Source organism: Pelobates fuscus, chromosome 6 (genome assembly GCF_036172605.1).
Source record: "Pelobates fuscus isolate aPelFus1 chromosome 6, aPelFus1.pri, whole genome shotgun sequence".
In the NCBI taxonomy this organism is placed as follows: domain Eukaryota; kingdom Metazoa; phylum Chordata; class Amphibia; order Anura; family Pelobatidae; genus Pelobates; species Pelobates fuscus.
In genome coordinates this window covers 143,170,957-143,315,135 of record NC_086322.1, presented here as the reverse complement: position 1 = coordinate 143,315,135, position 144,179 = coordinate 143,170,957, and the positions used below count along the sequence as shown (strand labels likewise).

Below are 144,179 nucleotides of genomic sequence, written 5' to 3'. Positions count from 1 at the left end.
TATCTGTGAGCGTCAGTATATATATGTAAGTGTATGTGTATCTCAGTGGCGGATCCAGAGCCTGATCTCGGGAGGGGCACTTGTAGATTATTTAAAGAAATAATCCAGACACAATAACCACTACAGCTCAGTGTAGTGGTTATGGTGTCTATAGTGCCGGGACCCCCTCCCAGAGTAAGTAGTCAAACCGTTTAAGAACAGTTTGACAACTTACCTGAAGTCTGCTGGGAAATGGAGCTGTAGTAGTGCATTGGAGCAGTAGTGTGTGTGAGTGGTGCAATGTGTAAGGGGTGCAGTGTGTGTGTGAGGGGGACAGTGTGTGAGCGTGTGTGAGAGCGGCAGTGTATGTCAGGGATGCAGTGTATGTGTGGGACAGTATGTGTGTGTAACAGTTGCAGTGTGTGTGTGTGAGTATTGCAGTGTATGTGTGAGTGTGGGCAATGTGTGTATATGGGGCGGCAGTGTGTGTGTATGAGGGGGCAGTATGGGGGGCAGTACAGGTCTATGGGGGTCAGTGTGTGTGTATGAGGGGGCAGTATGGGGGCAGTACAGGTCTATGGGGGTCAGTGTGTGTGTATGGGGGCCAGTGTGTGTGTATGGGGGGCAGTATGGGGGGCAGTGTGTGTGTATGGGGGGCAGTATGGGTGTATGGGGGGCAGTGTGGGTGTATGGGGGGCAGTGTGGGTGTATGGGGGGCAGTGTGGGTGTATGGGGGCAGTGTGGGTGTATGGGGGCAGTGTGGGTGTATGGGGGCAGTGTGGGTGTATGGGGGCAGTGTGGGTGTATGGGGGCAGTGTGGGGGGCAGTGTGTGTGTGTATGGGGGGCAGTATGGGTGTATGGGGGGCAGTGTGGGTGTATGGGGGGCAGTGTGGGTGTATGGGGGCAGTGTGGGTGTATGGGGGGCAGTGTGGGTGTATGGGGGGCAGTGTGGGTGTATGGGGGGCAGTGTGTGTGTATGGGGGCAGTATGGGGGGCAGTGTGTGTGTATGGGGGACAGTATGGGTGTATGGGGGGCAGTATGGGTGTATGGGGGGCAGTATGGGTGTATGGGGCAGTGTGGGTGTATGGGGGGCAGTATGGGTGTATGGGGCAGTGTGGGTGTATGGGGCAGTGTGGGTGTATGGGGCAGTGTGGGTGTATGGGGGGCAGTGTGGGTGTATGGGGCAGTATGGGTGTATGGGGCAGTATGGGTGTATGGGGCAGTATGGGTGTATGGGGCAGTGTGGGTGTATGGGGCAGTGTGGGTGTATGGGGGCAGTGTGGGTGTATGGGGGCAGTGTGGGTGTATGGGGGGCAGTGTGGGTGTATGGGGGGCAGTGTGGGTGTATGGGGGGCAGTGTGGGTGTATGGGGGGCAGTGTGGGTGTATGGGGGGCAGTGTGGGTGTATGGGGCAGTATGGGTGTATGGGGGGCAGTATGGGTGTATGGGGGCAGTGTGGGTGTATGGGGGGCAGTGTGGGTGTATGGGGGGCAGTGTGGGTGTATGGGGGGCAGTGTGGGTGTATGGGGGGCAGTATGTGTGTAATGGGGGGCAGTGTGTGTGATATAAGGGTATGGGGTCTTTTTTTTTATATTTTTTTATTTTATTTTATTTAAATAAATATTCTATGTCCCCCCTCCCTTCTTACCTTTACTGGGGGAGGGGGGACATTTCCCTGGTGGTCCGGTGGGCGATTCATTGATGGTCCCAGTGGGGAGAGTTCACTCTCGCGAGATTTGGAGCGTTTCCGTGGTAACCGCGGCAACGCTCCAAATCTCGCGAGAGGAGGACCCGGAGGAGCTGCAGCCTGACCTCCGGGTCCTCCCTCTAACTCCCTCCCTCCCCCGCCGGCCGCCAGCACAGTGCCTGCGGACCGGGGAGGGAGATCTGTGATCTCCGGTCCGCACGCACATTTAAGGGCTGGCAGGGGAGGGAGAGGGAGAGGGAGACCGTCGGTATTCTCGGGGGGGGCAATTGCCCCGTTGCCCCCCCCCTGGATCCGCCACTGGTGTATCTGTGAGTATGTGTGTGTCTAAGTAGCCAGTTAATGTTCAATAAAAAACTGTTTGTATCATTGAACTTTCTGTTGTGTTCTTCTTTTAGAACAAAAATATGTTAATTAGTTCGGACAACTGTATGAGTTGTTTTTCTAAACTTAAACCTCAGTATTCAGGTTTAATTGCCATGTTGGCACTTTGATGAAAGAAAGTTGGTTTGTATTGTGGTTTGGGCACTCGGGCTCAAAAATGTTTGCCATCACTGTAATATAACATATATAATGGTACACTGGTTTTTTTTGTTTTGTTTTTTAATTCTTTATTTTGTGGTGCAAATGGTTAACACAAGCTCTTGCCATGCCCCAACAGCAGGTACAAGATTGGTAAAACACATATATGAACAAGTATAAGGCATAGAAGGTCATTGCACACAATTTTTTAGGTTAAGTAGCTAGATCACAGGGTAGTCAAACATGTCTAGAGTGTTTAGTAAAACATATGATGTGGTCTAAGTAAGTTACATAGACATGTGAGTGGGTATGTAAAAATAAGGTTCCAAGCTAGTTGGTGAGACATGACTGTTGAATGTTGAAAACGGAAAATAATAAGCAGGTAGATTATTAGGCAAGCTTATGTGTCAGTGTGAGATTAGATTGACAGGCTAAATGGACACATGCCTAGTAGGTGCAGGAAATTATAAAAACAATGGATTACAAAAATAAAAGCATACTGGCTACATGCATACAAATGCTGCTGGCTATATAACTATATGATAGGTAAACATGTCGTGTTGAAAACCGTTATGGGCCAGGCAGGCCTTTCCCGCTTAAAACAGCTATGCTAGGCAGGCATATCATGGCGAAAACAGTTATATGCTATTTGCATGTCAAAGTAATACATTGGAATTAGAATAGCTTGCATGTAAGAAGTTTAGCTGGATCAGTATATCAGGCTTCGGGGTAGGTACATGCGTGTGCATGGTAGAGAGGCATGGTGCCAAAGTCTCGGTGAGGTGAGTTCCTGACCAGCGTCCCTGCATAACTGCACAGCGTCCTTTGTGGTTGCGGGGAAGGGCATGCTGCCCGTCTGCTAAGGGATCAGCCGATTCCTTTAGGTGGAGCTTGCACTGATGGCGTCGGGTAGTTCTTGGTGTCGGCTGTCAGCCAGGGGCATGCCGGTGTCACCCTCCTGCTCCGGGCTTGTTGCAGGGCCAGCTTCGTTTCTCCACTAACTCGGGGGATTGCAGAGGCCAGGTTCATGCCTGTTGAGGTAGGACCCAGGACTGTGGTGGTGTGTCGCCGCTTGCCATGCGCAGGCCTCAGCCTCTGCCTATGTGGGGGATGCCTCGAGGCTTTGCCCCTTGGGGCCCTCACCCCGAATGGGCTCTTGTGACGGGTCGTGGGTTGTGTCGTCGGGCTTATGCCTGAGGGCTTCCTTGCTCCACTCCGGCTGTTGCTCACCTGGGTCCTCGGCGTGTTCTTGCCCGTCCGCGGCTGCTGCTGTGTAGCTGTGTGTCTAGCTTCCACCTTTGCCCAGAAGTTTGCCAGCAGCATGTTCAAGTGAGTTTCTAGGGGAACATAAGGGTTGCATTGTGGTTCAGATGTCTCATGGCCCTTGTAGGGCTGCGTGTCCACCATCTTAAGATAGTTAGCGGCTTGCTTACTCGGCACGTAATTTGGGTCGCCTGTTATCTGTGTGGGCACACAGGTTGCGGGTGGTTGGACCGGGTTAATCCCCACCGGTCCTGAGGGGGGAGGGGAAGCCCAATACTTCAGGTGCCGCGTGCTTTGAAGAGCTGGGAGAGCGGCCGCCTCTCCCCTGCACTGCGTCGTGTAGGCCCCAAGCCTCTGATCCACCGATCCAGCGGTCCTTCCGAGTGTGTGGGATATCATTCTGCTCCCCAGCTTTGGTATCACCGGGTGAGGTGAGTTGAGGTTCAGGGTCAGGTATTTTCCCCACGTTGTTCGCTGTAAATCAGGACCGGGCTCGGGAGCTCACAGATTGTGCGTCTGGTCAGCTCCCCGGTCAGGCTCCGCCCCCTAATGGTACACTTTTAATGAAGTATTTGAGGCTTACCTTACCTGTCACTCTAAACACAGGGGAAAATGACCTAAAATCGACACCTTTGAGTCCAAAATAAATACCCAATGCTCATTTTCTCTCTTTTAGATTTGGTTACTTGAGTCGAGACTCTTTAGGAGTACTTTTACCCATGTCTTGCACTCCCTTCTTGAAACTTGTAAAATGTCATCTTTCTATGGGATGAGGATTGACGATGAGGATTCTCTCTCATGGATGTCTATAACCTTTTGATGGGGCCAAGTGTGCTATCCTGAAGAGGTGTTTAAAAGGATCAGGTCATCAGTGGACAAATCTTAATATTTTTACTAAGGTTTTTTAGTTACAGAGACACTTTCCCATTTACCAACAGCTAGCAATTCTGGAACGTCTCTACGAAGGGGACAATGCCTTTTACAAGCTATTCAATATTTTACATAGCGTTTGCACTGCTATAGGATGCCGTGACTTAGATGATCGCATGTATGCTGTAAGGTTAAGATTTTTTTTTTGTTAAACTCACAATTACAAAAATATTTGAGAGAAAATAAAGGTACATTTTTGTCTTAATGGCAGGAGACTGTGACTAATTACTTCCAAAGTGTTTAGAAAAAATAATATTAACACTGATTTAGCTTCTGTTTGCAGTACACTATTTGCAAAATACACACACTTGCAGCTGTTTGGCATAACTTAACATTCTTGGCATTGCAGGATTACATAAATATATATAAGTCTTCCTTGACACTTCTCAGATCATTACCGACACAATATGTAAAAATAGAGGGTTTAAACGAGAACACATAAGGAAATCATTTTCTGACGATATGCAGAGCACAGCTATATGTGTATACTGACACGTGTCCTCTCCCTACCTCACACATTCATTCCTTATCTACTTTTCTTAAGTGAGTAATGCTCAGTGTTCATTTTAAAGGCATTTTTTTTATCTTGTGTATTCTAATAAATCTATCTATAAAAAGGATGTGATATATGAATATATCACTATACTGTATACATAGCTTTCAGTCTTTTCACTGTTTGGTCTTTTGGAAATATTTTAACTGATAATGTTACTTTGTATTAGTTTTTTTAACTTTTCTTTACAAGAGAAAAAATACATAATATCATTAAAGGGGAACGATTACTTCTCTGGAATTTGTACCATTGGATAAAATAAATGAAAATCACCTGTAACTCATGTTAAGCTCATGCTCCATTTCCTTAAAAAATATATGTTAAAGATTTAGAAAACGACATCATAGGGGGGCGGAGACTGACTGCCAAAGCGAACGGTCGCATGTGTCTGGAGCTCCGGACTGCAAGGCTGATAAATACCCCATTTTCTGATACCCAGACCGGACCAACAGAGCCCGACAGCTCTCCCGGGAGCCCTGAACCCAGATGGGGAAAAAAACGAAAAAAGCAAGACAAGTAGCGCCCCGAATGGGCATGAACATAGGAGAGATGTGGCGGCAGGCTCGTGGCGCTCAAGGGCCTGGGATGGCGGCCATTACTGGGGATTGCTCAGACCTCTCGGACGACTTTTCTTGTGGAACCGATGAGGGATACACACCAGTTCCGGCGCTTCCCCCACCGCGGATCCCGACAACACAGCCAGACTCCGCTCCGGTGACGGCCGCACTCTTGAAAGAACTGCTGGCGGATTTACAAAAGAACCTCCAGGCAGAAATGGCCATGATACGCCAAGACTTGAAAGGCCTGACTGGCAGGATAGGAGCCCTGGAAATCACCTCACTCTCATCCAAAAAGCAGATCACCACCCTCCAGCAGGAGGTCTGAGACCTGCGAAAACTGAACGGCTCATATGAAAGGCGCTATGCAGCCCTTGAAGACTCCCGCCGTCGGAACAATATAAAGGTCAGGGGGGTCCCCGACAACGTACCCGAAGCGGAGCTCGAGCACGTGGTAAGGAGACTACTATCGGCCCTGCTCACGCCCAAACTGTCCAAAACGCTAGAGATAGAGGGCATATTCAGAGTGCCCAAACCTGCCCAGGCACCAACCTCTGCCACGAGGGACTTGATCATACAATTCGTTAAAGGGAGAGACAAAGCAACCTTCCTAAATGCACTGCGCAGCAACTCACCTTACTCCTTCGAAGGCATGGACCTGACTTTTTATGCAGATTTGAGCAGCAGCACCTTGGCATGGCGGAGATGCGGCCGCTTACCATTCTCCTACAGAAGCATAACCTCCGCTTCAGATGGCGCCCTTCACGTGCCCTGTCAGTCGCTCACGGGACTACAACTCACATCATCCGAGACCTCCGGGAAGCCAAAACGATCCTGCAGCAACTGGGCATTCCCCAACACCTCCTCACCACTGAAGCACCGGAGGCAGCACAGTGACCAACCCACGGATGGAACCCGGAAACTTCGGCGGAATTTGTACCCAGACAGGCCGCCCAGGGCTCACAGGACAGAGCCAAGACCTGACTTTATAAGAGACAGCCTATCACAGGCCCAGTACGGGACTCACGCAATCTGGCGGCCCGATCCACACAAGGCCCTTAAACCCACATACCCACTCACACGTTGAGCATATGCCGCTCATTAACCTCCCTCAGACTGGAGGAAGGTATTTGCCACTGCTTCCCCTCACCCCCTTTTTTCTCTGGCCCAGGGGTTAAATAGGCTAGAAATGAGCATACCGCCCACCTGAGTTTGCCAGTCGGGGGTACACTAACACCTGCTGTCCCCGTTCCTCTTAATAGAGACACTAAATACCGCAATACGACCGAATCAAAGAGGACACCAGACCTATACCACAATGGCTTGTTTTGTTTTCTCTTGTTGCATGTTTGTTTCGCCTCGTTTACACTATATATATTGTCTCCCCCGTAGGTATATTGCTCCCACACACTACACCCCTCTGGAGCAACCAGGGGGGCCCACATGAGAGGAACATGGCATTGAAACGGCTACTCACCCAGCAGCCTTATATGACTGACTCTATGAACGGCACACTACCCAAATACACGAGACCACAAAGCACGCACTACCGGCAACTTCAATCCAGCACAACACCCTGCACAACAGCAGCCACACAGGGGAATTGTTCACAGTGCACTATTTTGTTTTTCTTTACTCTTTCCGTTTTATATGTGCAACTAGTGACAGTGAGCTGGCAGGGTTGCCGGGCCCAGTGGCTTTATCAGCTACGAGTCATCACTTTTTATCTTCCTGGGATTTATTGGTCCTATCCCAAGCAGATTACTCTAGCATGTTAACATAATTTATAATACGTAAGTTGTTAGTTTTAGCACTTAAAGCTTAGCCGGATACAGTGAGATATGAGACAGAATCAGCTGTTAGACCATATACTGTTAATTACCTAAACTATCTCTAAATATAAAAATTGTACACAATCCTGCAGCCACAATACTTTTTGACATGGCATTCGCTTTTTGTATTTGTTATATTGCCTGTGACCTTTTATTTTGCGCTATCTCAATGAAGGCATATTGTGGTTTGTCTCGCTAGCAATACCAGTCTACTTAGCCTGCCTAAGCTACTCTCTGCAGGACTTCCTAGCCTGTGAACATAGTAACGTAAGCTTGAACAACTAGCCTGCAATGTTCTCTATCACCATCATAACCTGTTTTACGCTAATCCAGTTTCTTATTTTTATTAACAATCAGCCTAGATATAACTCGTTGTTAAGCGTTAAAAATTAAAAAAATGTGCAAAGTTTTTTCCACTGCCTAACTAACGTAAACCTTTGTTCAACTCTGCATACTCTGGCTATTGTGGCACGGTGTGCTATATGTGAATTTCCATGCACAAATAAAATAAAGAATTAAAAAAAAAAGAAAACAACATCATAATCCAGTTCGGTCAAGGCACAGCCAGGGCAAATATGGCAAATGAAGATAAGAAACAGAAACATTGTTTAATTCTCCTATTGTCTGTGTGTTTTCTCTATGCTGACTGCCAAGTGCAAAGGAAATAGTAAATACCAATGATTGACAGGGCCCTAAGATAGAGGTGCCCACATGCAGGATAAAAATATGTGAATTGCTGCACTTAATTTTATTTTTTAAACCTTACATATACATATATGTTAAATATAGAGATAAGTAAACTTAATATTAAACATGGGGGGGGGGGGGCGCTTGGATTGAGCTCCTGATCTAACTCGACTTAAGTTCTAAACTCACTTACCTGATGCTCCTGGGTGACTTTTTGCATATTAAGCTCCCACGCGGTATACCTAAAATGGCCGTGAAGCATGCTGAACAAGCAGCGGCGCAGAGCTGGGAAGAAGGATGCTTGCAGGCATTCAATGCCATCTGTCACAACAAAAATTTTAAATTAGAAAAAAATAAAAACATCTTGGGAAGTGACAGCTCCCCTTTAAAAAAATTCCCAATACTGCTTTTTTATTTTCTGTACAGGATTCAAAGTGAATTTCAAATTTAAGGTTCTAATAGGTGAACTGGTAAATTTCTCTAAGTAAAGCTATGCTTCCAGTTCAACTGCTCTTGCCTTAAATTTGCAATTCACTTTGAATTCTTACTTTTATTGAAAAACCCTGTTAGTCTGACAAGGAAGCAAAGCAATGAATGTCATTTAACAAAAGTAGAAAATGAATAAAACCATAATTACAGGCTAAATATCAGCTAATACTTAACGAGCTAGCCGCACAGGCCAGATAGAAACTCTGGTTACTATAGCAAAAGTTTATCCATACGTAAAAAGCAACAATTCGTTAAAACTTCCCGTGTAATGATCAACTAAAGATCAGTTCCAGATAAAAAAAAAGTAAGAAAGCAATATCCGGTTCCTTTCTGCTGAAAGTTTATACTTTTTACATTCATATTTTACTAATGATTTTTTTTGTGTGTGTGTGTAAAGTTTGGTTCTCAATTTCTTGCATACAGATGGTGTCAAAATAAATAAATAATACAGTTATAAAAACAACAATATTCTTCTTTTATTTTCTTGGTGGTATTTTGTGCTCATCTGGAAACCACCACTGACATGTTTTGACCTTAATAAATGGAAAACAGTTTTTTCTAAATATTCTTCAAAAACATAATTTACGCAGATGGGATTTTTTTTATCCTCATGGCACATTCAACTGGATTTGAAACAAATTAAGGATAGTATTGTGCTTTGAGTCCTTGTACACATTTGTTTTCCCTCTGTAATATCCTTTTGATCACTTTGATGAATTATTAATAAGAGAGCTCTAATAATTAGCCCACCTCCTTGATTACACAATTTCAGCAGCAATTACATAGAATACTAAGAAAATAGGAGTGATAGAATTTTCCTTTACTCAGTTCATTCAAACAAACATTTACTGTACGCTCATTAATGCTGAATACCAGACATAAGCAATGTACTTAGGTTTTTGGGTGCCCTAGGCTAGTCAAGGCTAAGAGCCCTCTGGATATAATTTACTGCACTGATACATTAGTACAAATACATATATTTATGTATAAAAATGTATTCAGCAAGCAATATGTTCATACATACAAACATAGAAACAACCACGGGTAAGAGCCAAGCGAGCGAGCTGACAAGTCATGCCTCTCGGGCTGCCATGCTGGAAACCTCTTGTAATGGAGCTATACAGATTGAGGAAGCCTGCACGTACCTGTAGAGACCAAACACAACACCCAGAACGACCGGGAACTGCTGCAGCTGGTTTAGGCCTACTGGATTCAGTGGAGGGGAGAGGCGGCCGCTTTCCTCCTGCTGCCACAAGCGAGCAAGACACACTCCGCCCCCCTGTGGACTGGTGGGGGATATCCGGTCCCCCACGCCACATACCTCTGGGAGGACCTTGCAGACTACACAACCTACGTGGGTGCAGAGGTCTTCAAAATGGCCTAATGCCTGTTAGGGACCCTGTTAGGGTCCATATGTTTGAGCCGTGTAGGCACCATATACCATCGGTAGAGAACCTTTCTGGTTAATTCTATATGTGTAGCGCATAGGGTAAGTGTCTTGTTTGCCAGGAACATTTTTGACCACTGTGTTTGGCCTAGTGTCTCTTTGAAGTCTGATTCCCATGCTCTAAGAAATGAGGGTTTCCCTGTGTGGGGGTGTTTTGTAAGGAGAGTGTATAATGAGGAAATTATTTTTGTGGGGTTTCGTTTTTGAGTGCAAAGTTCTATGATCGGTGTTATATGGGAGCTTGTCGTTTTATCTGTTTCGGCCGTCATTGTGGGCATTTGCTTTATGAGCCAAGATCTTATCTGGAGGTAGGAGAGGAAGGCAGATTTGGACAGTCCAAATGTAGTTTGAAGATATGGGAACGAGTGTATATTTTGGCCATCCAATAATTGTCGGATTCGGGAAATCCCGCATGCGGTCCAGAGTGCCGCAGAAAAGGTGGGAAAAAGGGGCGCGACTGCAGTTAGGGGAGTTGTCGGTGATATAGAAATCTTTTCCTTGGTTTGTTTTTGAAGTGCATCCCACATAGAGAGGGTTAGGGATGTGGTAGGTAGTATGTGGTCGTATGTGGGTCTGATATGGTGCGGGAGCCACATAAGTTCTGTGAGTGCATGACCGTCTGCAAGTGAGGCCTCTATATTAAGCCATGATGGCTGGGTTTCAAGATGATGTGCGGAGATTAATGGGTTCAATTGCGATGCCATGAAGTACTTGGCTATGTTGGGTACCCCTGAATGACCTGTGGAGAATTGCAGCTGCCACCCTAGGTTGTTTTTAGTTCCAGATGTAGTCACTGAATGTTTTTTGTATAGTTTTCAAATAAAGTGGTGAAAGTGTGATGGGTAGAGTGCGGAATAAATACTGTAATTTGGGAAGAAGAATCATTTTTATGGCTGCTATGCGACCGAGCCACGATATATACTTACCCTTCCAGGTAGATAATCTTTGTTTGATTTCCTTGGCCATCACTACATAATTGGCTTGGAAGAGAAGTTAGGATCGGTTGGGAAGTCTATACCCAGGAAAGTGAGACTAGTATTATCCCATTGGTACGCGTATGTATTTTTTAAAGTGCATAATGTTTTATCTGGCAAGTAAAGGTGCATTGCTTTTGTCTTGGTTATGTTTAATTTATAATATGAGCAGGCACTGTATGCTGTTAGGTGGGCTTTGACATGTGGCAGTGACGTGTGTGGGTTTGTAAATGTTAGCATGATGTCGTCCGCAAACATTGTGATCTTGTGTTCGGTTTTCCCTACTTTAATTCCCTGTATATGCGGGTCATTACGTATGAGGTGCGCCAAAGGCTCTAGGGCCAAAACATAAAGGAGGGGGGATAGAGGGTAGCCCTGTCTGGTTCCATTCGTGATTGGAAACTGCGTGGATTGAAACACGCTGTTTGCTACCTTGGCACACGGAGCGGAGTACAGTGCTGATATTAGAGACATGAATCTCAGGGGGAAGTGAAATTTTATGAGGACAGCAGCAAGAAAGCTTCAGTGCAGTCTGTCAAAGGCTTTTTCAGCATCAAGTGAAAGAAATGCACTTGGCCTCCTCTCTCATCACGCGGTGTGCAGGAGATTGAGTAGTTTCCTTGTGCCGTCTGCTCCCTGCCTGCCCTTGACAAACCCCACTTGATCTTCATGTGTCAGAAAGGGGAGCATACGTGATACTCTATTTGCATACATTTTTGCTAGGAGTTTCGTGTCTGTATTTAGCAGGGATATGGGTCTCATGTTTTGAGGTGTAGTTGGAGGTTTACCAGGTTTTGGTATTGTTGCAATATGAGCCAGGAGCATTTCTGGTGGCATAGTTCCTGTGTCTATGATTTGATTTAGTGCCTTGAGTGAATACGGGTCCAGGGTGTTTTATAGTAGGTATTTGTGAACCCATCGGGGCCCGATGATTTCCCCGACGGTAGGGCCACAATAGCTTCTGTAAGCTCTGTAATTGTAATTTCGGCTTGTAGAGCGTCTCGCTGACTTGCGTTCAGCGTGGGGAGAGTGGTTTGCAACAGGAATGTTTGTATTTCCTGGTTTGTCGGTTGGTGCGTATTGGAGTAATTTTTAAGATTGTACAGCGATGTGTAGTACATTGCCATGTTATTATTTATTTCTTGTGGATCAAAGATTTTCGTGCCATCAGGCAGATTAAGATATGGGATTTTAGATTGGCTTTGTTTGTGTCGTAGGAGAGAAGCTAAAGCTTTGCTCGCTTTGTTGCCCTGACAGTACGTGTGGGTGCGGAGTCTTTGTAATGTGGATGTTGTTTTGGCTAGCAAATATTCATTAAGTTTCTTGTTAGTTTGCGTTATAGTATTTAGTCCTGTCTCTGTTGGTTTGAGCAGTTGTTCATTTGTTTGGTCTCGCAGTGCCTTTAGGAGTGTATTGTATTCTTGATGTGCTGTCCGTTTGATGTAGGCTGCTTTACTTATAGCCAGGCCTCTCAAAACCGCCTTGTGTGCCTGCCATACTGTCACATGGGAGATGTCATGAGTGTCGTTTGTGTTAAAGTATGAAGTGAGTTCGGATTGTAACGTCGTTTTAAAGTTTTGGTTGTTTAGTAAGTAGTCAGGCAGGCGCCACGGGGTTTTTCCCCTGTGTAGAAAGTTGTCCGTTAGGGTTAGGTCGATTGGGGCGTGGTCCGTCCAAATTATGTCACCTATGTGACATTCCTTTATAGAGGGTAGAAGTGTTCGAGCCACTAGTGCATGGTCTATCCTCGAGTGTGTCTTGTGCATGGGGGAGAAGTAGGTGTATTTGCGGTCATTGGGGTGTGTAGTTCTCCAAGCATCATATATGTCATATTCCATGAGTAGTTTTGTGAGTGCTTTGCATGTAGATGTGAGAGATGTGTGTCTTCGGGTTTGTGGAGGCACTGTCGTGTCTAGTTGGGGGTGTAGTATATGGTTTAAGTCACCGCACATGATCAAATAGGGCAATTGTGGCGTTGGTATCTTGGCAAGCACATGATGTAGGAAATTGCGCTGATTAGAATTCGTGCCATAGATTGTGACTAATGTGTATGTCTTGTTGTTGATAGTGCAGTGTAGAATAATGTATCTTCCAGTAGGACTCATCTTTTGTGCGGCGTATTTAGTCCACGAACATTAATGGAGCGTATTTTTATGAATTTTTAAGGTAAAGTATAGTGCTTTTTGAGAACATGGTATCGGCAGTAGGTACATATAATCGGCATTTAGTGACGAATAGTGTTTTTGTAAGAGGCTTCAAAACTTGGATGGCGTGGTTCAGGTTGGGGTTGGGTGTGAACATAGGGATCAAATATGTACAGGATTCCCCAAAGGGGAATGTGGTGCATGGGTGGTGCACCATGGGGTTAGGAACGGTCAGTTCCAGTGCGTGTGGCTATTGGGCTGTAGTTTCCGTCAATATAGCTTTGGACAGAAAGGGTTACACGGAGCAACGTGTAGCATGTAAAGTCCGTAATGGAGTAACTCGTAAACGTGTGACTCGTGTCGGCAATCGGTCGGCTAGGGAGTTTTACCGCTAACTTAGGTTTCAATGTCTACCCAAGACCTCCTCCCTTCTTTGCCTCATCTATGACTAGAGTGCGGTCACATCGGCGCTACCCCAGTCCGCCACAAGCGGAGGGAGGTAGACCAAGGCTTTCCGCTCCTCAGTTCCTTCCCTCTCCCTCCCGGTATCAGCAACCTGAGCCTATATCAGATGCGGTCTATCCGTCTCCAAACTATGTGCCCCTGCCCCGGAAAGGGACCGGAGAGCTCAGACAACAGACAACATATCAGACATTTGATATCCCTAGATCGATACACATTCAATATACAGTAAAACATGTTATATTTGTTGAACAGTGAGGCAGGTAGGCGTCTGAAGGTTGATAAACCAGAAATAAAAAAACGAGTTAGGAGGCCTGCAGTGGGTTTCTCAGCGGTCACCCGGCTTAGGCGGTACAGGTTCACTCTGACAAAGCGTGGCATATCTGTTGAACTATAACCCAGTCCCTGCATACTAGCAACCCCCCTTCGCTCTCTTTTTTTTTTTTTAACACTCCTGTCTTTCCCAGTCTGTGTCCCCGAGCCCCGGGTCGCGTCCTCCCGCCCGGCTCCCACTCTTGTGAAGGAAGGCAGGCAGGCCGAGACGCCCAGGACTCGACCCACTGCCTCTGCTGTGTAATGAGCCTGTAAGCCATGCATTAGGAGAGAGTGTCTTTAACTAGAGAGTTCATGAGGGCCTGGACACCTAGGCGGCATTAGAAGGTGCTGTGAGCCATCAGGCTCAGAATACTTGCGGGTTTTCTCCCAGGATCAGCGTCCGATTTTAGCATTTGGAGGGAGACTTCATCCACTCTAGACGAAGTCTGCCTACTTGCGTGTTGTCTGCGTCAGTGCTTTCTTGCATGTTGATGCCCCAAGCTTTTAGTTTCCTGAGTCCGTCCTCCGGTGACTAAATGGCCTTGAAGCTACCATCTTTGTGCACCAATAATTTAGTGGGGAATCCCCATCTATAACGTATGCCATTTGTGCGGAGAGTGTCGGTTATTGGAGCAAAGTCCTTCCGTCTTCGAAGTGTGGTTGCAGACAGGTCAGCGAACAGCTGAACAGTGGGGAAGTCATCATGAGGTCTTTTGGTCCTACTTTCACGGAGTATGTGCTCCTTAATATGAAAGTAGTGGATGCGAATGAGCACATCTCTTGGAGTGGTGTCGGGTAAGTGGCGCGGGCGCAGGACCCGGTGTGCTCGGTCCACCAAGAGCATATCGGATGGTACCTCAGGGCCATAGGCCTGAAGCAGCCCTCTGACATAGGCTGGTAGTTCCGCTTGTGTCACTGACTCTGGCACTAGCCGGAGATTGTTTCTTCTCGATCGGTCTTCTAAGTCAGCCAGCTTATACTCCATGAGCGTTATTTTATCTGCCATACCTTCCACATGATCAGCCAGATCGTTGTGGACCGTCGCAAAGTCATCCATTTTGGATTCCACATGTGCTGTTCTGCGGCCTAGTTCCTGGACATCCTTTCGAAGGGAGTCCATTGAGTGTTGCCAAGCGGTGATGAGTTTGTGCGATAGGTCCAATGCTTTTGTGAGGTGGCTTGGAGTGAGCATGTCTTCCTTGCTCAAAGTAGTTGGTGAGATATCACCTTTTCCCGCATCCTCACCGCCATCTTGGTTGGCCGCCCGACAGTCACCCATGGGTTGATCGGGTTTTTGGCCAAAGAAATTTATTTTTTCCGTCTTAGAGGCCGTCTTGACTTAGGCTGTGACATCTCGCTGGTTTAAGCTTTTTCCGCTTTCTGTGTGCTAGGATGACGCTGGATTGTTAGCCCAGATGCCGGAGCTCAGGATTAAGCATCCATCTCATCCGGCGGTTAGCCACGCCCCCTCTTGACGATATTTTGACAGATGCTGGGCCAAGCTGCTGACCCGTATTAGGCCAGCTGTGACTACCCCTGTACCAGCTGAATGGGAACAGGTGCGCACCGAGAGGAGGCTTGGGAAACCACTACAGGGCGTAAAGCAATCCCCCACCTCAGCCATCCACACAAGAAGCCCACCCGAGCTGAGAGCAACAAGGGCCACAACCCACAGGTACCAGCTACACATGGGTAGGGCCACAAGGCATACGCGACAACACAAAGCGAACGACCGCAGGACCCACCGCACCATCCCGACAGGGAAGACCCTGGACCTCAATGGATCCCAGGCTCGTGGCAAGAGGGTACCAGCTCTCACACAGCACTGGGGCCGGAGTAGTGTCCCACTTCCACGATGCTGCGTTTCCCCCCCAACTGGACTGAGCCCAAGCAAGAAAAATGACCCCCGCAGGGGTGTTGGATGACTACTAAACATACCGTATCAAGGGGCTAGCATGGCATCCCGCAACCTGGGTCCACAAAGCAAAGACAAGGACTCACCTAATTATTCGTGAGGAGACATGCTTTAGTCTGTGTAACTGATATGTCTATCTCTCCTGCATTTACTTTCACGCTTTAGTCTAATACAATATTATTAAATGTGCAAGTCCTATCTATTCCCCACTATACGATGCGATGCTAAGCCTGAGGAATGCCTTTGGGGTACGTCAAGTATGTTTGTAATACTCTTATGCACGATAAAAATAGTAAATAAAGGGGGGCGTGGCCGACTGAGAGACTGAGCGGACGTCTCTGTGCGAGGCTCCGTGCAAAACAAGCAGAAATTAGACTTTGGCCGAAAAAAAACAGAGACTTACCTGATCGAAACCCTCACCCCCACTTCAGGACACAATGGGGCGAAAAAATAGAAAAATTCAGCGCCCAGAGACACACCGCCTACCAGACATCCGACTCTCCTTTGAAAGGCCCGTGCCGCGGCCGATATCCAAGATGGCGCCGGAAGCCAGCACAGAACAGGAGATGTCGGATGACTCCCCAGAGGAGGACGAACCCCTTACACCGCAATCGGGCAGGGAATCCGAATCATCCGAACCAGACGAGGACTCAGCCCCTGCAACAAAAGGGGACATTAAAAAGCTCCTACTGGACCTCAGAAAGGTATGGAAGGAAGACCTACAAGAGGTCCAGGCAGAGGTGGTGATAGTCCACAACAAGGTCAGAGCTATAGAGGCAAAAGAAGCAAAAAGAGAGAGCCAAATGCAGGAGGCTAGAACGCAGATGGAGGGACTGACATCGCAAGTGCAGAAGCTGAACCGCACGGTAACAATGCTGGAAACGCGCCATAGACGTAGAAACATACGTCTCAGGGGAATCCCAGAGATGATTGACACAGAGAAGCTGCTGCAATATACACAGAGCCTCATAGACACACTAGGAATCAGGGGAGGGACTGCCCCGCCACTGATCACCTCGGTGTTCAGGGTCCGAAAGTCCCCAGCAGCACCTGAGGGCTCCGCCAGAGATGTGATAGCGGTAACACGTGATGTTGCTGTCAAGAATGCGATCATGACCTACTCTAGAACGCAGGGGAACATAACCTTTGAAGGCAATACAGTGGCTGTATACGGCGACATCCCGTTCCCTGTGCTCATGGAAAAACGCAAATTAGCACCGGTGGCAAAGAAACTAAGAGACTGCTCTATAAAATACCGCTGGGGAGTGGAGGGATCCCTGGAAGTGACAACTGGGGACAAAGCCCATACGCTGACATCAGCAGACGACCCCGAGGAGCTATTTAAGCACCTGGACATGCGCCCACAAACTCTGACAGACGCATCCTCCAAACAGCACCGAATCGGAAGAAAAGAGACCGGCACCAACACAGCTCCGAGGCGGGCCAGACCACTAGGGGGAACTACCTCTTGGCGCTGAGTCAGAGACTTCACCTCATACCCCCATCCCCAGGCAGTGACCCATCCAATCAAATCCAGGAGCCCAGAGCCCATTATGAACCGAGACCTAGCTCACAATAGACAGTAATCCAATTATAAATTGTGAAACATCAGGGACCAACGATTACAGGCAGACCATCGCTGTTAATCGTGGTATATAAGCCGCAAAAGTTATGCCTGCTTTACTCATGTTAAATATACATAAAATGAAAAGTTATGTTTTATTCACGATAACTCAATAAAATATAAATTGAAAAAAAAAATAGTAAATAAAAAAAATACAAAAAACACAATCACATACACAGTCATATATACAGTACATACATATACAGCAGAAAAACTTACATACACAGGCAGCCATATGTAAATTAGTCACATTGTTCTAATGAACAACCCTCCCTCTCCTTCCCACATCTTCCTTCTACAGTAAACGGTAAATGAGGTGAGGAGGATGAAGTTACTGTAGTCCACAATCTATGTGCATGGTAATGGGAAAGTAGGAGAGTTCTGTCCCGGCTCACACATACTCCTTCCTGTTCCCTCCTTGGCAGATCGTACAGTACACCTCCCTCCAAGGTGATATTACGCACATCGCTAACATCACAACATGTCTCAAGGGAATTAAAACAGCCTGTCCCCCCCCTCCACCCCTCCTCCATCAGACTTTTCCCTAAGCTTTATTCCTTTCAGAAGTCCTTTAAAACTCATATTTTCAAGCAACACTATAGCCTCCTCTGGGTAATTTTCATTCCTTAAGCTACCTGCCTATCTCTAACATAATTAGTGGCTCTACAGTCTTCTCCACTCTTCTATCTTCCAACATTACAGCTTTCCTGCACACTCATCTACTGATGTTATTGTCTGTGTTGCTGTTCTTCTTTTGTTTTTATATCTCATCTTCTCTAGATTGTAAGCTCTTTGAGCAAGATTCTGAATGACCTCTTAACACTTGCAATATGCCTATTGGTTTGGGAATTAGGAATGATGGATAAGATGTACCCAGGTACCCTCCAGATTCCCAAAACTACCACTGAAAATAGGAGGAGTGCCATTCTGCCATCATTTTGGGCAGAATCCGGTTAATTTTCTGACGTGAAGTTAAGTAGCTAAGGAGGAGCAAGAGTCTAACTGAGCTATTATTTTAGTAAAATAGCCTTTTCTTTTCTCCAGCCCACTATATCTCAAGCAGGCAGAAACGTTTAACACTGTCATTGGGGGGTATTTATGTTAGCAAGAGCCTTTCAGAGTGTGCACTGATCTTTGCAAAAAAAATGTTATTTGCATTTTAGATGGAAAAATATCTAAATATATTTTTTATTATAAATGTAGTTTTTAATAGTGTGGTTTGTGGAGTTTTTGAACTATGCACAGAATTCAAAACGTGTCTTTACTGATATATATTTGTTATGTTATGCATAACAAAATCATTCATCTTTGAGCACATGTGAAATTGTGTAATTGTAATTAATAAAGAATAGAATTCGGTCTGAAATCTGATTAGTTTCCATTTCTCATGTGTCCTTTTGTCCTGAAGCATATGTAGCTGCGAGATTTGATAAAGCTAGCAGATCTCGCAGCCGTATGACACCTGTTTTTTTAAAGGAAATCTTTGATATGTGATCCAAAGCTCTTATAAAATTACAGTCTAAAAAGCTTTCTATGATTATTCATGGGATGGCAGGGACAGTGTGGTGGATATTAATGTTCTTCTAGTCTGTATCTGTACTGTAATCCAGAATTGTTGTGTATGGCTGAGTTACTCATGTAACTGAAATCTTAATTAAAACAATGGGGGAGGTCAGCTATCATTAAGGGAGTCAGAATAAAAACGTAACACAAATGTTTTGTGTACACACTTCTGTTAAGGGAAGCCTAAAATATTAAAATTATATAAACTTACACAATTCCAATTTGTATTATTTATGTTCAGTCTTTGTGGCAATATTGGGAGATAAAATGTTTTAGAGGTTATATGACATCTCAGTAAATATTTCTTGGACAGGATCATAAATAAAAACATTGAAGTAAAAATACCATCTTGCCTCTTGGAGGAGGGCTCAATATTTAAAGTCCTTTGCTACAAGCCTGGCCTTAAAAGTCACTAAGTATTAAAATACTCACCATAGTAGAATTTTTACTTGCCAAAGGCTAGTGGAGAGTGGGAACTTTCAATCCTGTCATAGTGTATGAGTGAAAAAAATAGTTAAATAAAAAAAAAAAAGCCTAGCTTATTGATATTTGCAATCTGGTGATATTTCAGAGAATGAATTGGCGTGATATGCCAACAAAATTATCTTACACACACACGATCATAATGACAACATAAACTATCAATAGATTTACAATTAATTTCTATGGCATTGTGATCTATTGTAAACTACTATAAAGCCCATGTATACATGTTTTTAAATTAAAATAAATACATAATCAAATAAATAACAAAATAAAGCATTCCTTTTGTTTTTTTGACACTCGTTTTTTTTTTTTGAACAATTTTAGTACAGTGGTTACAAGTAATAAAGTGAACATATAAGATAAGCAGAAAGGTTACAGACATGCATACTAAACAAGGGTAGAGACATCAGTAAATCATACATCGTTAAAGCATACCTTTTGTGTGGCAGATTAAAGGGATACTAAAGTCACCCAGACCACTTCAGCTCATTGAAGTGGACTGGGTGCAGTGTCCCAGTCCCACTCAGTCATACAATGTAAGTTTTCGAGAAACTGCGGTAATTACCTTGCAGGACTAAGACTGCCTCTAGTGAGGACATCCAGCATCAGTGAAATCCCCATGGGAAAGCATTGAATGCACATGAGCCCCCTCCCCGTCAAGTGACGTTCGAGGAGGCGGAGTGCTGACCCAGTGTCGAGGAAGACCAGTACTGGAATCGGGTAAATAACGAAAGGTTTTTTTGATCCTTTAGTTGCCGGAGAGGAAGGGAAGCGCAAGGAAGAGGGGACCAGAGGGCTCTATAGTGTTAGGAATATAGATTTATATTCCTAACACTATAGAATCCCATTAAGTCAAGATGCTGTAGGATTTTGTTTAACTGTTGAATGAGTAAAGCATCTATCTTCACTGCATCAGTACACACTGTACAGTCACAGATCTCCTGTAAGGAGTAGGGGTTACTAGGGCGCTTGATATTAAAGGAACATTATAGGGTCAGGAACACAAAAATGTATTCCTGAGCCTATAGTGTTACAACCACCATCTAGTCCCCCCCCCCCCCCCCCCAGGTCTCCCTAAATATAGTAAAATATTACTTGTATTCAAGCCTGCAGCTACTGCCTCTGCCCTTGATCTGCCTGCTTGGCTAACATAATCATAAGTGATACTCTGAGCCAATCACAATGCTTTCCCATAGCTTTGGCTGAGACTGTCAAGGAGGCAGATCAGGGCAGAGTTAGCACAAGCCAAACACAGTCCTGGGCAATCAGCATCTCCTCATAGAAATGCATCTCTATGAGGAAAGTTCAGTGTCTCCATGCAAAGGGTGGAGACACTGAATGCAGTGCCCCAGGAAGCACCTCTAGTAGCCATCTAAAAAGAGTGGCCAGTGGAATTATCACTAGGCTGTAATGTAAACACTATATTTTCTCTGAAAAGAGAGTGTTTGGTGCAAAATGCCTGAAGGGAATGATTCTACTCACCAGAACAGATACAATAAGATGTAGTTGTTCTGGTGACTATAGTGTCCCTTTAATGGCTGGCTGGATGACTTAATCTGGACTTGATCTGGGGTAAAATCACTATTTTACCAAGTAGTAACAAAATATAACAAGTACATGATATTACGGGATCTGTGGTGTGAGGTACCACTTCTGCATAATGAATGGATATAAGATATAATTTATAGATCTGCCACTTTAGGGGAATGCCAAACAAACCGCATCAGAGTAAGTAGTTGGTAAAAAAAACCAAAGATGAATACATTTGTTTATATAAAAAAATGTAATGTCTCAGATTAAGTGCTAATCACATGAAATGCACGAGTGGTCCAGGTTCCCTATTACTGTGATTTCCCCTGTGGACTTCTGTGTAAGCTTTTTTTTTTTTTTTTTTATAAAACAATAAAGGTATTTATCTTTTTTTTTTAATAATTTCTTAGGTTGATACCGTTTTTGTTTGGTGATAGAGGTATGATCTATACAGCTTTGGTGCTTGCACTGTCCCTTTAAGTTGGCAACAAAGAAAAACATTTGTTTCACATATTTTTAATGATGTAAAGTTAACATTTGCTCGACACATTGCTCGTAAATTTCATTAACTCACACTTAAAGCAGTTATGATTGTACATAAGAAGAAAGTGTATCTATAAAAGTTTAAATTGATAATTGAAGAAATGATTTGTCAGCATTCCATTGGATATACTTCATTGAAGTTTTTATTCAGCCAAACAAAAAAGTGTCAATCTTTCGGCACACTGAGGTGTCTTCTTCAAGATGGGAGCCCAGGCTGTTGAACAAACACAATGGCATTACCCTGCAAATGTGAGTTGATGCCAAATTCCTACCGCGTTTAGTTCTATTTAAACATTGAGTAACTAGAGACCTGTTGCATTTCCTTCTTACTGTGTTATTGGCATTGATTTGCTAATTTTTTTCAGGATTTTGATTTCTCAGAATTGTCAACCACTTTGGAGAGTGGCTAGCCTACCCACTCTAAGAACCGGTATACGTCTCTAAAAATTTTTTTCTGTTTTTGATCAGTATAGAGACCTTTCCGGGGATGTTTACAATGCGGGGGTGCTTTACTGTTTTGTGTGTGTTTTCTATGTTTTTCATATGTTTGGTTTTCTGTGTTCAGGAGATAATTAGTTTAACTGAGAGCTGAGAACTATCTCCCAGACACAGAGGCGGAATTATGTTGTATTCAATGGAGATCCCACGCTGGGGGTCTGTGTATAAAACAGTTCTTCTTCACCCTTCACTAAGTCTCGACTAGTGTTTGGGTGAGACAGCGGTACCTTGTGCAGGAAGGTATAATCACTCTGGAGCTACTCACAACTGGGAATAGACAACCCAAGCGGTACTAACCCACCTTCTTGAGGGTATATCTCCACAGTGAGCTGTCAGCCCCTCTGGCATCCACGACAAATAACACTTTGTACTCCAAATAAAAATAAACCTTTGGATGAGAAGGAAAACATACTCAAAACTGAATTTGAAATGCATGTGTTTCTTATACAAAATAAAAGTTATGCCACTGATTTATTGCCTGGTAACACTAGGTCAGCATATAATTAGTATTTGGTTTTCTCGCTCCAATGCTAGGATCCCTATCCTTATTCAGAAAGCCACTTTATCAATCAAATTTCAAATAATACAGCAAGTGGTGCTTCTTCTGTTTGGATATACGAGATCAATTACTATAGTGCCAGGAAAACAAAGTTGTTTCCCAGGCACTATAACTCCCTGTAGTGCCCCCCTCACTCCCCGGGGTGCAGATGGAGTAAACAACCCCTTTTGTCAGTAACCGCAGTCCAGCACTGATGTCTCTCGGCGCTGGTCGGGTTTACCTCTGCTCCTAATATGCAAGCGTGACTATAGCCACCCTCGCATTAGAGCTTTTATACAATGCTTTCCTTTGAGATTTCAGGTTATGCATAGCATGAGGACGTCCAGCTTCAGTGAAGCGACCAAAAGTTGCCCAACGACTCGGAAGTTCCTCTAGTGGCTTTCTGGTAGACAGCCACTAGAGGGGGATTTGCCCCACAAAGCTAATTATTGAGTTAATAATAATAATAATAACTGCACCCAAACCACTTCGATGAGCTGAGGTGCGTAATCTGGAAGTAATCTGGGTCCGTATAGTGTCCCTTTATTGCTTTGTTTTGTTGTTTTTATATTTACAGGGTTACTCACCAAAGTGAGAATTCAAAGTTAATTTAAGGCCAAACTGGAAAGATTCTCTAAGGCAGCTATGCTTCTATTTCGGCTACCTTGGTCTAAAATGTAAAATTAAATTAGAATTTTGACTTTCGTGAGTAACCCTGCTAGTCTTGCATGTTAAATCATGCACCCTTCAAGAGAGTATTGAGATCAGAAAGTTATACTGCTGGTGAAAGAAAGTCACTACTTTCATAAAGCAGTCATGCTGCCCCTGTGTGAGTCTGCTGAGGGTTTCACTGCACTTTCCTCTTCTTCAAGTTCACCAAGATGAGGAAAAGTACTTAGGATGTATAAGCAGTGTGGGGAAAAGGAAAACAAAACAAACACACAAATATAAATTGTATATATATACATACATATATAATGCAGGCAAGTGAAAATCCTTACAGCAAACAGGTCCACAACGTGAAGTCACGTGAAAGGGCAACAGGTCAGAAATTACAACAGGGAAAAAAGAGAAAGTGGTGAGAGCAGTTAAGGGATTAACTGTGTGAGGTGAGGTATGTGCAGAAGTATTTCATAATGAGAGAAGGGGGGGGGGGCACACTTTGGGAGAGGAATGATCATAGAAAAGCCCACCCAACTGGACGCCAAGATGGGGTCAGTAAGGAGCTAATGAAAACGAGCAGTTCTGGAGCTCTCAGTGAGTGCTCAGTAAGGCGCAGTCGCTATGAGAACGGGTAGAATGTCTCTCAATGTTTAGAACGTTCCCCACACACAGCACCTGCTTTCCTGGAATTATCCAGGGACCGAACGAGGATCAGGGGAAAGTAAAGGTGACGCTAGCAGGCTGAGGGTGTGCTCTGCAACTCCTCCTCACTCAGCTGGGAGAGAGAGAGAGGGAGGGAGCTGAGCTAGGCATGTGTCAGAGCTCCCCGCAGGGAGAAGGGTGCACACAGACCTGCTGCAGCTCACTGGGGACCTGCACAATCCCTGACTTACTCTATCCCACCTCCTGGAGGAGCACAGACCTCCCCAACACCAGATCCCCTCTCACCTGGCTGCTGTCCTTGGAGAACTGCTGCCTTAACCTTGCACTTTTTTTTAAAGAGACATTTCTTTACAATTAACATCGCCTCGCAATGGAATTAGTGTTAAGGTTAATGATTGCCTGTTCCCTGACCCTGAAGGCTGCTGGAGATTTTAACGGAAGGTAAGAAAGATCTGTGGGGTGGGTTTAACCTGCTGTCCATTGTCTGCCCATCACAAGCAGGTAGGGGATGATGGGGGTATGGGGCAGGTGTGAGCCGCCTGTGGATCTCCAGGTTAGTCTGTGATACCTACTATCTCATCACACAGGGAAAAACAAGTTTAAAGGAGTGGAGACATGGATTTATTTAGCACCAGGTCCCTGACATTTCGCAGTTTATTAAATTAGCAGCCTAATTGCTCCCTATGGGTAGGTATATTATTCTACAGTTTGGCTCTTTAAGACCCTGGTGGTTACATTACTTCTACATCTCACTCACTTGGTGAAGCAATTATGATTTCCAAAAACCCTTTCAGTTCTTTGTCACTGTATCACAGTCCCAGACACCCTCCTTACCCCTCTATATAAAAGGGTCCAGATAATCATGTGAAGTGGTTTATTTAACACTTACTCTTCTCAATGGGCTCTTGATTGAAGTTCTGTAACTTCCCAGAGCACTCATCCAAAGTGGAGCTTTCTGTGCCCCACATAGGGGCTTCCTATTTCCAGTTTGGATTTAAACAGGCAGAGTGTGTATCAGTGTCACTGGGACATAAAAAGAACACACTGACGGACCAATGACAGCTTTGCAGCGAGAGCTTGTAAAGTAATTGAATGTGATACTGTGTATCCGTGCGTCCTTTTTAATTCTGTGCACACCTGCAAAGTATACTTCTAATAAGGATCTCTCCACAAAACTTAGACATGGTTGCCCCAGACATATCAGTGCTTCTGCCTGAAGTGGTGCTTGAGCCTGCACTTCTCCCAGCTGCCCAGACTCGTGTAGTGTGTGGGGTGAGAGGTGTGTGTGTCAGGGAATTTGGAAGATGTGCGTGTGAAATGAGACATGCAGATGTTTTCCCAGATAAGCACACCTGCAGAGCTCCTAGGGGTTAATGCAATACCTGCAGGGGTTCACCATTCTACAGCAAAGACACTAAGGCTATTGCATGACTCCTTTCCTGTACAGCCTTTATGGTCAATTGAGAAGGTGATTTACCTTTAGGGTTTACTCTACTGTCAGCATCTGTAGAACAGGATTATACAGGGCACTATGTGTTTGGTTATTTTTTTTTAATTCTGTTTGTTTATCTAAAGTGCTGCATGGAGACACACATATGTTTTCATTTGAGTAAATATGTTTTTCCATTGTTTATTTTAATGTTTTTATTTTGAGTGTGATTCTAACATTCATATGCGCTGTATTTGGCAGCTACTGTTTTAAAGGAAATGAAATCCATGTATTGCAAGTGACACTGTGTTGATGTTCAGTTCAGACCAGTGATTGTGTGAACCTGCCAAGAACAGCTGTAACCGTATTGCAATAGTCCCTGTTTTAGTTTCAATCTTCTATCTATACCATGCGTGGACTCAACCAAACTTGTTCTGCATAAATCATTTGTATTGCTGAGAATGTGTTTGGGTTATGGACAGAATAATGACCTGTGTTTGAAATATGTAGCATTAACTAACAAATCAGTAAAAATAGGGAGTTTAATCTGCCCTTTGAGTAAAGATGGGCCCATTTCTGTGGTCTAAGAAGTACATCCCAAACGTTTCAAATATCCAAAAAGCAAGGGGGGAGTTAAGAAACTTGATGATAATAAAACACTTAGTGGGTTTATTCACTAAACTACAAATAATAATGATTTGAAAACTAAGATAAAATGTGACTATAAGTGAGTTGGAGACTTCCTTACAGATTAGCTATTTTAGACTAAATGCTGCCATTCGGATTTCAGTTTGCTAAAATTCAGAGTTTAGTATAAATGCTTTTTGTAAGCGGATTTGGTTTAGGCCAAACCAGTGGGTCAGAATTTCTAACTATATTAATGTGTGTGTATATATACGTTATGTGTTTGTATGTATATTCACTAAACATTGAATTGTGTAGAATAAAAAAAAAAACGATTTAAAATACTCACGTAAACAAAGAGTCATCCAACTGAGCTATATTTTTAATTTTGGTCCCTTCACTCTATATTTTTTTTTTAATTTGAATTCCATTTTTAACTCATTACCATTCACTATATTTAGTAAATAACTCCCATGATCTGTGTTTTTTTTCATTTTGTTCCATTCCTTTTAACTTTTGATAAGAGTTCAGATAGGGGACAAGCATGTGCACTGATAAATTTTAGCATAAGTGTCATGTATTTTTCATATACAGTTCTGCACACCCATCACATTTCCTTCCTGCACCTGGCTTTCAAACTGTTTTTTTCCCCCCAGATATAATTGAGTTTTGACTCACCTTAATTGAATTAATTACTTTGGCAGTAGAATTGGATATCTGTCATTGTACAAAAGCTATTTTTACAGGCATCACCAAATGCTACTCTCTGCTGGAAGTTTAAATTGGCTGAACCAAATGAACTCGTGAATGAGTCAGTGAAGTCATTATTAAGACCGGGCCACAACAGCAAAAAAAAAAACAACCAAATGGCATCTTTAATATATAATATGGCTTCCCAGACTTTCTTTAAAGAATGTTTTACTCAATTACCATTGGAATATATAAAACAATTACAATGTCTTTTTCTTCTGTCCGCCAATCAAACAGGGAAGATGTATTAAGTTCTAACTATAGATCAAATTTTGTAGGAATTAATGTGATCAGTGGGAAATCCATTGATTTCACTTTTCAAACTTTTTGAAAACGTTTTTTCTTCTGTTTTGTTTGAATTCACTTGTATTGGAATTATTTATGCTATGTACATGCCTTGTGATGATTGACTACAGCTTAGACTTTCTGAACTGCAGTCAGTCATCACAAGTCGTGTACATAACATGGGTGAGTTTTCAACTTTAAAACATTAAACTTACGGTAATCATTTTAGATTTCTCAATCTGTCTGAATTAGAAACACTATATCCATCTTGGCTATTCTATGCTCCAAGGCACCTAAGGTACAATAATGCATCTTTATACAATGTATACATCACAATTTTATTGCATGGTGGCGGTTGCATAGCTTTTGCGAAAAAGTGCAACTTAGCATTTCCTTGTTTCCCAAATTCAAAAAGTGGTGTGGACACGGAAGGCTAAAATGCATTTGTAGATTGCCCATAAATTACAGGCGGGTTTGGGAAATGTGCACTTTTCTATAGGTAGTGATAGTGTTCAATAGTGTGTGACCTCACAGCTTTTACTCATTCATGAAAAAATAAAGGAGAGCCATCCTGCTCATCTATCTCATTCACGAAAAAACACGAATGAGAGGAGTCTACATATTAATACATTGCTGTATACATATGCATGGAGAGACTGATGGCAAGTTTGTGACTTTCAGATCAGCATTCATTAATTTTAGTAAGGTTGTACGTTTTATTAGTTGTACTAGTTTTGATTTTCTTGCGTATATTCTAATGAGTTCATGCAATATGTAAATACAGCCAAAACCAGATATAGCCAGTGATCAAATGGGCGAAATACCAGGTGGTTGGATACTTGTTGGCTGCCAGTTTTGTAAATATTCATTGTTTGTGGGAGCCATTAGTCCTGGTATTTAAGAGATCACAGTTGCTATAACAGTAAAATAATATCAGTTATACTAAATTGGTTCCTCATTCTGAATTTCTAATAGCCCTTTGTAGTTGTTGTAGTACCACGAGTGCCCTCCCAGAGTAATTTAGCCATTTTAGAATGGTTTGACAATTTGTCTTGTGGTGAGGGACCCAGGAAAGTTTTTATACCATTCTAAAACGGTTTGGTAGGTTACTGGACGCTGCAAGCAGTCTGTAGTTGTTATGGTTCTTGCAGTGTTCCTTTTATGTTATTTATTTCTGAGGACCACCAGCTTCAGAAGTTCTGTGCCATATACATTGTTTCAAACAAGTGGATATTTAACAAATATTACACATTATTTAACAATATATACACATAGCTATATTTTTATAGAATGATACAAGGCTGCTTGACTTCTAGCAGCTCGGCTCACTCCTTGCTGTCAGCGGCTAAGCTGTCCTTTTTTTTTTTTTTTCTGGCAGAAGGGGCATGCTTAGGGAAATAGGTTTATGATGCAGCATTTAAAAAAAAGATTTTTTTTAGAAAGTACAAAGACTTGTTTTGTTGGTGCCCAGACTGCTGCACTCTTATTATAGTCTAATACGTTAAATGTTATTCGATGTAACATAAATGGCCCACTTTTAAAGGAACTCTATAGTTCTGAAATACAAACACATATTCCTAACACTATAGTGACCTGCTCAATGTGCATGAAAAAGTGAAATTTACTCTTTTTTTTAAAAAAAATGTCCCCACCCCATGCTGCTTTCTCCGTGGCTGGGAACACTTTCCTGGCTGAGATCATAGGAAAAGTTTAGGAAACTAGGGCGCATGCGCAGCAAGATGCTGTGCTGTGTCAATCAGCATCTCTTTGTAGAGATGAATTGAATCAAAGCATCTCTGTGAAGCATTCAGCTTCTCCACGCAGAGTGTGGAGATTCTGATCGTAGGAACTGCAATCTTTACAGGAACAAACCCAGGCAGTGCCTCTATTGGATCTCAGATTAACAGCCCCTAGAGCTGTTAGTAGGCAGCTTTTCAGAACATTTACAGTACTAAGACTGCATGGGGTAACAATCTGGGCACACTGAACCCAACAACCTACGGTTAACATACTTCAAAGACCTGTATTGGATGTAACACTTGCCTGATTTAATCCAGATCCAAAATCAGTGTCTAACTCTCTTCATTGTAAATGTCTTGACATATGACATATGACAATAATGTATTTCAACTGTTGGTGTAAATATAAATCAACAGTACACATGTTGTAGGAATTTCTTACTGACACTGTACAAATATAGAACAGTCCCTTTCTATCAGCACAAACCCTACAAAGTGCTAAGGACAACCACCAGATCAACAGTCAAACATCATTGCTGTTTACACTACACTAAATAAAACCATTCAGCCGGGCTCATGTCTTCTAGTTCCAAGAGAAAGTGGAGAAATAAGTACAAAGAAATCTGTTTGTACCCTGTGCTGTGACACTTTGCTATCAGTTTTCTGTTTTTGAATTATCCATGTTCTATAAAAAAAATGTTACAATAAATTGTCTTTCAAAGTGTGTAGCCAGTGTAGCCATTGCATCAAGCAGGTCAAAGAAGTGGAAGAGATTGCTAAATGCGAGATATTATAGCATGGAGTGACTGATGATTCAGATGGGATATCTTTGTTTATCGACTGTTTAAACACTGAGCAAACGTCTCAACAGATTTTCTTCTGTCTCAAACGTCTCAACAGATTTTCACCCACTGGTTTTCTATCATCAACCTTTCCAAAACAAAATAAGAGAGGGGTCATAGGAAACCTAATTGTGAAATCTATAACATGCCTCCCAACAGTCCAGGTATGGGCATGACAGTCCCAATTTTGGGTCCTGTCCCACCATCCCTCCTTGGTCCGCTCATGTCTCGCTTTTGGGGACACCAGGCAACTGTCCCCAACAATTATAGCGCAAGTGCATCATAAGATGCCCTCAAACTATGTTCAGGGCAGTAGGACCATACAGGGAGTACAGAAACTATGCTCCCTGCAGGGTCAGCTCTCAGTGGGCCTGCTAAAATGATTGGCAAAATATTGTAATGTAGGTGAAGTCCCCTTTCTTTATGGGTCTGCCCACTTTTCATGCAGGCCTGCCTCCTTTTGGGCACGATCGCTTCACTGGCCCACCCCTCTTACACCCTCCCAATGGCATCCCACTTCTGGGACTGCTCACTGCTGATTATGCGAGGTATGCTTTGAGCATTGATGATGTTTAGCCCCTTAAGGACGAAGGCAATTGTACAAGTTCTGAACCAAAACAAAACCTGGGATTAGAGCTATACATGTCTGTTCAACCATAAATTACTTATTTCATATTAGGCGTTCCACTTAGTCGTTAAAGCCCTCTTTTTGAAGGACGGCACGGCATAGCACACTCTAACGTTAGGAAATGGTTTAGGGAAGTTGATTTCTGTATGTGTGGAAATATGATTGCACCTACTTCATCAAGATCCAATAAGGGTTATTTACTAGAGTGAGAATTCAAAATTTAAGGTCAGTAGACAAACTGAAAGCATAGCTGACTTTTTGCTGAGAATTTTTCCAGTTCTGTTATTTTGATCTTAAATTTAATATTCACTTTAGTAATTAATAGGTCTATGTGGGACAAATTGCCTAGACAAGGATCATAGATTGGTATAGTGCATTGATTCAGAATATGTATCTTTATGGTTTTGTTTTGTTTTTGTGTATACTGCATTAGGCATAAAGGGACACTATAGGCACCAAACAAAGTTGACCTAATTAAGCAGTTTTGGTGTATAGATCATGCCCCTGCAGTCTCACTGCTCAATTCTCTGCCATTTAGATGTTAAATGATTTTGTTTGTGCAGCCCAAGTCACACCTTCCTGCATGTGACTTCCACAACACTTCCTGTAAAGAGAGATTTAATGTTTAAACTTCCTTTATTGCATAGTTTGTTTAAACGGACACTGTAGGCACCCAGACCAGGTCAGGATGTTGTGTCCCTATCTACCAGACAGCCAGTGGGGGCGCTTCCGAAAACGAAACGGGCCTTTATTCCGTGATCTGATGCTGTACGTCCACACGCTCTTCATGAGGACCTCCAGCGTCCGATTTTTTTCCCTTAGGAAAGCATTGAATAATTAGGTCTCCCCCTCCGGCTGACGTCAGTGGGGAAGGAGCATGGGCGGAGTCTGATCCAGCACCGAGGGACATCGGCACTGGATTCAGGTAAATGGCTGAAGAGGTTTTAACCCCTTCAGCCCCACGGGAGGGGGAGGAGCGAGGGAGGGGGCTCCTTAGAATCCTATAGTGCCAGGAAACTGACTCTATAGGATCCCCTCAAATTAGTATTTATCTCCTGCTCTGCTAGTTGCATGCTAGGGCCTGTAGGGGCCTCCTGTGTTTGGTATTTCCCTCTGATGTTAATACTCAGACTAAGGTATTACAAACTAGATTGCAAAACCTGAGTATTGGTATGAAGAGGTTCTAACTATTACATAGTTACATAGTTACATAGCTGAAAAGAGACTTGCGTCCATCAAGTTCAGCCTTCCTCACATATGTTTTTTGCTGTTGATCCAAAAGAAGGCAAAAAAACCCAGTTTGAAGCACTTCCAATTTTGCAACATGCTAGGAAAAAAATTCCTTCTTGACCCCAGAATGGCAGTCAGATTTATCCTTGGATCAAGCAGTTATTACCCTACATTGAAAGATTATATCCTTGAATATTCTATTTTTGCAAGTATGCATATAGTAGCTGTTTGAACATCTGTATGGACTCTGATAAAACCACTTCTTCAGGCAGAGAATTCCACATCCTGATTGTTCTTACAGTAAAAAAAACCTTTCCTTTGCCTTAGACGAAATCTTCTTTCTTCTAGTCTAAACGCATGGCCTCGTGTCCTATGTAAAGTCCGGTTTGTGAATAGATTTCCACACAATGGTTTGTATTGGCCCCGAATATATTTGTATAATGTTATCATATTCCCTCTCAGGCGACGTTTTTCTAAACTAAACTATGATCCCAAGGCATGTAGTAGGACTTAAATGTGACAACTATAGCTAAGAACGTGTGCTTATACTGTACCACAGCCTTTTAAAGGAAACCTATGCACAGGCTGCTTCTTTAATGACAGTTCTAAATTAGTCCAAGGCACAGTTTAATGTGTTGGAAACTAAGTAAAACTACAAACACCTTTTTATAATGAATGATGAGAAATAGTGTTTTCTTGGCACCTCTCACATAGAAGAGATTAAAATAATTAAGTAAATATAACAGCTAGGACAAGCATGAACTTAGAAAATGACTTCAATGTTTGACACAAATATTGATAGAAATTGCTAAGCCAAAATAAACAAGTACTCATTAGTTTTCATGGTTGCACTTGGCATGCACCACCTTGTAAAACAATAATTCAAGTTATGATCTTTCAGGCCGGGAGAGAAACTCTCTGAATAATAACATATTGGGGGGTGGGGGGAGGATGTGTAACCAGTAGCTATGTATTTCTATAAAAAAAAAGTATTGAATCAGACCTAAGTAAGTGAGGAAAACTCTTGAAAGCTTGTCTTTTAAATATTATGTTATTCCAATAAAAAAGGTATCCTTGCATACTCCAATACTCTGGTATATTGGCATCTTATAAAAATAAATATATATAATATATATATGCAAAACCCTGTATCAATAAACCTGTTAGATCATAAATATGTGTTGTTAAACATGTATACATTTATTTTTTAAAACATTTTTTACATTCTTTATTTTGTTGTGCAGTGGTACAAATATATAAGTATGCAGTGACATATGGCAGAAATGTAAGCATTGTATGGGAAACAGAGTTGCTTGTCTTGGTACGTTGCACGTTTTTGGAATAAAACTAGATATGATACAAGATACAGGAAATCGAGCTGAATATGCATCAATAGTCATCCTTAAGTGCACGCTCTTAGTATGCATGAATGGGTTGCATTTCTGATCCACAAGAGTACCCAGTAACCCCGATTGTGCCAACGCAACTGATATTCCAAGGTGGTATTAGGATGTTGCGTTACCCACCAGGCATAAGTGACCTACTGCAGCTCATTTAGGTCCTGCCCACTTGCTAATTCACTTCTGTCTCGTTTTATGTGTAAGGTCATAGCATGTGATTGGCAATTCGTAAAATCTCAGTATCCAGTCTGCACATCCTGATGGCCAGGGTTTTGGGCTAAGTCTCTTAGCAGGGGTGTGAGTGTGTGCTGTTGCCTCCGCAGAAGGTATACAATTTTTTGGCATATAAAATACGAACTTGTGTAAGTTATTTTTTTTGTTAATGGAAATATGTCCTAAAAATAGGTTAAACTCATCTGTAAACAGAGTCTGTTTAAAGCAAATATCTAACATTTTGACAGTTCTTTACATTTCAAGTTACCTCACCATGTGAACAGTTTTGTAATGTTGACCTCTTTGCCAACTAAAAATGTTTTACTTTTTTATAGTGCAATAAAATAACAGAAATATTTAACAAAGAACCCATAAAAGTGGTGCCACTAATGCCTTGTGTAGATCTATGTTTCAAAACTTACAAGACCTAGCTGAAAAATGTGTTTTCATGCTGAGTGCTTTGTATGGAAACTTGTCAAAAATTGTACATGTTTGGTTAGTCATCACTTTTGCACGAGGCTCTGACAACAGATGACAATCCCTGGTGCCACATAATGTTTTTAAATGTTACTCGCAATGCCCAAAATTATGTTTTCTCTTTTTATGTGGCATGTTCTTTCTTCTATATTATTATGCTAACATATTTAGATTGGGAGAAAAAAATATTTAAAAATAGATATTTCTCAAACATGTCCGTCAATTCTTTGGCATAGACTCTATGCTGAAGAATTGATTAACAGGGCGAGCAGCTTTGTGTGTGTTTGGACAGACTGGGGATTATACATAATGTGCAGCATTTTAATATGACACAAACCCTGGCTTCTGGATAGTTTCAGGTTTTATACTTTCTCCACATTTTTTTTCTTTCAATTTTTTAGCTGTGCTTGTTCTTGTTAACTTGTCAGTTTGCAGACCAAATCTCTCTCTCCATGGATAGTTAGAAACTATCTCTCAATTCTTTGGTAACTGGTTGCTTTACTCTGAGAGGTTTGTTATTAAATATGTGAATTTATTCAGCCATTTTTCTGAACCTCATTGGAGACTTCTTTAGTACGTAGGAATTGGTCTGGTGGTGCATTGCAATGTGAACTTAAAACAAAGTAAAATGATATGCTTTATTGCCTGTCCCTTACTATATAATTTCCCGTTTCACAACTCTTTCTCCATATAATGTATATCGCAATATAGTTGAGCTTGTGTGGAAAGTAGTTACAAACTACTAGGATCCACTCTATGGAAAAATAAACTTTATAGTGTAGTATTCAAAGACCGCATAAGAATAAAAATACATAGGACAAATGTCCAAATAGTTAATAAATTCCTGGAAACTCCTTTGGATTTATTGAATACCATGTAGACTTTGATGGTCTGGATGACCTGGAATTATTTATGCCTAAAAAAATTAAAACAGATGTTGCTCTAACAATAGTAAGTAGATTATTTTGCAAAATGTTATTGATACATCCATACAGAGAGCACTAAATTATTTTATATTTCATACACCACTTCCATCTTGGAAACATCTGCTGCTTATTTATTCTGGAGCAGGGATTATACTGCTCAACTAGAGCTTTCAAGAAGCTCCTTTTATGTGAGTGGCCATTTGTCATATTTATTTTTATTCCTATGAGGTCTTTGGAATCTACACTATAAAGTTTCTTCTGTTAAATGTGACCACTATTCCAACACCTTGAAGATTAAGAATGAATATCCTTTGATACTGTATAGATCTGCTCACTATCTTGTGGCTCTTGTAGTTTGTAGACCTCTTTTGGTGCAACTACCACTCTTTATTGTAACCTTTTGTATTTTGGTGGGGTATAGGGGACCCTCACCTTCCAAGATTGATTGCTGCCTATACTACCACACTTCCCCTTAGCACTCCCTTACCCTTTTGTGTTTTAAAGGGACACCTGAACAACTTTAGCTTAATGAAGCAGTTTTGGTGTATATAACATGCCCCTGCAGCCTCACTGCTCAATCCTCTGCCATTTAGGAGTTAAATCCCTTTGTTTATGAACCCTAGTCACACCTCCCTGCATGTGACGTGCACAGCATTCCATAAACACTTCGTGTAAAGAGAGCCCTATTTAGGCTTTCTTTATTGCAAGTTCTGTTTAATTAAGATTTTCTTATCCCCTGCTCTGTTAATAGCTTGCTAGATCCTGCAAGAGCCTCCTGTATGAGATTAAAGTTCAATTTAGAGATTGAGATACAATTATTTAAGGTAAATTACATCTGTTTGAAAGTGAAACCAGTTTTTTTTTCATGCAGGCTCTGTCAATCATAGCCAGGGGAGGTGTGGCTAGGGCTGCATAAACAGAAACAAAGTGATTTGACTCCTAAATGACAGTGAATTGAACAGTGAAATTGCAGGGGAATGATCTATACACTAAAACTGCCTTATTTAGCTAAAGTAATTTAGGTGACTATAGTGTTCCTTTAAATAATAAACATGTAATGGTAAAGCAGAGGACCTTCCCTGTGAGCTTACAATCTAGCAAATGCAGTACTTTTTATAAAAAAAAAACCAGAAAAAAAACTTAGCAAAATGATTCTTGAGCTTACAGTCTAAAGAGAATAATGGGGTGCTATCAAAAAAAGGATTGCATAGGGTATTTGAAGTAATGGCCGGAGATGAGTGGATATTCAAACATAGTGCAGCTTGGTAGGTAATTAAACAGTTAAGATTAGAGACAACTGAATGGTAATGCTATAAATGAAGGCGAAGCAACTGTGGATACTGACAGTAAAAAATATTTGGCTTAGTACAGGGGAAACTCAGGGTGCAGGGCTGATCTATAGATGGAAGGAAATTAAAGGAATTCCTAGAAGCACGCAGCAGGCTATTCTTGAAAGAGGTATGGAGGAGCATTGGGTAGGAGTGGAGAGGGGTATGTGGTTGTGTAGTATACATTGGTAGAGTGAAAACATTTTGGCAGACAAACTTGTATCTTCTTAAACATTAATAACGCATATGAAATAAACACAAGAGATATACTAAGAGATGTAAAAATATTGAATGAGAATTAGTTACAAATGCACAAAGCAAGATGGATTTTCATTCCTAATTGCCTGCAGAATATGTTGATTAATTTGGATTGATGCTAAAGAAAGTCAGGGAGTTGGTCTTAAAGGGACACTCCAAACCCCGAAAGCACTTCTGCTTGCTGATGTGCTCAATGTGTGAAAAGTGTGTCCTCTTTATTTCATTTTACAAAAAGTGCACATTTGAATAGAAATTAGCACTTTTATAAATGCAACCTCCTGTTGCTCCCTGGTAATTTAGCTCAGTAGAGCAGCTCTAAGCAGTAAACATGGACAAACAAAAAGATCTGAGTGACTTTGACAATTGCTAAATAGTGATGGGTAGATGAGTGAGTCAGAGAATCAACAAAACAACAAGTTTTGCATGCTGTTCCTGGTTTGCAGTGGTTAGTACCTAGCAAAAGTGGTGCAAGGAAGGACAACCAATGTCAGGGTCATGGGTGCCCAAGGTTCATTTATGCACATGGAGAGCAAAGGTTAGTCCATCTCATCCGATCACACGGAAAAGCTACTGTAGCTCAAAATGCTGAAAAACCAAGTACTGCCAATGATAGACAGCTGTCAGAACACACAGTGCATCATCAGAGTGCCTATGATGAGTCCTGTTCACCGGCAAAAGCGCCTTCATTGGGGAGGTGAGTGTCAGAACTGGAGAATGGAGCAATGTAAGAAGGTTGCCTGGTCTGATGAATCACGTTTTATTTTAGGTCAGGGGGATGGTCGGGTGTATGTGCGTTGTTTACCTGAGGAAGAGATGGCAGCAGAATGTACTATGGAAAGAAGACAGACTGGTGGGGGTGGTGTAATGCTCTGGGGACTAATAAAGATTATTGAAGGCAATGTACAGCCCATCATGGCAAAGGTGTTCCATGATGGCTGTGGGCTACTTCAGCAGGATAATGTACCATGCCACACTGCAAAAATCATTTAGGAATGTTTTGAGTAGCATGACACAGAGTTTTATTTATTTATTTATTTATTTATTATTGCCATTTATATAGCGCCAACAGATTCCGTAGCGCTTTACAATATTATGAGAGGGGATTTAACTATAAATAGGACAATTACAAATAAACTTACAGGAACAGTAGGTTGAAGAGGACCCTGCTCAAACGAGCTTACATTCTATAGGAGGTAGGGTGTAAAACACAATAGGACAGGAATTTACAATCAAATAAGGTGGGCTGCCCTTTAGGAGAGGGCAAGAGAGACAGGTATGTGAGGTAAGGGTTAGTCTTGGAGGCCATAAGCTTTCCTAAAGAGATGGGTTTTAAGGCACTTCTTAAAAGATGCAAGACTAGGTGAGAGTCTGATGGCGGTAGGCAGGCTATTCCATAGGAAGGGAGACAAGGGACACTCAAGCGGCAGCGCACTGGGAGTAACACCGGGGGCACCTTAACCCAGAGGGCTAAGCACTCAGTGGGCCAAAACGCCCACTATAGAGAAACGGACCCGGGCCTCCATGGAGCGGTGGGTCAAATAGGCAGCCCCCCACAACCAAGTGGATTGGACCGTGCGTGCTACAACACAACTCCTCCATGTGGGGTGGGCTGAATAACAGCTTGGACACCTGCTACGCTCGAGGCCTTGGACTGTTCCAAGTAACCGCAAGAGACACACTGTTATACCCTGAGGGTTTTACCCATACAAATTTCCATGCTCCGTAATGTTTAATTTTTCTTTTTACAGTTAATACTTTATGATTGCCAGCATAAAATTCAAGGTGTTACCTCGGCCTCCAAGTTCCCCAGATGTGAATCCGACTAAGCTTTTGTGGGATGTGCTGGAACAACAAATCCGATCCATGGATGCCCACATCTCAACTTGCAGGACTTAAAGGATCTCTTGCTAATGTCTTGGTGCCAGATACCACAGGACAATTTCAGAGATTTGGGGGAATCCATGCCTTGATGCATCAGAGCTGTTTTGGCAGTACGAGAGGGACCTACACAATATTAGGCATGTGGTTTTAATGTTGTAGCTGATTAGTGTGTGTAAGGTATGGGACTCTTGATGTGAAGACGATACTAAGCCAGAAAGAATCTCAATCCTGAGAAGAATTGTCTTGCACACTTAATGAGCTCAGGTCCGGATGGCAATAAAATACTAAAAAACATAATTTAATTTGATCTGCTTGATTTGAACTGCGTTATCCCTTCGGCTAAATCTTGGCATTTCGTACCTAGCCAAAGTAAAAATATTTTATTTAAACTTTGTAAATCCAAAATAAATGTGGGCGTGGAATGAAGTAATTAATAAGAATTTCCAAACCATAAAATTACTTGTAACTAATCATGGTGAGCGTGACAGTGTTTGTGAAAGATAGGAATTGCAGGAGATCATGTTAAGACAGGTAGCAGGTAAAGAATGAAAAATGTAGATACTTTTAAAAAAAATGTAGCACATAATGACAGAAAATGTCCGTCTATACTACCAAATAGTCATATAGTATCAGATTATAAACTATTATCTCAAATGTAGTCATGCTTACCTGTTAAATTTACACGGTACAATACTACAACAAAATATATTTTACATGCTATAGATAAACCGTAGTAGTCATAATACAATATTTGCACAACTTTAGCATATTAGGCATTGAACCTATTGTTCATAGGTCTGATCATAGGAAGCTTTGTAGAAAGAACACCTTTAATAAAAATATTAACACCACCTACTGTATTCCAAAAGTTACAAGGCTAAAATAAAACCCTGACTAGTCTCCAAACTCCAACCTTGTTTTGCAATATACCTCTGCTAAAGTCTGCCCATATAGTTACTGTAGGTACCTATTTACCTATTAGCATCTTGAATGTAAAGTAATGAAAAAGTATGCTTTTTAATTTATCACAATAGCAACCACACTTGGAAGATGTATATGCCCCGTTTCCCCTGAGTGGTACAGTTCCGGTCGGTACAGTCTGGTATGCTATTTTGAGTGTTTCCATTATGAAAGTGGCCCATACAACCGAACCAACCCGCACCATTCCTGGGTACCCTTCAGATGTAGGTCCATAGGAAATGGTATGGTACAGTTAGGGCGGAGCTACTGGCGTCACGCTATACAATCCATTAATTGGCGGACAGGAAAATGTCAATGCTCACGATAATTCTTAGTTATTTGTTATTACCATTAAATTTGGAATATATTCATTTGAATGCTGCTCAAAGTCTTTCAGCAACCACAACTAAAATGTCCACCAACCGTAGGCCATACCAATAACATAAATAATTAACACTCCAACCAATATACATACCTCAGCGGCTTTTCACCAACCACAAAAGGGCAATGTCAATAAATGTTGAGAACTGAATCAAAGAAATTGGTGCATAAGAGCTGGTTGTTATGTATCTGATCTGTTGCTACAGTACAGAAATCCCAAAAACAAGTTTAGGAAAGTATTCACTTAGAGCAGGAGACATGTGCAGGTATTCAAACCTGACTGTCGGACGTAGATACATTTATCGGGCAGTTCAGCTATTACAGAAAAAGAAAAGAACAAGAAACGTTTGCACATGTATGTTGTATTGTCCTCATATTTCTACATTGCCCTAGAATAATGTGAATGTTTACTGTGGTTTTTCTCTGCAGGTGACCAATGGTTCATACACGGGGCTATCTTACACCTGAGCAGTTCACATATATCTAGACAGGAAGCAATGCTATCTTCAAAGGAGTCTTTTATCTTTCAGACAACTTAAAATGTTAAATACACAAGGCAATGTTTTCAGCAGCCGCATATCTAAGTAAAGCAGTCATTAAATAAGACATAAATTCAAGATATTGACATTATTATATCGATCTCCTTTATTCCCAACTCGTAAATTTACTGTCAACAATGGTATCTGTCTACACTGCTACTCCTTGTATACATATTTTTAAATGTTTTAAACAAAAGTTTAGATCGTTTGCTTTTTTTTTCCCCCACTGTCCTTAAAACAATGATCAATAAAATATTTTTGTGATTAAAGATACACTCCCTCTCCCTTCGTCTCTAGTTAGGGGATAGAAGTACCTGAACACCCTCTTATCTTCAGGGATAAAACCATTTTTGAATGGTGTAACCCCAAAGCTGTTACTGTTTCTCAAGCTGCCTTCCACTCCAGGAAGGTTAGCCTTGGTGTTTGGTAATAGGTTTACTTCCTAGAATACGTACTGTTACAGTGCAATAGGCTGAGACCCTCTTGGAATGTTTCTTTTAATCATTTTCTAATTTTGCATACTGACATATAAAAAAATAAATAAAGATAAATTATACTTCGCTATCCAGGATACAAAAACACAGATTTCGGTGTTAATTTTTTTGCCCATGGCTTGCCAGTATAGGGGTTCATTTGTAAAGCACCAATTGGTTTTATTGGCAGTGGCCTCTATTGAGTTGGATAGAACTTTCACTATTAGGCCTGGATGCATGTAGCTGGAATGGCTTGTAACATTTTGGTATGGCAGGCAGGCAGCCATATTTAGTTCTCAAAACTAACACACAGAAATGAAGTCAATGTTTTCTCTGCAGCTACAAATAACACAGTGACAGTACAAGGGCAAGAGATTTTCCTTGTGATAGAACATGGCCATGGGAAAAAAAATGCATAGCTTTCTACATTTACAGTATTTACAGTCGATGTGTATCAATTTAAGCTGAAAATTGCAATAAGTGACAAGAATCCAGCACAAAAAGAGAGTCCCCTGTGCTGATCACCTTCCAGGCCATGGTTTCGGTGATTAAAGGGTCATTCTAAGTATTCTAAGTACCATAAACACTATTGCTCATTGCATGGATTATGGTATAAATATACTTATAGTACCATCTTTAAATGGCTTAAAGCACCCTATTGTCTTCTTTTCTTCGTAGTCGAATTTATGATGTAAAAGATCAACTGACACCCTAATCTCTTGAAGACTATCACCCTGAAAGTTTACCCTGTTCTAAAGGGGTTAAAACACCCACAATCTTAGAGCAGACTGTTTTAGGTATGAACATTATTTTGTGCCATGTTCCAAGATTACTCTTTGCTTACCAAGTCAACTAATAAAGCATTTAATGTATGAACGCAGACCAATCATTTACCATCCATGGACAGTGTCTGAAAGATAGTGTCTTTAAGTTTGAAAAAGCTGCCCTGGAACATGGTTGTCAAAATCTTACCCAAGCATGATGGACAACAATTTCCATACTTATTTGCCTATATATTGCACATAAACAACTTTTGGGAATTGTAGTTCAATGTATGGAGAGTCAGAGTTTGACCATCCTGTCCTAGTATTAAGGCCATTTTCCACATAGTATGTCCCAAATAGAGAGTCTCAGGCAGTGATGAGTCTTGTAGGATAAGAACATGACTGTATCGTTGTTGGATTATCTGAGTATCTGTTAATGATATGTTTTATAACTGCTCATCACACCTAGTCATATTGTTCTCTTCCCTCCTGCTGGAACAGTACTAACAATTTTATATGATCATTCATTCTTTTAAAGTTATCCTTGGTGTTGAGAATCCAATGTGGAATCCCTACTATCATTACCCCGTTCCTCTTCTATGTGTCCATTACTAAATCATACAGAGATGATCATGCGATCAGAGGCGTAACTAGAAACCACGGGGCCCCGGTGCGAAAATTGCCCCATACATCCCTACTCTCCCCCCCCACACACACACACACACATGCATACATACAGATACACATACATTCACACACACAGACATAGAAAAACACACATATGCACTAACAGACACACACTCATATACACACACACTCAAAGACATACACACACATACACTCAGACACATGCACTCACAGAGACACACACACACACACTCTGACACACACAAAAATTATTCATATTTTTAAAATTTAAAAATGTCCACCCAGCCTCCCTACCTGGAGAGATGATGTGGATCTGTCCCTGGGGTCCAGTGGGGCTTCAGTGAGGCAGGCGGCCGTGTTCCCGGGATAGGCGGCGAGGGAGCTGTGTTCTCCTTGCTCTGCTCCCTCACGCTGCGCGGGCTGTCTACTGATGCCGGGAGCCAAAATATGATGTCATATTCCGGCTCCAGGCATCAGCAAACTGTGTGTGAGGGAGCAGAGCAGGGAAAACACCGCTCCCTCGCCGCCTCTCCCGGGAACACGGCCGCCTGCTGGGGGTCCATTAGGTGGCCAGCAGGTCACCTCTTGGGCCCCTCTATGACAAGAGGAACAAGGGGTGCTGCATCCCGGTCTGACAGGAAGTGCTCTCTTAGTGAGCATTTCCTGACAGACTGCTCGGCCACGCTACACACAGGCAGGAGGGGAGCAGTACAGCTCTCCCCTCCTGTCAGACACTCAGGAGGTATCCAGACAGCCCCTGGAGTGAGGGGCCCGGTTGCAGCTGCGACCGTGGTAGGTACGCCACTGCATGTGATCATACTATTCCTCAATCCTGCAAAAGCAAAAAAAAGGGACAACTGGGCTTGGGCATGAACTAGCCCTAGAGCCTCCAGCTCCTTTTTGGATGTCCATTCAGGTGAACAAGAAACAAGGGCCATCTTTAATACCAATTGGACCCTAGACAAGCATTTGCTTGTGCCCCCTGGATACTGCCCCCCCATCCCCACTCCTTGGCATGCAGTCATGCCCTCCACCCCAAAGCAGTGGTGGAGCTAAAGTAGAAAAAGCGCTGGTGTAAGGATTGGCAAGGTTGGCCAAAAGGTAGATCCCTATCTGTCGTGCAACTCCAACAATGCTTTGACAGCTGGGGCTCTACCATTTTCCCATGCTTGCAGGGTTGTCTTTAGTACTGAGCCATGTTTGTGTGTTTGAATGTAAGCATGTTTTGTATGGAGTATGTTTGTGTGAATGTAGGGACATACACTGACACACATGCAGATATACAGACACACTGATACATTTACAGACAAACAGATAACCTGACACACATACATATGCTCATACACACACTGACTGCATACAGACACACACACACACTTCCCAATGCTTGCAGAGTTGTCTTTAGCACTGAGTCATGTTTGTTTGTTTTAAATGTAAACATGTTTTTGTATGGAGTATGTTTGTGTGAATGTAGGGGTATGTTTGTATGCAGTATTGGTGTTTGAAAGCACGCATGCATTTATGTGAAGTGTTGCTTTTTGAATGTAGGAGTTTTTATATATTATTTCGGTGTTTAACACAGAGGTGTGTTTGCATGTGGTGTTGGTGTTTGACTGCAGGAGTGTATTTGTATGTAGTTTTGGTGTTTGTATGCAGGAGTGTATTTGTATATAGTGTTGGTGTTTGGATGCAGGAGTGTGATTGTACGTAGTGTTGAAGTTAGAATGCAGGTGTCTATTTGTATGTAGTGTTGGTGTTTGAATGCTGAGATGTATGTACATATACACATATACACATACACACAGATACACATAAACACAGTCTGACACAGATACAGACACACCAATACACAAACAGGAACACAACCTGACACACATGCAGATGCTCATACACACAGGTACACACACTGACACACATGCAGATACACAGATACGCAGACTGCCTACATACACACACACACACACACACACACACACAGACACCTATACTGTCAGACATACTGACACACACAAATACACTGACAGACATACTGACACACACAGGCATATACACTGACTGACATACTGACACACACACTGATATACACACAAACACAGGCACATACACGGACAGACATACTGACACACACAGATACATACACTGACATGGATACTGGCACAAACACTGACAGACACACAGACAACCATACTGACAGACACACTGACACACACACACACAAAAAGACATTCTGACACACACACACACAAACCCATACATACACTGACACATACAGATACATACACAGACATACTGACATACACATATACATGCACTCACAGACAAACTGACACACATATAGATACATACACAGACAGCCATAATACACACACACAGATACTGATACACACCCAGACATACTGACGCACACAGATACATAAACTCACAGCTATATTGACACCAACACACACGGACAGACATACTGACACACCTATAGATACATACACAGACAGCCATACTACACACACATACTCATACACGCCCCGACATACTGACACACTCACTCTCACAGACAGACATACTGACACACAGATACATACATAGTTACATAGTTACATAGTTACATAGTTAGATAGCTGAAAAGAGACTTGCGTCCATCAAGTTCAGCCTTCCTCACACCTGTTTTTTGCTGTTGATCCAAAAGAGAAAAAAAAAAACAAAAAAAAAAACCCCAGTTTGAAGCACAATTTTGCAACAAGCTAGGACAAAAAATTCCTTATTGACCCCAGAATGGCAGTCAGATTTATCCTTGAATCAAGCAGTTATTACCCTACATTGAAAGATTATATCCTTGAATATTCTGTCTTTGCAAGTATGCATCTAGTAGCTGTTTGAACATCTGTATGGACTCTGATAAAACCACTTCTTCAGGCAGAGAATTCCACATCCTGATTGTTCTTACAGTAAAAAAACCTTTCCTTTGCCTTAGACGAAATCTTCTTTCTTCCAGTCTAAACGCATGGCCTCGTGTCCTATGTAAAGTCCGGTTTGTGAATAGATTTCCACACAATGGTTTGTATTGGCCCCGAATATATTTGTATAATGTTATCATATCCCCTCTCAGGCGACGTTTTTCTAAACTAAATAGGTTTAAATTTGTTAACCTTTCTTCATAGCTGATATGTTCCATTCCTTTTATTAATTTTGTAGCCCGCCTCTGCACTTTTTCTAGTGCCATGATATCCTTCTTTAGAACAGGTGCCCAAAATTGCACAGCATATTCAATATGTGGTCTTACCAGTGATTTATAGAGAGGCAAAATGATATTCTCGTCCCGAGAATGAATGCCCTTTTTCATGCATGACAATACCTTACTGGCCTTGGCCACTGCTGATTGACATTGCACATTGTTGCATAGTTTGTTGTCTATAACAATTCCCAAGTCCTTTTCGTGTGTTGTTATCCCTAATTCGCTTCCATTAAGGGTATACGTTGCTTGTGTATTCTTTACGCCGAAGTGCATAACTTTGCATTTTTCAACATTAAATTTCATCTGCCATTTGAGTGCTCATACACTGACAGACATATTGACACACACACACACAAACAGAAATAGACACAAAGTACAGGTCGAAACGTTGCGTATCCATTAAAGCTGCTTTAACATATCACCGTGAGTGCCTGAGATTTTTTTTCTTTTTCCCCATGAGTAACTAGGCCTGAGGCAGCTGCCCCATTTGCACCGCAATAAAGACGGTACTGCCAGAAAGTGGAGAAAACTGGAGTTCTATCATAGAAAGCCATTGAGAACCTCTAGCCCAAGCATCTCTAGGGTTTTAGTAAACCATCGGTAAAGAGTGGGGACACCTGGCTCAGTAATCTAGAAGTTAAGCAGATGTCTGTTTAAGGAATTATTATCGTGTAATGTAGAGAACTTGTATAATGTAACAGTGTGTCAAACATGTAATTTGGAAAAGAGTGTAGCTTGCTACAAATGGATGCCCATTGCAGGGAAGATATGTTCTTTCTCACAGTGGGACATATAGTGGGATAGAGGAGCAGTTGTCCACAACGAGGAGAAGGATCTGGTAAAGTTCCATTTACATGAATCAGGATGCCAGAGGGTGGAATGGATCATTCTGTCATATGCCAAAATCTGTAAAAGAAAATGAAGTCACAAAAAAAAGTTAAATTATAGATAATTTTCAATGTTTTATTCAATGGTGTATTTTCCAGAGCAGTAATGGTTTCCCTTTTACGACAACGACACGGCAATCATATTTTTTTTTTTCTCACAGGGTAATTAACAAATTGGCCAAAATAGTTATGCAGCACACTTCGCTAAATGCCCCTGAAATGTTCAGCATAGCATATTGGTATGTAGTTTTCCTGTAGACATACCTTTGGAATGTTTACATGACTGGGTGGCATTAAATCACACAGTTGATGGTTTGCATGCTTTACATAAGCCCTACATGTACAGAATTACTATGTTGCTTCTACACTAGTTGTCCATGTCATGATATGTGTGTATGTATGTCTCCTTACACAGGTGGCCCACGCAAGTTGCTTCCTCTACGGGACTATGTCGATATGGTAGCAGGATTGATTGCTGCTGGGGATGGGCTCGCCAGTCTTTCAATCAGTGTCAGCGTGAGTATTACCAATGCTGGGGCTTTTTTTTTTGCCAAATATGAGGAGCTTTTAAATATCCATTAATAGCTTTCATACACTATAGCAGGGCTTATTTAATAACGGGGGCTTTGCACGTGCAAGTTTGAAGTGGTGACACATACACATTGACACTTTGCCCTTAAAGTGGGGCAATATGTTTGGTGGAATCCTATGTAATGTTAAGTGTTTTTTGTCTGTATGTGATAGAATATTTACGTCTGTTAACAGGAGGTGTCTTCTGGAATAGCATTGCTTGTTTGATAAAATATCAAGAATTGTAGACCTACTAATGAAGGAAAAAGCTCACATTCTTATCTCTTACCAGATTTTCATTTTTGTGTTTTCTCTTAACAAAACTGGTTAAATTAGAACTTAAAGTGTGTCTGTTAACCTCATGGCAAATGGCTCATTCCACAGAGCAGACAAGATGATCTATACTGGAACTATATATTGTATGATATTGTAACACATGGCACTTAAAGTATAACAGTAGTAGTATAATGAGTTGTTTTTGTTGCAGTATGTTTTCGGCCCCAACTGTGATTTGTTTCCTTAAGTGATGCTATAATTACTCATGATTATTATTACTCAAGCTGCAAGGCAAAGGGTTACTGCTCAGGCCCCAACAATAAACCAAAGAAAAACGATTAATTATGTTAAATAACCAAACAGGGGGAAAATATTCAGAAATATCTGGTTTGATATATATATATATGAGGGAAAAAACTACTTTTGTTTGTACTGTCACACACAGACTTGAGGAGGAATGAGGATGGGAGAGGAGTTCAAGGATCTCGCCAAACCCTTGTCTTGGTGAAATGATTTTGGAGCCAAGTCCTTCTCTTTTTGATAAGCTAACTAGGGCACGTATGGGTAGGGTTATAAGGGCATAACCATGGCTGTGTCTTCGATGTGGAATGCTTTGCTCTGCCCATTCTGCAATTTCACAATGTCTAACTTTAATCCCAGTTTCTAAACCCAATCCCTCTTCTTATTTACTAACTGAAGCCAGTCAGCCTATTTCCTGAGCATATCTGCTACTTTATCATAGTAAGGGAGGATCTAGGTCCTAAAAAGGAACACTTTGCTGTTAGGTTACTTATATACAAATGATAAATGAATAAGGAGCACAGCCAATGAAAACTACATGATCTTCATTGAATAAATACAAACATGTATATAATATAGATATAGATGAAAGTATAATATCAAAGAAAAAACAAAACAAAGTATCAATGCATGCATGGGTCACATAATCCAAGCAAAGCAAACTAGGAAAAAAAAAAAAGCAAAATAGACTCGAAAGAAAAATACAGCACAATATGCGACCATCAAAGGTATATATTGCATTAATAAAAAAAACAATAGTACATACCAAGTTTCAATAGGCAAAAATAATAAGTTAGAGGATACCAAAATAGGAGACCCTCCGTGTTTAATCTGGAAGCCTTTATCAAATGAACAGTTTACAAAACATTACACGTGATCACATATATGGTATTTATTCATTGCACTAGTCTATGCTGAATACATGTCTGAGAAGTAGGAGAAAGACCTATTTTTGAATAGGGATTTTTTCCCAATCTATACATTTGTTAGCAAAACTGCTAGCACAATCCATAGATTAAACTGTATGTTCTTTCCAAAGAGCATTAATGGTTTGGGAGGGGAGGGGGTGGGGGGGAGAAAGGAAGACAGGCTCCCTTAAATGTAGATTTTAGCCTGACACATAGCAGTATAAAAAAGGTATAGATTTAGCCTCTGAAACTGTTATATGCTAAGCACTGTGGCATGTAGCACTAAACATTTTGTGACCGTTTTTTGATAGACAGAATTGTAGAGCAAGCATTTTGAAGCTTCAAGAGAATAACAAAGGCATTTACTAATCAAAAAGAAAGCAAATTAACGTTAAGAAATCATTACAGTGTTCTTTGTACATTTAGCATTAGTAGCAATTTATCAATGAATTACAAAAGTAAATTGTAAGTAGATGTAATTGTGAAATTATATTCATAATTTAAACTTATTTAGGTCTAATATTTTCATTATATACAAATGCGAGAACTATTTACATACAAAATATATTTAATTTATCACAGTAAGGCTGTATTGATGTTTATTAGTTTCCATCATTTTTAGTCTGAACCAGTGTACTTGTGGCTGTGATTGCTGGGATTTGAATTCCATAGCTAGTAATTTTGAGGGGGAAATATATATAAATAGTCCCCCATTTGATATAGGGATCTGTTTTGTTAAACCCTGCAGTTTTACTTCCCCTGGATGTTCAATTTTCAAACATAGCATGTATTTTAGCATGTCCAGGAATAGAAATCAATCAACTAAATGAATAATACATTTTCAACAATATTAATAATAATTTTTAAAAATCCTTTTTTTTTTTTTTCTTTTTACACTTTCTCTTCAGTTTATTTTTATTTATTGTCTAGTTCAAAGCACAAACCATTTGAATATGTCTATTACCAATTTAGGCGTGTCCCTGTTTATAATATTTTTAATTTAGTTTTTATTTTTTTGTCTTGAAGGTCTATGTCTATTAGCTGGTTATCACCAGGTGAAAAAATGTTATGGTAGGATTAGTCAAGCTAAATCTGATTTAACACTAAAAAATGTGAAACAAAATAGCTAAATGAGGTCTGTTAAACATTTCTGCATGTTTGCCATGCACAGAAAATCTAAATCTGATTCTAGACAAATGGTTCCTGACATGGCAATGGAAGAAAAAATGTAGGTATGCCTGGGAAATGTTTCTTTTTAACTTCATGAGCAGTTTATAAACGCCACATTTTCTTCAAGTCATACTAAGGGGAGAAACCTTTTATGAAGCCAAATTGATTAGTTTTAATTAATTACTTGATGCCAATCACAATTTGAATCTTGACACTTATTAAAAAAAAGATACATTTTAAGGACTGCTGTCAACTGATTCCAAACCTGAAGGCAATCTGTTCATGTTAAACCTGTGAGGTGGCTTGAAGCACGCCATTGTGCCACAAAAAAAACCCACAGGACTTGGGGAGTGTGCAAAAGTAGAATATAAAATTGCTGTGGCAATTAAACACATCTCCAGCCTGACGCATCTTCCAGATAAAAAAATAAAGTATATATAATTACACCACTGTCACTTTTAGGACCCAAACCCCTTTCCCTCTTTACCCTTTACCTCGTTTTCATAGAAATAATACTGAGACTTATATTCTTTTAAACAACACTTAATGTGTCTTGAGTTGAATAAAATGTCCTGGAATAGTCCTACTCTCGCTCCCCACACATCCTTAATGTGTCTCTTTTTTGCCTTTTTGAATTATAGTTGTACACAAGCATGACCCTCTCCCTGGTTAATGCACTGAACAAGATAAGGTGGGAGGATGAGAAAACTGTGTATCCAAAGGACATTCATTATGGGTCGCTAGGCAACTCTAACTGCAGGGCAAGATGACAAACATATACTAAAGTTTTTTGTTTTTTTTAAGAAGAAATTTTTTTTTCAGACAGTAATGGTGATTTAAATTGCTCTCCCTTCTAGTTAATGATAAGTTGATTGATAACAAAATCGGCTTGTGACTCATTGTACTCAGTGGCGATGTCATGTGTTAGTAAATGTAATGTTAATTTTATTAATTAACTTTATGATTAATCTGTTTTACACATCTATATGTGTCTGGGCTCTTAGCAGCTTACAGTGCCACTTAAACTAGTATAACCACATTCAAAGGTATCAACAAAAAATACACCAGGGGGAGCAAAACCGCAAGGTATAAAGGCAATGCCATGCTACCTTAGGCACCATTCAATGCAAAATAAAATATTCCTGGGGTAAACATGTACCCACCTTCCCTATCCTGTAGATACCCATGCTCTCATAATTGCAGTTTTATGAATTGTGAGGCCAAAAGCCTCCGAAAAGTGGGTCATTTGAGGATGGCTGAACTGGTCAATGGAGACATAACCCATGATTCTAGGCCACGGGATGCTACAATGAATGGCAATAGTATAATTAGCTGTACTGTCAAATCATGTTCTGAGTAAATATGTATAATTACATTTATATCCCAGTCAAAAAACAAAAAAAACAGTGTTGTTGGATAATCACATTAAAAGCAGTCTATGCCCTCCATGCGGCAGTGTGGTGGACTATCTTGAAATTCATCATCCATACTATAGTACTTGTCATGATCTGTTCAGTACAAACAGATTTATTTTCACTAATCTAGGGTTATGAAGAACTGACCAAGGAATTACAAGTTGTAGGCCAAAATAGCAGAGCTGAATAAAATAGCCAGTTAGGTATCAGTTCTCCACAGTTTATGGATTAGCCCCAGCCTTGCTGGACTCATAGGTTTGAATTTAATGTCTAACCATGCACTGAGCTGGCGAACACAGTCAAGCTTTGAGATGTCACATATTTTTGGGGCCTGAGCATCATAACCCATATGCATATAAGGTGTGGGGCATTGCTAGTAGGATGGGTAATGCTGCATGCTGCTGCTACTGCTTGGCTGTCGGCTGCCGCTGTTGTTTTGGTTAAAGTGTGCAAAATGCTTGTGCGGCTGTTTAGCAATGACAATTGGTTATCTCTGCACTCACACGCACTGTGATGCTCTCACAATCACCCTTACCTTACACAGCTAAATGGCATAGCACTGCTACCACAGTCACAATGTGTCCACGATGGGCTATTTGCAAAGTAATCTGGAAAATATTAAAACGTCATTTCATTGTACTCCTACATAATTGCGTTTACTTTTACTTTTGCAGTCCGATTGGCTGTTTTTTCTTCTACCTGAAATAGATTTATACATTGTAACAGGTCACTCTTTATTTTGCTGTAAAACACTGAATTTACATGGAGTCTGCTTTTTTCCAAGTTTTATAAAGGCTGTGTTTTAGATTTAATCCAGCATTGTATTAGGTTTAGATAGTTTTCAGGTTTCTGTTTCTTTACTGCATTGCTGCTAGAGCAGTATGTTTGTTTTAAGAGTTGTATTCACTTAACAATTCTTTTTCCGTATCACAACAATACAGGGTTAAGTTCAGGCGAATTTTGCCAAACTATAACTCTACTGGAGTTGGATAGTTTTTTCCCAAATCAGTTATTTTGTTTTTCTTAATTGACCCAGATCGGATTTCAGTTCATCACAATTTGGGGTTTACGGAGTTGAGTCAGGAATGTGAACTGTTGAATTAAAGGTGCATTCTAGATCGCATTACAAAAATAATGCATTACAAATTTAACAAACAAAAATGAAAAAATACTCACAATTAAAGTTCCTATATTTTCTGGAACTCCGCAGGGTTTGAAGTTTCTCAAAAGAGCTTTCACCTCCATAGTGTTTTACATATTTTATCTGATGATTATGATAAAATAACACCATTTAAACATTGCAAAACTAAACTAAAACACAGCTTTTCTTTATAAAACAAGTGAAGTGAAAAAAGATGGCTTTTTATATTACTTTACCTGGGAGTAATATCTGTGTTTTTACTGTGAATTTCACGAACACAAGGCAATCATATAAAACCTGAGCAAACTTGTGGCAAGTGACTCATTGTAAAGCAGCAAACGATGGAATGTGGTTCAATAAAATTTTAATATTGAAAGTTTGTATGTATATATATTTTAAAAATGTGAATATATATATATTAATTACTTTAGGCTGTTGGAGAATAGCAGTGCTATGCCATTTCACTAACCTGTTCTACGTTACAGCATGCATTGTGTATTAATATCGTAAAACAAAAATGATTTTGCTGTTTTTTGTTTTGTTTTGTTTTTTTAAACCTGTCCCAGATTTTTTTCTTGTTGCAGACATGCTCTGAATGTGTTTAAGGCTGCCGGAATGTAGCATGTTGATTAAAACCCAAATCCTGCCTCCTCAAAGGAAACACACACACAAAAAAAAAGATCTACAATTCCTTATATGGACATTTGTTTTGCAGCTTACTACTACGTCTTAAGGCACAGAGTTGTCAGCCTAAAGTGTCGCCCCCAAGGTTAGCTTAACATGTTTATTTTAAATCATGCGGGTGGTATATCTCAACAGAAAAGATAATCACATATTTACAGTTAGCATATCTGGGGTTAAATCTGTATTTTTCATACAATTGCATGAATAGGAATATTCTTTTTATAAAACAATTGTTTATTTCACACGTGTGCTGTCCCAGACTATAAAATGAATGTGTTTTGCTTTGCGTACCCTCACATGTCATTTCATGAAATTTCCTTTGCTTTGGAGCAGGTTCATTTCTCAGCATCCCGAGGATATAATACATTTCTGTCATGCAGAATAACTGGAATTCCACACAGCGTGAACTGTCTTTTCTTACTTCTATACGTCATAGTTTTGTACCTAAGGTTACTGGGTTCTGCATAAGTATTTATTTTTTTGGATATTTCCACAATACATAGTGCTTGAACCTGGAATTAAAATGGATGTTAATGGGATTTTGTAAGCGTTTTACACAAAGTACCTAATATTTTGAACTTGCAAACTTTCTTTTTATTGTGAGATAAAAGTTAATTATAATCAAAACATGGTAGAACAAACACTCTTTGCAAGTATAGGTGTGAGTCTTTTAGGATAAGCCAAGTTTTGCTCATCTGAAGGCTGTTATTCTTGACCATTATTCCTGGCAACATGTTTGAAGCCCTTCCACAGATTTCCTTTGGATTGGGCTATGTGCGCTGGATGGACCATTCTTACAAAAAATTGCTTTTGGCTTTAAACAACTCCAGTGTAACGTTAGCTGTGTGATTAAGGCCTTTTCCTGCTGGAAGATAAACTTCCAAATAAGTGTCAGGTGGCTTGCAGACTAAAATAGATTTTTTTTTTCCAGAAGTGTCCTGTATTTGGCCTTGGCCACAGCTATCCTGATCTTCACACTGACCGGTTTCCCAGTCCTTGTTGATAAAAAAAAAAGCATCCTCACAAAATGAGGATTTTGTTGCAAGGGTTGGGATCTGACTGTGGTAACTAGTGTTGGCTTTGGTCCATACTTTGGTTAGTTCTGTCTCCCTCCCTCTGTCACTAGTCACCCCCTCCCTTACTCTCACTAGTCACCCCCTACCACCCTCTGTAACTAGTCACCCTCTCCCTTGTCACCCCCTCCCTTACTCTCACTTGTCACCGCTCCCTCCCTCTGTCACTAGTCACCCCCTCCCTTACTCTCACTAGTCACCCCCTCCCTCCCTCTGTCACTAGTCACCCCCTCCCTTGTCACCCCCTCCCTTACTCTCATTTCTGAGCAAGACGACAAAGAAATGCTTCAGACTTGAGAAAGGGAGGTTCTCCTGAAAGCTTGTCATTAAAAAATTATGTTACTCCAATAAAAAAGGTATTACTAGATACAGTTTTTATCTGTTTTTTACATCTACATCACTGGAGTAATACGGCTACAATCTCTACATATATGTTGTGCGTATTTGTTTGTGGGGAGGCAAAATCTGTTTGTGTGTTATATGTTGTCACAATTACCTGGAGCCGGTACTTGAGCATTTGAGTAATTCCCTGGGTGCCAGGACTGCAAAGGAGCTGACAGTTTTATGCAGCCACCTTAGGTGCAGACCACATGTTCCCTCATCAGAGTGAGTCGGCACTGGACCAGGCATCTTTTGATCAGCTGCTGGGTACCTCCATCACTAATCCTTGTGGACATGGGGCACATACCCACTAGGTTACATGTACCACATGTTGATAAGTCCTAGGTGAATAAAGAGTCTTCTAAAATTAATAACTTTAAAGTGCTGGTTATGACTGTGGAAATCAGACCAAATCTTGCAGATCACAAGATTTGGTCTATGCTAGGGTCTAGATTGCAATACTTGGTCTATGCTAGGGTCTAGATCGCAAGACTTGGTCTATGCTAGGGTCTAGATCGCAAGACTTGGTCTATGCTAGGGTCTAGATCGCAAGACTTGGTCTATGCTAGGGTCTAGATCGCAAGTCCTGGTCTATGCTAGGGTCTAGATCGCAAGACTTGGTCTATGCTAGGGTCTAAATCGCAAGACTTGGTCTATTCTAGTGTCTAGATCGCAAGACTTGGTCTATGCTAAGGTCTAAATCGCAAGACTTGGTCTATGCAAGGGTCTAGATCGCAAGACTTGGTCTATGCTAGGGTCTAGATCGCAAGACTTGGTCTATGCTAGGGTCTAGATCGCAAGACTTGGTCTATGCTAGGGTCTAGATCGCAAGACTTGGTCTATGCTAGGGTCTAGATCGCAAGACTTGGTCTATGCTAGGGTCTAGATCGCAAGACTTGGTCTATGCTAGGGTCTAGATCGCAAGACTTGGTCTATGCTAGGGTCTAGATCGCAAGACTTGGTCTATGCTAGGGTCTAGATCGCAAGACTTGGTCTATGCTAGGTTCTAGATCGCAAGACTTGGTCTATGCTAGGGTCTAGATCGCAAGACTTGGTCTATGCTAGGGTCTAGATCGCAAGACTTGGTCTATGCTAGGGTCTAGATCGCAAGACTTGGTCTATGCTAGGGTCTAGATCGCAAGACTTGGTCTATGCTAGGTTCTAGATCGCAAGACTTGGTCTATGCTAGGTTCTAGATCGCAAGACTTGGTCTATGCTAGGGTCTAGATCGCAAGACTTGGTCTATGCTAGGGTCTAGATCGCAAGACTTGGTCTATGCTAGGGTCTAGATCGCAAGACTTGGTCTATGCTAGGGTCTAGATCGCAAGACTTGGTCTATGCTAGGGTCTAGATCGCAAGACTTGGTCTATGCTAGGGTCTAGATCGCAAGACTTGGTCTATGCTAGGGTCTAGATCGCAAGACTTGGTCTATGCTAGGGTCTAGATCGCAAGACTTGGTCTATGCTAGGGTCTAGATCGCAAGACTTGGTCTATGCTAGGGTCTAGATCGCAAGACTTGGTCTATGCTAGGGTCTAGATCGCAAGACTTGGTCTATGCTAGGGTCTAGATCGCAAGACTTGGTCTATGCTAGGGTCTAGATCGCAAGACTTGGTCTATGCTAGGGTCTAGATCGCAAGACTTGGTCTATGCTAGGGTCTAGATCGCAAGACTTGGTCTATGCTAGGGTCTAGATCGCAAGACTTGGTCTATGCTAGGGTCTAGATCGCAAGACTTGGTCTATGCTAGGGTCTAGATCGCAAGACTTGGTCTATGCTAGGGTCTAGATCGCAAGACTTGGTCTATGCTAGGGTCTAGATCGCAAGACTTGGTCTATGCTAGGGTCTAGATCGCAAGACTTGGTCTATGCTAGGGTCTAGATCGCAAGACTTGGTCTATGCTAGGGTCTAGATTGCAAGACTTGGTCTATGCTAGGGTCTAGATTGCAAGACTTGGTCTATGCTAGGGTCTAGATTGCAAGACTTGGTCTATGCTAGGGTCTAGATCGCAAGACTTGGTCTATGCTAGGGTCTAGATCGCAAGACTTCCTCTATGCTAGTGTCCTTGTTGCGTTGCACAAGATTGATGTGCCAGGAAGTGAAGAAAGAAAATGGCACCCGCAGCGGATAATTTTATGAAAGTATATATACCTATTCACTGCACCCCAGACCTCTCTATACACAAAGCAGGAAAGTTACATTAGGGGTCTTGGCAAAATGTACAAAGATCATCAAAGGTGACAGAGCTGCTTTAAAGGGTCACTATAGTCACCAGAACAACTACAGCTTATTGAATTTATTCTGGTGAGTAGAACCATTACCTTCAGGCTTTTTGCTGTAAACACTGTCTTTTCAGAGAAAAGCAGTGTTTACATTACATTACAGCCTAGTGATAACTTCACTGGCCACTCCTCAGATGGTTATTAGAGATCCTTCCTGGGTCATAGCTGCCAAAAATGCATCCAAACTGAACTTTCCTCATAGAGATTCATTGATTCATGAGGAGATGCTGATTGGCCAGGGCTGTGTTTGAATCATGCTGGCTCTGCCCCTGATCTGCCTCTTTGTGAGTCTCAACCAATCCTATGGGGGAGCATTGTGATTGGATCAGGCTACCACTTCTGATGATGTCAGCAGACAGCTTGTTTTTCTGAGGCAAACAGCATGCAATTCTACAGCTTCAAGCTTGAATACAGTAAGGTTTTGTTATATTTATGGAGGCATGAAGGGCCCAGGGGGATGGTGGTTTTAACCCTATAGGGTCAGGAATACATGTTTTGTGTTGCTGACCCTATAGTGATCCTTTAAGTATTTTTAGCCACGTGTTGATAATATGCACAAACGTTACATACATGGTAAGATACCTGGAAAATCCTAATAATGAAAGACTTAAACACAGTAAATTAATTTAAAGAATGCTTGTGATAAGCATAAAGCTGTCCTTAAGAACTAATAAGTAAAATGTGTGGCTTTTCATAAAGAGCGGCCAATCTGTTTCGCTGTTCGTATCAGGAATGTCTGATTTGATGATCTTGAGCTGATGTGCCAGCTATGTTGTGAAATCGGTAAACATGCTTGTATGTTCTGTATTATTCCTCAGAACATCCAGTTACTGGATTTTAAGATTTTCATATTGTGCTGACAAAATACACAGCTCAAAAAAGTACAGTATGGGGAGTCAGAGTGAGCTTGGTATTTGCACTAATAGCTGAAGTGGCTATTACCAAGTTTTGTGTCCAGGTGTGGCTGCCAACTATTAAAGGAACACTCCAAGCATATTAATCACTACTGTAAAGGTTATATTGCCAGGAGTGTTGTGGCATTGTCCCATGATACGATATCAAACCATTCTAGCAGAGTTTGACAACCTACTTAGCCCACCTGTGTGCCTATGCTGCATCTGACTGCTCTGAATAGCAAAGCACAGCCGATGCAGATGCACAGTTATCATCTGAGAAAACTCAACTGTTGCTCAGTCAATGAGCATGGTCCTGCTTTGTTCTATAGAGCAACCCAGCTTCTTTTGCTGGAGAAGTTCAGATATGGTAAGGTCACCCAGGAACGTTGTCAAATAATGCTAAAAAGGAGTGACATATTTTCCGTTTGTTTCAATATGTAAATATGTATCCCGTGTTTGTATAATTACCAATCTTATTTAGTATAAGAGCGTTCTATAAGAACTGTTAAGTAAATATATAACAATTACAGTGGACGGAAGTGGCGAAAGTGGTTGGAGTTTTTCTGTAATGCTCAGGTCAGGATCCTTTGCAGAAGCTGGCCAAGAAGTACTAGTTTAATCTCATAGCTGTGAGATAACGATCAGTCTTGATATTTAAAATTTGTTGTACATTTCCTTCTCCAACAGAATTATTCTGTACATTAAAATCATGTATTAACTGTTGGAAGCTTGGTGGTCTAGGTGACAGAAACACTATATAATCAAATCATGATGAGCGATTCAAAGGTATCTGCGTGCCCATATGGCACCGTGGCCTATTTCCCACTTGCCAAATACAACAAGCCAATCAATACTCTCCAGACATAAACAGGATTTTTGTTGCGACTACCAAGGTGGAACAACCCATGTTAGCAATATGGAGAGCGGGGGTCATGCTGGGGTCTCTGAGATCCCCTTTGTTGATCTCATTACTCTTTAATGCGTTGATAGGTTGAACCAGAACCAGGGGATGATACTCAAAGTTTACTACCACCATAAACACCACAACGGCATGTAGTGGTTATTCTGCTGAAACTGCTTGTTTTATGTGAATTCAGAAAAGTCTTTAAATTTATTTTTCTTTAAAATGAACTTGAGACACAAGCAGTATAACATGTATCTGACATTGTGTTATCTGTTTTTTTTTTAGCAGATATCAGATGGTAAGAAAACATACATGAATATACAGTCATGGGAAAAAGAAAGTACACCCTCTTTGAATTCTATGGTTTTACATATCAGGACATGACAATGTTCCTTAGCATATCTTAAAATTAGGTAAACAAAAGACAAAATGGAAAACCCATGTGTGAAAAACCAAGTACACCTTATTATTCAATAGCTTATGGAATAACCTTTAGCAGCAATAACTTGAAGCAATCGTTTTCTGTATGACTTTATCAGTCTCTCACATAGTTGTGGGGGATTTTTGGCCCACTCTTCTTTACAATGCTGCTTCAGTTCATTGAGGTTTGCTGGCATTTGTTTAGGCACAGCCCCCTTAAGGTCTGCCACAGCATTTCAATCAATTTGAGGTCTGGACATTGACTGGGCCATTGCAACACGTTGATTCTTTCCTTTCTCTGCCATTTTGTTGTGGATTTGCTGGTATGAATGGGATCATTGTCCTGTTGCATGACCCAAGTTTGGCCAAGCTTTAACTGTCTGACAAATAGCCTCACATTTGACTCTAGAATATTTGGTATCCAGAGGGGTGAATGGTCAACTTAATTGCTACAATGTTTCTAGGTCCTGTGGCTGCAAAACAAGTCCAAGTCATCATCCCTCCACCATTGTGCTTGTTTGTTTTTTTTTACCAAATGTGGCGCTGTGCATTATGGCCAAACATCTCCACTTTGGTCTCATCTATCCAAAGGTAATTGTTCCAGAAGTCATGTGGTTTGTTCAAATGCAACTTTGCAAACCTAAGCTGTGCTGCCATGTTCTTCTGTCAACCCTTCCCAAACCATACTTGTTCCATTTTGTTCTAATCGTACTGTCACAACCTTTAATATTTGCTAACTGAGGCCTGTAAAGTCTGAGATGTAACTCTTGTGTTTTTTTGCAATTTGTCTGAGCATTGCAAGGCCTTACCTTGTGGTGAATATGCTGGGATGTCCACTTCAGGAATGATTGGAAACTGTCTTGAATGTTTTCCACTTTTAAACAATCTTTCGCACTGTAGAATGGTGGACTTTAAATTGTTTGGAAAGGGCCTTTGTAACCCTTCCCAGTTTGGTGGGCAACAGCATTTGCTACTCTGAGATCATTGCTGATGTCTTTCCTCCATGGCATTGTGTTAAAGGGGCACTATAGTCACCAGAACAACTACAGCTTGTTGAATTTGTTCTGGTGAGTAGAATCATTACCTTAGCTGTTAGAGATCCTTCCTGGGTCATGGCTGCCTAAAATGCATCCAAACATTCAGTGTCTCCACCCTCTGCATGCAGACACTGAACTTTCCTCATAGAGATTCATTGATTCAATTCATCTCTATGAGGAGATGCTGATTGGCCGGGGCTGTGTTTGAATTGTGCTGGCTCTGCTCCTGATCTGCCTTTTTGTCAGTGTCAGCCAATCCTATGGGGAAGCATTGTGATTGGATCAGGCTACCACTTCTGCTGATGTCAGCAGGCAGTGGGCAGGTCTAAAGGAAACGGTGACAAAGCAAGCATCTCCAGACTTGAATACATGTAAGATTTTATTATATTTAGGGAGGCATGAGGGGGACAAGGGGGCTAGATGGTGGTTTTAACACTATAGGGTCAGGAATACATGTTTATGTTCCTGACCCTATAGTGCTCCTTTAACACACACCTGAATGCTTCAGACCAACAAACTGCCAAAACTTTTACTTTTATAGAGGTCGGCATACTTACTGATGATCAATTAATTAAGGGCATTTGATTAGCAGCACCTGTCTGCTACTTAACCTCTTAATTCACATGAAAGCAGTAAGGATGTACTTAGGTTTTCACAAATGGCTTCTCCATTTTGGATTTCATTTTGTTAAATAAGTCATGACACAGTGTAATATGTAATGCTCTGTTGTTCATCTGCGTTTGTATCTACCTAATTTTAAAACTTGCTAAGGAACAGATGATTCATATTATGTTCGAATATGTAAAGCCATAGAATTCAAAAAGGGTGTACTTTCTCTTTCCCATGACTGTATTACCATGAATTTTACAGTGAAAGCTGTGTAGGACAAGGATTGACTGACATATTTTAACACTTTCTGGATGATATTGAGGCTTTCTGGATGATATTGAGGGCGCTGGAGAAGGAAGAAACTATGAGAATTATCTCTGAAGGGATTTTTTTTAAAAATGTTGTCATTACTTTTTATCAAATTGTCTTTATAATACATTGAAATGGGCCAGTGGCTTATTCTTTAACTGTCAAATTAAATCGGTGCCCTTTCCTTAACTGTATATAGCAAATAAATTCAGCAAAATACCATGTTGGTATCATTAAACTCCTCCTAGTGTCAGAAGAGGGACCCCATTGCATTTAGCAAGGCATTGCCGCTACAATAAGCAAATTATTTTGGTCAATCATCGAGGCCTGATGAATTTGATGTGCCTATTCCAATCATTGGGGATCCACTGAAATAGTGTGGATATATATACATATATGTCTTGTCCTAGGGCTTGAGAGCCACTGATAGGCAGTAAATCTTCCTTGGAGAGTAACTTTACAAGCAATATGCTTTATAAAAATAGTTTCCCTTTGAGAGCTCTTGGACAGGAACGCATTGCTCCCTTTATAAGAAATGTAAGCACTGTAGAACCGAGAACATAGGATCTGGACACTAAAATCAAAAATAGTCAACGTGCTCCCTTATTGATTTCACAAGGTTTTAATTATTTCTGCCTACAAAACTGTGCACATGTCATGTTGCTGACCAGGAAGTTCAATTGTATATTAGAATACAATAAAATATAATTGATGTTTAATAAATACCAAGCTAAACACTATCCTGTTATTATCGTTAACACGTTACTACTTACATCCTGTAAAAATTTCATTTACGACACATTAGGCTATTTACGAACACATTTTTACATACATTATTGTAGTAAATAAATTAAAATTCAGACCCTTGACCAGTTTTTACATTTTGCTGAAAAACATAGTCAACATATGGAACTCTTTTTCTGTGTGATACTTTAACTAAAAATATTTAAAATACAAAAATAATTTTTACATTACATTGGTTTTAAGCTAAATATATAAATAAAATAAACAAATATTTTGTTTGCAAAAATATTTAAGGACTCCATGTTTATACTCCTGAAAAAAAATGTCCTGAAGGGAATACAATGGCCTAACATTTGCCCGCTAGCTGTGAAACATTAGAAAAGTCCCATTCTGGATAAGGATCATTTGTCAGGCTGCAGGTCTGAAGAAAAGCTCTAACAATGATGAAGGAAGAGCACTCTACAGTGGTAAGAATGTAGAGTATTGTATCAAATGTCTTGACGTGGAGGCTACATTACACCACCCAAACACTACCGACAAGAAGAGGTAGTCTTCTCAAATTCAGCAACCAATTCAACAAGAAGAGGTAGTCTTTTAAAATTCAGCAACCAAGCATGGAGACTTAGGAGGGAAGATAAAATTAGGCCACAAGTCCCTAAAAAGAAGATCCAGAGGTCAGTGGCTTAAACTGATGTAAATGTGCACCAAGCAACAATTCCAATAACTCTACATACACTGGCCAGTACTGGAGGATGACAGGACTCAAAACTAGCTACATGGAATTTTATTTTTTCACGTAAAAATATTTTTAGTATGAGTTACGAAATTACAATAAGACCATGAGACTCGCAAGTCCACAATCAGTTTACTGAACATGACATAACAGAGGTGTTAGAACAATTATTGCTACTTTATAAGACAGTGAAAATCAAATGTCAAAGTATCAAAGTAGAGAGAATGATCATGTATAAAGTCAGTGGGCATGTAGGTCCAGTTAACGAACAGAAAAGAGAGGATAACAATTGACTTAACATATACAGTAGATTGCTTTTATGCCTCGTCCTCTCCCTTCCCTCTTCTCCATCGAGTGTGGGTAGGGTGTTAAGTGGGTCGGTCTCTTTTTCTCTAGTGTCAGCAGTGCAGTGTGCGTGCATGCCCATATGGTTTTCTTTTGAGTTCTCATATTACCCAGAGGTGTGGGTAGGACAACAACCAGAAGAGAAAAAAATAAAATAAAGGGGGGTGAAGGGAGAAAGGGGTGACTGTCATTCACAACTGTCCAGTTGGCAGTCAGTCTTTACTCAAGTTGAGTGGTAAAGCGGGAGTCAGCTGTGGTTACCAACCAGTGAGACCATATCTCTGTGTATTTAGCTATTGCATCTGAGGCATGTCTAGTTTTTCTGTCACTCTGTGATCCTCCATCTGAGTGAACCAAGTCCTCAGTGGGGGAGTCACAGGTTGTTTCCAAAACTGTGGTGCGACTTATTTGGCCACGTTGAGGATATGAATGGACATTGATTTCTTATATCGGGATCTAGGATTGCTTGGGTGGTGCAAGGGCATCGGGGCCAGCTCTAAGGGGGACGGAGAGTCCTGTGGATGCCTTTCCAGAAAGAGTCTGCACTTCCACCAAATGTGAAAGAGCGAGTCTGTCTCCTCGCCACACCTCCAGCAGAGCTCCAACTGCTCTGAGTCGATCATCTGGAGAAATTTAGGTGTGCGATACCATTGTGTAAGCAATTTATATGCTGTCTCTTGTGTTCTGCTAAAAGTGGAGCATTGGTGTGTCAGGTGGCAAATCTTCTCCCAGTCATCATCAGTTAGTCATTCCCAGTGTGGTTTCCCACTTACACATAAATTTCAGAGTCTCTGAAAAGGACTCTGTTTGAGACAGGGAATACAAAAAGGATATCCTGTGAGTCAAGGGAGCCGGGTTTATACACACACCCTCAAACACAGTGAGGCCTCGTGTGAGCGCCTGACCCTCAGGGATCGTGTGTGTATAGCTAGTAAGGTGTCTATACTTGAGAGCTTGTAGTACAGATGGGGTGTCTCTGTTTGTCAGGTCTGTGAGGGGTTTTAAGGCTGTCGACTAGCGGATGTGGTGCAGTCTGGGTAAGAGGTCATGAATGAGATCCTAGCCACATGGAATTTGCTAAAAAAAAAAAACTGGTTCAACAAAGATATGGGAAAAGGTTGTGTGATCAGATAAGACCAAGACAGAGTTTTTTAGGCACAATTCAAACTGCAATGTGTGGTGCAAACAAAACACTGCCCGCACTTCTAACAATATCCCTTCAGTGAGAAAAGAAGGTTGGAATTGACATCAGAATAGCCGGGGAATATTATAAGATGTTAAATTAAGAATTAATGGAGTAAAATTGGACGACACTGCAGTGGAACCTTTTTCAGTCTGTTACAAGACTAAAGTTTCGGATAAAGTTGACATTTCAGGACAATGATTCTTACCAAAAAGCAAGAGAAACTTTGCAATGGCTCAAGAACAGAAAGGTGAATATCCTACAGTGTCCTAGGGACGTGATCTAAATCCTATTAACCCCTTAAGGACACATGACATGTCTGGCATGTCTTGATTCCCTTTTATTCCAGAAGTTTGGTCATTAAGGGGTTAAGAATGTGACACTACATAAAAATTGCAGTCTAGAAGCCTCATACAACCAATTTGGATCACTTGGAGCAAACCTACCAAGAACAATGAGCATGAAAATACTGTCAGCCAGTGTTCACATCAGGTAGACTTCAAGCTGCTATTACAACAAAAATTGGCTCTACTAAATATTAATATGAGGGGTTTGAATACTTGTGCAAGTAGCATATTGTTTTCTTCTTCTCTTAAAAATCAGCAGATAAGTTTGCAATAATATTATTAACTCACTCTTGAGGCTGTCCAGTAACAGATTTAAGTGGCTGTCACTGCCGTCCTATGGGGTGATTGAAGGTTGATTCCTGGCTGCCACAGTGCATGCTGGGATCAGCTGTCAATTGGCTGTTACTGGACTACCTCACAAGGAGATAGTCCTCTACAAATTGGTATATATTATATATGGGTGCTATTTAAGGGAAAGCATTAAATTATAGTAGCACAGACACATCAGAAAAGTACAAACATGGCATTAGTCATGATACGGTTAAAAGGATACTCCATACCAGAGTGTAGGTGGCTTACATTAAGGCGCCTGTAGGGAGAGGCAGTAGACACCAGAACAACTACAGAAAGCTGTAGTTGTACTGGTAACTGTAGTATGCCTTTAAATTTTATGATGAGATTCCATTACCCATGTCCTAAATCACTTGCTCTCTAATTGGTTATTATCTTTTACTGCTGAACTCTGAGCATTTATAGTGACAACGGACTTTAGGTTTCCTGTGATTCTCAACATTCATTTTAGATTATTACAATTCTCTTTTATTTACAAAAAGCCAAGCTACAAACCAATTCTGCAATAAACTGTGATTGCTCATCACAATTCACAATAAATTGCATTCACGTACAAAATTATTTAATGAGGCATATCTGTATGATGCGATTATCCAATCGCACTGATGTTGAAATGATCCTAAATAGTAGACCAAAGACCTTATGAAAGGAATATCCCCACAATGCTTTATTTTGAACAATGACAATGAATGTCTGTTGACATTGTTAGATGTCATATTGAATTGCAATTTGTTTCATGTTTGGGGATAATACTTACCAACAAATGGAGGGAGTGTGATGGAGTCCAATGTGACCTGTTCCTATGCAAAACTATACATGAACCATTTGAGATCAAGAATGTGTTCAGGGGGGGCAGAGCCTGAGCTTCATATTGACCAGACGCATACTGAGATATCTCCTCATCCAGCGTATAATTCAAGAAAATACCTTGATTTACAGCACTCCCAGTCGCACAGCCAGCAACTTTCCTGATCTTTACCGTCCGGAACGTTCTGGTTCCATAAGACAAAGTGCCAGCCTTGGATCATGCTGTTGAAATCAGCAGGACCTGGTGAGGGTGTCGAGCAGGAGATGCATCTGGTCTCCTGTCCCACAAGGTTCTGCCTCTTCGCAGAGACTCTACAGTGTCCTGTTACCAATCCCCCCCCCCAGACGAGCATGGGTTATCTTGGCACCCACTACCAATACAATTCTTCATTGGACCTTAATTACCGCTTCCCATAATGGAACACAACACCACTCACAAAATGGTGGATTATATCTCATATCAAGGGGGCACATCGAAACTGCATCAACAAGACCAGAATGACCCTATTGAGAGAAGCGATATTTCAGCACTTCTGGGCCAGATCGGATACAGCATCAAGAAGGAGGTAAGGAAGAGATGGGCTTTCCTCAGGTACTGGTCCACCACAAGGGATTGTCTTCCCTCTCCTGCAACACTTACCCACCTAGGCCGATGGCCACCAGGGTTATACCCTGTAACGGATCCTATTATCCTGGTAGGAGAGATCCTTGTAGAGTCTCCCAAAATCCCAGCTGAAGTAGAGCAGAATAGTGATTATAGCTCTCAATCCCCCAAACATGAGTCCAGACTAAATGAAGGGGTAAAACGATCTGTTTATTGATGGCCACAGCTCGGCCTTTTATGCCGGCCCTCCAGCAAGGGATACTCCCACAAGGACCTTGTGGAGGACTGAGACACAAGTTACAGTAACCAATCATTTTACAGTAGAATAGAAAACACTCCCACATAAACAGTGAAATCCCTCCTCTCTAACCTGGAGATAATTGGGTTAAGTGTCTGTAGTAAACTCAATTATCTCCAGGTAGAGAAAATATTTCCATTTTACAAAAGTAACAAAATACATTAAAATATATGTTTTATTTTACCGAACGGAACTCACACATTCGACATATACCCAGATAGCTTGGGTCTAAGCACTCAATCTAACCGAACAGCGCTCAGATCCCACGAACACAGTTCAAACGCCATGGAGCTAGTCTGTTCACCAACTGTTCGCTTGCAATATGTCCCAAATTGGCTCCATGGATTTAGCTATCTAGGGTCGGTCTTGTTCGTATATTGAATGTACCGAACAACACGGCGTTTGTATAAATGGAGACGAAAGAGGTGGAAGTTTGATAGTCCCAACGGTGTTCATGTGAAATTGTGGGCGAAAATAGTTCCACACGGTCGACGACCAAACACCGCTGGGCGTTCGTCAGTTTAAAATGGCCGCCGCCACGTGTTCGTTCAATCGAGCGGCGAGCACCCAGCCGTTCGTCAAATAGATGTGGTTAACCGCAGTTTCTGGGCGATTAATGAGCTGCACACTTCTGTTGCGGGTGGTCTGGCTGTTTGGTAGTTTGTTTGGTTTTTAAGAAGGGAACGAAATAGGGATAAATAGAGGGTTCTGGCATTTACAAAACAGGGGTTTTGTCACATACCCCCACGCCGGCAGAGGATTAAGAACAAACAGCGGCAACAGACCACAGCGATCCATAGCCCTAATCGACTTGGGAAGGACTTGGAATTGAGTGTTTCCAGGTTCATGGGTCAATGATGCAGGCCCCCGTGAGGGTCTGGGGCTGTCGGGATTCCTGTCTTCCCCACTGCTCAGTTGCTACCTCTGACCAACAGACAACATGCACAATACATATCCCGAGTATGGGAATTGGCTGAGCTTGGACCCTATACTATGTGTACCCCACTGCATACGTTTTCCTCATTCTGCACATGACTGTGTAACATATCTAGTTGATCTTTATGTTTTGTGTTTTATAGTTGATCTTTATGCCTTTTATTTTGCTTTGACTTCTTATTTTAATTTATATTCTGTTAAAGGACCACTATAGGCACCCAGACCACTTAGGCTCAATGAAGTGGTCTGGGTGCCAAGTCCATCTATGGTTTACCCTGCCTGCTGTAAACATAGCAGTTTCAGCGAAACTGCTATGTTAAAATTAGGGTTAATTCAGCCTCTAGTGGCTGTCTCTTTGGCAGCCGCTAGAGGGCTTCCGTGCTTCTCACTGTGATTTTCAACACACATCAAACAACTCAAGCTTTTTGGCATGACATATGACTTATTATATATATATATATTTCTTTAGGTCCAAATAGCAATGGATTTTGGTTAAAGCATGACAAGGCACTTTTCTATGCCCGAACTGTGGTTCATGTAATACACTAATCAGCCACAACATTCAAACCACTGACAGGCAAAGTGAATAACATTGATTATATTGTTACAATGGCACCTGTCAAGGGGTGAGACATATTGGGCAGTAATTAAGTGAGCAGTCCGTTCACATGTTGAAAGCAGGAAAAATGGGCAAGCAAAAAGATATGAGTGACATTGACAAGGGCCAAACAGTACTGGCTAGACAATTGTAAATAATCTCCAAAACCACAAGTCTTGTGGAGTGTGCAGTATTTGGTACCTACCAAAAGTTATGCAAGGAAGGACAACCAGTGAACTGGCATCAGGGTCATGGGTGTCAAAAACCTCACTAATGTATGTGGTTAAAACCAAAGGAAAAAAAAAAGTTACCTGCGCTCTCTTCTTAATCCCTATGTATATTTAGACAAATGGAGGTCATTTAGTTACTCCAATGGCCATGTATGTGGTTAGCAAAGGCTAGCCTGTCTCGTCCAATCACACAGAAGAACTACTGTAGCTCAAATTTATGAAAAACTTAAAAACCACACCGTGCATCGCAGTTTGCTGCATATTGGTAAGAGTGCTCATGGTGACCTCTGTCCACTTCTGAAAGTGCTTTCATTGGGGACGTGAGCATCAGTAAACCATTATGCAAAGGAAGAAGGTTGCATGGTCTGATGAATCACAGTTAAATCAGTTTAATAAAAAAAAAAAAAAGTGGCACCGTACCCCAGCTGTTCCATATTTGCCTAGAAATGCAGTTAGGTATTAGGATGTGTACTCTTAGGCTGTGTACTTTTCTTATTCTATTCCACTGTGGTTTATTACACATAAAGAAGTATACTGAAGGGGCAAGGTGAAATAACAGCAGTTTCCCCTTGGCAAAACCTATCTCCTACAGAAAATGAGAATACAGTGGTGTGAGTATATTATTCACCAAGGGTGGCCTCTGTTAATTCAACATACAAAGTGAGAGAAACTAACACAGACATTTATGAGAGCTTTTCCAGTTAGAATACAGTCTGGAATATAAGTAAGGGATAATTGCAGAGAAACATTTATTTTAGAATATGTTGACTAAAAATAAAATGTAAAGGCCAAACTTGGTTTACTCTGTAATATTGGCTGAACAGAATCCTAGTTGTAATTCCATATTAATGACGTTTTATGCCGATTTGTATTGTGAAAAAACAAAAAATGTTCTATCACTGTTACCTAAATGGTGAAAGATTTAATGGTTGCTGATGATGTGCAATGTCATTTAAAAAAAATAGATGGCACTTGTTCTAATCTTTTTAGAATACTCTGACCCATAGTTTGAATCAAATCCCATTGTACATCACTTTCAACCATCTGTTCTCAACACAAAAATAGTTCTTTAAAATCTACTGTCACTGTCCTTTGTTATACCGCCAACACAAGTAGTGTGGTGACAGCTGATTGCGACCATGCTATAGTGTAAAACAAATGTGTGATGAGTGACACTACATTATCTGTCCCGGATATTCAGAAATACTACGCCCAACAATTCACAGCACACCCCTTTATTCAGTACAAATGCTGACTTTGGCAGAGTCTCTGTTACGTTGACAATCAAAATAAAAAATTCTCAAATTTGTCATATGTTTCTGTGTGTGATCTCACATAGCAGAGGCATTTATAAGATCAGCAGATGTCCTACCCCCAAATACAATGTTTATATTCCTGTTGTTATACAAATATGTAAAACTTTAATAAAAATCATTTGAAAAGATCAGCAGATGCATGTAGCACTGCTACAGATACTTATACTTATATTTGATTACTCAGTCAGCTCACTGTTTATTGATGTACCCATTGTACCAGGCTACTCAATATGTTGGATCTTGAAGTGGAGGCAAACCAAATGAAGAGTTTTCTGTTGCAGTGTTAAATCGCATGAATATTCGAAAGCCAAAACTACTTCCTTCTGTGAAAAGATCTGGGTAGTGGCCACAGTTATCATGATTGCAAGCTTCAAAGTTGCCCCCACTTGCACATCGCAATAAATTATTGTTGTGCATGGACCGAATGGAAACTAATGGAAGGAAATGCAGTTTGCAAGTATTATGCATACGCACAGCAGCTCGCCATGATTTGTGCTCAAGTGCACTCAAAGCATTATTAGATGTAATTTGCTTCCAATCCTTATTTGTACCTTTGCGCACAAAAATTACCTTTTTACTGAATTTAATTATGTCTTAATCACAAATACTTTTAATTAATTAATCCATTATTAAAGAGCTGGTACATTCCACAGTTTAGAACACTAGGTTATTACCATAGACCTGCACAAAGTGATTGCTGGATCTGCCCAGACACACCTTAATACAAGGTTAGATTGTGTACCCTGACACCTGTTGAGGTTTCTGTTGTCGCATTAGTATGCGTTGGGGTCAGCTTGCTGTGTATTTAAGAAAAATAAAAATCCTTAACATTTCTTTTTACATCAAGAGAGGTTAGGAAAAGGGCATTTCTGCCAAAATGTCAGGGGTTATTATTCGTTTGTTCTGTTTTGCTCTCTTTGAACGCTTCAATTCCTGTTTGATTAGAATGTGTATCAATTGTGTGTCTTTTTACTACTTTATCATATTAAAGGAGCACTATAGTCACCTAAATTACTTTAGTTAAATAAAGCAGTTTTAGTGTATAGATCATTCCCCTGCAATTTCACTGCTCAATTCACTGTCATTTAGGAGTTAAATCACTTTGTTTCTGTTTATGCAGCCCTAGCCACACCTCCCCTGGCTATGATTGACAGAACCTGCATGAAAAAAACAAACTGGTTTCACTTTCAAACAGATGTAATTTACCTTAAATAATCGTATCTCAATCTCTAAATTGAACTTTAATCACATACAGGAGGCTCTTGCAGGGTCTAGCAAGCTATTAACATAGCAGGGGATAATAAAATCTTAACCCCTTCAGGACGGAGTCAATAGTACACGTTCTGATCAAAACAAAACGTAAACAAAAACTGGAATTTGCGCTATATGTCTGTTCACCCGTAGTTCCCCTCTTTCATATTATATGCACCCACACTTATTATATATCATTTTGTTCAGGAGAAACAGGGCTTTCATTTTATATCAAATATTTATATATGAAACATAATTTATTATGAATAAAATTTAAAAAACTGAGAATTTTTTTTTTTTTTTTTAATTTGTAGTTCCGCCTCACATTTTAGCTGTACATGTCATAATACTGTTAGGTTTTACTGCAACAAAAAGCACATATTTGTAATCAGCGATGTCTCACGAGTACAACAGTACCCCCTATTAACAGGTTTTATGGTGTTTTGGAAAGTTACAGGGTCAAATATAGAACGTTCCATTTTCAAATTGAAATTTGCCAGATTAGTAATGTTACCTTTGAGACAGTGTGGTAGCCCAGGAATGAGAATTACCCCCATAATGGCATACCATTTGAAAAAATAGACAACCCAAGGTATTGCAAGTGGGGTATGTTTAGTCTTTTTTTAGTAGCCACTTAGTCACAAACACTGGCCAAAGTTAGCGTTCATATTTGTTTTTGTGTGAAAAAAGCAAAAAACTAATATTTGGCCAGTGTTTGTGACTAAGTGGCTACTAAAAATGACTGGGCATACCCCATTTGCAATACCTTGGGTTGTCTACTTTTGCAAATGGTATGCCATCATGGGGGTAATTCTTATTCCTGGGCTACCATACGATCTCAAAGGCAATATAACTAATCTGGCAAATTTCAATGTCAAAAAAATTAAATGCAAGCCTTATATGTGACTCTCTAACTTTCCAAAACACCATAAAACCTGTACATGGGGGGTACTGTTATTCTCGGGAGACTTCACTAAACACAAATATTAGTGTTTTAAAACAGTAAAACATATTACAACAATAATATAGTCCATAAAAGTGCCATTTGTTTGAAAACAATGCAAAAAACTTCACTTTTACTTAAAATATCATTGTTTTAATAAAATTTACCAGTTTTAAACACTAATATTTGAGTTCAGCGAAGTCTCCCGAGTAAAACAGTACCCCCTATGTACAGGTTTTATGGTGTCTTGGAGAGTTACAGGGTCAAATATAGTGCTTGCGAATTAAATTCGCTGCACTTTCTCCCTGTGTTGTCAGGCATGTCAATCAAATTTTAATTAATCAAATGACATAATTATGTTAAAAAATGACTTAAATATATACGTAGAATTTTAATATATATGCATTTATAGGTATTTAAATTCTACGTGCATACTAATGTAATCTTTTATGTAATTATATGTATTTATCTCTATATATATATTTGCGGTTATTTGCATTTTATATATAGATAGATATATATAGAATGTCATTCTAAGTGTATTATGTTACCAATATATATATATTAATAGCAAAATACAGTTAGAATGAAATTACATTTGCATATATAATTTATTTTACATTTTGTTTCAATATTTTATTTATTTATTTTATTATTTTATTTATTTATTATTGTAATTAGACGTATTTATATATAATATATGTGTATATATCTATTATATATATATATAATATATATATAATATATATACATATTATATATATGTAACGTCATTCTAAGTGTTAAAATACACTTTGTATGACGTTACATATATATAATATGTATATATATTATATATATAATATATATACATATTATATATATATATAAATACTTTTAATTTAATTTTACACATGTTTAATATTTTTTTTTTACTCTTCCTACCAGCAGGGGGACTGTCTAATATTTTAGACAGTCCCCCTGCTGGCAGATCCATAGCCAGCTATAGGGGGCCATGTGATCGCTCTTTGAGAGCGATCACATGGCCCCCGGGGGCCTCATTTGCCGGAGGGGGGCTGCCTGGGCTGTCAGGCAGCCCCCCAGAAGAGGATCGCGGCGGAGGTAAGTAGCTGCGATCTTCTGGGGGCTTAAGCCGTTACGGCGTTCTATGCCGCCGCAACGGCTTTAAAGCCCATTAAAGCCGCGACGGCATAGAACGCCGTAACGGCGTTAAGGGGTTAATAAACAGAACTTGCAATAAAGAAAGCCTAAATAGGGCTCTCTATACAGGAAGTGTTTATGGAAGGCTATGCAAGTCACATGCAGGGAGGTGTGACTAGGGTTCATAAACAAAGCGATTTAACTCCTAAATGGCAGAGGATTGAGCAGTGAGGCTACAGGGGCATGTTCTATACACCAAAACTGCTTCATTAAGCTAAAGTTGTTCAGGTGAATATAGTGTCCCATTAATGCAATTGTGATCATTATATCTAGGGCCCAATGCAGTGATTGTCGTTTGGTAATCATGAATAGTCTATTTGTGTATTTATTACTTTTTTTATAAAATTTTGATTTTGTTTTTAACAGTTCAATACAATATCTTAAATAGATATCTTAAATAGCCATGTTGGTATGCTCCTATGTGTATGCTTAGATAGTTGAGCACCACTGTCTGGTTCATAGTGTATTTCAAGGTAAATGAGTTTGTGAGTGCCCTCCTTAATTTACTTTTCATCTCCATTTACATCCCTACTGCTGGTCATTAGAGCCAAAATTCCTGTTGTGCATTATTTTCTAAAAGTTTTAAAGTATATTTAGGATCTAGGTATTTTTCTTAGGGTGCACATCCTAATGTAATGTGCTGTACACACATGTTTTATTATCTCAAAGTTGCACCTCAATTCACAAAATAGTGTTCATCTACGTTATATTGTTTGGACTATCATTAGGAATGCCAGCGGACCCGCTGTTCTGTCAAGGACTTTGTTTCTTTGAGGTTGCTGTGAACCATTTAATAGTGATTACTTCTTCTTTCTCACGTACCGGTAGTGAAAAATCCTTTTCAACCTTAAATGCCCTTGCGAAGGCAGAACATACGCACACATTCCCCTTTTTCCTTAATGCAACTAATGTGTAAACGTCTTCAAATATCATATGGTTCTGCCTGAATGGCATTCCTTTATTAGCATACAAACAGTCCCCTATCTCTCTAACTCTGTAGGATCACTAAGAAGGCTGAAACAAACCTTGGCATGTAAGAATCGCAGACCTTATGTCTACTGATTTATTTCTAATACCCTGTTATCAGCCTATCTTTTGGCAGTAGTTACACAATGTGACATGGTATCAAACAATCTGACATTACAAGCATGCTGGAATTTAAAAATATAGCAGCCAGCTACAATTCCAGATGTTTTTTTTTTTTGTTTTTTTTTTAAAGTGGAAAAGGTTAACATTTCTATATGTATTGTAGTGTGAACTACATCATTTGATATTTAAAAAGGTGTTTATAAGGGGTAAAATTAATCTACAGCAGTCATTCATTCTGGATGACCTTTACATTTATTATTTCTAACAAACTGTCACAAATTGTTAAATTTCAATGTAGTGGGCATATTAATCTGCAAACACACATTTTATATTTGTATTTATAATTACGATTAAAAGGACACTGTAGGCACCATAACTGCCTCTTATTGTTATTGGCATTTATATAGCACCACCTTGTTTTACTTCTCAGTGAACTAGTTAAAGTTACTGCAGTTCCCTAGCACTGTCCTTCCATTCAGCATTAAACCGTTTTATTGTTTTAATAGATCCGTCCACTCTGATGTAGTGTTAAACTGCTCACAATGGTTTAACACTGAATGGAGAGACCGGGCCAGTGACTCCGGGCACTATTATCAGTTCAATGGGATGAAAGGAATGACTCGGGCACTTGGATAATTCTGCAGCATAGTAAATGTAAAATACCTTACCAAAGTTTAAAGAACATATCGTAAAATGTTCACTTTATTAATAATGAAACTTTCAGATTTATTTAAGAAAGTCTGAATACAAAAATGCCCTGTACCAAATGGGGCAATGCCATCCAGTGCTGCACGTGGCCATTCAGATTGCATAATTCAGAGCTAATTCAGGCGTCAGGCATAAAATCTGGATATTGATAAATATAATGTAAACTATGCAAAACAGGCTCAGAGTGAGCCTGAATTAGATCCAGATTTCAGCCTTGCCAAAAGAATCACATCTTTACTACAAATCACTCCTCTAATAAATGATACCTGGGTCTCCCTGGTTTTAGCAGGGATTTACACTTACACAAAAACATAAATCCGTTCCATGATGTCCTTATGTTGTTAAAGCCCATGGCATGGAATATCCCAATGTCCTAAGGACAGAAATGGTTTTCTATATAATCTATATTTATACCTAAAACAACATTAAGTATGAATTTAAAAGTTAAAATTAGGAATAAATTGAGAAAAACTATTTTTTTTCAACTTTTTGCTCATCATACTATTTGCACATCCAGTGCAACAAAATAAAAATAACTGAAAATAGATTCATATATCACTCTGCCCTAGGCATGACAAAATTTAGGCACCCTCCCCCCTTCTAAATTTCTCTTCCTGACAGACACACGTACTCACTGATGCATGCACTGACATACACTCACACAGTCATTGTCACACATATTGTTTAACAAACACACACTTTCACTGAAAGATACACATTCACAGACATACACACTCACTCATTCATAGTTACACTCACAGTTACACACACACTCACATTCACTGACAGACACACACATACACTGACAGATACGCATTCACTGACAAACACACATACACACTCACTGACAAACACATACACTCTCCATGACAGACACACACTCACTAACACATATACACTCTAACACACAAACACACACTAACACTCACTTACACACACAATAGCACTCATTAACACACACACTAACAGACACACACACACTAACAGACACACACTAACTCTCACTAACAGACACACACTAACACTCACTGACAGACACACACTAATACTCACTAACAGACAGACACACTAACACTCCCTAACAGACACATGCTAACAGACACTCCCTAACAGACACACACTAACACACGATAACAGACAGACAGACACACTAACACACTCACAATTAAAATAATACATTAAAAAAATTATGTTTCAATCCACCCAGCCTCCTACCTTTGGGAGTACTGTAGTGGATTTTTCCCTTTGGTCCAGTGGGGCTGGCTGCAGCTTGGCGGGCGTTCGGGGACTGGCAGACATGTGAGTGGTAGCGGCGGGCGGTGAGCAAGCTCTGATCCTCCTGCTCCGCTTCCTTGCGCGCCTATTAGTGATGCTGGGGCTGGTGTGATGTCATATTCTGGCTCTGGCATCACTGTGGTGCGCGCAAGGGAACTGAACAGGGAAGAGCTGAGGGGAGAGTGCTCGCTCGCCACCTGCAACATCAGTGCATGCCAGCCTCGGGGGGGGGGGGCCCTGAGGTGGCCAACTGGCCAGCTCCTGGGTCTCCAGGACAAGAAGCTGTCAAGGCATTTGCCAGGGTGATTGGAGGGCGGCTTTTTTTGCCACCCCACTGAAAGTGCCGCCTAAGGCAAAATGCCTTGTCAGCCTCGTCGTAAATACACCACTGCCCCTAACTCTGTGCTTACGCTACCTCTAACTCTCTATATAATGCTTAACCTTACCTCTTACCTAAACCTTACACTATCCCTAACCCTATTACCGCATTAACCCCAACCAAGTATTAAAACGTTTCTTATCTGAACACTAATCCTACACTTTTGTGTCAATATCCTACATCTGTTATCTCTGTCAATATTTTGTATGTCAGTCACTTGTTTATAACTGTAAAGTGTTGTGGAATATGTTGGGGCTATATAAATGATGATAATACTAATGATCATGATCAGAGCTCAAAATGTCAAGTCGTGAGCTACTAGCCAGGCCTAAAATATGCTTGCCACCTTAAAAGGCACATAGACAGCATTTTGATTTTAATGCTCATGGCATTAAGTGCTGGTTTGTCTGTGAATACAAGGATTTTTCTGTGAAATTAAGTGTTTTCATAAGTGCAGGGTGTGTGTTTGTGTTGAGTGTCTGTGTGTGAATGCATGGTTGTATTTGTGTTGAGTGTCTGTGTGTGAATGCATGGTTGTATTTGTGTTAAGTGTCTGTGTGTGAATGCACTTTTCTTACCCACCCATACTTTGTTTCTATAGGTCTCCTTAATCTGATCATCCATGCCCTTTTTCTATGCCCCTTGCTCTTCTTTGTCCTCCTATACCTTTATTCTTACAATCTGTTGCTTGTAACTCTCTCTGCGGTCCCCTCCTGCTTGCTTGCTGAAGTGGAGGGCCCTCATCCCTGGTGTGCAGTAGCATTTGGGAGTTGTGTTTAGAGCCAGTCCAGGTACAGCTCCTTGCAGCTGGGCGCTGGTTAATGGTGCTGGCAGGAGTTCTAGTCTCTAAGCTGCCAAAGCTAATGCAAACTTGTTGACATCCAGCAGCTGCATGCAATATGTAGCTAGGGATGTTGTGAACTACAACTACCTGACAAGGCTCAATTTCCATTTGCTTTCTGCGGGAAGCAAGTGGACATTTTGAGCCCTGATAATAACATTTTGAACTACTTTTCTAAATATTAAAATATAAAATATATCAATATTTCGAAACATTTCAATGTTAAAATATGTTTCAAAATATAAAATAATTTTTAAAGTTTATTAAAAAATATTAAATATTTTGAAAAAACCTATTCAGAAATACTAAATTGGGGGCAACCACAAAAGAAAAAAGTGATTTGAAGATAGTCATTATGGAAAATGACCCTTTATGAACTAACTGTGATGCTTTTCATTGCTTTTTCACACAGCGTGACAGTTTTCACAATTGAAAGAAAAACAAGCACATCAGTTATTCACTGATTTTAGCACCTGGATAAATGGCTTCAGTCATGACAATAATTGCAGCATAATAGTCTGAAAAGAATCATTCACCTCGAATTCTGAGCTGGACTAGTGAACAAATGAAATATAATATGTTAAAAAATGACTATTATTTCAGCACGGATTATGCTAACCTGCTTGTCATGTATTGTAATTAAACTGACCGTGGGCTTAAAAATTATTTGTGTATATATTGTCTGCATAAATATAACAAACCAAAAGAATAAAAAAATAAAAAATCGCATATGTGCAAAGTATCAGTCCGAGCTTACATGGTGTGCCTGGAGTTCTAAGCAGACCCTTCCCACACTAGGATAACGTGCTCCAATCAGGAGTCATATCATATCCCATAGACCTCTGTACACGTCTCACGTCCCATGTTTATGGGATAAGTACTTTATCACCCACCACATTTCCAATAATCACAAAAAAATTATTGGAATCACATTCATAACTGAGAACATCTTGCTGATATCAGCCTAGTTCACTGTTTAGTGAACTGTGTTGTGTATTGTTATCGGCTGTGTTACAGACTGCGTGCTGCATGAACAGTAGGGAAACTGACAAAACAAAGTGTTCCAGACTGCCAGATTGATTTTTTTTTTTTTTTTACAAATTGCTACTGCTAACAGGCATTCTCAATAATGCATGTGAGCTTAGGTGCTCCAAATGAACACTATAGTGTTAGGAATACAAAGCTTATTCCTAATACTACAGGAACACTCTGCTCCCCATTTTCTCTGAAACTGCAATGTTTTACGTTGAAGGATTAAGAGAACAGGGGTGATGGTGCCTATAGTGTCCATTTAGGCACAACACGTTTTGTTGTTGTGCTATGTGCTTATGGTGTTGATTGGCCAGACTAGATGGGCTGAATGGTCCTTTTCTGCCATCACATTCTATGTTTCTGATACTGACCCCTTAAAAGGATTTGTGATGAAGCAACATGAATATTACTGTTTGGAGAAAAAAAAAAAAAAACATCTTAGGAAAAAAACAAAACAATAATAATACAAATGCATAAAATACTTAAATTGCTTTCTGAAATCTGACATTTAGATTAGATTGCAATCAGCATATATGAGTATTAGCATGCTCACCGCCCTATGGGTATCATGCACGATTAAAGTCACTGTTCCAGAACAGCTTGGAAAGAAAATGAAAGCGTTTTTACAAGGTGTTGGTATTTACAGACCCACTGAAAAAGGTAGGGGGACTGGCTGGGCCTCTGGAGGAGAAATGTGTGCCCCGTCTGTTGAACAATGCTAAATTTAAGGTGAAGCTAATTAAGATTTGTCTTATTATTTAGTAATTTTTTTTGTATTTTACTTCATTTTGCATTGTACATCAAATTTTATTTTTGTTCAGAGACATGGTGGGCTCTCTCTGTTGGATATGTGCCAGATACCTTATTTGTAACCAATTAATAATAATTTTAAAATAATTAATTGGTGAACCCCATAAATAGTTTTATTTGATGTTAATGTTATAAATGACCAATGTGTACTAGTAATACCTCAAACAGGAGTTAAATATGGAGATTATAATTCTATAAAATACAATGCGATGCTCCACTAGAGGAACTGCCCCACTTTATTTGGCGCCTAGTGACTGCGGTACTGCCAACAAGACAGGCTAAAACATTCATATTTGACAGTGTCTACAGAATCACCAAATCGCCACAGGCCCCCAACGCAGCTCCACGGGACATTATACTCAAGTGTCAAACAATGTCGGACAAACGAGAGCTAGAGGGAAGACCCCCTTTGAGTTCGAGTCGTGCCAACTCTCATTTTTCCAAGACTTAAGCAGGGCCGCACTCATATGGCGCAAAGACATGCAATCGATTACCAAACTGCTCCATGCAGCAGGAATAACCTACAAATGGGCAACTCCCAGAACCTTATGGGTGACGGCAGATGGAGAACAACATAAGGCAACGACCCCCCAGGATGGCCAAACTATACTGGACATATTGGGACTCTCTAGCCAGAGTAACACCGCAGCTCCACAACCACATCCCCAACCTTGGAATGTAGACAAGGCTGCAATCTTCCAGCCCAGGGAGAAAAGAACCGCAACGACATGAGCTGGGCCCTATCATCAGCCGCCCTCCTCCTGATCCAGCGGTCCAGTATCAACCATACACCTTATGTTTTATTCAATTAGATACACAAACACACCTCGCTCTCCACAAGAAGAGAGAAAACCCTCACAAGGCCGGCCTTATCTGCTCTGGTGACGACCTCCCCCCCTCACCCGTAGGACTTGGGGACCTACTCACAAAGAGCCACTGGTACCTAACCTACACGACTCATGACTAGCACTATCACGCAACATGGTTGCACGCACCCTCTTAGGCTCTAACCTACCTAGGTTTACAATAGACGTGCTTCCTAAATGTTGACAAACAATGCCAAGACATAGCCCTGCCACATTACGAGTTCACCAATCAAAGTCAGTGCGACACATACCCACAAGACATTCCCGTGGACGCAACTAACAATACCCAATATGTACGCCCAGACAGGGATAAGTGACCCTGCAAGGAGACAATACCATACATCCCTATACTACAGCTACTCACTGCATTCCGCCTCAAAGGGATCACATATGCCCGAACCCTCTAAGGCAGCAGGGGCCGACAAACAGTCCATGTGCCCTCCCCACCCCCAAGAACTTACCATCACATCCCAGCCCAGAAATATGAGCACTGACCCACATAGACCAGTGACCATCTCACCCCCAACCCTAACGCCATTACTCGCTTCATCATCCCAGAATGTTATGTTTTATTTTATTATTTCACAACATGTCCTACACATAGAGAGGCTTCTCACTCTAACTGTCCAAACTTCCATGCAGCCTGCATACACTCTCTATTAGAGCACAAGAAATCGATAACGCTAGGCTACTTCAACATGGTTCCGCTTCTCCTTTTTCATGTACACAGGTTTATCTTTTTATTTTAATGGAGCGTACCAGGTTTAATGTTGTCTCTAACGTTATGCTGCACCTTGAATCACTATATTACAAAAATGTGCCAAGTTCACTAATGCCACACCAATGTTTTAGTATGTTGAATACGACTGTGCCTGTTAATGCTGTTGAGGCACTACAGGCATTGATGTACTTATCTGCATGACACACAAAAAAAAAATTACCGGTACTAAGCAATGCTAAATCAGGCACTTACAGTATTGTGAACATGTGGCATACATCCCAACATTTTAAATGGACAAAGAGGAGAACTTTGATTTTAGGGGTGTGAGTGGGGGAGTAGACAGGGCCCTGGCTGTTCTGAGAAATTCTATGCAAGAAAAAAATAATTTGGAATGTGAATCATGTGTCTTATTTACACAGACTGATTGCTAAACATATATTTATATATGCAAAATTATATTGTTCTATTTGTGATTGGTTCCTTTTAAATGGTTTTCTTAATAACTTGATAAGTATATTAACATGATACGTTTGCTCTCTTTTCTCTTCTAGCCCTGTGTCAGCCGGCATGTAAACATGGAGATTGTGTAGGCCCGAATAAATGTAAATGCCATGCAGGATTCACTGGGAAAACCTGCAACCAAGGTATGAAATCTCATTGATATTTTGTTTTGTTTATGATAGCACATGACATGAGTTGGGGCATCTTTTTCTTTTATTTTTTTTCATTTGAAGGAACCCAATAGACAGGAAGCAAGCCCCGTATTTACAGTCAATATCAGATTTTATTAAACTGTGTATAAAACATTCAAGTGTTTCTCCAGCTGTAGACAAGTCATAGTTTGGTTGGTAAGAGTTTGTTCCATTATTGAGGTTTGCTCAGAATATCCGAGAAAGGTGACCGATGAGTACTGGAACATAAAGTTACTTTTTATTAAGGAAAGCGAAAAATGTTCACCTTTCCAAAAATAGCACCACGTGTACAGACCGTTGTAGACAGATCCCTTGCACATCGTGAAGAGGCTTCACTAGTAAGTGCTTCTCATTCTGGTCTATGGGATTTTTCTTATCTCGTAAAGCAGGTGTTCATGGGATATGTAATTCAGCCCCCAGCTGCACTTCTGCTCATCACATATGATGATTTTTTGCTCAGTACGCTGATACCAGCAATATCTAGGTTGCTATCCATTAATATACAGCCTGGTTCGAATTTTTCTGAACTGGGCTGTGTCCTACAAACTACAGAGCCAGTGGCTGCGCATGTGCATGGCTTGTTTTTGTAAAGCTGGAGAAACAAGGGGGGAGATGTCCTAAGCATACACTTGACATTTACAATTTTAAAGACTCTGAAAATACCTCTTTTGAAGTTACTGATCCAGGGGACCATCAGTGACTTTTCACTTTTCATTATAAGTCACTTTGTGAAGGGAGACTGGGACCAAAGTACACCCAGTGCCACATTGCTTGCAGTGATGCAAAGTTCAAATATTAATACTGACACGTTGATCGTTGGACTTTAACCCCTTAAGGACCAAACTTCTGGAATAAAAGGGAATCATGACATGTCACACATGTCATGTGTCCTTAAGGGGTTAAAGGATATTAAGATAAAGGTTTTAATTATTTGTCTGACATATTGCTGCTCTCTTTTTACTATAACTATTAGTGCTCTCTTTAAATTCCATATTTAGACTGGCCCATTTAATCAAAAATACACAGGATACAATAAATATAAATTCTATTGTCTCATCTTTATTAAAACGTAATCATTATTAAAAGCATAAGACTAATTTTTAAAAGTGAGATTTGCTCACTCGGTTCTTACACCATCTCTGTATTTACATAGAATGCTTATAGTACTCTATTTGGCATCATTTTAGTGTTACTGCTCAATAATAACAAAATGTCAGTAATGTTCTAGTCCCCCTTTTTGAATAATGTCTCTGACTATATTCTTTGCTAGACCAATGAGCAATATATTTAAATCTTTCTTATCTTAGCCATTATAATATAATAGAACCTTTAAATTGCTTTGTTCTAATATTTGGCACATAAACTTAAATGTGTTATTAACACGTACTGCAAGTAATAACCATTATTGTCATAAAAAGTACTTTGTTATATTGTTGATGGTAAAATGCAAGTCATTTGAACCAGCCCTGACTGGCTATCTCATGACAGCACTTATTATCCAGGTACATTTCCTTTTGAGATAGGATAATCTACTGGTCTCTCTGTGCTTTCAATGTTTTCTATACCAGCTTGCGAGTAAAAGGTTTTTGTTTTTTTTAATGTGTTGGCAAATGAATGTTATAATGTGTTGGACTGAAATGAGTGTTTAAAACTAACATGGTGAATGCAGACAGATTCTGTACTCCCTGCATTCCTTCCACTGTATGATTCCATATAGAGAATGCCTATGAACCTATAATGTATACAATTTTCTGGCAAAGCTTGAAAGTTGGGTTTGACAAATGACACTACCATGCCTATAATTATTCTATAGCAATTCTATTTATTTATATTAATGAACAGGAGGAAACCAAAGGCAAGGGTGAAACTAAGCGTGACTATAATGCATGGGTGTCTGTGGCAGAGGCAAATAAGCCAAGAGAGACAGAGCACTGGGACAGTTTTTTTTAATATCTATTGTATTTACCTTCCTATTCTCACCATTGGTTTAAAGCCGGGGAAAAAATGAATGTTTACAAATATTTCTTCTATGGGGATCATTCATTTTAGAATTCTTTACCAGAACATGTGTATATGCAGCAACTTACTGCTGGTATTATTTGACATCAGTGCAGTTTCCACATGTGAGGTCCCACTTTTTTACATGCATGTTTTTATTATACTTAAAAAATGACTGTGTCTATTCGTGCTCCAGGGCATAAGAAATGGTATATGGCAAATGGCGTGTGACATGTGGAGAATGGGAGATATGCCAGGTGCGCATCTGTACTCTATCTTTACAATAATCCCCTGTAATCATGGACCCAAACGTAAAGGGCCACTAAGGGCAGCAAGACCACTTGATGTCATTGAAATGTTCTGGGTGCACTGTCACTGTAGTTGTAGCCCTGCAATATAAACCATTGCAGTTTTGTAGAACACACCTCTAGTTGCTGTTTTCCTGACAGCCACTAGAGGCGATTCTGCGTTGACAACTAAGTCAAACTCTTTGCTCAATCAAATGCTGCTCATAGAGCTTCATTTGATTTGCAAAGTGTGGCAATTTGCCGCGCATGAGCTCTAGCCTCATAGAGATTAATGGGGGGGTTACAGAGAGAGGTAAGTGCAATGGAGAAAAGGTAAGTATCTTTATCCATGCACTCTGAGGGTGGGCCAGGCACCTAAACAACTGCAGGCCACTATAGCATCATGTTTGTAATCCTGTCTATTTATTGTTCTTTTAAAAAAATAATAAAATGTCAAAAACAACCTGCAACATTTCAGGATATTTGGCCCTAGAAATGTGTTTTAGTTGAAGATTTCAGCAGTTTATTTATTTCAAGCATCAGTTGGAGTGTTTATTGGCACCCATAGTAGATGGAACTGGTTGTTTCACTGGTATTCATTTTGATAGCTGACTCCGTTCCAGTTTGACAGCTGACACTGTTTATTTTGTAAAGGTAAACCAGGAAGTAGAAGCCAGTGTCACAAATAAGAAGTAGACACAGTGACAATACTTTACACAGCATCTCAGCATTTTTATCAGTAAGCAATTAAACTAGAAATGACCCTTTAAAACCTTACTCAATCTGAAATACAGCATGTTGGAAAACCTAATCATGACTAGCCATGTCTGATTTTCTTGAATATTAATACAAAAAAACAAGTCCTGCGCTCACTCCCATCACTCCTGGGCGGCAGCAACGACCACAGTACACATCAGCCCCAATGTTGTTTTTTTGTGTTTATTTTGTATTTGTATTCACTTTTTGTATCACACAGCTAGGTTACAATGCTGCCCATCCCATGTGTTCCCTATTAAGGGTTAATAATAAGTATATAGCGGTGTATATAAAAAATACCCCTCTCTGTCTCATTAGAGATATCTTTGCCAGAAGCTCAAGGAAGCAAGGTGAATAGTCAGTGTAGGATCCACCTAAGGGGGTCTGCCTTGATGTTGGCAGGCGGGCATTCCCTCCAATGGCCATTGGATTAACTAAATGACCTCCATTTGTTTAAATATACATAGGGATTTAGGAGAGAGCGCAGGTAACTTTTTCTTTGGTTTTTCTTGAATATTGTTCACTGCAAGAGATTGTGTGTACAGAGAGCTGTCCTACTGGTGTCAATATAGTGCTACATTCATGTGCACTGGCTGGAAACATGATGGGCAAGTTGGGACATTAGCTTGATGCAGGTCATAATTCTGACATCTTCGTCTGTTTATGAGTTAGCTGTGTGATTGATACTTCCTAGGTTGGCATAGCAGGTCTTGGGCCACTGAGCTCCACAGATGTGCTTAATGCAGGATGTCTATGGCCTTTCACTGTTCGTTTTTCTACTGGCAGTTCAATTACTATTGCATTGTTGAAAACTGCCATCAACATCCAAATAGACTGGGTGCAACCCTCCATACATAGTTACCAAGCCGCATACAGACCTTACTTTACATAGTTTGAGCAGTACATTGAAAAGCACATGGTAAATTAATTTGTGGATCTTTTTCTCCGAGCCCTCTCCAGTACACATGTTTCTAAACAGGGTTCAAGTATCCTCTGTAAAGTAAAACACCATCTCCTTGACATCAATATCTTGTCAAGACTACTCCATGCCTTCAGTTGGTGTATTCATCTAGTGTGGGATTAATTTCTATGGCTTTATGCTGTCAAGTTTAGCCTTCTTGCACAGATCCTTCAGTATCTGGGCTGTATATTTAACCTGGCGATTGACTTGCGGGAGCCTTGGTGTAATAGGCGCAAACTCACAAAAACTGCATGAATTGTTCATATGGAAACTGAGGTCCATTACCTGAAACCACTCTGCCTGGCTTGTGATAATATGGTGACTACTCCTTGCAACACTTGTTTGGATTGTCAGCAGACGTCAAACACAGCTCAATTTCCCAAAAAGTCAGAAAAGTGACGAACAGTTAATAAAAATAATTGTCCATATGGTCTATGCTTAGAAGTTGCCACGGGTAGTCAGGTTTATAGATTACATCTAGGCAGTAGTAATAAATGCAACATGCTCTGAAAGTGTTTGAGGACACACAGATGATATCGGTTTAGTGGCCCAGCACTGTATGGCTTAGTTCATGAAAGACGGTTCTCCTGGTAGATAAGAGGAAACCTGGGGCAACACTGGGCTTACTTGAGGTAAGTTATCAAACTGTTCTAACATGGTTTGACTACTTAAATTAGTGGGAGTGCTTGGACCAGTGGCTAAACTACCAGGGTCACAGGGGTCGTAGCTGCGACCTGGCCGGCCACTCCCGGGGGTCCAGCTGCCCTGCAGACCCATGCGACCACAGTGCCCGCCGTGATATATTTTGCTGTCCCGGCTGCACGGTAGAACCGCCTGGGCCGCACATTAAGGGGTCCATCGGGTGGCTCATGCTCAAAGGGCCACCCGATGGAAATTAATTTCCTGGGAGCCCAGTCAGCGCTGTGGCACTTTAACAGCGTGACCGGGCCCCCTAAGATGACATCATAGTTGGGAGGAAGTGACTGCCTCGGTCACTCCTCCCAGCTTACACCGGGAGCTGCACAGGAAAAAGAGTGGGAACTCTGACTCCCATCAGGCTGAGCCACCACTTGACCCAAGGGAAAGTCACCCTCCTGCACCTAAAAGGAAGGAAACAGGAGGGTGACTAAAACATTTTGTATATGTGTGTGTTTGTTTGTATGTATGTATGTATGTGTGTGTGTTTGTGTATGTGTGTCTGTATAAATGTTTCTCTGTATGTGTATTTGCGTGTGTATATGTCTGACTGTGTCTGTATGTGTGTTCGTATGTGTGTGTTTGTATATGTGTTTGTCTGTCTGTGTCTGTATGTGTCTGCATGTGTATCTGTCTGCATGTGATGGGGAGAATAGATGTATGGGGGGTGGGGTAGTGGGGGTTAGACGTATGAGAGGGTCCAGAGCCGGCATATTCTATAGGCGACTTAGGCAGGGGTGCCGCCAGGAGCGCTGGCCCCTCAAATGCTGCAGCTACCTGAGCGCTTTATAGAGAGCCTCAGGCGGCTGCCGCACTGCCCGGGCCGGCTCGTCCATGAGAGCACACTGGCCCGGGCATGCAAGAAAAGAGGGCATAGCACTTCCTGTAAGTCTGGCCAGGTACAGGAAACAGATTCTCCTGTACCGCGGATCTGACCGAAACTCTGGGAGGGGAGGGGGGGGGGGGGTGAAGGTGAGACCACTAGGGATGGGGGGTGGAGGAGAGACCACTAGGGATGGGGGGTGGAGGAGAGACCATTAAGGGTGGGGGGAAAGGAGAGACCACTTGGGGAGGGTGGAGGAGAGACCATTAGGGGTGGGGGGATGGAGGAGAGACCAATAGGGGTGGGGGGATGGAGGAGAGACCATTAGGGGTGGGGGGATGGAGGAGAGACCATTAGGGGTGGGGGGATGGAGGACAGACCATTAGGGGTGGGGGGATGGAGGAGAGACCACTAGGGGTGAGGGGGTGAGAAGAGCACTAGGGGTGAGGGGAAAGGAGAGACCACTAAGGGTGGGAGGGAGGATAGACCACTAGGGGATGACGAGGGGAGAGGAGAGACAACTAATGAAAAAGGGGGGAGCAGAGACCACTGGGGGGGCACAGTAGAGCAGAGACCACTAAGGGGGTGGGGCAGAGGAGAGTAGAGACCACTGAGGGGGGAGAGAGGAGAGACCACTAATGGGGTGGGGGAAAGGAGAGACTACTAAGGGGCAGGGGAGTGCTCTATGGGACGCAGGGGAGAGCTCTAAAGGACAGGGGGCAGGGAGAGCTCTAAGGGGTGGTAGAAGAGAGCACTAAGGGATGGGGAGGAGCACCAATGGACGGGGGGGGGGGAGAGCCCTAGGAGAAAGGATGGGAGTGCTCTAAAGGACGGGAAGGGAGAGCACTATGGGAAAGGGGGTGGGGAGATCACTAAGGGACAGTGGGGCAGGGGAGATCACTAAGGGACAGTGGGGCAGGGGAGAGCACTAAGGGACAGTAGGGGAGACTAGTGAGAGACAAGAGGGGAGAGAGGCTGGGGAAGGGGGTGAAGAGAAGCACAAAGGGGCTGGTAGGACCCTATCCTACCCCACAAACTCTCACTTTCACACTAAACACACAATGCTTCCCTATACATACACAGAAACACAACATGCTTCCCTTAGACACAGAGAAACATACAATTCATCCATTACACACACACACACACACACACACTCACTCACTCACTCTCTCACTTTGGAAGCCATAGCCAAACTGCTTCTTTGCACAGATTCCTTTCTTAGACCTCATACACCTCTAACTGGCATGGCACGAATTTAACTAGATCAGTAAGAGCAAAGATTTTAATGAGCTGTGGCATCTCGAGTATGACTGATCCACTATGGTTCTGCTTTCAAAATTTCTGCAGGTAGCTTATGCCTATTGAAGGGACTTTCTTTGACTCTGAATAGCAGTTTTCTTAAGTGGTCTCAGCTTCACATGCCTGTAATGATTATTAGTACAACTCCTTTATCTGTATCCCAAAATGCAATCCACAAATATGTAATCAGCTAGTGGCCCAATGCTATTGAGCCTACATAAGAGCTAATGTTGCTTAAAGTGTATCAATCTTGGTACACACAACTCTGGCAGTGCCATTAGCCAGCCTGAAATGAGAATTCGCGGCTGGCTAATGTGAATTCTGTGCTTATTAGGAATCTGTTGTCAGCACACACAGTATGCTGGTGATAGATGAGTAATGGCAGCACTGACCCCTTTGCCACCCATGTCTTCCCTACAGTGAGGAAGAGAAATGTCACTGTTGGAGGATCAGACTGCATAAAGAACTTGGCTTCAGTGGGTGAGCGATCACCATGCCAGCAAGGCACTGATTTTGCTAGGAGTTACCCTTTAATTGCCCTGGCATCCACCAGTATAAGTATTCAAACGTCTTACTCTCAGTTTCACTTCTTACCTTGTTGCAGAGAGCATTCAGCTCTTATAGAGGAGGTTACCAGTGCCCAGCTAACCCCAGGTGATCACATTACCACTTTAGTGGTTGTGGTGCTTGAAGTGTTCCTATAACTCTCTTTATGTTCAGTAGGGCCAAAAAATATTGCGATTGTGCCAGACTGATTTAAACTGTGAATTAACATGCTGAAATATTATTGTCCTTTTTGTTCCACAACTGACTTTTTCTAATAGAACTCGACTTGTGCTCTTTTAGCTACACTTCTACTTTGTGGTAGGATATTTGCCATACATCTTAAATTGTGAGAAATATATACAAAGAACAATTAACCAATAACCAGTGCTCATACATATGACTCACAACCCACAATTGTGTATTTCTTTCTTCAAATGTAAGTTTACAAGTGACTCCCATATAGACATCATAAAGCTTTAAAACCAATATGAGTGTAGATAAGTTATAGGATATTGATACAGACGCTTTTTTTTTTTTTTTAAACAAATATGTGCTTATTTGTAAGGCGAAACTTGTATTGGGTAAACAAATATTTTACTAAGGTCAATTGACAATCAATAAGAAATTAAATATTACAGTTTGTGTATGTGGGGATATTGCAGTATATTATGAGGGCTGGCTGGCTGTGATTACAGGAAGCAGTACTTTTACTTTCCAAATGTCGTTAGCTCTACAACATGTTACGAGCAATGTAACATCCATTGACCCTTCCACACTGGTTTCCTATGACAAACTCCGCAATCTATTGGAAAGCTATGTTGACCATATTTTCTTCCCCCACGCAAAGATGAGCGCCTTCTGACTCCTGAGCCGGAGTGGTCCCCTGATGTGCCTCCTGAATACTACCCTGTGGATCATCCAGTGACAGGGTTTCCATCGGGTGGTGAGAATATCTATTGTCTCCTAAGCCAATGCTCTCCATACCAGTGCATGGCTCTAGATGAATGTGCAGCAGACATCCTGCAATGTGATGCACTTTACAGGGAAGACATGATGGCTGTAATGTGGGATCCAGACCTTTTCTGGAGCATGCAAAGCGAACATGCATTGGCAGACACTTTCTGTAGACTGTCTTTCTTCTGGTCTTGAGACTGTCACGTACTTCCTGCTTTACTTAAGAGCACTCATTCATTATCTTCTACTTTCCAAGATAAGGGGCAACTTATTTTCTTACAACTTCATACACTGAATGAATTTGGTTTGATGGAGTGGAGTGGACACTGGTAATGGAAATAGACATACTACTTAATGCAGTGGTTTATGCTATAACTGTGACACCCAGAACGAGCTTTAAGTCACTAAACCGTGAACTAACGTTTGAGTTGCAAACTCTTGGGCAAAATAGCCAAGTTAAAAATGGTAGATATATTGGAGAATGTTGTCGTCTTAGCTACTATGCCTAAAATATTGCAATCTCTTTGTTAATACCCGACAAGTTAATAAACTTGCCATTTTTACATTACATTTTAAGGCTTATTGAAATTATGTAAATTATGTTACATTTATCTTTTGAGAGTTTGTGATTTTTCTTGATTTATATATTTAATACTTTTATGTAAATCAACTGAGTATGTAAGATAAATTTACACAGTTGTCCCTTCAGCCTGTTCTTTCTTATTGTCTGCTATGCCTCGATGTTGTTTATTTAAAGAACAATGTGAAATAAATTCATTAATCTGTGTAGCTATGCTTTTAAATCTTCTTTCACTTAAATCACAATGTTCCTGGCTGGTTTTCTGTAACTATTTTCTGATAGTACAAAAACATGTTCAATCAAAGGCATGTTGAACTTTAAAATGAAAAAAAATTAAACATAAAACAATTCAACACTATATAATAGGCATTTCCTAATACCTGTAATTCTTGATTGACCCAGATATTAAAATGAATCCTGCCCTGGGATGTAAACTCCTATCAATATTTTTTTTATTTTTTTTTTATTACCAGGGGCCGCAAGGTGGTGTTAAATGTATCAGAATTGTTCTCATGTGCTAGTAGGCAGTTCCATATTTACTTGTTTGTGCAATAGTCAATCCAAGAATGTTAGAAAAATTACAAGTTTAAAACCGACAAGTATATCAACACAATGCCAAGATATTCTGTGGATGCATCAATGTACTAACCACGAGATGATCATGTGTTTGAGGGAACCATTGTTACTGACCATGACAATGATACAAATGCTAGAAAATTCATGAACATCACTGATTCCCACAACACACCAGTTCAGTTATTGACTTAATATTAGGATGTAAAATCCAGCCTTTCACTCTGAGTGCTACATTTTACTCTATAGAATAATATTGTTTTATAGATCACAGGCCTTTTTACTCCCCTTACCAAGATTTACCTATTGGTCCATTTCCAGCATTCATGGTACTACTAGTTTAGAACAGCCATTATTCTTAAATAAGAAAGTATTTCCATCATTCAAGACCTTTGAAATTGTTATAGTTTGAAATTCTGGCAATACCATCTGACTAGTGATGAGACTGCCCCTATCCAATGGGGTAAAGCCGTGTTGGGCAAAAGGTAGATTTACAGATGTTTTAGACCTACAGCTGCCATAAAGTTTGCCAGCCTTTAGAATGACAAAACATATGGAATTTGCAGTTCTAAAACATCTGGAGATCTACCAGATTACCCACCCCTAGTCTAAAGACAACCACTTAAGAGTATATATTAAATAATTTTGCATAGTTTTTAGTGTCCCTAGACATAGGACAGGAGACACAGAGGCTTCTGAAGACGGCCATTGTGGCAGCCCAGGCTGCAGTAGCAATAAACGGATAACTAACATTTCACCCTCAACCTTCTACTCATAGGAATGTACCGGTTTCTGAAAACTAATGTAACAACTCTTTAATGGTGAAAGAGTCTGTAAATTATAGGCAACACAAGAAATTCTCCGGGTACTCAAGGCGCAGGCCGTTATAATAGAACAAAATGAGCAGCAACGTTTCGACCTTCATAGGAAGTCGAAACGTTGCTGCTCCCTTTGTTCCATTAAAACTGCCTACGTCTTGAACACCTTGAGTGCCTGGAGAATTTCTTGTGTTGCCTTATCGTTGTGGGATTGCTGGTCCTGCTCCAGAGCTCCGGGTGGCTGCTGGGATTGAGTGCGGCTCCTATTATCGTTTTTGTAAATTATAGGGACACACAGTATAGAATAATCCTACGCCAGTTATTAGGAAATGTATTAATACATTAAGTACAAAGAATATAGATATGGTCAAGAACAAATAATTACTAATATTTTTGTGTGTATAATTAGTATTAATCTATAAATTTAAATAGTGTTAGTTAATGTAATAACTGCCTCAATGTATTCATCTGTTAATTTATTTTAGCTTGTTAGCTGACCACACGTTAAAAATACACAGTGAAACTGTCTTTAAGCACGCTATTTTGTGCAAGTGGTATTTACTGTGTGCATTCTTTTTATAAGACAGAAATTATATTCACTATATTGATATTTGGAGGTAAAAAAAATAGATGAAACCTTTATAATTGAGACTTTTTTCACATGGAGATTATTTTCATTATTGTTGTTTCTGTTGTGACTAGTAAGTATATGCCCCAATAGATGGAAAAGGGAAATGAGCTTTGCTAACAACTCATTGGTTCTTGGTTTTTAAGGATTTGTAAAGGTATTGCAGATCATTGCTAATTTCATGGCCACCCCATTTTAGTCCTCTAGAAATTCAGATAACGAGCTGCCATTTCTTGTTGCAAAGTAGAATCTTGTATATTGCCGTCAAGTTGCTAGGGTGGAAAGATCCCTTTACAGCTAAAAAGTCCATTGAGGGATTTTAAATATAGTGATGGTCTTTTAATGTAATTTCAGCTTAAAATCTGGAGAACTGGCACTGGACTATGAACAATGAGCATCATTCAGAAATAAAACCAATCATGCTAATGGCTGCTAGAGTTTAGAGTTTTAAATATATTCTGCAATAGCCCAAAAATGACTGATACACTTGAATTTTCCTGCCTCAATTTAAGACACGAGAGAAACGTTCTATGACTAAGCTGACCTCCCCACTCCCACCCAAATCATCTGACCTTTCTGTATATTTGATATTTTATATGTGGCTAAACAGAGAACAAGTCACATAATCTGTGCTTAATCCAGAGATGCAAATGAATGGTTTTATATACCAAGACGCCAACAATTGATGTAGCTAAATAAATATATATTTTGTTATATTAAGAGACTACTTCCAAACATAGACTGTACACTGAATGTATATGTATTAAGATATGTCATTCATTGGATTACTATCATAGAAACATAGAATGTAACGGCAGATTAGAACCATTCGGCCCATCTAGTCTGCCCAGTTTTCTAAATACTTTCATTAGTCCCTGGACTTATCTAAAGTCTAGGATAGCCTTACACCTATCCCATGCATGCTTAAACTCCTTCACTGTATTAAAAGAGCACTATAGGGTCAGGAACACAAACATGTATTCCTGACCCTATAGGGTTAAAACCACCATCTAGGCCCCCTCATGCCTCCCTAAATATAGTAAAATCTTACTTGAATTCAAGTCTGGAGCTGCTGGCTTTGTTCCTGTTTCCTTTAGACCTGCCCACTGCCTGCTGACATCATCAGAAGTGGTAGCCTGATCCAATCCAAAGAGGCAGATCAGGGGCAGAGCCAGCACATTTCATACACAGCCCTGGCCAATTAGCATCTCCTCATAGAGATTAATTGAGTCATTGAATCTCTATGAGGAAAGTTCAGTGTCTGCATGCAGAGGGTGGAGATACTGAATGTTTGGATGCATTTTAGGCAGCCATGACCCAGGAAGGATCTTTAACAGCTATCCGAGGAGTGGTCAGTGAAGTTATCAGTTCTCTGAAAAGACAGTGTTTACAGCAAAAAGCCTGGAGGTAATGATTCTACTTCCCAGAACAAATTCAATAAGCTGTAGTTGTTCTGGTGACTATAGCGTCCCTTTAACCTATACCACTTCAGCTGGAAGGCTATTCCATGCATCCACTACCCTTCTCAGTAAAGTAATACTTCCTGATATTATACCTTTAATTTAAGACTACGTCCTCTTGCTGTGGTAGTTTTTCTTCTTTTAAATAAAGTCTCCTCCTTTACTGTGTAGATTCCCTTTATGATCGGATTCATTGACACTATAGAGTAACTGATACACTCTGTAAGTCATATTATGACTAAGTCATAAGTGACAGCAGGACATTACTAGACTTGTGCAGAAATTAGCTTTGGACTGTACATCCGATTGAAATTCCTTATAATCCCCAACAAATCAATCATCCTGAGATTTACCAGTTGAGCTTTATTCAATAAAAAAACTGCACAGGTAAATCTTGGGCTATCAAGTCCCCCAGGTGTGGATTTCAAGGCATTTGATTTAAAGGAACACTATAGTAACCTAAATCACTTTAGCTAAATAAAGCAGTTTTAGTGTATAGATCATTCCCCTGCAATTTCACTGCTCAATTCACGGTCATTTAGGAGTTAAATCACTTTGTTTCTGTTTATGCAGCACTAGCCATACCTCCCCTGGCTGTGATTGGCCGAGCCTGCATGAAAAAAAAACTGGTTTCACTTTCAAACAGTTGTAATTTACCTTAAATAATTGTATCTCAATCTCTAAATTGAACTTTAATCACATACAGGAGGCTCTTGCAGGGTCTAGCAAGCTATTAACATAGCAGGGGATAAGAAAATCTTAATTAAACAGAACTTGCAATAAAGAAAGCCTAAATAGGGCTCTCTATACAGGAAGTGTTTATGGAAGGCTGTGCAAGTCACATGCAGGGAGGTGTGACAAGGGTTTATAAACAAAGGGATTTAACTCCTAAATGGCAGAGGATTGAGAAGTGAGGCTGCAGGGGTATGTTCCATACACCAAAACAGCTTCATTAAGCTAAAGTTGTGCAAGTGACTATAGTGTCCCTTTAAACAAACTGCCTGAAAGAATTTTTGCACACGTGTAGAGATTACATACTACAAATCCCTTTCTTATTTTTTCAGTAAGGCAAGGTAAAGTAAGGTAAGGTTTTTTGGTTTCTCTCCTTCCAGTGCTGCTATAATGTTTATATTCGAAATACCAACTTCTATCTCTCCCTATACTAAAACCCATAATTAGGAAATAAATAGCATTACATTGTAAGGCATGCCTGTATATTTTATTTTACATTTTTATGATATATACTTGAGTGAAATCATCAAGATTGAAAAAATAAACCTCTTACTCGGGTGATTTGGAGAATATCTCCAGTTTGGCTATTAAGAACTACATGTCTCCTTTCCAAACCTTGATATTTAATAAATAACACGCTGATTATGTCTAAATAAAGTAAGATAATACACCTGATCTAGTTTCACACTTGTTATATCTTTTTAAAGTGAGATCATATCTTTTATCAGATTTCCTTTATTGTAGCATTTCCAAATTTAGTGTTTAGAAAGCACATGTTTTATTTTTTTTGTTTTGGATCAAATGTTCTGAAAAAAGACTGCATGTATTTATCACAGGACAGTCCCATAAATATAAGGTACAGTGGGATTAGTGATATAATGATATATTTAAACAGGATTATGACAGGGCTCCAGTGTCTCCTGTAATCAGCAATCCCATTACTTTGCCCAACACAAACAAGCTATCTGACCTGATTAGCACACGTGAGTTGAAGAGTAGCTATCGTTAAGAAGACATAATGCAAGCCAACTTGGCCTTTCCCTTGCCTATCCTTGCAGTAGATGCTCAGTTATGCTGGGATGTCTTCCGCTTCAACCTAAATGTGACCTTGACTGTGCAGGTGAACTTAGGACAGCTGAAACGATGCAGCCCCATTTGAACCTTGGTTATAAATGGTTGATGTTCTTACATTATAATTTTCTGAACTTTCTGGCTCATTCTTGGAAACTTGGCATTTAACAAAAAGATCTGCACTCTTCTAAGGATGTAAATTATGAAATGTTTCAAGTATATGTAAAGGCTCGCTCATTAATAGCATATGGCAATTTTCCATACCTGCAAAAAATCAAAAACACTTCCCTGATTCTTTTCTTTTTTTATTCAATCCCAATATATTTTAGATCTCAATGAATGCGGTCTGAAACCTCGACCATGCAAGTACCGCTGTATGAACACATATGGAAGCTACAAGTGCTATTGTTTAAATGGCTACATGCTTATGCCTGATGGATCATGTTCAAGTATGTAAACATTCTAATGTCCAGTTTTACCCATACCTCCTTGCTTTGTTATATTCTGATTGCACATGTCCATTCAGATTCTTGGCTTTGACTTGCATTCTTTTCATTCTTAATTGGTTCGTTTGGTCTAGAGTTCACTCCTTTATTTTTCATTTATGTTGACATAACAAGAAAATATTGTCTAAATCTATTTTTTTAGAATTTGTCAAAGTAAAATATGTTTCAAGTGCTTTATTGAAGAATTGTGGGCAATGCTTAATTAATACCCATCAACAATTTAGAGCCTTATATATATATATATATATATATATATATATATATATATTAATATCTGTATTTTTAGTTATCTTCATCTTTTTTTTTTTATCATTCAAAATAGTGGTACGCATTTTTTTTTTTTCTGCTGAAAATAATTCTGAGCAACACACGAGATAGTGGAGTGGAACAATGCTGATTACTTTCTAACTCACACCCACTTTCTCAGAGTTTAAGTCTATCAAACCTGCCTGTTAAGATCGCGGTGTTAAGTTTAGAATGGCGACAGATTAAATGTTCTATGTACACTCAGTGGGTAACGTATACCAACTAGTGTACACAATGCTCCCAATCCCTTATTCTGCGTTTGTTCCAGGCCTATTAGATTGCTAAATTAACAGAACCCCTTTTAAAGTCTGTGACGTCTAACATTATTGTACAAAATACAAAATACTATTTTCTTTGGCATTTTTTATATGGCAGATGCGCTAACATGCTCCATGGCAAATTGCCAGTATGGCTGTGATGTAGTGAAAGGGGAAGTGCGCTGTCGCTGTCCATCTCCAGGTTTGCAGCTGGGTCAAGATGGAAGGACCTGCGAGGGTAAGTCATAGAATGACCTATACAATATATTATCTGAATTAGGGACAAATGCATTGCGAAAACATGAGAGAGATGTACTTATGCAAGGCCATTATATTTCAAATGTGACCTTAGGGAGGGTGTCAGTAGCTAACATTAGATTGCAATGATATCCGTCCTTATTGCTGCTTATTATAGTGGCTCTTACTTTGAGAACAGAAGTGGAATTCACAGCGCCCCTGTCATTTAATGTCACCATACTGTTTTACCCTGTCCAGTTATTTTGGATCCATTTAGAGATGTAGCTGAAAGATCAGATCTTGCATCCCCTATACACTATATACTTTACTCTGGACCTTTTTATATATGTTGCACTCAGTAATCTGAAAATGTTATCAGAATCTTCCTTTCTGTCTCATTTGTGCTTTTTACAATTTTAGGTTGGGAAGTGCTTGGGTTTAAAGATGAAAATGTGTTGGAATCTAAGCTGTTTTCACTTTTTTTTTAGTTGTGGAATGCTCAATAATTGTGCATTTTCAACTGATATAATCATCCTTTTAAAGTATTTTAGTAGTACAAATGCTAACATGAAAATACCCAGTCTGAAGCTTCAGTAAATTTAAAAGAAAAACATGAATTTTTTTTATATATAATTGTTCTTATTTATTTTATTTTTTTTACCCATTGTGTATAAGTGAGAGTTTATTATATATTGCATTTCCTTGGTGACCTGTTCTTCTAAAGTAGAGGAAAAAGCTTGATAATCTTCCCTAAGATGTTCTAGTACAGCAAATATGTTGTGTATGCACCAATGCTCCGGTCATGGGGAAATAACAGGGGAACTCATTGTTGAGCCTTGATAGAAGTTTTAAAACACCTACTCCATAAGACATCACCTGCCAAGGTAAAAAGCCAAACCATGGCCTACTTTGGATGAATAGATATTCCTTTAAAACAACCAACAAATCGTACTTACTGTCAGATTAGAACACCAAGAATCAATACTCCCACCAGCAAAAACATGAAGTTACCACTACAGCCTGCTATAGTTGTTATGAAGCTAGGAGTACCCTGGGGCACTGGTCCCCGGTAATGGGGCAAACACACATTTGACTTTGTAGAGCTGCAAAAGTCATATGCTGATCTCACTGGTATTTCCTTGGCTAGAGGTGGATTTACAAAGAAAAAAAAATCATACTAAATAGGCACTTATTGTAACTGGAAAATATCTGCAAACCCTAATGTGATTATTCACTGAGATCCACGTAGTAATTTAAACTATTTTATTCAACAATGTCATGCAGTTTTCTGAGAGTTATTTTTTCATTAGAAATTCACTCATTTACTAATGGCGGATGTTAAGAAAAAGTTGAATTTCTATAAAAATAGATAAAGGCAATAATCAAATAATTCCCCATAATGCATTAACATGTGGGCTAAATAGTTGAGGATTTAATTCTTGAAAAATTGCTTAATTCACGAAAATAGTACTGCAAAAATAATTCAACAAATAAAAGAATGAGGGTACCAACAAACTTAAAATACAGGAGCAATTCCCTCATCCTATCCTCTGGTTTCATAAAATGTGTAGGTGTCTAAACCACAGCCAAACTGTAGTTTTCCTATCCTTCCACTAGAAGGGGCCAGCAGTGGATCTGAAGAAAAATCAAGCAGAATGGTCCCTCAACCCATACACAGCATAGTGAGCGTTAAAACCACCAATGCTGAGCAACAAATTAGAGTATAATAACAACCAATCAGGAAGTAGCATAGCAATACTGTTACTCCACTTTACTAAACAAGGTTGTAATGTGCACTTTAAATTTGCTCATAAAAATGGCTGTCATCTATACAGTAATGTCATCTTTTCTCTAGATGTTGATGAATGTGCTACAGGAAAAGCTCTGTGTCCCAGATTTAGAAAATGTGTCAACACATTTGGAAGCTACATCTGCAAGTGCCACACTGGGTATGACCTTGTACATGTAGCTGGAAAATACCAGTGCTTTGGTAAGTACACTTACTCTTATCATGAAGCATGCATTGTATATTCAATTGCCTTTAAATGGCGTATCTCTTATGTATCCTTTTTGTACATACTGTTTGTACACTGTTTCATTTTTATGAAATTGAACTGCATATATATATATATATATATATACATTTATTTTCTATATTTTTGTGTAACATTAGTTTTTTATTAAAATCTGTTTCTATTCCATCCATCACAAATATCAAAGCCCATCGATAATCCCAGTGACAACTTTAGTTTCTTAACAGCTAGGAAGACTTATTGAGGAGCACAAAACTTCAATAAGATGTCTCTAGATTCCAACAGTTATAAAATCAAAGGGTAAATTAATGCAATCTGGAACTTGATAGCTCTTCTCCTGTTATTGAAATTGGTTCACTCTACAGTGACTTAATCATTAAAGATAAACTATGATTATGAGACAAAAAGTGTCCATCCTACATAACGTAGACTACAAAGCTATATGTGTGATGTCCATATGTGAAATCTCTTTCCTGTTCTAGTGTGTGTGTAAAAGTACCACCTCTTACACTGATCAGCCACAATATTAAAACCACCTGCTTAGTATCATGTAGGTCTCCCTTGTGTTTCCAAAACAGCTCTGACGTGTTGACACATGGACGCCTCAAGACCTCTGAATATGTCCTGTGTTATCTGGGGAATTTGGAGGCCAAGGCAACACCTTGAACTCTTTCTTATGTTCCTCAAACCATTCCTGAACAATTTTTGCAATGTGCCAGGGTGCTAACATCATCCATAGCCCAGTTCTGATACTTAAATCACCAATGAAGGCACTTTAAGTGGTGTGATCAGTGTATTTTTATTATAGAGCTTAAAGGTTAAGCTAAATAATTAATTGCAATTTATTTAACAATTCGTTAAAATGTTAAAGGATCAATCTAAGAACCAAAACAACTTTAGATTCAATTAACAGAGCCGGAGAGAAGTCAAATTTACTTATATAGAGGGGAGAAAAGTTTAGTGTATTTACTTTTTGCTAATGTTGTAATGGATATGTGACACTGCTGTTTCATGATTGTTATAGTAGAAGTATATACTCACTGGCTATAACTGCAGTCCACAAAGTCCACATTCATAGTTTATGTGGGTCCAAAGTCATTTTGTTTTAGATTTCTGTGTATTTGGTATTGACCAGGCTAGTTTACCCTTAATTTTGTACAGTTATTCAATTGTGTGTTTTGCTGTTAACTTTGACTTTAGCTAGTTCTCATATATGCAGTGTGTTTAAAGATTCTTTAAGTTCCTGTGCCTGGTCATTCTAGGTGCTTATAAAGCACTTTTCTGTCCCTTCATTTCTTTCCTTACCTTCGATTAAAGGGTTACTCCAAGCACCATGGACATTTTAGTTTGAAACACTGCTCAAACAGAGATATCTGAGATTGCCACCGTTGGTGTTACTCCACCTCCAGCAGTATTGTTAGTCATCCCAGAATGAGAGCTCCGTGCTGGCTACTGTCAGTACTGTGCATACTCTGCCTTTTTCATCAGCACATGCTGGTGACAGATGATCAATGGTGGCATAGCCCCTCTCTCCGGGCCACCCAAGTTCTCTCCTCAGTCCGTCCTGTAGGGTGTCCTCTCATTGCAGTGAGAGGAATTGACATTGCCAAAGGAGGATTGCACTGCAGGGAAAAGTTGTGTAGACTTTTCTTCATTGGCAAAACATTGTTTTATTAAAACACTTTTTTTTGTTGTTGTACCAGTCGTATCCTGACCCCTGCTGCTAATGCATTGTGCTATATTTATTACGGAGTCTTGTGCTGATATCAAGCTATCTACACATTGTTTTAGACATTTTGGAAGATTATTAAATCAGATTACAGTTCATTCTATGTATTTCAATGCTAACTGCAATGCCCTGCTTTGCAGATATTGATGAATGCTATACTGGGCAATATCAATGCAGCAACTATGCAAGATGCTACAATATTCCAGGATCTTACAGGTGTAAATGCAATGAAGGTTACCGGGGCAATGGAGTAGACTGCTCACGTAAGTTACATATGACAGTATATGAATATGAATAACATTTCTGTTTGATATTTAAACTGCAATCGAAATACACATTGCATTGGTTTCCATACCTTCCACCAAAGGCAGTCCAAGAATGGGATAGCGGTGGGGGGAAGTAACGGGGGTGGACCAGTGATGAGAACCTTTAAAGATCAGACACAGCAGCTTTCAACAGCAAAATAATATTTTTTTTAAAAATCACATCCTCATAAAAGTCCATGTAGGAAAATTCAGATTGTGCTTCAATTATCAAAGCACACACCAGGTATAAACCTTATTAATTGACAGAGAGTGTGAGCTTCTGCAAACTGTTTAACCCAGGTAGTAACTGGTATGATAATGTGAAAGTGCACCTAGCATGTTTAGAGTGTCCCTGGTATATAAAACATATCTCTGTAATGTGGGATCTCTCACACTTGCATTTTTATCTTGACCATTTACTTTATATTATGTGAATCTGCAATATAGTATTTAAAAAGAGACCGTGTTCAAGAATTTAGGGACAAAATGGAATGTATCTTATTTAACTCTAACTGTCATTTAACTCTAACTTGTGTTGCTAATTTGCATTTCAAATATTGATTCATTTCTGTAGTATGCAAATTAGAATGTTTAATGACCTACAGCATATGTACGATTATTGACCCATGTCTTTTAAATTGACTCCCAACGAAAAATGTCCTGTTTTCTTGACATATGTATTGTTTCTTAGTTTTCTCTCAATCATATCATATCTTATTAGGTTACTTTAATGTATAGATTTAGAAAGTGCACCTGTTGTTCAAACCAAATAGGCTTTTTTCAGATTGTTTTTGTTCTGGAGAGAATGCCCAGACACCCAGACACTAGCCACTCATACTTCTGAGCATTCCCCCTGCCGTTGTACCTGCTCTAAGCTTGCAAGCACCTGGAAGCAGACAAACAACTCCAAAATGTGTTTTCTTCACTCTACGTTAGTCATTGGTAGTGTTTGCAGAAGCCAAAAAATAGTATTGTGCCGTTCTCCTCTGGCAATGCATACTTCTAGACCATAATGTTTTTTATCTTTTGTTTGCTGCGTAATGGCCTTACAGAGAGCAGAGCTACGTCTTAAATGATATTTACACATGCTTCTGAGAATACTGGTTTATAAGCAGCCCAACGCATTTTATAAACTTCCAAACTGGAAAGGACACAGTGATCTTTATTTGAAAAATGTGGTACTAAGTTACAAAAATATTCAAATGAAGATGTTAAATATGTATAGACTAAAAGTTGAAACGTGCAAACAGGATATTTACAGGTTCTATAAAGGTATAACAAATGTAACAGGCTTTAATGTTGGCACATTAATTATTAAATAAAATGTGTTGTTTTTTTTTTTTTTCTTACAGCAATACCAAGAATTATGATAGATCCATTAGGACCACATAATTTCCTCCCAGGTAAAGACAGCACGAGAAATACAATTAGGGGAACTGGTTCCACTCTGAGTGGTAGTGAAGGTAGCAGCAACAGAATTCCTGATATCAGTGGCAGAGATCCTAAGAGGCCTCCCCCAACCATCTATGTTACAGCAAAACCAACACCAAGGCCACAGCCCAAACCAGTGACAAAACCTGCTCCCTCACCGATCACAAAGCCTGTACCCAAACCGACAAGACCACCGCCACCACCAGTGACAAGGCCACCAGTGACAAGGCCACCAGTGACAAGGCCACCAAAACCAGTGACAAGGCCACCACAACCAGTGACAAGAATACCACCTAAACAAACAACAATAAGCACTACCTTGCGTACTACTACTACTACAACAACGATGACAACAACATCAAAGCCAATACTTGGGTCCACTCCAAAACCTGTGAGACAAATAACTTTACCCACTGCAGTAACTGAAGACAATAGGATTCATGGGGAACCTGAGAAACCTAGAGGAGATGTATTTAGTAAGTATTCTCTCATGTACCATGTTATTTGTTTGTACAACCGGAAACATGACAAATATGTGAACTAGCACTAGTAAAAGTGAAGAACCCGCAATTCATTGCTACATGCTGCTCCTTGCAAGGTAAAGTCAGGGGCAGATATTACTAAATATGCTACACTACTAAAATGATATACTGGGATGTTTGGGTTTTGGGAAAAGATGTGTGGTGTTTTTTTAAAGAAGAATATTAATAGATAGTGTTATGTTTTGTTTTGATATTGCTAGTTTCCTTGGGATATACCAGACATGCCTTTCTTATTTAACTCTCATTCAGTGGCTCTCATTCTAGTGAGAATCATCTTATTTATTTTACATTATGGCATGTAAGAGAGGTATTTAACCCCTTAAGGACTGGACTTTTTTTGCGATGTTGTACATTTGCGACCAGGCATCTTTTTGACACTTTTGTGGTGTTTGTGTTTAGCTGTAATTTTCCGCTCTCTCATTTACTGTTCCCATACAAATTATATATTGTTTTTTTCAGGACAAAAGGGGCTTTCTTTACATACCATTATTTATATAATCTCATCTAATTTAATTTAAAAAAAATTAAAAAATATGATGAAAAATTAAAAAAAATACACGTTTTTTTAATTTTATGTGAAAAATCTTTTACTCATCTACAAAAGCGAATGAAAAAAACTGCTAAATAGATTCAAAATGTTGTCCTGAGTTCAAAAATACCCAGTGTTTACGTGCTTTTTGCTTTTTTTTTGCATGTTATAGGGCTATAAGTACAAGTAGGATATTGCGGTTTCAAAACATACATTTTTAAAATGTATCAATAGTGACATTGTAACACTGTTATCTGTCATAAATTGCTAAATAACACCCCACATGTACATATTTTTTTAAAAGTAGACAACCCAGGGTATTCAATATGGGGTATGTCCAGACTTTTTTAGTAGCCACTTAGTCGCAAACACTGGCCAAAGTTAGCGTTCATTTTTGTTTGTGTGTGAAAAAAGTAAAAAACTAAATTGAACGCTAATTTTGGCCAGTGTTTGTAACTAAGTGGTTACTAAAAACGACTGGACTTACCCCATTTGCAATACCTTGGGTTGTCTTCTTTTGCAAATGGTATGCCATCATGGGGATAATTCTCATTCCTGGGCTACCATATGCTCTCAAAGGCAACGTAACCAACCTGGCCATTTTCAATGTAAAAATATTTGACCTATATATTTGACCCTGAAACTTTCAAAAACGCTATAAAACCTGTACATGGGGGGTCCTGTTCTACTCAGGAGACTTTGCTGAACACAAATATTAGTGTTTCAAAACTGGAAAATGTATCACAACAATTATATCATCAGTAAAAGTGCTGTTTGTGTGTGAAAAATGCAAAAAAAGTCACTTTCACTGACAATATCATCGCTGTGATATGTTTTACTGTTTTGAATCACTAATATTTGTGTTCAGCGAAGTCTCCCGAGTAAAACAGTACCCCCCATGTACATGTTTTAGGGTGTCGTAGAACGTTACAGGGTAAAATACAGTGATAGCAAATTAAATTCTCTGGTCTTTCGGCCTGGGTTGGCAGGCAGGTCCCTTAAATTGCAATTAATAAAATAACTTAATTATGTAAAAATATTACCTAAATACGCACGTAGAATTTAAATATATATGCATATTTATATATTTGAAGTCTACGTGTATATTTATATAATTATTTATGTAATTTTGTATATCGACATATGAATAGTTTGCATTCTTTTTATTTATTTAAATATACATAGATATATATACAATTTCATTCTAAGTGTATTTTGATATAAATATATATATATATTAATATCAAAATACAGTTAGAATAAAATTTCGTATAGATATATAATTTTTTTTCAATTTTTTATTATTTTTAATTTTTTTAATTTAAATTATTTATTATTCGTATTTTATAATAATATATATATACAATATATATAGTTATTATATATATTATATATATACGTGTGCAAATTAATTATAAGTGTATTTTTATATTAATATATGTACATATTAATATAAAAATACACTTAGCATGACATTATATATATGATATATAGACATATATTATATAGGTATAATATATGTCTATATATCATATATATACACATATATAATAATATATATTTTTTTTTATTAACTATAACTTTACATTTTTTTATGATTTTACAGTTGCAGGGAGACTGCCTGTCAGCACAGACAGTCCCCCTGCAGGCAGAGTCTAGGACACCTATTGTGACCATGTGGTCGCCCTGTTGGGCGATCACATGGCCCCAGGGGTCCTAAACCGCCATGGGGAGACTGTCTGGGCTGCAGGCAGTCTCCCCACACCGGGAGCACCGCCGATCGCCGCCGGGGGAACGACGGCGATCGGGTAAGTACATTTTAAATTTAGGACGGTTCAGGACCGTCGTCGGTCGGCAACGCAAAAATGCCGATGACGGTCCTGAACCGTCCTGCGTCCTCAAGGGGTTAAACTGCAGGAAATGACATAGTAAAACTTTATATATTATATTCCTCTATTACCTAGTATTTCTGATCTCTTGCTATTTAAAAAGCGAGTCCTTAACCCCTTAAGGACCGGACTTTTTTTGCGATGTTGTACATTTGCGACCAGGCATCTTTTTGACACTTTTGTGGTGTTTGTGTTTAGCTGTAATTTTCCGCTCTCTCATTTACTGTTCCCATACAAATTATATATTGTTTTTTTCAGGACAAAAGGGGCTTTCTTTACATACCATTATTTATATAATCTCATGTAATTTAATTTAAAAAAAAAATGAAAAAATATGATGAAAAATTTAAAAAAATACACGTTTTTTGAATTTTATGTGAAAAATATTTTACTCATCTACAAAAGCGAATGAAAAAAACTGCTAAATAGATTCAAAATGTTGTCCTGAGTTCAAAAATACCCAGTGTTTACATGCTTTTTGCTATTTTTTGGCATGTTATAGGGCTATAAGTACAAGTAGTATATTGCGGTTTCAAAACATACATTTTTAAAATGTATCAATAGTGACATTGTAACACTATTATCTGTCATAAATCGCTAAATAACACCCCACATGTACATATTTTTTTAAAAGTAGACAACCCAGGGTATTCAATATGGGGTATGTCCAGACTTTTTTAGTAGCCACTTAGTCGCAAACACTGGCCAAAGTTAGCGTTCATATTTGTTTGTGTGTGAAAAAAGTAAAAAACTAAATTGAACGCTAATTTTGGCCAGTGTTTGTGACTAAGTGGTTACTAAAAAAGACTGGACATACCCCATTTGCAATACCTTGGGTTGTCTTCTTTTGCAAATGGTATGCCATCATGGGGGTAATTCTCATTCCTGGGCTACCATACGCTCTCAAAGGCAACGTAAGCAACCTGGCCATTTTCAATGTAAAAATATTTGACCCATATATTTGACCCTGTAACTTTCAAAAACGCTATAAAACCTGTACATGGGGGGGTCCTGTTCTACTCAGGAGACTTTGCTGAACACAAATATTAGTGTTTAAAAACTGGAAAATGTATCACAACAATTATATCATCAGTAAAAGTGCTGTTTGTGTGTGAAAAATGCAAAAAAAGTCACTTTCACTGACAATATCATCGCTGTGATATGTTTTACTGTTTTGAATCACTAATATTTGTGTTCAGCGAAGTCTCCCGAGTAAAACAGTACCCCCCATGTACAGGTTTTAGGGTGTCGTAGAACGTTACAGTGTAAAATACAGTGATAGCAAATTAAATTCTCTGTACTTTCGGCCTGGGTTGGCAGGCAGGTCCCTTAAATTGCAATCAATAAAATAACTTAATTATGTAAAAATATTACAAAAATACGCACGTAGAATTTAAGTATATATGCATATTTATATATTTGAAGTCTACGTGTATATTTATATAATTATTTATGTAATTTTGTATATGGACATATGAATAGTTCGCATTCTTTTTATTTATTGATATATACATAGATATATATACAATTTCATTCTAAGTGTATTTTGATATAAATATATATATATTAATATCAAAATACAGTTAGAATAAAATTTCGTATAGATATATAATTTTTTTAAATTTTTATTATTATTTTTAATTTTTTCAATTTAATTTAAATTATTTATTATTCGTATTTTATAATAATATATATATACAATATATATATAGTTATTATATATATTCTATATATACGTGTGTAAATTAATTATAAGTGTATTTTTATATTAATATATGTACATATTAATATAAAAATACACTTAGCATGACATTATATATATGATATATAGACATATATTATATAGGTATAATATATGTCTATATATCATATATATACACATATATAATAATATTTATTTTTTTATTAACTATAACTTTAATTTTTTTTTAGATTTTACACTGATTTTACAGTTGCAGGGAGACTGCCTGTCAGCACAGGCAGTCCCCCTGCAGGCAGAGACTAGGACACCTATTGTGACCATGTGGTCGCCCTGTTGGGCGATCACATGGCCACAGGGGTCCTAAACCGCCATGGGGAGACTGTCTGGGCTGCAGGCAGTCTCCCCACACCGGGAGCACCGCCGATCGCCGCCGGGGGAACGACGGCGATCGGGTAAGTACATTGGACGGTTAGGACGGTTCAGGACCGTCACCGGTCGGCAACGCAAAAATGCCGATGACGGTCCTGAACCGTCCTCCGTCCTTAAGGGGTTAAGGGAAACAGTGGGCACACTTGATACCAAGAACATAATTAATATTATGGTGGGCTGCCAATATGCTCAGTGCTGCTAAAGTGCTAGTAAATGGGCTAAAAAACCTCACACATGTACTTACACTACACTTTTCAAAGGTCATACCAACACGAGGTGATAGAGCCAGTCTGTAGGGTGATCGAGAAGGCTGTGTGTCACAGAATAAAGTCTGAGAGCAGTCACATAATTTAACCGTGTCTAAATTTATAACTAAGAACTGTTCAATCTTAGTCTTGAGTTTGGTTGTGTATAGCTATATATTATATTATATATACAATGGGAATTTTAACACTTCCTGCCCTGTTTGGTTTTCAACTAAGTGAAAAAGCTAGTTCCCTCCAAAAATGGCTTTGTTTGTGCTCTAATGAAAGCTTGTGAACTTTATATTTAGCAAGCTGATCCAGCTCTAAAATTAGCCCTTTCAGAGAGTACAAATGAAATCATTTCTGGAAATGTGTGCTTTTAGACTAGACATTGTTCCGTGTGCATAATCTACTGCCCACAGCTTTATTGCCAAACCTTTTCATTTTTATTTCTAAAATAAAGTTTATACTTTCGAATTCCTCACACAGCTATAAGGATAAATGTTCCTAATCTAACAACCTAAATCCAGTTTCCTGCTGGTTGCATCAGGGTTCTCCAGCACTATGTATTGGAGTAGAAACACAGAACTTAGCCCTGCGCTTAAACTCCCACTACCCTTGGGCGGCAACAATAGCTATAGTATTCATCCGCCCATATGTATATACAAAGCGAAACCAAAAAAATGATCTGCGCACTATCACAAATCCCAGGACTTTTAATATTATGTGTAGTTATCCCTATATTATACACATATGTATGTATGAGGTGGGAAATTCAAAATTAAATGCAGAAATTCACAAAGGTCTTTCTATAACTGGGCTCATTTATCATAGCTCCCTGTCAATCATCGTAAATTCTGTCCTTTCCACCCTGCAGAGAAGAGGGAGAAATTAACCAGTTTTTTTTCTGTTTTTCCTCATCACTACTAATGTTTGTGCTGGTTTTGCCTCATCTGAACTGGATTATGATTTTATATACATTTAATAGAAAATGGAACATCACACCAAGAAAAGGTTAACAAAAGTTATGTGATATTCATTGTTTTATTCAATTGTGTAAATTCAGTTTTACATAACAAAGGTTCAAGTTTAATCTTACCTGCCAACATCAAGGCAGATGAGGTTACAAGTTGGCGCTTTATAAATGCCAATAATAATAATATAGGGGAGTTCTACACCAAGATGCCAGGTGACTATACATTCCAATGTCCAATACAGCAGTAAAATGTTATTGGAGTTATTTACTATGGTGGTGTTTACCAAAAGCTTCCTATAATGTGGATGCTGTTGTATATTTAGTATTGACTGTGATTTTTATTTTTGTTTGCTTAAAATTACAAATGGAAAAGAGGTTTGTTTTCTCCATTTTATATATATATACAAGCCATGACTTTTCATTTTTTATTTTTTGTGGTCTATTAAGAGGGCAGACAGTGCGAGTGTGGTCTTTACAGATAGCAGACAGTGCGAGTGTGGTCTTTACAGAGGGCAGACAGTGCGAGTGTGGTCTTTACAGAGGGCAGACAGTGCTGTCTATACAGAGGGCAGACAGTGCGAGTGTGGTCTTTACAGAGGGCAGACAGTGCTGTCTATACAGAGGGCAGACAGTGCGAGTGTGGTCTTTACAGAGGGCAGACAGTGCTGTCTATACAGAGGGCAGACAGTGCTGTCTATACAGAGGGCAGACCGTGCGAGTGCGGTCTATACAGAGGGCAGACCATGCGAGTGCGGTCTATACAGAGGGCAGACCGTGCGAGTGCGGTCTATACAGAGGGCGGACAGTGCGAGAGCGGTCCATACAGAGGGCAGACCGTGCGAGTGCGGTCTATACAGAGGGCGGACAGTGCGAGTGCGGTCTATACAGATGGCAGACCGTGCGAGTGCGGTCTGTACAGATCGCAGACCGTGTGAGTGCGGTCTATACAGATGGCAGACCGTGCGAGTGCGGTCTATACAGAGGGCAGACCGTGCGAGTGCGGTCTATACAGAGGGCAGACCGTGCGAGTGCGGTCTATATAGAGGGCAGACCGTGCGAGCGCGGTCTATACAGATGGCAGACCGTGCGAGTGCGGTCTATACAGAGGGCGGACAGTGCGAGTGCGGTCTATACAGAGGGCGGACAGTGCAAGCAGAGGCGGCTCTCTAATTAGGTGGTTTAGGCGGCCGCCTAAGGCCTCGCGCTGGCTGGGGCCTCGCGGCCGCCTAAACCGCCTGTGGGCAGAGTGTGTCAGGTCCTCGGTCAGTGACCGAGGACCTGACACCAGGAGGGGGCCCGGCGGCTTGCCCGGTATGCCGCCGGGTGCGAGGCCCCTCCTGGCTGCCCGGCCACCATCGCAGACACTGGTCTGCAGCTCCGCAGTATGCAGAGCTGCAGACCATGTGACTTGCGAGAATTGGCCAATCAGAGCGTTGCCGCGGGTTACCACGGCAACGCTCTGAAATCTCGCGAGATTACACGGTCTGCAGCTCTGAGGAGCTGCAGACCGTGAGCAGTGGCCACCGGACCACCAGGGAGCCCACTGGACCACCAGGGAAAGGTAGGCTCTCCCTCCCCATCACCCCCCACCACCATCACCCCCACCACCCTCAGCCTCACCCCCCACGACCACCATCACCCCCCACCACCCTCAGCCTCACCCCCCACGACCACCATTACCCCCCACCACCATCACCCCCCACCACCCTCAGCCTCACCCCCCACGACCACCATCACCCCCCACCACCCTCAGCCTCACCCCCCACGACCACCATTACCCCCCACCACCATCACCCCCCACCACCCTCAGCCTCACCCCCCACGACCACCATCACCCCCCACCACCCTCAGCCTCACCCCCCACGACCACCATCACCCCCCACGACCACCATTACCCCCCACCACCATCACCCCCCACCACCCTCAGCCTCAACCCCACTACCACCATCACCCCCACCACCCTCAGCCTCACCCCATCACCCCCACCACCATCACCCCCACCACCCTCAGCCTCACCCCCCACCACCAACATCACCCCCCACCACCCTCAGCCGCACCCCCACCACCATCACCACCATCACCCCCACCACCCTCAGCCTCACCCCCCCACCACCATCACCCCCCACCACCATCACCCCCACCACCCTCAGCCTCACCCCACCACAACCATCACCCCCACCACCCCCACCACCATCACCCCCACCACCCTCAGCCTCACCCCACCACAACCATCACCCCCACCACCCTCAGCCTCACCCCCCACCACCATCACCCCCACCACCCTCAGCATCACCCCCCACCACCACCCCCCACCACCACCCCCCACCACCATCAGCCTCACCCCCCACCACCACCATCACCCCCCTCAGCCTCACTCCCCACCACCATCACCCTCAGCTTCACCCCCCACCACCACCACCCTCAGCCTCACCCCCCACCACCCTCAGCTTCACCCCCCACCACCATCACCCCTCACCACCCTCACCCCCCACCACCCTCAGCTTCACCCCACCACCATCACCCCTCCCCACCCTCAGCCTCACCCCCACCACCCTCAGCCTCACCATCCCCCATAACCCCTCCCCACCCTCAGCCTCACCCCCCACCACCCTCAGCCTCACCATCCCCCATAACCCCTCCCCACCTTCAGCCTCACCCCCACCACCCTCACCATTACCCCTTCACCCTCAGCCTCACCCCCCCACCACCCTCAGCCTCACCCCCCCACCACCATCACCCCCCACCACCCTCAGCTTCACCCCCACCACCATCACCCCCACCACCCTCAGCATCACCCCCCACCACCACCATCACCCCCCACCACCATCAGCCTCACCCCCCACCACCACCATCACCCCCCTCAGCCTCACTCCCCACCACCATCACCCTCATCTTCACCCCCCACCACCATCACCCCCACCACCCTCAGCCTCACCCCCCACCACCCTCAGCTTCACCCCCCACCACCATCACCCCTCACCACCCTCACCATCACCCCTCCCCACCATCACCCCCACCACCCTCAGCTTCACCCCAGCAACATGACCCCTCCCCACCCTCAGCCTCACGCCTCACCATCCCCATAACCCCTCCCCACCCTCAGCCTCACCCCCCACCACCCTCAGCCTCACCATCCCCCATAACCCCTCCCCACCTTCAGCCTCACCCCCACCACCCTCACCATTACCCCTTCACCCTCAGCCTCACCATCCCCCATAACCCCCCACCACCCTCAGCATCACCCCTCACCACCCTCAGCTTCACCACCCACCACCACCCTCAACATCACCCCCTCAGCATCACCCCCCTCAGCCTCACCCCCCACCACCCTCAGCATCACGCCTCACCACCCTCAGCATCGCCCCTCACCACCCTCAGCATTACCCCCCACCACCCTCAGCGTCACCACCCTCAGCCTCCCCCACTCACCATCACCCCCTCCTTCTCACATCACCCCCCTCTCACTCTCACATTACCCCCTCTCACTCTCAAATTACTATCACCCCCCGCTCCCTCTCACATTACCATCACCCCCCGCTCCCTCTCACATTACCATCACCCCCCGCTCCCTCTCACCATCACACCCCCTGCTCCCTCTCACCATCAGCTACCCCATACACATAGGGTCTCAGAAAAAAACGCAAACATGCTCACAGAGACATACATTCGCACACACAAGGATACTCTCTGTCAGACACACTCTCAGGCACATACACAGGTAGACAGTGCATCAATGTGTATATGTGACACTTTTTTGTTAGTGGGGCCTCATGTTTGCGTTTCGCCTAAGGCCTCATAAAGTCTAGAGCCGCCTCTGAGTGCAAGTGCGGTCTATACAGATGGCAGACCGTGCGAGTGCGGTCTATACAGAGGGCGGACAGTGCGAGTGCGGTCTATACAGAGGGCAGACCGTGCGAGTGCGGTCTATACAGAGGGCATACAGTGAGAGTGCAGTCTGTTTAGAGGGCGGACAGTGCGAGTGCGGTCTATACAGAGGGCGGACAGTGCGAGTGCGGTCTATACAGAGGGCGGACAGTGCGAGTGCGGTCTATACAGAGGGCGGACAGTGCGAGTGCGGTCTATACAGAGGGCGGACAGTGCGAGTGCGGTCTATACAGAGGGCGGACAGTGCGAGTGCGGTCTATACAGAGGGCGGACAGTGCGAGTGCGGTCTATACAGAGGGCGGACAGTGCGAGTGCGGTCTATACAGAGGGCGGACAGTGCGAGTGCGGTCTATACAGAGGGCGGACAGTGCGAGTGCGGTCTATACAGAGGGCAGACCGTGCGAGTGCGGTCTATACAGAGGGCATACAGTGAGAGTGCAGTCTGTACAGAGGGCGGACAGTGAGAGTGCGGACTATAAAAGCCATGACTTAAAGAGTAAAGTAATATTTCCATTTTTTGGTTCTAGCAAGGATCATCCAAGATACACATGGAATAGTAAATAGTACAGATAGTAAGCCTTAAAAATGACATGAACTATTAATGTTTTGGAATTCCAGGGGGGAAAAAAAAAAAAAAATGTAAACAATTGTAGATGTATAAATATGTACCATAGATAAATATAGATATATAATCCAAAGCAATTAATACAAACACATATAAGGCAATCCTATACGATATGCCTGGACAGGGGCATTGCTAGGGTAAAAAAAAACCTCAAGCCCAAAAATTATTTGGTAACCCATGACCCCTACCCAAGCTCACCCCTGTTCCTCGCCAATTCCACCACTTAACATGCCTCTTGGCACACTCCCCGTTACTTACAGATACACACACACCATACATACAAACACACAAACACACACACCATACATATACACAATAACAAGATGGCTCTTAACCTTGAATGTTGGGGGGGAGCAGGAAATAACATATTACCGGGCATTAGAATGGCCGGACTTAACGTTGGAAAGAGATGAAAGCGTCAAGTAATACTAGTACTAGATCGTCAAGATACCAACAGAGATTAGGGTAACCGAGAGACAGCGAAAATGAGAACAAGCCAGAGTCAGGTACACTGTAATCAGTCAGACAGGCAAACCACACAGAAAATGGTTACAGATAAAACACAGGGTCAGTAACAAAGCCAAGGCCAATACCAGAATTTCACAAGGAATCAAGGAATGCATTAAAGGGTACTGGGAACAGAAACCACAATAGGGCACAGTAAACCGGGTAAAAGAAGTTTTAAATGCCTTCATTTAACCTTTGATTGGTCCATGTCATGCCTGCAAACCTAAATCATGCGTGAATGGGGGTCTTAGAATGACATGAACTAATAGCAGCCAGAATTGGCTTGGGGCTTCCATTGCCCCTTTAAGAACGTGTTTGTGACGCAAGTTGGCCCACGCCACTGCTCATTGTGGTCAGCACACACGGCTCGCTCAGGAGCAAACAAGCTGCATGCAGCTCGAGCGGAGGACCCTGGCCGGAATGAAGATCTGGTGAGAAATGTCATAAACATTTAGGCAGTGTGTCACCAGCCCTGTGCGTTGTGGTCTCCCCGATCTCCTGCCCCTCCAGACTGCTCTGATACTCTATTCCCTTTGGGTCTTTATCACTGTGCTGCTTCCACTCCCAGCTGATTCCCAGAGGAAATATGGAGCAGGTGGGAAGAGCAGAGAAGGTAGGGATAAAAAGATCCACTTTCTAGGTGCTTGGGTTTTCTCCTGTGACTTTCAAGGTATAAACTTGCTTAACTTGTTTCAGCAGTAAATACTTTATCCATTTACTGATAAAACACATTGCACCCCATCACATTTTAAATATACAGTATTATGTCCTGGCTGGAGAATATGATTTCCATTTGAAAGTATGAAAATAGTTTAGTTAAAGCAAGTGTGAACAATTTTTTTTTTGTTTTGTATAGTCTTGGGAGGTTATCATGTCCAGTTTATTTTTATCTGGAGGTGATACTGAAGAACAAAAAACATCAGCTGAAGTTTTCATCTATTTAATGTGTCTGGATCGGTTTCCAGCTTAGAAACACATCAGCAGAGCAAGGAGCCTTGAAACCCAGTGGGGACCCAGGTAAGAAGGGAAACTGTTGCTAAACGGTTTGCCCCATTACCAGGGAACTGGGCCAGGGTATTACTGGCTTCATGATGACTACCACATGCTACCATGATTATGATGCTTGGAGTAACCCTTTAATAAACTAGTGAATGTGATGTGATGATTTGCGGAGGCAATGCATAAACCCCCACCCTCCATAGAGATGTAGATGTGAACTGGCTTGAATGAAGCTCTGAGAATATTCCTACTTTAGAAATGGGCTATAATGTCCTAGCGCAGCCACAAAATGCCCCAATACATGTTATCCATTACACTGAGGAAGTCTTTTTTCGTTTTAAGCTTTTTTTGCATTTTACATTTATTTTAGGGTAACCATGATCTTCATTTTCAGATGGCATATCAGTACAGATAGTGGTTTATTTTTCAGTTAACTCTTCCTGCAATGAAAACCGTTTAAAAAAATCTGATAGTATTACACATTCTACAGTACCTACACACCATTAAAGAGTGACGTTCGCAATTCAAGTACAGTGTCGAAAGCAGCCAAGGATAAAATGTAGTGGTTGTAAAAAGTAAAATTGATCGTGATGATTAGCCATACATGTGCTGAACATAAAAAGAACATTTTGTTTGTATTTTATAGTTTTGTTTACCAAGTAATATAGTCAAAATGTAGGCTCTATAGCAAATGTTTAACAATACCTATGTATGCTTAAAAATATACAGGATTTAGTGAAATACTACAAAAGAAAGGCTGTCTTCCTTTATTCGATCATGTAACTGTCATGTTCAAGGGAACAGTTTTGAAAACCTTCATGTTTCACTGGTGTGAGTTCAAGGCTGATTTAAATCAATGTGTTTGGTATTTGGAAAGCAGACAAGGGAAATTGATTTGCTTGTCACTGTGTGTAATTTTTCATGTCGGCACCAAGATAGATTCTTTGTTTCCACTGATCGTTTTCCGAAGCTGTGTGACCAAATTTGTTTTCCAGTTAAAATACTTTTATTGAAGTTTCCTCTTTTGCACATTGTGTGTGTGTGTGTTTCACATCCGCAGTCTTGTTCCCATGGTGATTCGTAGAGTTGGGTTACCATAAAACATCTGTTCCTCGTGGTAACTGCTTTCTCTAATCATGTGATAAGCAATAAGTCATGTCAGACGTTGCTCATACAATAAATCGCTCCAATATCCTTCATGTGAGAACATTGCTGTGCATCGGTTATGTAAGTAAAAATACATAAATAATGCTTATTATATTATATAGTAGACCTAAAGAACACTGAATATCTACATTGTAACACACACTGAAAAAGACTTAAAAGTCCATCAAGGTCAGACTTTCACACATCCATGGCTCATCTTGGAATTATTTTGGGTATTCTTGGAATACATGAATATTGGGCTTGACATCTACAGTTCTACTCATATTTCTATAAGTATTTTAAATATAGGTCTGTGAACCTGACTTATATGAAAACAAGGTTGGCTCTTAAATATGTCTGCCTGGCCCCTAAATTCAGATGGCCATTCCCTGTGTTAATAACTATTTGTTGTGAAAAAAATTTCATCACCACCGTTTCGTGCCATTTAGAGGAAATTGTCACCAGTTATGTTTAAAAAAACTAAAAAACAAACAGAATAGGTGTCTGTTATTAATGAGTTGTGCTAACAAAAATAAGCATAAAGAAAACATACATCATATACCTCGCCATCGGGGTATGTTATGTACATTTTTGAAAATATATTTATTTCTATATATATATATTTAAAAAAAAAAATAATGTAAATATAAATGTACCACCCATGCTGTATATACTAAAGCAGGTTCTGTTCTGGTAAATGTAAGTACATTACGTCATTTTTTTCACTTTATATTCACTAGTACTTACTTGACCATTGGAGTATCTCTTTCTTGTATTTACTCCTAAATATGTCCTGCATACTGCACTTCTTCTGAGAAATTTGGGATGCCCATACCATCACATATCCTTAGACGGGGATTGTTCAGTCCATGTGCTATAACAGCTGATCTCTGAATTAGCTCAATCAAATGTGAGTGAAATCACACAAGATTACACAACATTTATTCATTGTACATACTGTACTGCACTATTATTATTTTTGCTGCTCTTTACCTTTGAGGTCAAATGTGTATACAATCTTAAGACATGTGTATGTATAAATTTCTGTACATCATTTTTGGGCGCAGTTTCCTCTATATTTCAAATTTTCACTATCCACAAGGTTTGGGAATCCTTGTACTAGTTACTGCGGCCCACACTCATCCTGTGCTATACTACAGTGAGCGCCTATTTCTTCACTTTTCCTACAATATATTAAAGGACATTGCTGAGTACCAAACAGCCATACAGTATATAATAAAGTAATGCAATTTAGAGCTCCTGCGTCTGGAAATATTCTATATATCGGTAGTTATTTAAAGAATGGCATTGTTTGCACTGATGCTAATTGTATGCAATCCTTTCATAGTTACCCATGTCTAATACTCATATCAAGTTTCTCTATGACTGCATGGATTAAAGTTACCTTACAAAGCATTCTGTTTCAAGATATGTATACCAAGTGAATGCTCTGTTTGGGTTCAGTGTGAGAAATTTCTTAGGTTTAATTAAAAACCTGTCACCTCTACACCTGCAAACACGCACACCGTGCAAGCCACCATGACCTCCTCACATTCAATTTGTATTACAACACATTCCTTTTAGTGATATTGATTACATCCCACTTAGAGTTTGAGATATCTGTAAAGTTATGTGTGGAAATCCTACGTATTTTGACATTCTAAACCTGACACCCTCTATACACCTGCAACTGAAAAGTATGGGAATCTTACAAATACCTTCTAGATTAATAGGTAGACGGCTAGAATGTCCGAATTTAGCATTCTTCCTCATGGTTTAATGGAATGAGAAGTCTGCATGTTGATTTATTATGTAATGCTGGGTTAATCCCATCTATAGTGACATGGGTAAGGCTGGCATTAGGTAACATGGGTTTACAGTCAGAGAATGTGATACAAATTGTTTGGATACTTCACGGTCTTATAGAACTCTAGTAACATATTAAAAGGACTTTCTCATGTTCTATGCCAGCAAAACAGTGAATTAACGGGTTTGGCATGAGGTCGATTAGACACATGAAAAGGTGAGCAGGACTGGATTGAGTTACCCAAGAGATTGTTATCTCTAATAACTGAATACTGATTTTCCCACAGACCACAATACAGAATTACAATGTCATTTCTGGATATTCATATATGTCTGATAATCCTTCATTTTTCAAGCTGTGCTATCCGTTTCTTTAGTAAGAAAGAGAGACGACACTCTGTCACTATGCGTTCTGGGTGTTGCAATCAAATCAGTATTTTAGGCCAATATAATTTAGAAATGTGATAATGCCTCTTATCCACTTGCTTCCCAGGTCCATTTTGGTGGAATAAATATCAGTTAAATTATGTTTGATTTGTTGTGCTATTATCATATTCCTATTATTTATAATAATAATACATAATATATTACCGTGGGTTATATACTGAAATGATTTGCATTTAATTTGCCCTAAAATAATACTAAATCATGGGTAGGCAATCTTCATCGCCCCTGATGCTTTGCCAGCATTGTGGCTGTAAGAGCATTCTAGGAGACGTAGTCCACAACATCTGGAGTGCCGATGGTTGCCTATCCCTGTACTATAGTCAACAAAACAACTCTAGCTTAATTAAGCAATTTGTGTGTATAGCTCATGCCTCAGAAGTCTCGTTGTTCTATTCTCTGCCATTTAGTAGTTAAATCACTTTTGTTTAAATCCATGCAGTCCTAGCCACAACTACCCTGGCTGCATGACAAAAAGATTTCATTTTCAATCAGATGTTAACTTACTGTAGAAGTTTTTATACCCTGCTCTGTAAATGTAACTTTAATCTGACACAGGAGGATCATGCAAGGTCTAGCAAGCCATTATCAGTGCTGGACATGAGAAATTCTAAATTAAACAGACTGTGCAAGTGACATGTAGGGAGGTGTGACTAGGGCTGCATAAACAAAGTAATTGAACTCCTAAATGTAACAAAATTGAGCAGTGAATCTGCAGGAGCATGATCTATACATCAAAACTGCTTTATTAAACTAAAGTTGATTTGGGGCCTATAGTGTCCATTTATACAGCAACCAAATGCATTCAAACCTTATTTGGAAATATTTTACAACTGTTTTATCCCAGTCCTCATCAATCAGTTTCTTCAATATTACAATATAGTGAGTGTTATTGTTGATTCAGCTCCAATAAAAATATGCATTTGGCGTGTTAAGTTGCAATGTGTTCTACAGGAAGCTCAAACTTAAGAATTCCATTAGATATATGGAACAAATTATTTAGAAACTAACGTTGAAATCAGAGTTTAAAATTTGACCTCATAACATGATGTAAATGTTTACAGACATGCAGACTTATTAAAAGTACATTATAGCAAACCTGTGTGCCTGTCCCTACTTGTATTAAGGTCCCATAAAAAAGTAAGTCAAACTTTTGTTTTAAAATGTTAATGTTCACGTGCATTAAAATTGTTAAAATAAAAGTTTTACTTTTTTTCCAATGCTGAACTCTCCACTTCCTCCAACTTCACACACGGTGGTCCAATCCAATGCTCCTTAGAGAGGAACATTGAGGAACTAATGCGCATGCACAGCAAGCACCACTTCAGCACTCAAACTTCCCCATAGAAAAGTATTGGATTGTTGCTTTGGTATGGTGTCAAGTGACCTAGTTTTACTCAGTGCAGCATAAGTGCTTTTAGTGTCTGTTATACGAATACCTACTAGAGGTGTACTTAACCCTGCAATGTAAACAATGATGTTTAAAAAAGAAAAAACCCTGCCATGCCTTACATAGCATGATTTAAACAACTTCTCTAGATGAACTGGTCTGGGTGACTATTGAGTACCTTTAGGACTGTTACAGATGGTTGTATTTATGTTGACTAAGTTTTAATGTTTTTAATCCATTTTAGTAATAAAATGTAACTTTGTTTTACTCACAAACATTCTGAAACTCTAACTCATTTTACTTCTTGGTTTTACAGTTCCAAGGCACGGACAACAAAACAATATTTTTGATGTGTTTGAAGTGGAAAGAGGACTGAGTGCTGATGAATATGAAGGAAATGATGATCCAGGTACTTTGTCAAGGGTATAGACTAGATTATTCATACATGTTTGTCAGGATTTTTCCATTTGAAACAGCTTTTGAAAAAGCAATTAGTGAAAAATAATAATTATACACTATATGTTTGAGGTAAAGCTCATTAACAGAGATGGCCAAATGTTGGGAAACGTACATTCATTTTTAAAGGGAAATGGGTAAAATTAAATTGTATGAGACTGTGTGCATGCATGGGTAAATGAACGTGTACATGACTGTTTGCATAACTAAACAAAGATATATCCTAAATAGGGCATTATCACATAAGGGTACTAAACTAGGGTACCCATCTACTAAACAGCACCATAATTCTGAATTCCAAGTAGGGTAGTCCCACATAAGGGGAGATATCTACTAAACGGTGCCTTCATTTGTGATCCAAAGCATGGCAGTCCAACATAAGGGTAACAAATTAGGGAAACTATTTACTAAACAATGCCACAATAACAGATGTCTGAAATGTGGATGTTTCCGAAAATGTTTGGATGAATTTCAGTTCGTAATGAATCGATGATTATCGAAATTTGTTAAATTTAATTTTGTCATTATTGAAACAAAACTGAAACACATTTTTTTTCCCCTCATGCACATGTCTAATGGTGCCCATCTCCTCCTAGGCTTTCAATGGAAAAAACACAACATTCTATGAGGAAGAATGTAAATTCTTCCCACACTGAATATGTACAACAGTGTAATTGGACAAGTGTATGTGTTTTCCTGTAGACTTATCTTGTTAAGACAACACTATTTAGGCAGGACAAATATAAATTTGCCTTAATCCAATGTCTGCAAAAAAAGCAAGAACATTTTACGTAAAAACAAAAAAAAACAACAACCAATGACCCTTCCCTATTCTGATACTATTTTCACATATATTCTTTTAATGCAGCTGTACTATTGAAATAGCAGTGATTTAGACCAGTACTCAAAATGAGAAATGACTGAGCCACTTTAGGAAATATGGCTGAATGGTAACCACAACAGTATAATACTGGGGAACAGCTGTCACATTTATAATTACAGATAGGACCTAATGTAGAAAAAATACTAAGACTTTATGAGACAGTATGTAATGCCTTGGTAAAATAGGAATCTGCAGGGTCCAAGGGTATTAGGCAGCTGAAGGACTGATGGATTGCTAACTTCTTTGGACTGTGCGTAGGTAGCAAGGCTGTGCTGGGTCAAAATAGCAATGCTTGCATTGATTCCTCTAAGGAAATGAGACTTCCCGACTGTTTTATAAAAATGCACTCTTTACCAGCTGACGTTTGTGCTGGCAGTACCCAATTACTGACAGTAAATACTTTCTTTAGCTTTAGTTTCACATGGGGTTCCTCAAGCCCATAAAGTTATGTTTTAATTAAAAAAAATTCAGAAATCACTCATGGAAAGAGGTAACATAGTATGACTTTTCTAGCGCAGACCCCTTGAATCCCTGGATCTGATGTTAAATAGCCTGGTTTCAATTTGTGGGTTGTCTTTTCCTAATGACCAGTGCCTTTTTCCAGACAGTAGTGTTAATGGTTGGCTGCCACTTGACTGATGACTTTTTGAAAAAACATTATTAAACGCGAAAAGATTAAATTTCAACTAAAAAAAAACAACAACAAAAAACCAGCCTTTCTGGCTATATAAAAGAATCCAGAATAGAGAGGTTTGTTATTAACGGTAACGTTCACCTATAGTTTTCTGCCACTGAAATTCTCCAATACATATAGAACGCATTATTTGATATGGATTAATCATATTACCATTTATATAGGGTCAACATATTCTGTAGTGCTTTACAATTCTAGAAAGGGAATATTTAGATGTGAAGAAGGCCCTACGAGGAAAGTGGATAAATGTTAAGTCTCTTGCCCAGGGACACTTACTGGAGAGGTGGTCTGATGGGGATTACTTTTCAGTGTTCAAAGACAGTGATATTACAAGAGTCCTAGTCAGCCAATGTGTATGCGTGTATGCGTGTATGTATGTATGTATGTATGTATGTATGTATGTATGTATGTATGTATGTATGTATGTATGTATGTGCAGTGGCGGCTCTAGACTTTGTGAGGCCTTAGGCAAAACTCAAACATGAGGCCCCCACTAACAACCAAAGTGAAAATAAATAGGGGTTGTATTTTGTTATAAGGGGCTTAGTCAAACATACTTTTTATCCCGGATTCATTCCCCTGGTGGTCCTGTGGATTCATATCTGGTCTGCAGCTCCGTCGAGTGCAGAGCTGCAGACCACATGGTACGTATCTTGCGATCTCCAGAAGTATCAGAGCACTCTGTGGTAATAGGGATCAGAGTTTGTGGGGCGTTGGTAGAAAACAATAATTTTAACCCCTTAAGGACACATGACATGTGTGACATGTCATGATTCCCTTTTATTCCAGAAGCTTGGTCCTTAAGGGGTTAAACAGTGCTGAAATGAAATAAGTCCAAGCACAAAAACAGATCTATGGTGGGGAGTTAAACTAATTTTGGCCTAAATATTGAAATATGGCAAGCTTTCCACAATTCCCTGTTTAGAAGGTAGTAATTTCAAACAAGGTTGATAATAATCTGATTGTAACCTTCTATGTTGCTTGTTTTTTTGTCATTAAGTATCTTCATTTTGTCTTTTGTGTTTGTGTGTCTTGCAGCAAATTGGATACACAGCTGCAATTTTGACCATGGCCTGTGTGGGTGGATCAGAGATAAAGAAAATGACTTACATTGGGAGCTAGTCAAAGATGATTTAGGTAAATCTTTTCTTTCCATTTTTAGTACAGTATATATTATTAAGTTATGTTTATGTAAATGATATAATGAACACAGTATGTGTTGTTCTGTTAACTGTTATTGCTCATTTTATAGTATCTTGATATAATTATTTTTTCTGCCTGAAAACAAAAAAGAAAAGCGATGGCTACACAAAATGCATATGAACAGTGGATTGACATTTGATTTTTTTTTCCCTTTTCTTTTCCAAAAATGTGTTGCCTGCTAAAATATAATCCCGAGAAACGACGTAGTTTACTTTTACGTGTTTATGTGTATAGGATTCTATAATGCTCCTCTTTTCCATGCTGTAGAATGAAGAACTGGATGTGATAATGTAATAACACCTAAGCAGTATTAGTGTGATTGATAATGGTAACTTCTCATAAAAATGCTAATTAATATATAGTGTTTGTGGTTCTTGGAGTGTTAAGAACACACCAAGGGCTTGCCTTGAGGTTAGGAGCAAATGAGAACTTTGCCTCCAAACTGTAGCTTTATTTAAATGGTTTCTCCAAGCATTATGAACACTTTGGTGGTCAAAGTGCCTGCAATTGGTATGTATAGTGTTTGTCTTTGAAATACTAATGTACAGAGATTAATCCCTTATCTGCCAGAGGAAACTAATGTTCTTGCCTGGCTAATGTCAAGTCTATGCAAGTTTTGTTGCACAGAATGTCAGTCATTGGCTAAGAGTTGATGCTCTCAACCAGTGAAATTTGAAGCCTACAACTTCTAGCTTCTGCAACTCTGCATGTCACTGGACCATAGTTAGCCTCAGAGCCTGGAGGGGAACCAGGTAAGGGGGCAAACCATTGCCATTACCAGGGGACCAGGCTAGGATACTCCTCACATCATAACTATTGCAGCGGGTTGTAGTGGTTATGTTGCTCGGAGTAACCCTTAAATCAATATTTTAAGAGAACCATTTTGTTATTAACATTTTTCTATTCCTTTTGCAGGTGGGCAGTATCTGACAGTCTTGGAACCAAAAGGAAAGGCTGGTAAAGCAGCACGTTTGGTCCTTCCTCTGGGGCAGATAACATACTCTGGAGACCTGTGTCTGTCATTTAAGCACATAGTGTCTGGAGAAAACGCTGGAAAACTCCAGGTCTATGTAAGAAAAGCTGGTTATCATGGACCAGCCATCTGGGGAAGAAATAGAGGCCATGGATGGAAAGAAACACACATAAGTGTACAGGGAACAGGCATCAGAAGTGTAAGTGCTGATTTAGATCATTTCATTGAGCCAGATGTGAGTCCATGGATAATGTTATCAGTTAAAGCTCGAGATTTATTTTATGCATTATGAACCACCGTTACCTGACATGATTTGTGGTCTCATCTGTGAGTTGCTGTCCATCATGTCTTACCTGGCTAGCATTGAGCTAGGTTGTTGCAAGAATGACATGTCTCTGAACATGCCATGTGTCATTTGCAATGAGAAACACAAGTTTGTTGTGATGGCAAGAGATGCTTAACGTCTTATACTCTAAAAGTAATCAGCTTTTTGATCCAAGGAAAAATTTGACTGTCATTCTGGGGTCAAGAATGAATCTTATCCTAGTTTGTTGAAAATTGCAAGTGCTTCAAACTGAGTTTTTACACTTTTTTGGATCAACAGCAAAAACAGATGTGAGAGAGGCTGAACTTGATAGACTTGACAGTCTCTTTTCAGCCCCTGTAACTATGGAACCAGCAGAGGTGTACTTGCTCAGGAGATTTGCTACCTGCAACCAAATGCTGTTCTTCTCTCTACCACCTTCAAACCGGGGCAGGGGATTGAGTTTTTGTTTGTGCTTCTGTGTATTTGTAACACTGAGAAGACACTGAATGAAAATGCTTATAGGACACAATCAGGCATACAGATACAATATAAACAGAGGTTGAGAAAAGGTTGAGGATAAATTAATGAGAATGGTATGTTGTGAACGATTGAGGAGTTTGGAGATGTTGAGTTAGTGATAATTTCACATAAACAATGTATTGTCCTCTATAAGGTGCAATGATGAATGGTGGGTGGGCCACATTGACTAGCCAGCGTGACAATGACAAAACCAAAAGCATTCTCTCCCTCATATTTTTTTTTTATATAATTTTACAGATTGTATTCAAAGGGGAAAAAGTCAAAGGAAAAACAGGACAAATTGGACTTGATGATGTGAGTCTAAAGAGAGGGCACTGTCCAAAAGCACATTAAGAGGACACTCGCCAACTGTACAGATTATTACTACCCTGCAAAATACAGGCCAGGGAGAATGGTGCACCTCACACAACCTGTTGTGAAACTGTGATTATCACAAAATTCCCAACAAAAAGAACTGAAGAAGAATTCCCTGCGATCTTCCCCTCATTATGACAGCAGGCACATGAAATTGCAAGAAAGTAATGTTTATCATAATGACAAGTCAATGGATCCTTATACTGTACCCAATAATCTTTCTCTAGGAGAACTGAAGAGAATAAAACAAGGATGAGCCTGGTTTATCCATTACATTAACTTTTGACATATATGTGCTTGAGCATCTGGAACTGCAAAAACGCTGTTCTTAAGTTCCATTGTTTGTATTTTTAAAGCCATATAAATGCTTGTTTTATACTGAAATATTTATCAATTTAATTGGACTTTACAAAATGTCAATGGATAATGGAGAGTCAGATGTTAAAACTGGATGTGATTCAACAACCAAGATCAAACGCTTAAAAAGTTCTATTTCCAAGAACACATTCAGACTAGGAATGTTCCAGCTTGGTGCTTTTTAAAAGATGCTACCGGTGCCATATTATGTACCCGTCTCTGGTGATGTTACTGTTCCTTGTGTGAATACTTGGTCGTGAACATACCTGCATCCTTGTAGTCAAATTGTAGATAAATAAAACGGTTTAAATATAGACTTAGATCCATCCACAGTAACTTGTATGCCTGTTCAAAGCAAAATGTGAATTGTGGATTGCAAGCAATGCTATAGGTTATTCATTTAAATCTAAGAGTATAAGTGCATTTTGCCTTACTAGCAGCCCTAAAAACCAGCCCATCTGAATATGCCTAGATTGCTGTTCCATCTTTATTACTGCCTGAGGGATTGTAAAGTTCATTGTTGAATGAGTTGAGACAGGGTGCCAAGCTGTGGGTTATCAGTACCGAGGTGTAAATGGGTTGAGGACGTTCAAAAAAGGCAATTGATTTGTATATGAGCTGGTAGCAAGTGTCAAGGTAGATTGATTGTCAGAAGTAAGAAGTGCAAAAACAAAAACAAAAAAATCACTGTTTTTTAATGGATGTGCTTTTTCAGAAAGTGAATGAAGAATAATAAAAAAAGTTAAAGTTTCCAAATATGTAAGAGGAGAGATAAAAAATAGACAATATTTGGTATACCATTGCATATTACATTAAGTTCCAACTTGCTTCATTTTTGGGCATTACACACAACTGAACATAATACCACGATAAACTTAATACAATGTGGAGGAAGCATGGGAATACAAGTTTCTAATTCTTAGGGTGAAAGGGTATCATTCAGCAAAAATTGAGTACTTTACAACTGATTGTCCAAATGCTGCCTACAGCTATTACAAATATAATATTATAGTATTACAGATAGCGAAAATTTCTGCCAAACCTCAGATTGTTTGTTGAGAACATAGAAAGTGAGGCTAACAACCACATGAGTGCCACATATGGAAACAAATACTAAACAATTCGTAAATATTTTTTTTTATGTCATGAGCAGTACAGATCAATAATATTATATAATTATATGACCATAACTGTTGAATTGCATTACATACAAGTTGTAACCAGATTCAGGACCTTACTATACCCTCCCGTCTCATATTCCTGGCTTTTGTAATATTGCAATCTTGAATGCAAATGTTTTTCGTCTCAATCTTTACATGAATCCAAAGCCATTAGGTATTGAGCTGAGAGGAGCCAAGCTTACTCAACAAAATTTAATAATTTCAATTTACGACTGTCCAGACCCTCACTGTTGACAGCAGTGGAGATACCACCCACAACACCCCATCCAGCCCGATAGTCCCTGATCTAAAAATCTTGTTAATCTCCTGTGATCTGTCTTTCTCTTAGGATTCAATTACTGTGTTAACATTGTAATTAGTATTTAAAATATAATTAATCATTCAAATAATTCCATTATTTGTGATTTTATGATTATTTTAGATTTTTTTTTTCTTGTTAAAGTACAAAACTGGTGAGAGACAGCAAAATGATCTGGACTTATCAAACCATGTGATCTGTTTCTCTGTAATCAAAGAAACAAAAACCAAAAAGGAAAGATCATGCACACACAATGCTAACAGGAATACCAGAGTTTTATATAAAACAGCTTTCCATGCACACATTATATCACTAGAATGAGACCGCTAATTATATTATGCAATCCTAGAAATATAAAGACATAATACAAAAGTAGAAATGCTGTCAAGACTTGGAGTTTATGGACACTGGTCATTGGATAACTAAACCAGGACGGTCTGTTAGCTAAATCAGAAATGGCCAGTAGGGACTTCAGATGTAGGGAATTGCAGGCAGGTTGTCTTCTAAAAGTTATCACCTTGGATGCTAATGAAAGCAATGGGAAGACTGTAAATGACTGCAAAATTTCAGCACTAATTCAGTGTTCCCTAGAGATGCAAGTTTGCAGTAAATAACAGAATATTTTCTTACTTTTGCATTTTCTTAAATATAGTGTAAGATACACTAAGGAAAGGTGAAGCATTCCAGGTCATTTTTAAAGGGCATTCCAGGTCATTTTTTTAAAAAGAAATAATACCCACTCATTTTTGTTTATACAATTAAACATTGGAAATTTAAACAAGTTCTAAATACATTTTTTGTACACATTTTTTTAAATATTGAAAATAAACGATTACATGTTGTGTAATAACCTCTTTGTGCATTATTTTATATAATAACGCTAATTAGCATATCTTCTGGCTAATTATCAATTTGAGGGGCAGCCATGTTTATTCCTCTTTGGACAAAAGCAGTACTCATCTGCAAAGGTCAAAAACCGTCCTGTAGTGCATGTTTGTGATGCCTTGTGTTTGCTCATGATCAGAAACTTACCGGGATTTGATAACTCACTCTAGCTTTAATAACTGAATCGGTTCTGGTCATAAAATAAAACTTACATGTAATCTTTTATTTGAAATAATACAGAATGAGGCCAGTTTTCTTTAATACAAATAGTTTAGCACCAGCATAACAAAATTCTCAGCATAATGGAAACAGGGAAACTGAAGAGAAAATACAGGGTCTAAAATGTTGTTTTACATTGAAATAATTATGCAGGCTCTTAGTACCAGAACACACATGTTCCTTATATAGGTTATGGTAGAAGAAGTTTGTTTTTCTCTGTTCTTATTTTTTTGTCTTTCTATTTATAGCAATTCACCCCCTTGTGAAATCACATATTTCCCCACCCTATGCAAGTACTTAACGACATGCCATACAAATAGTTTTTCATGCTTTCTCGTATTGCTGAGAGCAAGCAGGGCTATTCCACAAACTAGCAAATGTCGGGAACTATCAACTATAGGACAAATAGTTGAGCTGATCATTTTGAGAAATGTTTTTGAAATCCACCATTTTCACTTCAAATGTCTAATTACCTGGAAAATTTGTAACACCTAGCAGTTTAGTGAATATTATAGAGAGGAAATGTCTGGGAAATGTCTAAACCAACTTCCCTAGAGGAAATTTCGATTTGTAGGAAGCCAATGATTCTCAGTATTTATAACGGGGCCGAATGATGCTAAAATTGAGGTTTAGATGGTATAACAAGTGCGTTTTTGTAAGAGATATCTTGGATACCTTTAGATATCTACTTTTATTTACAAATGCACAATCATGGTCTCCTATATATGTAAAAAGACTACAAATTATATGGAGTATCAATATTTTACAGTGCATTTTGGAGAACAAAATGCATATTTTGGCAAATTTACACATGCACATCTGTGTAGAAACATCCATTTTTATCTTATGAATTTGTAGTTATTAAATCCACTTATATGTGATATTCTATTACTATTAGTAAAATTGGAGTCTCCCAAGTCTAAGAATATGTTCTCCGTTTTAATTTATACTGGGCTGATCTCACGAACACCATCTCTCCATAACTTCTGTTGCCCAACACCATGAAATATTTTCCAACTTCACCATATTCAACTTTAAGCTTAAAGTTTGCAACGTTGGCTTTAAGTGCACCTTAACTTGTATAGGGAATACAGTTACTTGGTTATTAACTAAAGTGTGAATTGTCACCCATTTATAGTAAATTCCAAGGAAGTTTTATATTTAGGCTACAATATCCAAACTGAAAACGTTTGAAATTCCAGGTGTGATATGGTTTCCGTTCTGATATCTTGTCCTAAAAGTCTTTAGTAAATAATTGTGGGAGTGATCCTACATTGTTCGAGGACATTACCTTTCTGAAGTGTCTTAAGTAGTTCTTGCTTACTTTTAATTACAAAATAATCTAGAACGTTGTACATGGGTTTTTTGCAAAATTATTTTTCTTCATAATGTTGCATTGACACATAATGCCATACGATCAATTTAAAAATATAGTCTTTAAATTAACAAAGCAAAAAAAAAAAAAAATTCTTTGCATTTTCCATCTGTTTGCAATCCATGTAAAAATGGTTTAACCCCTTAAGGACACATGACATGTGTGACATGTCATGATTCCCTTTTATTCCAGAAGTTTGGTCCTTAAGGGGTTAAAGTCCAATCAACATTGTTGTAGATGCAAAAATATATAAAAAGAGGAACAACCATTTTTATAAAAATAAAATATCTATATGGTTTTAGACTTCATTAGCCATGAACGGTTGATGTTTCTATGGTTTCTAAATGGAAATATTCACATGTATAGTGATATACATATTTTGGAATGAAACTTGTATATATTGGCACAATGAAATCACTTGCCTGTTTATAATGACATCTTTGTATGGTCCTAATTGTGAAAATACATACTGCATATTTTTTATATTTCCATTATTTAAAAATTATATGTGAATAGTCTAGGAATATATGTATAACTTAACACTTGCTTTTTCAGACAATCCTACAACAGGATAAACAACAGATACATTTGTGCTACACACTGGTTATTCACGTGATATAATCATTTTATGATGGTAATTATATTAATTTTTATTAACAATAAAAAAGTTGTAATTACTATGCCAAATACTGTCTTCTTGAATGAATGAAGTAGATGGTTTTCTTTTATGTCATTTCATAATAACATACCACATACGTCAGTGACAGGCAACCAAATTCTGTTCCTATGGCCATAATTAGGTTCCTTATTGGCATTAGCGATCTGAGCATGGTCTCTATAATATTCACCCTCCTGCACCTAAAAGGTAGGAAACGGGAGGGTGACTAAAATATTTTGAACATGTGTGTGTCTGTATGTGTGTGTTTGTTTGTATGTATGTATGTGTGCCTGTATGTGTGTGTGTGGGGGAAACGTATGGGGGGATGGCGGGGGCCCCAGGGCAGTTTTTGCACTTAAACTTATCAAACCAGCAAAAAGCCCTGGCCCTGACGGACTCACCAATAAAGTACTATACAACATATCTGGATATCCTTGTCCTGCACTTATGGCCATGTTAAAATATTGGTAGGCAGGGGTTAACACAAAAGGGGGGCGAAGAGACTCAAGCATTTCATTGTCTAGATTCACATATAAAGTAGTGTTCAAGGTCAACCTTAAATGCCACACAAGATGATAATGATGATTTAAAAAATATGTTTCAATACGCAATGGAGCAATTAGGAGGAGTTTGGTAGAAGTAGAGTTATAGACCATTAGAAAATGATACGTTCTCAGCAGACCAGTCAATCACCCAGTTGCACATCCTTCACCAGCATTCTGTGGCCACGCACGTTCTGTAAAAATCACACTGTGGGTCTGTACTGTTCTAATAGCATCAGCTGCACAAACATGCTCACACAAAATAAAACAGATTTTGAGTGAAAATGGAGAGATATGGATTTTCGTTATACAGAGGGATAAATTTCTACTTTGCAACTTTTTGGATCTTTTCATTTTGTTTCCTCATTTTCCCTTCGCTTCCTTCTCCTTTAAAGCTCTGTATAATGACCCTGGAACACCCCCCTTCCCCGGATCCCTCTCTACACACACACAGATAGTTTATGTCTATACACTTTCACATGCTTTAATCTGTGTTGGACTTTTTATTTACTTTGCACATATAGGTCATTGAGATCTGGAAGGAGCTCAAAATCCTATTTGGAAAAATTGACTTTATTTTCACCTAAATAAAGCTCGAGTGAAAGTAAACAGAAGTATCATCACCCATTTAAAGTGAAAGTCATTGGACTTTCTATGTTTAGCTGCAAGTTTACCCTGTACAGCACATCCAAAAATGTCTGGCTGCAGATTCTTCACAATATTTTTACACCAACTTCAAGCTGGGGGAGCAGATTGTATTACTTACTAATCTTATCCACTGGGTATAAAATGTTTAGCATCCATCATTACCCCTCTTTTCAGTGGATAATATAATTAGGAAATATTAATTCTGCCCATCACAGAGATTTTTAAATTAATCCCACTGAGTGCATTGTGTGTTACAGCGTTCTTAGGAACTCATTTTTTCGTGAACGCACAAGGCACATGGGGACGTCCTCTTTATGCGAGTTCTACAGAGTGGGGCTACAACTTTTAGGATTTCGAAACAAGCACTTTCAATTCTTTTGATGGCTTTTAATTAAAGTGACAAACTGACATTTGTACAGCATCTCTGTGCATCCTGTGCGGCGTAATGAGACAATAAGCTGAAATGCTGCTTTCTGAGCACAGACACACACTGGCAAATGACACAGCTAAATAGCTCAATCTCATGCAAAGCCACAGCTCTTGTTTAAATGCAAATTTTTATACTCCCAGACATCGTTATGGTCTAATTAAAAGCCTCATTAAACAGCCTGAGATTCATTCACACGCGTTCAACAGTGATGAATTATAGGAAATTGGATGTGGCTGAACACCAAAACAGATGACCATTTGCAAAATTAAAAATGTAATGTCCTAATCACACACTGTGTGTGTGTGAAAAATGCTGCAATGCTTGGATAGTGTCAAGAGATTCATAATTATAGAAATTATTTGAGTATCGCTGGAAGGAGAATCCTTTAATCTGATTGGATGAGAGACATACCACCACTCTCTGAAATAGTAACTCTTATTTATGCATATCAGAGCACACCGCAACAAAGGATTGGACACGGCAGTGTGTGGCATTGGTAGCAACTAATTGATGTATGTAAATATTGTAGCATTCGAATGCTTTATGTTTCAGTCCAATTTTACAACATGACAGGAGGCTTCGTATTTGCTTAAGTCTCTCTTTACTAGAACTCCACAGCAGCACAGAAAAAACAACCAATCAGAAAAAAGTTAGGTACTATAAAACTCCCCTCCCCATGCATCATTTCCTCTTTCTTTGCTGCTCTGCAGACAGTACAGGTCAGAGTACCACTGCCTCCTGCTTATAGTGGGTGGCTTTGGGTTTTTATTGCTTATATTCAGTCTTTTAGCCTTATAAATGCAGTATTGTTGTAATCCTTAGGGGATTTTATTCTTATATGCAGTATGTTCTATCCATGTGGGATTCTATTCTTATTATGCAGTATGTTCTATCCATGTGGGATTGTATTCATGTAAATGCAATATTTTTATCCTTATGGCATTCTATGTTTATAATGCAGTATGTTTTATCCTTATGGCATTTTATTTTATAATGCAGTATGTTTTATCCTTCTGGCATTTAATTTTTATATACAGTAGGTTTTATCCTTATGGCATTTTATTTTTATAATGCAGTATGTTTTATCCTTATGGCATTTTATTTTTATATACAGTAGGTTTTTATCCTTATGGCATTTTATTTTTATATACAGTGTTTTATCCTTGTGGCATTTTATTTTTTATAATGCAGTGTGTTTTGTGCTTATGGGATTTTTTCCTGTAAATGCAGTATGTTATAGGCCTTGTGACATTTTATTTTTTATAATGCAGTGTGTTTTGTGCTTATGGGATTTTTTCCTGTAAATGCAGTAGGTTATAGGCCTTGTGGCATTTTATTTTTTATAATGCAGTGTGTTTTGTGCTTATGGGATTTTTTCCTGTAAATGCAGTAGGTTATAGGCCTTGTGGCATTTTATTTTTTATAATGCAGTGTGTTTTGTGCTTATGGGATTTTTTCCTGTAAATGCAGTAGGTTATAGGCCTTGTGGCATTTTATTTTTTATAATGCAGTGTGTTTTGTGCTTATGGGATTTTTTCCTGTAAATGCAGTAGGTTATAGGCCTTGTGGCATTTTATTTTTTATAATGCAGTGTGTTTTGTGCTTATGGGATTTTTTCCTGTAAATGCAGTATGTTATAGGCCTTGTGGCATTTTATTTTTTATAATGCAGTGTGTTTTGTGCTTATGGGATTTTTTCCTGTAAATGCAGTAGGTTATAGGGCTTGTGGCATTTTATTTTTTATAATGCAGTGTGTTTTGTGCTTATGGGATTTTTTCCTGTAAATGCAGTAGGTTATAGGCCTTGTGGCATTTTATTTTTTATAATGCAGTGTGTTTTGTGCTTATGGGATTTTTTTCCTGTAAATGCAGTAGGTTATAGGCCTTGTGGGATTTTTCTTCGGTGTCTGTACTTCGGCTCATCGCTGCTTCTACCTCCAAAGCATTTGCCTCCTCTGTCCCCCAAGATCGGGGACCGCGGAGTTCATCTCCGCCAGCCCAGTGTGTTTTTTCCAGCTGCCGGTATGCTCGCGAGTGAGCACGACCACCCGGCGGCCGGATCTTCTTTCCCACGTGGCTGCTTCGCAACAGCCGTCTCCGCCGCGGACCACGTGGGTCCTGTGTGTTCTACGCGGTCGCAGGGGTACTCGCGAGTGAGCGCGAGTACCCGGTGGTCGGATAGTTTCCTCCACATAGAGGCTTCACTGCGGCCGCCTCCGCCTGCGGACCGCGTATGTGCGGGAGGGGGGGGGGGTGTGCCCACGCGCAGCTCCTTCCCCGCCAGTACCGTTCTTGGCGGAGGTCTGTGGAGGGGCTTTCTCCTCCCCCATCTATAGTCAGGGTGTATTCAGACCCCAACCTAATTCGCTGGCAGTCTGGGAGGACCACCTCCCACCCTGCTCAGGGTGCATATCCATATAGAGACATATAGCAATTATGTGATCAAGCATATATATTATATATTTTTACTTCTATATTTCTTCAAGGGCTGGAGAACAGCCTGTAGGCAATACACCCTGTACTTCTGAGTTTTCCTGCAACAGGATATCCTTATTTTTGGCCACAAGCATTAAGGTCTAACAGTTTCCTGTATATCTGTAGACACATTACCTCTGCCTAGGGGGGTTTGCATATTGGAGTTATTTCACCCTAGTTTCCCTGGTTTTCATTACACATATAGGGGGCTCTACACAGATTGACCCCCTGCTATTGTCGGAATACAACACCGGGGTATGCCCTGCTATGTCTGTGCCCCATTGATTGGCCTGCTATGTCTGTGCCCATAAGAACGGCCTGCTATGTCTGTGCCCATAAGATTGGCCTGCTGTGTCTGTGCCCATAAGATTGGCCTGCTGTGTCTGTGCCCATAAGATTGGCCTGCTGTGTCTGTGCCCATACGATTGGCCTGCTGTGTCTGTGCCCATAAGATTGGCCTGCTGTGTCTGTGCCCATAAGATTGGCCTGCTATGTCTGTGCCCATAAGATTGGCCTGCTATGTCTGTGCCCATAAGATTGGCCTGCTATGTCTGTGCCCATAAGATTGGCCTGCTATGTCTGTGCCCATAAGATTGGCCTGCTAGGTCTGGCCCATAAGATTGGCCTGCAATACCTGTGCCCAATAAAATGGCCTGCTATGTCTGTGCCCCATTGGATAGCCTGCTATGTCGGTGCCTACTTGGATGGCCGGCTATGCCTGTGACTATTTGCTTGGCTAACCTTTCTGTGTCCATTCGTTTGACCTGCTGAGACTATGCCCTAAGGACGGGCCTACGCTATTGGTACCGAACCCCTTTTGGCCGCAGGCCTGGGGTAATATCACTGAGGAAAGCCCAGTGCACACCAGTGACATGGAGATAGGCAGGTGTCCGGGCAAACACCATTGCCATAGTGTTCGAGAGGACACCAGTATACGGCCATCTGAATATGGCGGGAAGGGTGAAGGCCCTAAACCTCATGCCTGAAGGGCAAAGTTTCTTATGAAGACCCCGGACACATCCACGGTTTACTCCAAACCGGCGACTGCACATCTCCAAGGAGAACTTCGCACCGGCAGGGACCGGTATTCAGACTCCTTCAGGAGAAAGCTGTGTTTTTCCCTTGTCTTTACCATCTACTCTGTATATGCCTCCCGGAGTCCTTATAGGTTCGGTAGTTTTTTCCTGCGTTGGTTAGCTCCTGGCCCTGTCCAGTGGGATCTACTTTTATTCTTGCTTTTTTGTTTTGTTTTGTTTTTTTCATGACTTCCTTTTCCTATTCGCTCGGGTCGTCGTGAGGCCTGACTTGGTCTCCTCCGACCTCCCGGGCACTCGTGGATTGCGGAGAACGTCTCCAGCTTTCCTCGGACTACCAACAGCCTACCAGGACCCCGCGCGCGCGCACGGGATCCGGATAGTCGGTTGATAGTTTTCCATTCCTTGTTTCCCAGATTGCCCTCAGCCTTATGCTGACATTTGTAATTGGTGCGCCCTACGGTTTTGGTCGCCCTGAATCTCTAGGGACTCTAGTTTGCACCACAGGAGGGTGCGGCCCTCCATCACCTCGATCCGAGTATATTTATTTTCAGGAACAGTGGGCGAATCCTCTCATACGGAACCGGATACTGATTTGTTATTAGAGGGCGCAGCCCCTCACTCGTCATCAACCAGATACTGGGCTGGATACAAAGTACAAGTTGGGTGGACCCATTCTCATAGAGAGAACCGGTCTCGGATGTAGACTCTGCTGTTGGTTATTAACGGGTGCGGCCCGCTCAGGCTAGCACCCGGACGCTCTCATGGTATGCGATCACAGTAGTAGAGAGCGCGGCTCTTTCATGCACTCAAGGCTCTACAGTACCGGCCATTTGTTCATCACACAGGCTTGTGCCTGTGCAAGACATTGATGACTACATAGAGGGGCGTCCCTCCGGAATTCAATTAGAGCTGCCATCCACGCTACTGGCTTTGTCCTAGAGGACTGCCTGGTCATGCAAGTATTACATGTTTGGACTAGATCCCTCTATTCTATCTCCCGTGATGGATCTACTGGATCCGGGCTGCTGTAAAACACGCGAGAAATACTCAGAGGTATAACGGGGGGAGTCTCCCATTTATTTACACACACTCCTGGAGATGGTACACTAACGGATGGTCCTCCGGTGTTTTGAGAGTGCAGGTTTTTGGCATATTCGGCACCATATAATACAGAGTTTGGTTTCTGTTTTAGATATCCAGACCATTACTAGCAAACTGAGCAGAAAGTTTCCCCCATGTCAAGATGTCGGGAGATACGGAGACCTTCATGGAGCAAACAGGCACCGCCTTGCTCGGGTAACAACATTAAGGAGGGACTATTGCCCGGTCTGAAGGTAAAACCGTACGTATGGGTCATATGGTAAATCAGGAATCCTCGTTTGTCTTGACTTCTCCGGTCTTTACGATCTCGGGATAAAATCGGAGCGCATACCTGGTGAACATGGTTCGGAGATGGAGGACCCTTTGTCTATACTTTATTCATCCCTCACGGGAGCCGTCTGTTTTTGGATTCGCGCTACCCCCTTTTTTCAACTACCGTCGAGGGGATCTATGAGACTTTACGGAGGTACCTGGTGTACCCCGACTCCTACAGACATCTTTCACTCTTTGATGAGGGCATTGCTGGATGGAAATCTGCGTTCCGGTTGGCTTTTCCCTTCCTTTGAAGGTTTCCAGGATTCGCTATTCCCAGTATAGTCGACCACCGTCCTTCCACACAAGTTCAGTTCGGAACCCTGAATGGACGTCCTTTGGAGTCTTTCTCTTCTGCGTCCAAGGTTTACTCAGTCCATTTGGAATCTTAGAATCACTTAGAATACGGCTAGTTTGGCCACGCTTTTGCCTGCATTATGAAATTATTCTCGGATGAGACATATCACCGGGTAGGACAGGAAGGAACGAAAGATCCTCCTCGGTTTCTAATGCGATTTTGGTAGTGGACTTGGGCGCATTCCTTGAAATTGGAGATCTACCTGCAAGACTGCATCGCCGAATATCCCTGGCACGATCGGAGGACCGGCCATACGGATCATGAGTTGTGACAGGGTGACAGTTTCTTCTCGCGTCCCCAGGTCCGAACTTGACCTTTGATATTAAAACTACAGGAAGGTGGCTGATAGGTCAGTTTGCCAGCTCATGGACCGGCTGCTAGGAAACAAGTCGCAACCACATACAATGGATTTACCAGCGGATGGTACTTTTTTCCGTAATTGAGATGCTTCGTTGGCTGGCATTTTCTTTTATCCGTCTACTGTCAATTATCGAACTCGGATTGTTCAATTAGGATTACTCTGATATTTCCTGCAATAGATACCAGCGACACAAACAGCGTTGGATTGGTGAATTAAGCGTTGAAACAGCAAATACGAAGCCTCCTGTCATGTTGTAAAATTGTAGATTATGCTAGCTTTAGTGTACCTATAATCTTAATTTTATTAATGACAGGAGGCGAGTATTTCCCACCCATTCTTGTCCCTCCCTTGTTTAATGTTATAGTTTAGATTATCAGGTACGTATGCAACTCTGTTTGTTGTCTCTGATACCGGTCGCTTGTTCATTATGTCTGTGTTTCTTTTCATAAGTAGGGTTGGGATATCTACATATTAAGGTTAATTTTGGTTGCTACATTGGGTACCTACATGTTTATTCTGAGTACATTTAATTGGATAATCAACCTGTTCGATTCTGTTTTTCTCTCGTTTCAGTTTACAGTCCATCAACACTATCTAGTTTGATGGTTACTCTCGGATGGTGGACATCGTTATATTCATCGTATCTAGGACTTCGTTTCTTCCCCATGATGTTCTCTGCCTTTTATTCTGTTTTTTCGCAGCTTGAAAGAGGAAATGATGCATGGGGAGGGGAGTTTTATAGTACCTAACTTTTTTCTGATTGGTTGTTTTTTCTGTGCTGCTGTGGAGTTCTAGTAAAGAGAGACTTAAGCAAATACTCGCCTCCTGTCATTAATAAAATTAAGATTATAGGTACACTAAAGCTAGCATAATCTACAATTTAGAAACACAAACCGAGTCATTTACTAAAATGAGAATTGCTGGGAATCGAAAGCGAATTCAGAGTGAATTTAAAAATGTACCCTGATATAGCTAAATTCTAAAAATTCTCCAAGTCAATTCTGTTTGGCTATTTAGGTTTTATATGACACATTTACTTTGAATTCATATGGATTTTGTGGTATTTCTTAGTGAATATCCCTGCTCATGAACACATAGGATATGTTATTGATCACTGTTAGACCACAGTCCTTTTTAAAGAAGGAATTCAAAGTTTTGCCTTTCCTTCAACATTATGTAACATGATCTGTCGATTTTAAACCCTTTGTTATTTTCCAGTCTGTCTTTTTTTTTTTTGTACTTTTTTTTTTTGTACTGGTTTCTGTTTTAGAAATGGGTTAAGAAAATAAGGGGTTTCCTTTTTTTTTTCCCAGGATTCCAAAGATTCAATAATCTTTATTGAAAAGGTTTTCATCATTGACAAACAACATCAAGTACTAAATACAGAAAAAAGGGGAAATAACATTTGCCCAGAAGTTGATCTTACAATTCATATTTCCATAAAACATGTTAATAATATAGAGTATACAGTTTCTATGTCTGACAGACTCTCAAAAGGTGAAATCCACATTGTATCAATTTGATTCATGTGAGCCATGAATGAGAGATGCATCCAAGTTCTACTAGTGTCACTGAACTTTGTGGTTTCTATACCCTGTGGATTCTATACACCTGGGAACAGGCCCATGCTGAAGCCTCCGGGTGTTCATATAATAATAACAAAGTGTTTAACCAGGAAAGTACATTCAGCTTACTCAGGTTTCCAAGTGCCTCCAGGCGATGTTACTATTACCCAATTTAATGGTATATGTAGGGTCTTCCACCAAGAAGGGAAGCAATGAACATCTTATGTTAGAACATGGTGTCATCCTTTTGATACTCTAATCCCTGTGGACAGGCCTATAGCAACCCGCAGTTTCCTCATTATTGAGGCAACTGTGGGTTGCTATAGGCCTGTTCACAGGTATTAAGAGTATCAAAAGGATGAATCGATAATTAACCTATATTGTCAAAATGGATTTCGGAATTACCAAAACCAAAAATGTAAACAATTATTTTTTTGTGTACATGTTTAACCCTATACTACATCCTGTGTCCAACCCTAAACCATATCATGTTCAACGAAGAACACTATGACAACAAATCTGTGAATGAATGTATAGACTTATAAAAACTATATCAGAACACACCATGCTGTCATTATCGCTACACCTGCAGCATTAACCCACACTTGTAACATTAGTTTACATTTACTGCATTAAACATGGCACTTTCTGCAGATCCCCAATGCTTTGGTGTGCATTCAACTCACATTGTGGTGCATTAAAGCGACCCTGTCACAAATCATGGAATTAGATGTGTTTTTTATCTCTCAGTATTACAGGGGGCAAATCGAACCATGAATGGTGTGTAAATCTTATCTGGGTCTTTTCAGGAGCCAATCTGGGGCTCCAACCCAGCCCTACTCTGCAACACCCCTGCTTGCAATTTCTAGATTCCCGACACTCACTATGAGGCGGGTATGTGTGTGAAAATAAACAGGAAAACTGCTGTTATTATTAATCTTACATACTTTTGGGCTTCCATACAAGGATCTGGAAGCTGGCAACGGTGAATCACTGTGATAAGTAATGATTATACAGAATAAGCAGTTTAGGATCCCATATAAAGCGCATTGTCACTTACAAAACACATAAAAGCACTGATATATTGTTGTAAGTCAAGAACACTATCCAGGCTGGCTTCCACTGGCCAACAGTATAAATAGCATTTTCACTGTTAACAGCAGCACCAGCTCTCAGAAATGGAACTGTTGATATTACTTAAGATAGCCCATATGACAGCATAATAAAAATAACTGTGCTGATGCCACCTACAAAAAACAATAGCTTAGAATGTATCCCATACAAGTGGGGGCATCAAGGTGTTCATTCACGAAACAGCACGTTTTTTGGAGCTGGGAACCAACTTAATGTAAAGTAACACTCCAGGAACCATAACAACTACATTTAGAAAATGTTATTGTGCCTGGAGTCACCCAGTGTAATCTTACCTTTAATTGACGCTTTAAGCCAATAACTGCCACCTCCTTACTGTTGGTGCTAATGCTTTCACAGTAGCCGGTGCGGAAGAGTTTGGAGACTGGAGTAACCTGTTAACTCTAAAGATGTGTCCCTAGGCCCAGCCTTTATGACCACTTCTGCTTAAGAAATGGTCATGCAGGAAGGAATCTGTATGTGCAGTATTTGCACTATTGTGCCGGAGGTCATGTGACCCTTTTCTGGGCTGCCTAATGCCAATTCTGTGCACTGCATGTTGGCAACAGATGTAATGAGCTTCTCCCCTTGCAGGCAGCACTGGAAGCTGCCTTCAAGGAGAAGCCTATTACCCACCCCGTTCCTTATTTCAGCCCTTCCAGCCTCCCTGTGTTTCTGACTATGTGTCTTTTGTTGTTGTTGTTTTAATCTTTCCCTCTACAGCTCAAAGCATGTGTAAGCTCTCTGAGTCAGTGGGAACAGTCCAGTCAAATCTCTATGAGAAGTATTTGAATGGACCTTGATGAAGCAAAGAGGGATACGGCATGAAGTCAGGTGGGGTGTGGAAACGCACAAGGAGACATTTGCCCGGCCCTGGATTCAAGGTACGTTTTTACTTAATATATGGGTATTGGTGTTAAAAAGGGGAGTGGGGATGACAATTTTTATTCGGGTACCACAGGGTATTAGAATTAAAAAATAAATACATAGTGAAAACGGATCACAGTAACCTTGTAAACCCTTTTTTTTCCCTTTATTGTAGACTATGCTATTAAATATACCATCTTTACACTTGCCAATTAGCACAGAAGGGTAAATGCTTATCTAGCTATATTTTTCACCGAGGTTCATTAACCATTACATTACAAAGAAGCAAAGTGAATTGTTAGTGTGGACTCAGCTAGGAGGTTTTGCCTTGTTGTTGCAGGTGAGCTTACACTTTAATGGCCACTGGAGTGACACTAAATGTATGAAAGTGTGCAAGTAACTATTTTTTTGTTCAATGGAAGAAGGTTGCCTGGTCTGAAAAAAAATTACATTTTCTTTTAGATCAGGTATATGGCAGGGTGCGTGTGTGTGATTTACCTAGGGAAGAGATGGTAGCAGGCAAGAAGGAAGGCTGTGTTATGCTCTGGGCAATGTTCTGATGAGAAACCGTGGGTTCTGACATTTATGTGGATGAAAATAAACATAGAAGTGTGAAAGGTACTTCGACACGTACCACCGCTTCGAGAATTTTGTAGACCATATACTACCCTTCATGGCAATGGTGTTCCCTCACAGACCTGCCATGTGTGCATAATGCACCCTGCCACTCTGAAAAAAATGTTCAGGAATAATTTGTGGAACATGACAAAGAGTTCAATGTGTTGCCTTGGCCTCCAAATTCCCTAGATCTTAATCTGACTGAGCATCTCTGGGATGAGCTGGAACAAAAATTCCAATCCATGGAGGCCCCACCTCGCAACTTGCAAGAAGATCTGCTGCTAATGTCTTGATGCCAGATACCACAGGGCACATTCAGAGGTCTTATGGAGTCCATGACTCAATGCATCAGAGCTGTTCTGGCAGCATGAAGGGGACCTACGCGATATTAGGCAGGTGGGATTATGTTGTGGCTGATCAGTGTATATATACATCTGAAGAAGATATCTATATACACAGCTCAATGAGATCACTTTGAGAAAGCCATCACTCTCACTGTCATCATATTGAAGGTAACACTTGTGGGTTTAGATGGTTAATATATAACTTTGTTTCTATATCTTAAAAGTGTCATTATACACATTGGGAATATTGTACTGATGTTTTATATGCATATGACACACATTATCAGTGCTCATTTTGTTATTTCTGTGCTAATAAAAAATGTAGTGTACCCTAGGAGGCCCTGGGGCCATCTGAGGAGGGCTTGTGGTATGGCTCATTTGCTCCTCTTTCTCCTCTTTCTCCTCTTTCTTCTATTTCTCTGTAATCTCTTCTTGCCCTTGCTATTCAAGGGAACTCATTAGGATCAAGCTGGATAAAATCAATAAGGGAAGCTGGGCCAAAATAGCTCATGGAAGGTGTGCCACAAATCACGGCTCTACGAGACCAAAAATGTAAACAAAGGGTTGCAATATGTTTTAATAAAGTTACAAAAAACAAAAAACCACCGGCGGTCAGTAATTTCTGGTACTTTTTCTTTGTCAGTTTAGCAATGTTGAATATAGTGATATGAGTATTGTGATTACAGCTTCTGCGCAAGCCAGAATGTAATTGGCATGTTACTGTACCTTGACGACTAAAAATAAAGAATAATAAAAAAAAAATTGATCCCGGAGAAACTGACGGAAGCCAAGCACAGAGAGATGGACACAGGTTTCTTCAGGAAGGAAGAGATTCTTTATTCGGTTCACCGATCGGGACTCAGAGGGACTAGTGTCACCAAAATACAACAAGTTCTGAGCCCCGGACAATAGTGCAGGCTCCTTATATAGGCACATAACTCCTCCCATATTAAGCTCCACCCGCACATTCTCATAACCAATCAAAACGAACAAGAACTAACTTCCTGCTTGACCGCATGGCTTGTCCAGCACAATGGAGGAGGGGAATACTACATCCTGTATTCTCGCACATGCTCCGTACACTACTGATCGTATCTTTGCCACGTGCAACCAACCGACCGATACACCAGTATATGCACGTACACATGCCACGTGGTAATCTCGGCCTACTAAATTTATTTTTACCGAGATTCCACCACATTCCCCCCTTTGATGCCTCTGATATTTCACAATTACGGAGGCATCACTTAACCTTGGTTTGCATATACCTCAGGTTACCATGAACCAGACCAGACTTTTCTATGATGTGAATCCCTCAACACTCCTCTTCCTGCATTGGTTCTCCCTGATTTAGAGCCTCATATTTATATATGGCCATTATCTGTGCAGCCGCCTTCCTCTCTGCTATATTTTCTATCAGGCTCTGCACAGACCTAACTACTAAAGGAATAAGACATGGCAGGAGTAGGCACAACATTAAAATCAGCATGACTCCGCCTACCAATGCCTTAAGCCCTCCAAACTGCTCATACCAGTTACCAAACCAACTACTTGGATTATACCCTTTCCATACCTGAGTAGGCACATGCACTAGTTTAACCATATGGCTAGTAAGCTCAGCTATTGCTTGCCCTTCGTCATCTATTTGAAGACAGCAATTGCTCAGGTTAAACTTCCCACATACACCTCCCTCTACTGCCAATAGGTAATCCAAGGCTAATCTATTTTGGTAAACTGCTGTCCTCATCCTGGTATTATGCTTCGCTAGAAGATTGAGCGCTTGTGAGGTCTCATTAGTAATTATCTCAACCACCGCCTGTAACCTTATAATGCGGTTGAGCATATATATTGGGGTCCTATACCCGAAAGTACCATCCTCTGCCCAAGTGGCTGGCCCATAATAGTCTATGATATGCTGGGGAGGCCATTCATCATCTTCCCAGGCGCCTATCTCTATGGGTCCCCTTTTCTTCCGATGATTCACATCATACACTTTAACTCCCAAAGTCTCACCTGTTTCAATAGGTAACAAGAAGAAGGATGGTTTGAGCATACCCAAACAGACATGCCCCTTCCCAGTCCTGTGGCAACTCCGAATAGGCCTTCTTACCACAGATCCAGTACAAATTTGCTGGGGCTTTCCAACTAGATGTGATAGATAGGTCAAACCATACGTCCTTTAAATTGGCATATCTTGCAAACGGGTTGGGTGGTTCTGAGACATTTGAAGCCGACCACCAAGTTGTATTCTTTGTATCATCATCATAAGCTTTTTGCCCTAGACAAGTTAGTTCTCCTACAGAAGTATTACACATCATTCCTTTCCTTGCTATGCAAACATAACCTATGATGGAGGTTTTTAATCTCCACTCAGATTTACCTCTAACACTCATATGATAATCGGCTTGTGTAGATATTAATTGTTCAACTGCCTCAGAACCGGACATTACCTCCTTTGCTTCCCAAGGCCATTGGTCTCCCATGTTAGTACCTCCACACACATAGCAGTTGGTTACATTAAGACTACCAGCAATACTCTCAGCTAAATCTATGAACAGGTTTTTAGCGTTATGGGGAATCTTATTATCTACACTCATCTCTTCATAAAAAGAATGGAATACCTGATGAGTTTGGGATGTTACAGTATCGGTCTCTATCCCTATAAACAATATTGTCCCAGGGTCTAAACCCGTCCCATATATTTGAAACCCAAATAAGTTACCATATCTGTCTAGGAATTGGTCAGGATTATTTATAAGAATATGGACTGGGTTGCATTCCATAGACTTACAGTATGGTTTGGTAGGCAACTTAGTAACAATCATATCCTTGTCTGCTGTCTGTCCCCAAGTTGCCCACCCCACACAAGACCAATATGGGCAGAAATTATATTCCCTATCTGGGCATCTTGGACTTACAAGACTTACGAGACTTTCCTGGCTTTTAATAATACGTTGGTGAGCGGACAGGCGTTATTATGGCCGTCAAAACACTCACTTACCAATCTCTGTAACAACAATAATTGTAATCCACAAGGTTTCCTCGTCACTCCGACTGAGTCGTGCGCTTTAACCGGATCTTGCAGGGATTCTCTGGATCTGGTGTAACTTGCCAAGAATCTACTGCTGCTGGTTTAACCCTGGAGTGATGAATATCCTAGTTCTCTCCTCATTGTTAAATAATGTCATTAGTAATTGCTGGCAATCAGCCCAAGTTGGATTGTGCGTCTGGACTATCGAGGTGAACAAGTCGGTCATGGCTTGAGGTTTGTCAGTGTACGAGGAATTATGGGTTTTCCAATTTAAGAGATCGGTAGTTGTGAACGGGACATATACGAAGACTGGGTCAGCATATACTAATTGACCTTCATCATTAAGGTGTGCTGAGCCGGGAGCCAAATGAAGTGGCATTTGATAATGTTTAGGCTTTTGGGTACCGGTCAGTTGTCGGGTTAGTATAGGG

General features: G+C 40.4%; 1 protein-coding gene across 4 annotated transcripts; it reads left to right on the top strand.

The window, feature by feature from the left end:
- The first annotated feature begins 23,874 nt into the window (after nt 1–23,874).
- Nucleotides 23,875–125,814, top strand: NPNT (nephronectin). Of its 4 annotated transcripts, XM_063458380.1 has the most exons (14): nt 23,875–24,325; nt 46,188–46,288; nt 52,268–52,321; nt 80,303–80,395; nt 88,660–88,755; nt 94,958–95,077; nt 95,816–95,935; nt 97,790–97,924; nt 99,837–99,959; nt 101,354–101,908; nt 118,863–118,955; nt 121,618–121,716; nt 122,698–122,954; nt 123,840–125,814. In XM_063458380.1, exons 1-14 carry the CDS (start codon nt 24,255–24,257, stop codon nt 123,933–123,935), a joined length of 2,013 nt encoding a protein of 670 aa, XP_063314450.1. In that variant the 5' UTR covers nt 23,875–24,254; the 3' UTR covers nt 123,936–125,814. The 4 variants fall into 4 exon arrangements, with proteins under 4 accessions (XP_063314450.1, XP_063314451.1, XP_063314452.1 ...); XM_063458381.1 differs by lacking the exon at nt 52,268–52,321 and having other exon boundaries at nt 23,876–24,325; XM_063458382.1 differs by lacking the exon at nt 88,660–88,755 and having other exon boundaries at nt 23,878–24,325.
- The last annotated feature ends 18,365 nt before the right edge of the window (nt 125,815–144,179 follow it).

What these genes read in the sequence shown, in the direction of transcription:
- NPNT (XM_063458380.1), top strand. Translation starts at nt 24,255, where the DNA reads ATGGAATTAGTGTTAAGGTTAATGATTGCCTGTTCCCTGACCCTGAAG. An exon ending in TGGGAAAACCTGCAACCAAG is followed by an intron (nt 80,396 to 88,659) that starts GTATGAAATCTC and finishes CCCCACGCAAAG; the next exon opens with ATGAGCGCCTTCTGACTCCT. An exon ending in CAATGGAGTAGACTGCTCAC is followed by an intron (nt 99,960 to 101,353) that starts GTAAGTTACATA and finishes TTTTTCTTACAG; the next exon opens with CAATACCAAGAATTATGATA.